This window comes from Oncorhynchus mykiss, chromosome 10 (assembly GCF_013265735.2).
Source record: "Oncorhynchus mykiss isolate Arlee chromosome 10, USDA_OmykA_1.1, whole genome shotgun sequence".
Taxonomy (NCBI): domain Eukaryota; kingdom Metazoa; phylum Chordata; class Actinopteri; order Salmoniformes; family Salmonidae; genus Oncorhynchus; species Oncorhynchus mykiss.
In genome coordinates this window covers 61,975,140-62,116,885 of record NC_048574.1, presented here as the reverse complement: position 1 = coordinate 62,116,885, position 141,746 = coordinate 61,975,140, and the positions used below count along the sequence as shown (strand labels likewise).

Here is a 141,746-nt window from a genome sequence, read left to right as displayed (position 1 = left end):
TCACCTGAAAGTAATAGTAAATTAATCTCCATTAAATTAACTTCCTGAATTCAAAGGTATACCAGTAGGACTCCAACAACACTGGACTGTGTAGTATGTTTGTTTACATCAATAGAGTATGGATGTCAGTGGAAGGATGTATAGCTACTATACTGTCTATTGCCCTCCTTATCTCTATCTTGTCAATACAGGTCTCCAGTAAAGATCTTGGTTTCATCCCAATTGGCATCCTATTCCCTATATAGTGCAGTACTTTTGACCAGGGCCCATAAGGAATATGGTGCTATTTGGGATGTACCTACTGTATTTCACCAGGTCAGAAGGCTATACCTTTGCCCTCATATATCCCCCTCACTAGCTTTAAGCACCAGCTATCAGAGCAGCTCACAAATTACTGCACCTGTACATAGCCCATCTGTCATTTAGCCCAAACAACTACCTCTCCCCCTACTGTATTTATTTAATTTTTTTGCTCCTTTGCACCCCCATTATTTCTATCTCTACTTTGCACATTCTTCCACTGCAAATCTACCATTCCAGTGTTTATTTATTTATTTTACTTGCTATATTGTATTTACTTCGCCACCATGGCCTTTTTTTGCCTTTACCTCCCTTATCCCACCTCATTTGCTCACATTGTGTAAATACTTATTTTTCTACTATTTTATTGACTGTATGTTTGTTTTACTCCATGTGTAACTCTGTGTTGTTATCTATCTTTATCTTGGCCAGGTCTTAATTGTAAATGAGAACTTGTTCTCAACTTGCCTACCTGGTTAAATAAAGGTGACATAAAAAATAAATATATAATACACTGAGTGTACAAAACATTAGGAACACCTGCCTAATATTGAGTTGCACCCCCTTTAAATCCATTGGGCATGGGCTCTGCAAGGTGTCGAAAGCGTTCCACAGGGATGCTGGCCCATCTTGACTCCAATGCTTCCCACAGTTGTGTCAAGTTGGCTGGATATCCTTTTGGTGGTGGACCATTCTTGATGCACATTCTTGTTGAACGTGAAAATCCCAGCAGCGTTGCAGTTCTTGACACACTCAAACCAGTACGCCTGGTGCCTACCATATCCCGTTCGAAGACACTTAAATCTTTTGTCTTGCCCATTCACCCTCTGAATGGCACACATACACAATCCACGTCCCAATTGTCTCAAGGCTTAAAAATCCTTCTTTAACCTGTCTCTTCCCTTTCATCTATATTGATTTGAAATGGATTTAGCAGGTGACATCAATAAGGGATCATAGCTTTCACCTGGATTCACCTGGGCAGTCTATGTCATGGAAAAAGCAGGTGTTCAAAATGTTCTGTACACTCAGTGTAGGTTGGACAGCAGGCTAGGCTAGACTATTAAACTCTGTGTATTAAACTCTGTGTATGATACGTTACCTGTGGACTGTGAAAGGACAATTCAAGTGTCACTACAATGGCACTGCTTTTAAAAAATCCAGTAGGCTTGTCAGACACACACACACACACACAAAAAGTAAAGTGTGAATACTTCTATAACATCTTGTTTTGCAGAATGTGCACGTCACCATTTTGTTGACTGTCAATCTTGTCACTAGTCAACTCGGCCGTAGATAGCAATACTTGATTTCACCCACTCAACTCAACAGTATTGACCTCAGGACTGGGTCACACTGTATCGTCCCACTCTAGGTGATTGCTTCACAATCTGCCGGGCTTTACAGTAGCAGATAACGGTTTACTGACAACCTCTTGTGACTCGTCACAGAAAGTGAATGCTGATCCAAAGGTCACATGAATCATGTGGTTCACCGAGGCAATTATTCACCAGATACCCCCACGGGGGGTCTGACTGTTGTCTATGGTACGGAGTTTGAGGTTGCGGACAATGGAGGTCTCTCTTGGTCTCCGTCCCAGATGGCCCCCTATTCCCTACATAGTGCACTGCTTTTGACCAGAGCACCTGCGGAATAGGGGGCCATTTGGGGCGCAGGCTTGGTCTCTCTGCTAGATAACACAATTCCTCCGAGAACACGAGGAACCTGTGCCCACTCCAGGTTCCCCCGTTGTACTGTGCTCTTGCTAAACAAGATGTCCGCCTGGCTGTTATTTCGATCTGCTGAATTGAGCCAAGCTGAAATGGAGTTTCACTCAGTCCTCCTTGCTCTGCCGTTGTGAAATGTTGGGTGACTGACTAAAGTTCCACAATTACCCAACCTAATCATTTGACTTCAGTGGCCGTCTGGGCAGTTTCATAGGGAGATATTGTGACAGAGTGGTGTCGATCATTGAACTTCTCTATTCCCCCCCCCTCCAGGCCATTTCCCTAACAAGGCCATGCCCTCGGCGGGCACCTTGCCCTGGGTACAAGGGATCATCTGCAACGCCAACAACCCCTGCTTCCGCCACCCCACACCAGGAGAGACCCCAGGGCTGGTGGGCAACTTCAACGATTCTATGTGAGTTCATGCCGGGTAAACTGACCCTTTAACATTGCCTGAGTTGATAGAATGATTTGATTAGTCATGTCTATGACAAACAACCAAGTAAACAGTGTAAGCTAAGACATTAAAACATTGAAATAACGGACCATGCCACAAGGAACATTGTTCCTCCTTTCAGACCCTCAACCCCAGAGGATCTGCATGTGTGTTTTACCACCGTTGTTCCTCACATCGTCTATTCGCCTCTCTATGAAACACAGAATCTCCCGTCTGTTCATCGATGCCAAGAAGATCCTCCTCTACAGCCAGAATGACAAGAGCTTCGAGGGCTACAAAGTTCTGGTGCGGGCTCTGAGGAAACTACAGGGCAACACGGCAGGTAGGACAGATCACAGGTCATAGACCCTGAGCTACAGACGTAAAGATGCATCCCACTGGGCCAAAAACTGGTTGAACCGACTTTGTTTCCACGTCATTTCAACACAGTAAATGCAATGTGATGACGTTGAATCAATGTGGAAAACTGATTGGATTTGCAAAAAGTCAACAACATACGGGAATTCTGTCTTTTTTCTTTTGTTGTTGATTTCACATTGAATTCTCGCTAGTTGACAACTTAACCAAATGGAAATGGAAACTAGACGTTGAAATGACATCTGTGCCCAGTGGGATGTACATGGATATTGATGCACCGTCCATATATTTACGTTGATGTATATATTTGTGCGTATTGTTTAAAGTACTGCATGACATCACATTTTATGTATGTTTCTGCATGTACATTGATGTTACTGAATCTGATCCTAAGCCTGTACCCACCTGCATACATAGGCCCTGAGCCATAGACGTGTTGCACGCATACTGATCTGAGTTTGGTTAGCCTGGTTTTTCAGTAGGTAGGTATGATCACCTACCTGTACATGCCTTCTAGCTATAGACGTAGGACACACGTTGTACACTTGAAGCACATAGTACTGAACTTGAGACTTGTTTGACAGTTTCAGTCCTCGTTTTCCTGGGGCCATACGGTGCAGAGAGTTCAGAGCAAATGGCATGCTTAGATTTTAATGGCCTCCGTGAAAACTCAAATTCCTAATGCGAAGGAAAGCAGATTACTGGGGACCATACAGCCCCTAATCAAAAGGGGGCCTTTTGGCTCATAATGGAGGGCAATGGGTGCAGGTTGGCAGCATAGAAATATAATTACTAGAATGGACGTTCTCATTCCAGTAAATGTTCTATGATTCAGTGTACCCATGAGTGATCCAGTCAAAAAGCGTGGTGGTCTGAGGGGCTTTGTTAGCCTAGTCACAGATCTGCTGGGAGTTGGCTTGATGGCACAAACAAATATGGGACCAGGCTTTGTCCCTTCTAGTAATTAGATTTCTATGGTTGGCATAGCACTGGTGTAATCAGTCCATGCCAGTCCTGGGGTGGGGAGGTTGCTGCTGGACCAACGGGGGGGGGGGGGGGGGGGGGGGGCAGCGCCCATGTCCTGTCCTATCTCTTTAAATGGCAGGAAGACCTCCCTGGACCCACCCATCACAACAGGATACAGATTGAAACTAAGTGGCCCTTTAATGTTTTGACTGCTGTGTCTGTGTCTGAACTGAACCAACCCTGGGCTTGGAATGTGTCTACATCCTGTTTGAGAGATCATTATGTGCTCTCGTCTCCCCTCGCGTTACTGTCCATCTCATTTCAGATGGTGAATAAGTAATCGTATTAACTGCATGATAAAACTGAATACCATTGAAAAGAACCTCCTGCACACTGCTCCACAGATTTAATGGGTACTGTCTGTTCACTTTTGGCTCTTGCTGAGTGGCCATTTTCAGAGTGGAAGGTACATGGGGGTGTCATGACCTTGGCCCAGGAAGAGGGGGGAAAGGTCTTCGAGGATATCAGGTTGATGATAGTATCTTTCCCTTGCATGAGTCTTGAGGTGTCCCAGTCCCCACACACCTACATATCTGCCATACATATTGTCTACCCACCGGGCAAAATGCGTTGACTTAACATTATACCAATGTCATATTTCAACGTTCAACTGACATGGACTATTAATTGACTTTTTTTTTTAGGTTGAATTGGCTTATTATGTCATATCAACTGCTGGGTGAGCCTCATGGCACCTCATCGAGGTTAACGCTAAGACCGCTGTTAAGCCATCAAGCTGACACATTTTGAAGACAACAAATGTCATTCGTTATCACATAAAGGAGCATAAATTAACTGTGTCTGTGGTAACCATACTATCGCGATTCTATATCTAACCAAAGAGTAGTTCCGAGACTGACATAGGCCTACCACTAAAAGATGAATCGCTTCAGAACATGAGCTCACTGACCCCACTATGGCCTGGATAGAGAAAAGGTGTGAAAAAGCATTTCACATTTCCACTCCAACATGCATTTATCGTCTATCTACTTCTTGCAGGACAACTTCCCACCTAGGCTTCCTTCCAGAGGACTCGACCACAGTTAAGATATTACCTGAGATATTCAGGTCACAAAGACCGTGTCAACACTATTGCGTAACAGCTCCTTTCAGCATAATTATGTTGCGGGCAAATTAAAACGAGTCACGTGAACCGTTTTGGCCAAACGTGGAGAAAGGTGTCAGTGTTAAAAATACCCGTGTTTTAACTCCAAGACTTGAAAAGCAACCCGTCTTAACATTGGTTACGTCAGTGTTTAAAAGGAGTCTAGGAGCAGATCACAGCTCTGCATTGACCCTCTATAAAATCCTTCCCCTATATAAAGCCTTACAGTGGGAGTGCCATTATGTCAAAGCGGAGAAAGTTAATTCTGTTAGAATTAGTGCCTCGTGTCACAACAGAAGCACTTTAATCTTATTCATGAAACATATCCACTTCTCTTTAATCTCACGAAATCCAGACTTTTTCTCTTCTCTCACTGTATGTTCTATATCGATATGATGCTGATTGCGTTTCTCTTTTCGGGTTTGTAACAAAAACTAGCTTTAATGTAATGGGTTGGTGTGTCAGCCAGACTGATTGACGGGGTTTCCTAGGTGGGTCGTTTGTTCTTTCGAAGGTCGCTAAAAACTATTCTCTTCACACTGACGCGCGGATGCACGGCACGCACAATTCTCCTTCTCAAAGTGGTCTGGCTCGCCTAGTGTCCCACATTCTTTGTCCTCTTCCCCGTCGGTCGGTCAAGTTCCAGATCAGCCAGAATCTCATTTCCCGTTTTGGTTCTGTTGAATAACACCACAAGCAGCTTCCTTCTCTCAGGTTATTAGACTCAGTCAGTCAGGACAGTTGTCCCCCGTGTCCCAAATTGCATCCTATTCCCGATGTAGTGCAGTACGTTTGTTCCACGTCTTCTTCTATCAACCTGAAATGATCTGTAGCCAACTGTCTTTTGTCATTCTTGGCAAAGGCAGCCATTTTGTTTGTCTGATTGTAGGTTGTTTGTTGAGTCAGTGAGGTTTGGGAACAGGTGAACCATCAGAGTCTCCTCGGGTCTATCAAGTATTACTCACCAGAAGCCACGGCCAGTAGTGACAAGCCTGGATGCCAGTCTGCCTCGTATTGTTGTAGCCTACTTGTTATTGTTTTGGTAGGTCAGAGACGCAGCATAGTCACCACCTAAGCCAAGTGCAGGGCTATCCCTCTTTCTTGCATGGCGGCACTCTCACTAAGTAGTTAGGGGCCAAGTGCAGACAGACAGTACCTTTAGGGGCTATCCCTCTGGTCTTTCATGGCAGTACTCTCACTCAGTACTGTTGCTAAGGCACATCTCCAGTCTCTTGTTTCCTGAAGTCAGGATGATTAGAGCTCATGACCACTCCTTGGTTATTTGCTCTGGGGTCGTCTCTATGCTCTGGGGTCGTCTCTAATTACTGGAGTGGTCTCGATGCTGTGGGGACGTCTCTTCAACACATACCACGTCCCCCCTGACCTGCTCCCAGGAGCCTCTGGGGCAGCTAAGTGTTTCCTGTCTAGTTTGTGTTACCAGTTGAGTTTTACCTGGAACCCAAAAGGGTTCTCCTACAGGGACAGACAAAGTTGTAGGTATAAGTTTTCTTCAAATAGTATAGGGTTAGGGTTGACCAGGAAAAACTCCTTGGCCCTAGATATGGGTGAAACTACCTTCTAGTAACCCCCCCCCCCCCCTCCTCCAAGGGGTAATGTTGCTACTTTACCATGTATCCGGTAGCTACTCTTGTCACTGTGCTAACTAACGCAACACAAACACAGAGACGTTAATGTTTAAGTAAGGAGATTACAAATTCAAGCTGGGCAGGGAGGGACGGAACAGAGTGAAAAGTGAGGAGCCCAGAACTCTAGCTCAGTATTTGGGCCAAAGTGGAACGCCCTAGAGTAACCCCGGCTACGGAGTGCGAAGCAGCAGAGTGCTGAGCTGACTTCAACTGGTTTTTAAGTGGAGATGACTTCTCTGGAATGTTCTGACCCAGTGAACACAATAGCCCTCAGGGTAAACTGGGTCCATGATATCTCTCCCCTCACTGTATCACTCCATTCTGTCCATGCCAGTATATTAGTATAATATATCTACAATACCATATTATTGAGAACTTTACAGCTTTCACCCAAAGAACACTGTATTTGGAGTTCCCCCAGATACTAGGCTATCATTTCTTTATTCAAGACGATGAGTTTCGATGCTAAATCACAATTGTATCCATAAAAACACCTTTCTGTCTTTTAAATAGATCCGTTTCTAAGTATGCAGCGCGGCGTTCCTAGTCAGTCTGTTGAATGTGCATTCCATCATCCCATTCAAGGTTTCAAGCTGAAGGACTTTCTCCGCGATAAGGAGACCTTGTCGTCGTTCCTGCATCGCAACGCCTCCCTATCCCATCACGCCGTCCAGCAGATTGTGGAGGCTGACCTCAACCTAGAGAAGGTAAACATGTTCACTGTGTGAGGAGAAAAGAGAAGGCTTCTCCTTCTGTTTGTCACCACATCAAGTACCTTTTTAAAGGCAGTCATGCATGCCATGACCTTGGTTTGCTGGCATCTAACACGCTGTAACTATATATATATATATATATATATATATATATATATATATATATATATATATATATATATATATATACCGTGAGACGGCTACACTTGTAATGAGACGGCTACACCCTGTAATGACATCATAAGGGGGGTGGTGTTGCGGAGAGAACCGAGTCTGTGGCTCATATCATCCTCTTTCTCATGGAAAATAATTCAGCTCAGTTTCAGCACAATTCCTCACTGTCTGTAGTTGGAGGGCAGTAAGTCACATGATTTAGCTCCGCCCTCCGTCTCTCCTCCATCTTCTGTCTGCCTCAAAGGGAGCATGTGCAGAGGGGCTCACTCACACGCGGTGGGTCTATTAACTGTATCCCACCCCCCAACCCCTGGGGATGTTTTATTACCCATCAGCCCCCTCTCTCTCTGGCCTTTTTCCACATATCGTCTGGGAAGGTCCTACAGTACATTGTAGAAATGTTCAGGGGATTTTAGTCCGGCTTTCTGTTGAGATACATTTCTTCTGATATGAATCAATTTGCGATATTTGGTTTGGTAAAGGATTTGGCAGTATTATCCACACACAAAAAAAAAACCATTGACGCCTTTAATACCCATAGGTACCAAGTAGTGCAGTTATCTAACAGTTTGTCTCTGGTTCAAAAGTAACCTGTGATGCTGAGGGTCAAGGTCATTAAGGGAGTCAACTCTTTACTCCTCCACTCCACTCTACAGTTACACAGAAAGAATGTCCTGAAGCTGTCTCAGCCAGGCTATTATCTAGTTCATCCCAGCTTGGATGTGGTAATACACTGTTATTCACCGCAGCAGCTTCCCTCTGCCTCCCTCTCTTCCTCTGCCTCCCTCTCTTCCTCTGCCTCCCTCTCTTCCTCTGCCTCCCTCCCTTCCTCTGCCTCCCTCCCTTCCTCTGCCTCCCTCCCTCAGTCAGCCAGTCTGGACACATGTGCACCGTATGCGCCTCAGACCGGTGGGACCTTCGAGCTATGCCTCCCTCTCTTCCTCTGCCTCCCTCTCTTCCTCTGCCTCCCTCCCTTCCTCTGCCTCCCTCCCTCAGTCAGCCAGTCTGGACACATGTGCACTGTATGCGCCTCAGACCGGTGGGACCTTCGAGCTATGCCTCCCTAAGTGGGAAAAACAAGTCTCTCTCATGCATGACTGAAAAGCGGCACAATGCACATGTTTCACATGTTTAGTTGTTGACCATGTTGTGAGATAGCTATGACCATGTGGAAATGTAGAATTATAACAAAAATTATGGGTCATTCCGCAAGCAAATACCTTCCTGGAATATCATTTTTTTAAACTGGAATTCCAGAGTGGTTCTGATAGGTTAGAAATGACATTCCCCAAACATCTTTGTTTGTGTTGAGTCATAGGAACATTTGGTAATGCCTCTGGAGCACGTTCTGTTTTTTTTTGCCCTGGCGCTACACAGCTGATTAAAATAATCAAAGCCTGATGATGAGTTAATTTATTTGAATCAGCTGTGTATTGCTAAGGGGAAGAAAAAAAAACACGTCACCAGGACTGAGTGTTGGGAAACACTGCCCTAGAGGCAGTAGTACTGCCAGCAGAGATATGACAACAGCTTTTCTGTGATGATATATGATTCAAAACATCTGTTTCTAATTTCTGTTTCTAATATTTGCATAAATCATTCCTGACTAGGCATTCATTGTGAAAGTTGTTACAGTTAAAACACGACATCACAAATGATCCCCGACATCCTCGAAACACATTTATTTTTTTGTTTCTCGACTGCGAGAACTTGATCCCTGAAATACAATTTCATATTATCTACCAGGTCCTGATTGGAGGTTTCGGCGTCCATCTTAGAGATATGTGTAACACCACTTCTCTGGAGGAGTTTGTGACCATCTCCGACAAGAATGTGTCACGGCTCACTCAAGACATCATCTGCAAGGCCTCCCCTGATTGGCTGAACAAGGCCCAGGACCACTTCCTGTCCAACCTGGACTTCCTAAAGCCCATACGGGTAAGAAACACTTAAAATACTAACACTTTTTTAAACTTAACACCGAACACTTTAACACTGGGGGCTTTAACACTGAACACTTTAACACTGGGGGCTTTAACACTGAACACTTTAACACTGGGGGCTTTAACACTGAACACTTTAACACTGGGGGCTTTAACACTGAACACTTTAACACTGGGGGCTTTAACACTGAACACTTTAACACTGGGGGCTTTAACACTGAACACTTTAACACTGGGGGCTTTAACACTGAACACTAACACTGGGGGCTTTAACACTGAACACTTTAACACTGGGGGCTTTAACACTGAACACTTTAACACTGGGGGCTTTAACACTGAACACTTTAACACTGGGGGCTTTAACACTGAACACTTTAACACTGGGGGCTTTAACACTGAACACTTTAACACTGGGGGCTTTAACACTGAACACTTTAACACTGGGGGCTTTAACACTGAACACTTTAACACTGGGGGCTTTAACACTGAACACTTTAACACTGGGGGCTTTAACACTGAACACTTTAACACTGGGGGCTTTAACACTGAACACTTTAACACTGGGGGCTTTAACACTGAACACTTTAACACTGGGGGCTTTAACACTGAACACTTTAACACTGGGGGCTTTAACACTGAACACTAACACTGGGGGCTTTAACACTGAACACTAACACTGGGGGCTTTAACACTGAACACTTTAACACTGGGGGCTTTAACACTGAACACTTTAACACTGGGGGCTTTAACACTGAACACTTTAACACTGGGGGCTTTAACACTGAACACTTTAACACTGGGGGCTTTAACACTGAACACTTTAACACTGGGGGCTTTAACACCGAACACTTTAACACTGGGGGCTTTAAGAGCGAACGCCTAATAACACAATTCCATAGGCCTAGCCAATCTTCATTTGTTCAATGAATGTATTATTACACTATTGGTCAGTCAGACAAACTGAATAAGCTATTCCCTTTGCACTCACTTTCACACAAAGCACACTTTATGGCGGGATAATTTAGCCTGCTGACACCAAGCCTTCCTTCTTCTGATAAAGAGAACATCATGTTCCCTGGCATGATTACTAGTTAGGTCCGGAATTATCAAACCATATTTCTGTACAAGATTTAGAAATCCTGTTCCTGTCACAAAACATTAGCTTGACAATGAACGCGTCCCTTTGTCTCTTTCTCGTAATGGGAGTTGGAGAGGCCGTGAACCCTGTTGTGGCAGATGTCTGAATATAGACTTTTGACACACACACACACACACACAGAAAAATACAGTGTGTTAATTTCAACAATAATAGGACTCAGTGAATAGAATCCCTGTACCCCTCAGATAACCATCACACTTGGATGCAAATAGAGGAGTGGTCCATTTTAGCTGACCCAGTTGCGTTGGCTCAGTCAGAACTCTCAGTCCGGTTGTTGGGACAAGCTTTTGGAAGGTGCCAAAGTGTACAGAACAGTCTGCCAATGAAAATGCTGTCGCAATGGTCAACTAACACGGGAGAAAATGTTGTAAATATTTGTTGAAATATCATACTGCTGAATCAGCCGTAATTCCAAACCGGTGTTATGGTGATACTATTTGTTCTGAAAAAGACCAATAGGTTTCCCTCCCTAACAAAACAGATCCGGGATATTAGACTAGGGTTTGAATAAATACCCCATGTTCTGAATAGAGTATAAAGTAACCGACCGCTCTTGAGTACTGATATAGGCCCTGATCCAATATCCACATCCTACAACTGCACATAAAATTAAGCCTTGCATTAGGCTTGTGTTCTAAGTGGTACACTAATATGGACAATGGAACGCAGCAATATTGGACCTATAAGGAAAGCTGACCCCAGACCTGTACTTAGTGGCTAAGGTGCGTCTGAAATGGCACTCTTTTCCCTATGTAGTGCAATATATAAGGAATCCGGTTCCATTTCAGATGCACCTTAGCCACTAAGTACAGGTCTGGGGTCAGCTGTGAGAGTGCAGCAGCTCACATTTCAGCGGCCCTCTTCTGACAGTCAATAACAGATGAGGTTGAACAGGAACCCCTCTCTGAAGTGTCCCTGGAGAGTATTTGTTCTCATGTCTTTTATCCCCCCTCCCCCTCTCTCCCCTTTCTCCCTCCTCCTCCTCACCCACAACAGAAGGACGTGAAGTCCGACCCTGAGGTCGTCCAGAAGGTATCCGCGGCAACCGACGGTCTGCTAGAGAGCTTGGGAGCGCTGGCTGTAGAGGTAGGTGCTGTCTGTCAGGCACAAACACACACACACACACACACACACACACACATGTATGTTTCGACGTACATTTATGGGTCTGCATCTGTTTTGGATAGTCTTAAACAACCCTTGAATCAACCTGCCTTATCCGTGAACTCATTTGAATGTAGGCCGAAAACAACCACAAAGATAGCCATCAGTTGTAGCAGTGGTCTGACAAAAACAGGTCCTACCGCTGCACATCTCTGGACCGCAATGTGCGAACAAAACCCATCTGTCCCCTCAATAATAAACAAGCTAGCTTGGTGCTCTGGCCCTCACAAAATGGCCACCTCAAATGGCTGTAACCCTGCAATTTTGTACACAAGGTTAGTCTTTCGCAACAAATCGACTGTTTAGTGTCAGCAGTCCAGTTGGTACCAGTCCAGGTCAGGACATGGCCAAACTGTAACGCTATCCCTCTGTGGCATCTGCACTGTCAACATAGCTAACTGCCCCCAACATATCAGACCCAGTTCTGGAGTAACCAAATCTGTGCTAGCTACAATAGAAATGTCCACTATGGGGGCCTCCCGAGTGGCGCAGCGGTCTAAGGCACTGCATCGCAGTGCTTGAGGCGTCACTACAGATCCTGGTTCAATCCCGGGCTGTGTCGCAACCGGGCCGCGCCCGGGAGACCCATGAGGCGACGCACAATTGGCCCAGCATTGTCCGGGTTAGGGGAGGGTTTGGCCGGCCGGGATTTCCTTTTCCCACCGCACTCTAGCGACTCCTTGTGGCGGGCCGGGCGCAGTGCACGCTGACACTGTCGCCAGTTGTACGGTGTTTTCTCCGACGTATTGGCGCGGGTGGCTTCTGGGGTTAGGCGAGCAGTGTGTCAAGAAGCAGTGCGGCTTGGTTGGGTTGTGTTTCGGAGGACGCACGGCTCTCGCACTTCGCCTCTTCAGAGTCAGTACGGGAGTTGCAGCGATGGGACAAGACTGTACGTACCAATCGGGGAGACAAAGGGGTAAAAAGTACAAAGACATAAAAGTACAAAAATAAAAGTAATGTCCAATACAGTACATGGCTGGGAAACGCTGAGAGACTTAGCAGGATGTACTAGGGGGAAAAAGACTACAATAGATCACCTTGTCACGAGACTCTCAACTCCCTGTCCTCCCCCCTTCTCTCCTCCTTCCACCTCCGCCCTCTCTTCCTACCACCTCCCCTCTCTCCAGCCACAGCACTGCTGAGTTGGCGGAACATAAGGAAGCCGTCAGCTGTGGGAAAGAGAGGTCGTTCCCACTGAAGTGTTCAGCATACGCTCTCTGGCAGAACTGTATGTCCCTGTATATCCACCTGGCATACTGTATGTGTCATCAGAGGAAATCCATGGACGAAGATAAGTCCCTTACACGAATGATGGAATGATCCCCTCCCTACTCAAGTCAAACAAGCAGCAATGTTACAAGACAAGAGAAGCTCCCGGTATGAATGTCTCAAAAACAGAAAAAATACACCTTTTTCAACCTTCAGTTAACCTCAACCACAGCTTTTTGCCGTTAGCTGCTTCTGTTCCCTGGTGTGAGAAGGAAGACGTTTAGTTAGTCTCGTAGCTAACTGACCTGCCTTGGCACGGAGACATAACCTATAGTAACCTCTCTTCAGGCTGGAGGCACGAGGTGTTGGAACAGACGCAGCCTTCCTCAAATGACTCGGCCTGTTTGCGTGCTACATGTCTGGCCCGCGGGGCATGAGGCAGAAAGACAGGCACAGACAGAAAGGTGGTGGAGAGGAGAAAAAACCTTCTCTTCCTCTCGTCCTCCCACTGGCTGCCCTGTTCTATCTTTGTGTGTTTTTGGACGGAGCTGAGGAAGCATGTGACTTGCTGAGGCGGCTCCCGAAATCAGCTGCAACCACAGAACACTGAGGGCGGATCTCGGAGTTTGCTGGAATTTCTTTGTCTTTGTTATGAGAAACTTGACTGTAAATGATTACACAATTCTAAAGGATTACACCATTCTAAATGATTACACCATTCTAAACAATTACACCATTCTAAACGATTACACCATTCTAAACGATGACAACATTCTAAACGATTACACCATTCTAAACGATGACACCATTCTAAATGATGACACCATTCTAAACGATGACACCATTCTAAACGATGACAGCATTCGAAATGATGACACCATTCTAAACGATGACACCATTCTAAACGATGACACCATTCTAAATTATGACAACATTCTAAATGCTAAGAACGTGTTGTCATCTTTGTCCAAAAGGGGGCAGCTCTAGGAAAACTAGGGTTGTTAATTAAAGGGTCGGTGTCAATGAAGATATGTTGCGTGTCGGAGGGTCTGAAGTCGTCTCCTTGTGGAAGAAAACTACTGGAACTGTGCAACAATATCCAGTCTGTTGCATTTCATCGCGTATCACAAGATGTTATGCAACAAGGTTAGGTAATAAAACCAATATATATTTCATAGTTCCAGAAAGATGCTGAGTTGGGTTATAATTACTGACCTGTTCTATTCTCCGTTTTTAAATGACAAAAGACCTTGTTATGCATCGGTGCCTTCATTGTAGCTCCGTCCACCGTCTTCAAAGTGTTTTTCCAAGATAACCAGCCACTTGTGCGGTGAGTCCACTGTGGCTCCTTTCTTAGGTTACTCTCGGGCCATTTTTCTTTTTCCTCCATTGTGCAAACACTGATACACACGCACAGGGCCTGTCGCACTCTCAAGCACACAGGTCGGCCTGGTTTTCGGAACGTTACATTACACACCTACAGGCCCAGATGAGCTAAATAGACTCAATAAAAAGGGGAGCATCACGCTCTCCCAGACGTTTGGTTGGTGCATAAATCCTGGGAATTCAGATAAGCAAAAAGGTGTGATGGGTCCACACAACAACAACAACAACAAAAAGTTATACTCTCATAGAAGTTTTTTAGGGTCTTAAATGTTTGTGGATTGTCAGCATTTCTGACCTAGTGTGCACAGTGAACCCATTGCTATTCTAATTTATTACCGGACACAGAAGTCTCACAAGTAGTGAGGACTTGAGGATAATAAGGATTTGAGTATTCAAACTGTTTAATAAAAATCCTTTATTGAAAATATGGGAGGGGGTGGGGGGGGGGGTTTGCACAATAGATCACACAAGCCACATGTTTTCAACATCTTCAGGCTACCGTGTCATGTTGAGTGAGTGCGACAAGAACGGTTGCTGTATTTGTCCCAGGCTGTTAGGCAGGCAGTTAGGACAAGTGTTTTTCACCTGAAGTCTAACAAAGTCTGTTTCCCAAATGGCACCCTATTCCCTATATAGTGCACTACTTTTGACCAGGGCCCGTTGCAGCCAAAGGCTCCTACCTGGAATAGCTTTCATTAACTCTCTGAACTCACACAGTGCATCGGTTCCAGAACATGTCTCAACATGTCTTTGGCACATGGTGTAATCATGTGTTTACTTGACACATATTACTGTACTCTGAAAATACTTTAATTTACGCATACACAAAACACAATAAAACACAATACACGAATACAAGAGTAAGCATTCCAATAAATCGGTACCAGACAAATGCATTAAAAACTCAATAATACGACTCATAAGATGTATTCTATGGTGTCTTAAACGTCCACACCCCACTCCTCTTCCCCCAGCTGGCCAGTATGAAGAGTTGGAAGGAGATGCGTAACGAGATCCATTACCTGACGGTCAACGCCACGGGCTCCCCCAGCCACATGTACCAGGCCGTGTCCCGTATCGTCTGTGGCCACCCCGAGGGCGGCGGACTGAAGATCAAGTCGCTCAACTGGTACGAGGACAACAACTACAAGGCCCTGTTCGGTAACCACGGCGGCAACGGCAGCGACGACGAACCCGTGTCCGCCTACGACAACACCTCAAGTGAGTCCTTGGTCAACTCCCTGATCTGAACTCTTACATTAATTAATGGTTTTTACTGATATCAAACGTGGATCAATTTGTTACTAATTTTATAGTAGAAAAAGGGAGTCTCCATGCACTTCAATCAGATGCAAATTCCGTTTTGTAATTTTTTGTAAAACTTTTAACAGCTTGAGCTTGGGGTACATGATGTATGGACACCAGTGTATTCCTCCCTGGTGTTATGACAGAGATAGCCACAGTAACCCTCTTCAAAGTGTAAAGGCTACAGAATACTGAGCATACGGTGGTGTGATACTAACCTGTGTCCGTCTGTCCTCCGCCCCTCAGCTCCGTACTGTAACAGCATGATGAGGAGTCTGGAAGCCAGCCCCGTCTCCAGGATGATCTGGAGGGCCCTGAAGCCTCTCCTCATGGGAAAGATCCTCTACACCCCCGACACTCCTGCCACACAGAGGATCATACACGAGGTGAGAGACTCTAACGGAAGGAACACCAAAGGAACCTACGTATAAATGTTTCTCCGCTAACTCGGCATCGAGGACAGGCAGCCATTTTAACCATCTCTCTCCGTTCTCTCTCGCTCTCCTATAACTCTCTCTGATCTCTTTCGCGACTCGCTCTTTCTCCCCTCTTTCTCCCTCATATCAACTTTTCTCTCTTTCTCTCCAATCTCTCTCTCTCTCTTCCCACCCCACCTCCCCAGATGAACAAGACGTTCCAGGAGCTGGGTATCCTGAGGGACCTGGGTGGGATGTGGGAGGAGATGAGGCCTAAAGTCTGGACCTTCATGGAGAGCAGTGATGAGATGCACCTGGTTCGGGTGAGTTTCTACTCTCTCATCTGATCTCATGGTATTTACAGTTGTAACTACAGTATACAGTAGCTATACTGTACTCGATACCATCTACTGCATCTTGCCTATGCCGCTCTGTACCATCACTCATTCATATATCTTTATATACATATTCTTTATCCCTTTACACTTATGTGTATAAGGTAGTAGTTTTGGAATTGTTAGCTAGATTACTCGTTGGTTATTACTGCATTGTTGGAACTAGAAGCACAAGCATTTCGCTACACTCGCATTAACATCTGCTCACCATGTGTATGTGACAAATAAAATTTGATTTGATCGGTTGTCATGATACCAACCGTATCGGGCACTTTAGAAGAACACCGAGAACAAGATAGGGTTCCACGCATAGGTTTGGTGTCAATAGGGTTTGAGTCTGCTACTGTTATCATGGTTCCTATTAGCCTAAAAGAAGGCCGTTTTGGAAGATCTTTTACATTGACGTTTGAGTCATTTAGCAGACTGTCTTATCCAAAGCCACTTACAGTTAGTGCATTCATCTTAAGATAGCTAGGTGGGATGACCACATATCACAGTCATGGTAAGTACATTTTTCCTCAATAAAGTAGCTATCAGCAAAGTCAGAGCTAGGAAGGTGGGGAAAGTATTTGAAGTGAAAGAACCCCCAGACAGTCCAAGCAATATATCATTTGCTGTGTGGTTGGTTTATAATTATTTATTGACAAGATGTTGTTAAAGATTTCGATCACCGTAACTAACGTGGTCTATGGTGTCCCTTACAGAAAATAAATTACGGTCAGAGTGCAGTATAACTGCAGTATGCTGCAAATACTGTGTCCAAAATCAAAATACATGTTTACTGCAGTAATTTTGCAGTATATTCTGCAATTACGGTGTCCAAAATACCACAGCCGACTGCAGTTACTGCACTTTTACTGCAGTTTCAAAACTGTAATATTTTTTTGTAAGGGGTTACTTTGTTTTCAGTGTACACACAGCAGGTTTATCGTTTTGAGAATCTGACAAGCAGTTGAAAGGAAAGGGACAATCAACGATGAAATGACATTATTTGATTCGTGTTCATTTAAGGTAAAACCGTAGGTGATAGGATCTTTACATTTCTTATGGAGGTAACCACCTAACATGGCTCCTCCTCGTGCTATGAGAAAGGCCATGGTCCTACCAGTCATGTATATCACCGGTCCAATACTGCCACACAGTGGTCGAAAATATATGACAAAAATGAACTCCCAGAGGCATTTTCTCAATTTTCTCCAGCTAATGGCTTGTAATTGAATTATTATTACATAATACTTTGTGGTGTGAGTGCTATTGATAGGAGACACCTGATAATAGATACAGGCTAATGGATACGATGGATGAACGATTTGAAGGAAACATAATACAAACACAGGCCATTTATTGCCTTTGAACTGGTGGAAATGCTTATGAGAGAGCTCCACACTACACAAACAACTACAGGCAGCCAACACGACGTCTATACCTGAATATATACCTGAATATATAGCCGTCTTTGACCTCGTTCCTGTTTAGACGCTGCTTCAGAACAACGCCAGCGCCCGCTTCTTTAACGACCGCCTGGCTGGCACAGAGTGGAAGGCGGAGGACGTGGCCCGCTTCCTGACCAAGACTGCGGAGGACAAACGCCCCGCCGGCTCGGCCTACACCTGGAGAGAGGTGTTCAACGAGACCGACGACGCTATCAAGACCATCTCCCGCTTTATGGAGGTGCGTGTGAGCGTTCCGTTCTCAAGGGGCATTTACACGCTTAGATGACACTAATAAGCTCACTTACAGACCGTAGGTGGAATTGGCCCCGTTCCATAGTCTACACTCCTGTCTAATTCTGTCAGCTCAGTTCAAGGTGAAGGACGTAAGGTAACGAATAAGCCCGTGGTCGGTTTCTGTTAACACTGAACACCGATAGAGGGTGGTAATTCTAAGCCTTGGGCTTCCCCGTGAACATCACAGTTACCATGCCTTTGCAAATCATATCAATTCAATACAGTTTAAGACTTTGGGTCCGTTTGTCAGAGTCTTACGTAACCCTGCTTTCTGTAGCTGAATGCCGATCCATTGGAATGGCTCCAATGAAAGTAACTGTTGTTGCCATGCCGGGTTAAACGCTATTAGACAACCGAACAATTTTCCATTCCAGATCATCATACATGACACATACTGTACGGGTTGAAAATAGTTTAGGGTGACCATGTAGGCCTTGGCTTGGTGACTCTGGTCCCTTCAAAGTATATGAGTCCCAAAAAGCTGGAGCCCAAAACCTTTAAGAGTCATGCTGATAGCTTGTGCTTTTTGTGAGGGTATTTGCGGCTCCTATAACGCAATCAGGATTTTACGGTATTAGTGCAGCTTGTTACTTTAACACGTTTCCTCCGGCAACGCTGTACGCTGCGAGTCGGGACGCACGTTCAGGGAGTGAATACGCGTAATAAATAAATGAACAAAACAAGGAACACGAACAGCGCGCCGACATGACACAGGAACAATGACGACTGGGGATGAAACCCGAAAAGGGAGTGACTGATAAAGGGCAGGTAATCAAGGAGGTGATGGATTCCAGGTGAGTGTCATGATGCGCAGAACGCTGGTGACAGGAGTGCCCCATAACTAGCAGCCTGGTGACCCAGAGGCCGGAGAGGGAGCACACGTGACACTTTCTTGGAAATAAGGCCAATGGCCATTTAAATAAGCTTTTCAATGTGCATTTGTCAAAATGAGAAACTAATTGAAAATGGTAATTTATTTGTACAAGTCATTTGAAATCAAGTGAGTACTCTTCTCGTATCCCTCCACAGTGTGTTAAAAGCCTGATAACCCTTTTTGTAATCCTCCACAGTGTGTGAACCTGGATAAACTAGAGCCAGTGGCCAATGAGGAAAGACTGGTCAACAAATCCATGGGTCTCCTAGACAACCAGAAGTTCTGGGCTGGGATAGTGTTCCCGGACATCGCCCGTAGCAACAGTTCTGACCTGCCGGGTAACGTCAACTACAAGATCCGCATGGACATCGACAATGTGGAGCGCACCAACAAGATCAAGGACGGGTAAGATCCATGTCATACAAATGTTTACCGCGACAACTCTGGCTGGCCAAATCAAATTGGCTCGCAGGTTGTATTTGGCCCGTGGGCCGCCTGTTGCCAACCCCTGCTGTAGACTCTAATGTATTTCATGCTTTTAGTTATTCTAGTCACTGAAAGAGTCCAGTATGTTGTAATAAGGTAGTAGAAGCCAATCGTGAACATGTCTTCCTAACCTTCTACCCTGGTCTCTCTGTAGTTACTGGGACCCTGGTCCCCGGGCCGACCCCTTTGAGGACCTGCGCTACATCTGGGGCGGTTTCTCCTACCTGCAGGACGTTATAGAACAGGGCATCGTCAGGGCGGTGACAGGCAGTAAGGAGAAGACTGGAGTCTACATCCAACAGATGCCTTACCCCTGTTACGTGGACGATATGTAAGTAGCCCTGCGAAGACTTGGAGACATGCTGTTGTTCTATAGCCAGGATGAAATATTACAGTGTATATGTGAACAACACAATATCCTATCATGTCGTAACATAGCATAACACAGCACAGCATAGCAGAGCACACAAGACAACAAAGCTCCCCCCTCCCCACACAGGGAGTCAAGCTGAAAAGTAGACCTTTTTGAGCATAGAGATGAGGCTACAAGCTCCGGTTAGTTGTTAACACTGCCTGCGAAAGTACGCTGTATCTTTAATCATTTTCATTTCTCTGTGCTCCCTCCTCTCCAGGTTCCTGCGGGTGATGAGTCGCTCCATGCCTCTCTTCATGACCCTGGCCTGGATGTACTCTGTGGCCCTCATCATCAAGGGCGTGGTCTATGAGAAGGAGGCGCGGCTCAAAGAGACCATGAGGATCATGGGATTGGACAACGGCATCCTGTGGCTCAGCTGGTTCATCAGCAGCCTCATCCCCCTGCTCATCTCCGCCTCGCTGCTGGTGGTCATACTCAAGGTGTGTGTGGAAGCAGGCACACACACACACACACACGCACAGAACCCTTACGCAATCACATACAATTCATCATGTTTCACAGTCTCATCCATCTCCTCTGGTCCAATCAGATGGGGAACCTGCTTCCCTACAGCGACCCTTGCGTGGTCTTCCTGTTCCTGGCTTCCTTCGCTGTGGTAACCATCATGCAGTGCTTCCTGATCAGTACCATCTTCTCCCGTGCCAACCTGGCGGCGGCCTGCGGAGGAATCATCTACTTCACCCTCTACCTGCCCTACGTCCTCTGTGTGGCCTGGCAGGACTATGTGGGCTTCGGGGCTAAAGTCATTGTGGTGAGTTCAGATCGCTAATACACTCTTTTGTTGTCGTGGTAATGTTGGAATGGGCTTATAGTGGAGGTGGCTTTGTGAAACCCTCTCACGTGATGACGAGTTACCTTGTCCGAGACCTGAAGACTGTTCGAATCTACTTTGTCACTTTCCTGTTTGTTGTTTGTCATAAACATAGTCCTCTTTTCTAACTTGTGTTCTATTTTCCCATCTTTCTCCAGAGCCTGTTGTCCCCAGTGGCGTTTGGGTTCGGCTGTGAGTACTTTGCCCTGTTTGAGGAGCAGGGAGTGGGAATCCAGTGGTCCAACCTGTTGTCCAGCCCCTTGGAGGAGGATAGCTACTCCCTCACCACCTCCATCTGTCTCATGCTGTTTGACTCCTTCCTCTACGGGGTCATGACCTGGTACATCGAGGCTGTCTTCCCTGGTAAGCAGCAGCCAGAGGAAGTCATGTCGTTTGATGAACCTGCATTGTTTTTGAATGTATTCCCAAGCATACCTGCACACGTTTTCTTATGTCTACCAAAGGTATTAGGCAAATAAATTAGACCAGACAAGAACTGTCATATTATAAAATGTCATATTATATTGTACATAAAGGAGTGTGTATTTGTACTCATCATGTATGATGCCTGGTACTCCCCTTTAGGCCAGTATGGGATCCCCAGACCCTGGTACTTCCCCTTCGCCAAGTCCTACTGGTGTGGAGAGAAACAAGGGAAGAATATACAAGAAAGAAAGGAAGGAAACGCAGAAGGTAGATTTAAAAAAGAAAATCTGCTTACTGCTCTTTAAAAAAAAAATGGATTTAACACTTTTTTTTTTTTATTGGCTGATTTTGATTTGAGATATTTCAGATGCTAATTGTGTCTGGTTTCGTCCTCAGCTGTGTGCATCGAAGAGGAGCCGTCTCACATCGAGCCTGGTGTTTACATCAAGAACCTAGTGAAGGTGTATAGCCATGGCAACAAGCTGGCTGTGGACGGGTTGACCCTGGGTTTCTACGAGGGGCAGATCACCTCCTTCCTGGGGCACAACGGAGCCGGGAAGACCACCACCATGTAAGGCCTAGGATCAAGGAGCGTAATCTTGGGGGGCGTTTCTTTAAAACCTGCATCCAATCCCCTCGATCCCTTACATAACTAGACCAATCATATGCTTCAATGTGCCACGGTTCACAGAGCTGTGGCAGGACGGCTTATGGGGTTTATACACCTTTTATCAATCTAGACATTTTAAACAGCTGACATGAATTTGTGTGTAAGGGCAATCTTTTGTTTGGATCGTTTTTAACGTTGGGTATGGCTGTGTGTTCTGATAGGTCCATCCTGACGGGTCTGTTCCCGCCCACCTCTGGCACCGCCTACATCCTGGGCAAGGACATCCGCTCGGAGCTCAGCGCCATCCGACAGAACCTGGGCGTCTGCCCGCAGCACAACGTTCTCTTCAGCATGTAAGTCATCGCTACTGTACCATGACTGTTAACACATACTCACTGGGGTTGACCGTTTTAGTCCTTCACTAGTTCAAGTAAAACATAATGACTAGTAGTTTCAAACTCAAGTTAATTTGCATGATACGATTGTAGCTGTTTATGACTGACTGTATCTGTTTCTTGCCCTCTTGTCATCCTCCTCCTTTGTCCCAGGCTGACGGTGGAGGAGCACATCTGGTTCTATGCCCGTCTGAAGGGTCTGTCTGAGGAGAAGGTGAAGGCTGAGATGGAGCAGATCGTCAACGACATCGGCCTGCCTCACAAACGCCAGTGTCGTAGCAACACGCTGTCCGGTAAGTGGCTCTCCTTCCTGTCGATATAACGACTATATCAGCTGTTGTTAAAAATAGTAGTATTGCTGAGAATAATTGAAGCTGATCGACCCTGTTTGTTTTGGTCTCAGGGGGCATGCAGAGGAAGCTGTCAGTGGCGTTGGCGTTCGTTGGAGGGTCAAAGGTCGTGATCCTGGATGAACCCACTGCTGGAGTCGACCCCTACGCACGCCGGGGCATTTGGGACCTGCTTCTGAAGTATCGTGCAGGTAACAAACTGCACATTTAATTTTTACTATTTCCCCTGTGCTGGAGGAGTGAGACTGTCATTATGCAAACAATTGCTCTGAAACAAATGTGTATGGAAAACAGGCAAATTATTGTGTAAATAGGCTAACGGCTAGCTTTATATCCAATCTAATGTCCTCCTCTTGGTTCTTCACACCCTCCCCTGGTTCTCTCTGCCCCCCTCAATCGCACTCTCTCCCCACCTCTCGCCCCCTCAGGCCGCACCATCATCCTCTCAACTCACCACATGGACGAGGCGGACATCTTGGGCGACCGCATCGCCATCATCTCCCACGGCAAGCTGTGCTGCGTGGGCTCCTCCCTGTTCCTGAAGACCCAGCTGGGGACGGGCTACTACCTGACCCTGGTGAAGAGAGACTTCGACCTGACCCTCAGCTCCTGTAGGAACTCCTCCAGCAGCAGCTCTGTCTCCTACAGCAAGAAGGTGGGCCTCCCTCAGCCGCAACCTCAGGCCCTCACAGTCCTAAAGGTAGATTGAAATACATCCGGGATGAAGGGACGAAAATCCCCCAGATCCCGACACCTATAAACTGCGGGGCTCGCTTTTAAAGGCAGATTTAAAGACTTCACAGTTGTGAGAAATGGCAGAAATTGAACTCTTCTCACAGCTAGACTGCCCTGATCTTTAAGTCACATAATAACCAAGTCAATCGCCCTGTATCAGACAAAGATAAATGCACCTTTTGCTAAAGAGATTTTTTTTTATATCTCAGTTAGACTAACCAGTGTTGTTTTTCTCTCTGCAGGGGGACAGTGTTTCTGAGAGCAGCTCTGATGCTGGACTGGGTAGTGAACCTGAGAGTGAAGCCACCACTATTGGTAAGTCAGAAAAATGCCTTACGAGCACACCTTGATCCCTACAAAAGGGTCGTTTTATTGTACCCTTTTCAATTTGATCAGAAAGGAACAATAAATGATCATTTAAATCGTTTGGCACTCGTCCTTTTTTGGATAACAATAACATGATGACGACGATGATGCTGACGATAATGATGCTGACGATAGTGATGCTGACGATAATCCTCTTGATCCTTATCCTCCTCGCAGACGTAACCATGATCTCCAATGTGATCTTCAAGCACGTCCCCGCTGCCAGGCTGGTTGAGGACCTGGGCCATGAACTCACCTACGTTCTGCCCTACGAGGCGGCCAAAGGTGGAGCCTTCGTGGAGCTCTTCCACGAGGTCGACGACCGCCTGTCTGACCTCGGCATCTCCAGCTACGGCATCTCAGACACCACCCTGGAAGAGGTACGGCAAATAAACCAAGCAGTTGGATTTTACACATTTGTTTTTCAAATATTTACATGCTATATTCTTGTAATTGAGTTATTGTGCATGTATGTTGATTTTGGTTCTTTTATTTAAAAAAAAAAAACGTATTTATAATACATTTTTGTAGATTTTCCTGAAAGTAGCAGAGGACAGTGGAGTGGACGCTGCTGAACTTCCCAACTCTGGTGAGACATTATCATACTACCCCATCGAAAACCCATTTATAGCAAATACTTCATTTCCGTTACTCGTTATTATCCCGTGACTCAACCTCCTCTGTGTCGTCTTTCATTCAGATGGCACCATCCCGGCTCGTAGGCACCGCAGACACGCGTTCGGAGACCACCAGAGCTGCCTGAAACCCTTCACCGAGGACGACGCTTTCGACTTCAACGACTCCGAAGGTGACCCAGGTACCATTTATTACCCATGAACCATCACTTCACTCCTCTCACGTTCCATTGGAACGAAGCGCTCTTCGTTTTAGCCGTTAATTCACTAAAAGGATCTCATCTCATTTTAAAGCATCATATTTGTGCATTTTCTCCTTGAACACGGTCGTCACTATTTACCACAGCCACAAAGTCATAAACCCTGCCTATTTCTACAATTTTTCTTCTTAAAATATGATTTTAAACCTAACCCTCGCTTTAATCACACAAATACACCTTATGCCTATCCCGAACCTTAAATGAAACATGTTATTCATTTTGACAATATAGCAATATTCACGATATTTCGACTTTGTGGCTGTGGCAACTAGTGGAAACCCTCGAACACTTGAGGCTCATTCCCTTTCTCCTCTTCCTGCCCCAGAATCTCGTGAGACGGACTGGCTGGGAGGCTCGGATGGTAAAGGCTCGTATCAGGTCAAAGGCTGGCGTCTGATTAGACAGCAGTTTGTGGCGTTGATATGGAAACGCTTCCTGTATGCCCGGCGCTCCAGGAAAGGCTTCTTCGCTCAGGTAAACTGGACTCATTAGGGCATTACAGATAAAATCAAAGTTGATCAAAGTTGTTAAGTGTTACATTTTAATTCATCATCATTACATGATCTAGCAATGGTGCAGCAGGTACATTGACCTCTCTGCATCTATTGTACTGTGCAAGTTTATACCATATTTTTACTGGCATTGTGGGTAATTGTTTACCTTGGAACCTCCTCATTTGGTAGCGAAGTAGATCTTCAACGTCAAATATCAGTTCCTGTTGTAAACGGAGCCTTGTCCTGTGTTGGTTTCAGATCGTGCTTCCTGCTGTGTTTGTGTGCATCGCCCTCGTCTTCAGTCTCATCGTCCCTCCGTTTGGAAAGTACCCCAGCCTGGAGCTGGAGCCTGGCATGTATGAAGAACAGTTCACCTTCATCAGGTACGACCAACGCTAACTTTATGGAGCGATGTTAGTGCCAACAGAATGTTTATTTTGTTTTCATATATCTTTGAATATGTAGATACTTCTCGCATTCACTCAGTTATTTCAACCGAGGTTAGAAAGCCTGGAAATCAAAGATCAAAAATCAAAGAATAGTGTTTCTTACGTAGAGAAATTATGTTATGTAAACGTATACAATGAAGGTCACCCATTGGGTTGTAAGAAGTAGTGCTGTGTCTGTTTCCGTGACGATGGTACAATATTATCTCGTTGCAGCAACGACGCCCCTGAGGATGCAGACACTAACAAGCTGCTGGGTGCCCTGACAAACTATGATGGCTTTGGTTCACTCTGTAACTCACCGTAAGTCTGACCCCCCCCTACTAACCAAGTACAGTGAGGCTAAACTACAGTATCGATATTCACTGGTTGTAAAAGAGTTGATAGTTAAATACTTGTCGCTTTGGAGAGTGATTATAACTCTTTCTCTCTTGCTCTCCCCCGCACCCTTCTCTCTCTCTCTCTCTCTCTCTCTCTCTCTCTCTACCTCGCTCTCTCTCTCTCTCTCTCTACCTCTCTCTCTCTCTACCTCTCTCTCTACCTCTCTCTCTCTCTACCTCTCTCAACAGTCATGCTCCTTGCAACACGTTGGATGATGAGTGGGCCATTCCTGAGGTACCGGAGAGTGTGAGGGACATCTTTATGAATGGCAACTGGAGTATGGAAAACCCCTCTCCACTCTGTGAGTGCAGCTGTGAAGGACGCAAGAAGATGCTACCTGAATGCCCAGCGGGAGCTGGTGGTCTTCCTCCTCCACAGGTACACACACATAAGAAAACACACACACACACACACACACACACACACACACACACACACACACACACAGAGAGAAATGCAGATAATGTAGTATCCACAAAAGTTTAATCTTGTTCTTTCTTTCTCTTCAGGTGAAAATCAGTGACCAAGGTACCCTGCAAAATCTGACTGGCAGAAATATCTCAGATTACCTGGTCAAAACCTATGCTCAGATTATCGGGAAAAGGTATAATTGATCGTATTATTTCATTACAAATGTAGATGTTTATGTTAATGCTCCATTTGATTTCAACGAAAAAGGAGGTAATACTGTACATGGTGTCTTTTCACAGTTTGAAGAACAAAATCTCGGTCAATGAATTCAGGTAAACAAACTGGCAGGCGTCAATCTCTCAATGCTAAATACACTGCAGGTCTTTAGAATGCGCCATAGGCATCAGTAGTGGTCTGAGAACATTCTGTACCACGTTATTCAATCATATGCAATTGTGTTTTTTTTATGCAGATATGGTGGATTCTCATTGGGCGCTAGGAACAGTCAGCTCCTCCCACCAGGTGATGATATTGATCAGGCCATCTCTGAGATCAGACGACGCTTCCACCTGGAAAGAGTAAGCCTTACCATTACATACTAAATATCCCCTATACTTACCCTGGAACAATGCCACTGTAATGTACTGTACAGTATTATCAACATAGAAATAGAATGGCTAGAATGGACGTTCAAGTCCAGGTTCTGTTTTGCGTGTAATCGGCGGCCATATTGAGTGTACTCATGACTGTGCCACTCAAATTATCAGGGTCTGAGGGGGCTTTGTCCCTTCTAACAATTCATTTTCTATGATTACCAATACTTGCTATTTGTTTAAATGTTGGCATTTAATGTTGTTAGGGTTAGGTTGCGTACTTAACTGGTTCTTGCGGTCTTTCTCTGTATAGGGCACTGCTGCTGACCGTTTCCTTGCCAGCTTATCCAGTTTTATCCAGGGACTGGACACTAAGAACAACGTCAAGGTTAGTTTTGTGCTTTGGTGCAAATTTTCCACACTCGTATAAATGTAGGGTTCAACTGCAGGTCTTTTGTTGCACAATTTAGATTGCACAGTGATTCATTTAATCACATGTTGAACTTCGTGCCTGCTTGTACTGTGGGAACATTGTTTGAGACCCAACACAGTAGATTTCTATGCTTACACAGCTGAAAAGCTTTTAAAATTGCTACGGCTGCACTTTGACCTTTAATAAGCAGGTTCAGACCGACGGAAATGCCATGACCAGGAAATGAGACTTGAGGAACGAAGAGGAAACGCTCACACTGTTTTTCAGGGAACTTGAACGATGTTGATTATATCCAGACCAAAGACCTTTTGTTCTAGAACCTAAAGTCACTCATCATCACTTCCGTTATTCTACCAAGAACCGGAAGATGAGGCCTTTGGGTGTGTGCTTAGTCAGTTTTCGCATTTATCGCTTCCGCCATTTTTAAGACCTCACAAAAACACTTCTTCCTTCCTCTTGTTTTAATAGCTCCTCCCTCCTAACCTCTGTCCTGTAACCTCTGACCCCATCCAGATCTGGTTCAACAACAAGGGGTGGCACAGCATCGGGTCTTTCCTGAACGTGATGAACAACGGAATCCTGCGCGCCAGCCTGCCCGCCGGCCAGGACTCCAGCAAGTACGGCATCCGTGCCTTCAACCACCCACTCAACCTCACCAAGGAGCAACTGTCCCAGGTCGCACTGTAAGTACCTAGCCGACAACTCAAATTCTTCCATGAAATACATTTCTCATCTATCAATAACATGGATTGCTAGAAATCTACAGTATGACCTTGCACCTCCTTATAGTAATTGAAAGGTCGCTAGTTCGAATCGCAGAGCCGACAAGGTGAAAAATCTGTTGGTGGGCCCTTGAGCAAGGCACTTGATCCTAATTGCTCAATGGAGTGGTGAATCAGAGAGAGTTGGGATACGCAAAAAACACATTTCCAAATCACACATGCATATAATACACACTGTGTGTGAAATAGAACAAATATAAGTACCTACCTAATTACTAATGAATTATTTTATTTTTCATTAAAAAAGCATGGCAGCACTTTACTTAAAGCATCCAGGCATACTGCTTTATAACCTGTTCTATGTATGACTCAGAAGCATCTTTTCCCTCTGCGTGCTCCCTCCAGGATGACCACCTCTGTGGACGTGCTGGTGTCCATCTGCGTGATCTTCGCCATGTCTTTCGTCCCGGCCAGCTTCGTAGTCTTCCTCATTCAGGAGAGAGTCAACAAGGCCAAACACATGCAGTTCATCAGTGGGGTGCAGCCCTTCCTCTATTGGCTGTCAAACTTCATCTGGGACATGGTAAGGCTTCTCATCTCATCCTGCACTCTTAGGAAAAAAAAAAAAAGGTTATATCTAGAACCTTTAAGGGTTCTTCGGCTGTCCCCATAAGAAAACCATTTAAAGAACCCTTTTTGGTTCCACGTAGAACCTTTTTGGGGTTCCATGTAGAACCCTTTCCACAGAGGGTTCTACATGGAACCCAAAATGTTTCTACCTAGAACAGTGGAGGACGCTGAGCGGAGGACGGCTCATAATAATGGCTGGAATGGAGTCAATGGAATGGTATCAAATACACCCAAAATTGTGTTTCCATGTGGTTGATGCCATTCCATTGACTCCCTTCCAGACATTATTATGAGCCGTCCTCCTCTCAGCAGCCTCCACTGGCCTAGAACCAAAAAGGGTTCTACCTGGAACCAAAAAGGCTTCTCCTGCGGCGACAGCCAGAGAATTGTATGTTCTAAGATTGTAGAGAGGTCAGTGTGGATGTACAGTCTACCATGTACATTAGTTTACAGTGACTAGTGAACGTACACCCCATTTAGATGTCATTTGACATCAGCACAACGTGAAGACTGTACACTTTCAATAACTGTATATTAGACTTAATACAAATGACTTGAGACACCATGGAAATGTCACAAACACATCTTCTCCGTTGTTTGAAGTCAACTCATTGGAAAAGCTCTGTATCTGGACTGTACGCAGCATGTTCCTTTGCCCTGAAAGGGTGCGTGACTGTATGAGAAAGTCCTGAATGTCCTGCCCTCTTCCTGTATATGTTCCAGTGTAACTACATCGTCCCTGCTACTCTGGTCATTATCATCTTCATCTGCTTCCAACAAGACGCCTACGTCTCCTCCACCAACCTGCCTGTACTGGCTCTGCTGCTGCTGCTCTATGGGTGAGGGACACACACATACACACACACACACACACACACAGAGGTACACAGATGCAGAAACACACACCACACGCAGAAACACACACCACACACAAACACACGCAGAAACACACACCACATGCAAAAACACACACCACACACAAACACACACACACAGAGGCACACAGATGCAGAAACACACGCCACACGCAGAAACACACACCACACACACACGCAGAAACACACACCACACACACACACACAAGCAGAAGCACACACACGCAGAAACACACACCACACACACACGCAGAAACACACACCACACACACACACACGCAGAAAACGTGCAGGCACATATGTCGCACACTCAGATATGTCGCAGACAAACCACGTCACTCACCATATGTCCTAGCGATGCAAGGCTGCGTCAATATACGATTGGGAGTCACAGCGTACCTGTTCTCACTTCCTTTTTGATGTCTGTCCCTAGGTGGTCCATCACGCCCCTGATGTACCCGGCGTCCTTCTTCTTTAAGATCCCCAGCACGGCCTACGTGGTGCTCACCTCCGTCAACATCCTCATCGGCATCAACGGCAGCGTCTCCACCTTCGTCCTCGAGCTCTTCGGCAGCAACGTGCGTACAACAAGGCTTCATATGGCTTAAGACTTCATAGGGACTTAATAGGGCTTAATGAGACTTCATAGAACTTGTGAAAGTCATTAGGTGGACCCATACTGCAGAAATCAAAGATCCCTGTGGAAATGCTTTTTATCCGTGTGACATACTGTTCAGCACGTAATTTATTACAACATTTAAAGTGAATTGAATTAAATGGGGACTTTAGAAATGAATGTGACAGTTTGACTGATTGACTGATTGGGTGTTGTTCTACTATGTGACAACAGGAGATCGGAGGGATCAACGACATCCTGAAGAACGTGTTCCTGATCTTCCCTCACTTCTGTCTGGGCCGAGGCCTCATCGACATGGTGAAGAACCAGGCCATGGCCGACGCTCTGGAGAGGTTTGGTAAGTAGGTCATAGGTCGTTAATTACGTTAGGACAAAAATGTAATGTCAATGAAACAAGTGTGTGATTTAATGTTTTTTTTATTATTATTATTGTTAATTTGTCAATGCTGTGCTTCTGTTTCTTGACAATCATCTGTTCCTTCCATTGGTTCAAGGTGAGAACCGGTTCCGTTCCCCTCTGGCGTGGGACATGGTGGGCAAGAATCTGTTCGCCATGGCTGTGCAGGGCGTGGTCTTCTTCACTATCACCGTGCTCATCCAATACCGCTTCTGTATCAAGGCCAGGTAGGCGTGGCCTTGCATTTCATAGGGCAGATTAATCGGACTCTTTTGTTGTGTCCTTTATCCACTTTCTATTTGAAAAATAATACAAATCAAAATTGTCAAGTCAGTAAAACATTTTGTATTCATAATGATCTGCTGTAAATATCCTCCCTGATCTGATTGGTTGTCTCAGATCTTTGCGCACCGACCAGAAACCTATCGGTGAGGAGGATGAAGACGTGGCCAGAGAGAGGCAAAGGATTCTGGGAGGAGGGGGACAATCTGACATTCTGGAACTCAAGCAGCTGACCAAGGTGTACAATAGAAAACAGAAACCAGCAGTGGATCGTCTTTGTGTGGGAATTCCACCAGGAGAGGTGAGCTGGCTCTGCTACCACTGTACAGCATAGATAGGGACGGGAGTTTTCCCTGGCCACATGACCTGACCTGCTTATTAGTCTCCATTAGATCAGTTTTCCTGGTCACATGACCATTAGACTCCACTAGACTAGTTTTCCTGGTCACATGACCTCACCTGATCATTGGTCTTCAATAGACTAGCTTTACTGGTCAGGTCAGATGGTCAGGAAAAGTTGCTGGCCCTGCCCATAGATTCTCCCCTTTCCATATCCTGTTGGTGGTTCAGTCCAGTGAAACTCTTCTCTCTCCTCTCTCTCTCTCTCTAGTGTTTTGGTCTGCTTGGAGTCAACGGAGCAGGAAAGACGAGCACCTTCAAGATGCTGACTGGAGACTCAATAGTCACGAGTGGAGAAGCTTACCTGGCGGGAAAGAGGTGAGAACGATAGTAAAGATAATTAAACAAGCTGAACAAATTGTCATGGGATTTATACAGTACACAGGTGCCGTATTTTACAGTATATCTTAATGGTTAAATGCATGATTGATTATAGCCTCTAAGACCTTGTTCACACGGAAGCTTCCCTGACCGTTGTACATCACAATAGTCTTGAAATAGCCTTACAACGTCTTGAAATACGTACTGTGAACGGAGTCTTAAATAGTTTGGAGGTGTGTGCTGTTGTGAGTGACAGTGTGCGTTCTCTGTGTGGCCTGTCAGTGTGTTGACGGAGATAAACGAGGTGCACCAGAACATGGGCTACTGCCCTCAGTTTGATGCTATCAATGACCTGCTGACTGGCAGGGAGCACCTTGAGTTCTACGCCATCCTGAGGGGGGTTCCAGAGAAGGAAGTGTGTGAGGTGAGTGTGTTATCCTCTTGACAAAAAAATAACATTCTTACAACCGTGACATTTTGTGCCCTGTCAAAGGACAGGTAACTTATGTTATGCTCTTTATTTGGAGACCTTTTTGTTGGTCCATTTTAAGGACATGTTTTTGTTTTATGGGACGGGTTGTTGTTTTAAGGACGGGTTGTTGTTTTAAGGACGGGTTGTTGTTTTAAGGACGGGTTGTTGTTTTAAGGACAGGTTGTTTCGGTTTACCTCCTGAATTGACTGAAGTAAGATGGGATTGACCCCAGCCCTGGTGGGCTATAGTATGTGATCTTGTTTATCTAATCATGTCTTTGGCACCTCTCTCGCTCTCTCTCTCTCTCTCTCCCTCCCTGGTCCAGGTGGCAGAGTGGGGCATCCGTAAACTAGGCCTGATCAAGTATGTGGACAAGGCAGCAGGGAGCTACAGTGGAGGGAACATGAGGAAACTCTCCACGGCCATGGCACTGATCGGTGGTCCCCCGGTGGTCTTCCTGGTGAGTAGGCCTACTTTATGAGCCTTTTAACTAACTAATCATTTGTTCATATACCCAAACGTGGTTATAATGTTATTCAGTCATGGTACGTTACAGTATAGCAATGTGTGTGAACTGGACCAACCTTTTAAGTTCAAGTTCAATACCTATTACAGATCTAGGGCCCAGAGTTTTTCCTGATCACGTCATGGTCAGTTGGAAAAACTCCCAGCCCAACCTAGAACCTAGAAACCAATCTCTCCATTGAGGATGTCAACAATAGACCAGGCGCTAGAGGATGTTGTTTCCTACACCAACTTGTTCCTGGGCCTAGTCTGACCAGGCTGTGGTGTTGTTATTCTTTGTGACTGACAGGACGAGCCCACCACTGGTATGGACCCCAAGGCCAGACGGGCTCTGTGGAACTGCATTCTCAGTATCGTCAAGGAGGGGCGATCGGTGGTTCTCACCTCGCACAGTATGGAGGAATGTGAGGCCCTGTGTACGCGGATGGCCATCATGGTCAATGGGAGGTTCCGCTGCCTGGGCAGCGTACAGCACTTAAAGAACAGGTAAGAACAGAGAGAGGGAGAGATGGGATGTTCAGTAGTGAATCACTACATTGGTGAAGAAGCACTGTGGCCATTTTGGATCAACATTGAGCTAACGCTAATCATCCCTATGCGTTTCCTCATTCAGATTTGGGGATGGCTACACCATCATCCTCCGGGTGGCAGGACCAGACCCGGACCTGAGGCCGGTGATGGAATTTATTGAGAAGGAGCTTCCAGGCAGCACTCTGAAGGAGAAGCACAGGAACATGCTGCAGTATCAGCTGTCCTCCTCCAAAACCTCCCTGGCACGCATCTTCAGCATCCTGGCCAAGAACAAGGAGTGGCTGCACATTGAGGACTACTCCGTTTCCCAGACAACACTAGACCAAGTAAGCACTGAGGCTGGTTGAAGACGTTGTCGTAGACCATTTTGATTATCGTAGCAATTACTATTTTATTATACATCATTTTTTATTGAAATAAAGTTGTTTTTTGAGGGGGTCTTGCATAGGTTTAGATGAAATGAGTGTTTCATTGCCAAGACAAAATAGAACAATAAAAATAAACATTTAAACCAAAATACAAATGAAACAACCATTGCTTGCATAGCACATTGATTCATCTGGTCCGTGTGTGTTCTCTTGTCTTCAGGTGTTTGTCAATTTCGCCAAGGACCAAAGTGACGAGGACCACTTAAAAGACATTTCTGTGCACAAGCGAGAGGCGGTGGCAGTGGACATTACTCAGCTCAAGTCTTTCCTCACCGACGAGAAGGCCAGGGAGAGCTGTGTGTGAATCCAAGGCTGAAGTGGAACTCTATTCCCTGCGTAGTGCGCTACCTTCGACCAGAGCCTGGTCAAAAAAGTGCGCTATGTAGGGTATAGGGTGCCATTTTGGACTAAACCTGTGTCTGTTCCTATCCCTCTCCCAGATGAACTGCTGAGGCCCCTGTAGACGGGTCATTCTGGAGAGGAGGGTTTTCTACTTTATTGTAGCGGTCTTTTAATTCTTTCTCAGTGGGCTGCCCAGCGTTAGCGTTCTTTGTAGGGCGACACGAGAACGAGCGGCAGAAGTTCAACACTGAAACGCAATGCAAATCAATGCAAATCAATAAAGATGATACAATCCTCATGAAGTGTTCTCCGAGGAACAGCCTTGTGCCCCTCGCTAGCTAGATTGAAAAGACTTGAATATACTTTAAAGTTGTACCCCAGGCAGAGCATGAAGGGTTCTCAGTTTCTGTGTGCTCACTCGACCAGGACCTTTGACACGCTCGACAATGTAAAAAGAAGTTCCAATCAACTCGCTCACTGCCAACCGACAGTCACTTTGATTCAACGTCTATTTTCTCTCCCTCGCTTTGTTACCACGAAAAGTACTTTTTTTTTATGAACTGGAAGAACAAGAATCAATTTCAACGACAGTCCAATCCCAAATAAAATACATTTTGAATACAGTATATTGATCAATTTAGTTTTGCATCTGAAAAAATGAAACCTAATGGTGTTTGTTGTATTTTTTAATTTTTTTTTTAAAGATGACTGTTTTGTCGTTGTTGTCATGACGCCCAGCACAGTGCCTGCAATCATGGTGGAGATAATGTTAACACTCCAAAAGAGAGGCCATGGAATGTTCTGGAATGACGAAGCAAAAAGGCCGGAGCTTCTTTAGAACCCCGAAGGGATGTCAGAGAGACCTTATTGTCAGATTACTGCTTTAAATGTACTGTCCTATGGCAGTGAGGCGTCAATTTCTGTACCTCTGTATGTGAATGTGCAGTCTAATAATGACAAAGGTTGTTTATGAGCTAACAATCATCCGTCTGACATTTGTGACAGGTTTTCTGAAGTGTGAGGATGGAACTACATTTCATGCTTTCTAATAGCCGACAACCTACTGGGTTTTTCCCCCCAGCAGGCTTCAAGATTCTGTGTTTAAAAGTGGTATTACTAACATGACCACGGGAGAAATGGGACTGCGTATTCATTTTTTTCTTCATGTTCATTTATATATGTATTGTGAAGTGACAGGAGAACAGACGTTGATGAGATAGATCTTCAATATAGAATATATATATATATATATATGTGTTGTTCAGTAAACACTGTCACCAGTGCCAAAACGTTGAGTCAACGTTATGTTGAGGTTGAGTCAGGGTGGCGGGCGACTTATTTGTACACTTTTACTTGTCTTTTTCCTTGAACAGCTGACTTCCTGTAGTTCAGCCACCATCTTTGGAGTTTTTCGCCGAGCACGTGGCTACACATGGAGGCTGGGTCTCACGTGTTGCTCACAAACGATCCAATCATCATTGTACTTTCTGTTGCCGTTGCCACGGTCCTTCTTGTGCATTATTATTCCTGACCATAACCCCAAATGTACACCTCCCTCTTCTGTAACTCCCGGTGTTGTATTTACTGACACACAACACTTCTGCCATAGTTACACCAGCCGCCTGCCATATTAACATACAAACTTAGGGCCAAACAAACACGATAAAAGGCAACAGTCGAATTGAGAGGGACCAGACCAATAAAGTGCCACTGTTTTGGTTACGTTACGATTAATAATAATACTACGTTCATGCGGACAGAATAGCTGATGACACAAAGATGTGACGTGGACACCTTCTAGCACTTTATAGAAGTTTTCTATGTAATCTAATCTACACAGTACAGGATTTACACTGGAATAGCCCCAGATTTCAGAAGACCCCTGAAACTACAATGCATTTGGTTTGTTCCATGACAAAAAGAAAAAGAAGAAAAAAAACAATTGAGGAGAAAGTGTCCGACAGTACCATGGTAGTTATTTTCTTGTGTTTGAATATTATATGTTTACATTTGAAGTATTAAAAATGTTTGTGTCTGTTTTTTTGTTGTGTACAGTACTTATTTACATGAATAAAAATTGATACATTTTGAAGATAGTAGTTTGTCTGCTTTCTTCAAATCTTAACAACGATCAAGTCTGGATATCTTTATGGTAAAGTGTTTTCCAAATCCTTTCTAAAAATACATCGCTTATATTTTGCCCTTATTTCTACAATAACTCAAGTCAAACAACTTCATGTTAACAGGTGGCACCATTTCTGCTGTTTACATGTCAACTTTTCCCTTCTATCAAAGATGATAGATATACTGACAAGATACATGTCTCACCCTAACAGCAGGCTGTCTAGCTGCGGCAGAGGATGTAAAGCCACAACACATACACATTGCTTCGGCAGCAGACTGATTGACAATGTCAAAAGCTGCACTGAAGTCATACAAAACAGTGATAATCTGCTGCATCTAATCACCAGTTTATGATAGTTTTTGTATCTCAAGTTTACCTTTCCGTTAGTCAGCACCTCTAAATATTTTTGGGTGTGCTTTTCATGCTTTTCATTACATGACTATCTGCTGGTGTATTACCCTGCCTTACATCTTCTCCTATCAATCACGCGTCATAGATTGCATCAGGTAGGTAGGTAATAGCAGAGCGGAAGAGGAAGAGAGAGGCCCAACTCGACGGAAAATCTGTCTCCCTCCAGCAGGTGTTTTTTTCGTTGTGTTTCGCCCACCAAGCAAGGTGTTTTTGTATGGAAGTCAATGAGTATCAAATGACGTCAACAAAAAATTTATAGCTTATTTGTAATTTGCTACGTGATGTTTATTTGATCAAATAGAAGTTTAATAATGCCAAAGTTGTTATGATTCTACTGATATAAGTAGGACAAGTGACATCCCGGCAACTTTGAGGAAACACTGAAGTGGGCGTTGTCTAGAGATGTTTATGTATATTCATGAAATTAGGCTAGTATCATGGAGTCTCTATATTGAATACAGGCGGTTGACGTCAACGACCCTCGTTTTAGAAGATTACAATAATGAGATGTATCCACCAATCCAAAGAAAAGATAAGCGGCAGCTTGTGGATCGAGAGTTACGGAACACAGAGGGTGTTTTTAAATGCTTGCCTCTGACGATAACCAGGTAGAGTTAGGCATACCTCTATTTTTACTGAAGACCTACCACTATCCTTGAGTAAAGCCAATGTGTCCGCTGATGACTCAACATTATACACGTCAGTTCCCACAGCAAGTGAAATCCCTGCAACGTTTAACAAAGAGCTACAGTCAGTTTGAGAAGGATTGACTGGTAATAAACTAGTCCTAAATATATATAAATACAACCTATCTGGGCAAATTGAGGAGACTAAACTGCTTGGCGTAATCCTCGATTGTAAACTGAAATGGTCAAAACATATTGATGCAACAGTAGCTAAAATGACTAAGCACAAATTACTTATACGTTACTGGTTTCCTTGTAACAGGACGAAAATCAAACACAGTACTAGGTCTGTAGGCACTTTTTGGAGTCCTTAACTGGAGACTTGAAATAAAATAAACTCAATAAAAACATGTACTCCAATCATTCTAATTCTAATAAATGTATGTATTCAATAGCCCAACGGGAGAATAAAGTCAAACGTATTCAATAAAACAATTATTTGAATAATTCAAATGTAAAACTTTTTATTTTACTTAATAACTTCTCCTTGTTCTATTCCAATGACTGAACACCAGACATTAGGCTTTTACTTTCAGTCACATGAAACACAATGACAGGTTGAGTCCACCACACCTGTTTTTCCACACATTTAAGATAAACCAAGTGGGTGGGGACTGAGACTGACCATACCTACATGCTACACCCTCGCGATGGTAGGTCGTATGTTTGTTCCTGGCTGATTTGCATCCTCCGGGCATAAACAAGGAAGTGATCATTCATGTAACAGGTACTGGATAGGTTTTGAATGTAAAAGAAGCATGGAAGTGATCATTCATGTAACAGGTACTGCATAGGTTTTGAATGTAAAGAAGCATGGAAGTGATCATTCATGTAACAGGTACTGGATAGGTTTTGAATGTAAAGAAGCATAGAAGTGATCATTCATGTAACAGGTACTGCATAGGTTTTGAATGTAAAGAAGCATGGAAGTGATCATGTCACAGGTAGTGAATGGACAGAATACAGCAAACAAGTGTGTATCAACTGATGTTTTGGGAAACATGTATAAGTAACCAAACCAACAGTTGGTGTAGATCGGGATTAAGACCTTTCACACAGTTTCAAACATGGGAAACATTTCTGCAAAATATATTAAACCATAATCATCTCAAATATCTCTGCCAAAAATGCAAGAAGAAAGAAACAAATGTATAAAATATGTATTAACTATATACATATTTATTAAACTTATATACGCATTTAAATCAAGTAGTTGTCCCTTACCGAATTACACAAAGGCAACTCATTACAAATTATGTACAAAATAACTTATTCGTCCCACGCCCCTTCCCTTTTGTACTGCCATTAGAAGTCAAACACGTTGACCAAACATTTTGATCCACTCTGATATTTATAAGGTCTTGTTGTGCCATCCCATTCATCCAAGTGCTGTCCATTTGTTTCCACAATAAATGCCTGTGTTCCCAGAGAATTCAGAGTATTCTCGGTATTGTATTCCATGGTTCCGCCGTGCTTTCTCTGCCCACCACCGTGTGATAAGTGTTATGCAAAATAACTCCTCACATTTATCCACTTTCACTAAGGTTTCCCCACATCTACTGTGATTTTCGTGAACAGAGGATCCTTTTCCACTTTGACGACTTCGTACTTGAGAGAGTTTATACCATCGGTATTCATCGTCAGTCTTGTGCGTTGTATCCTGTCAAACCTGCGATACAAAGGAAACGACTATCAGTATACCATCCTCATATGAAGATATTTGGGATGCACTGATATGTCAATTCTGGGGCCATACAATAGCCAATATTTTCTTGGCTGTGATGGCAGAGTATCAATGCTGATATTATCATGAAGAAAGAAAAACTTTCCCCTTAAAATCTAAATTCTTCTTTTAAAGACACAACCTTGTGGGGAACCTGGTGAATGTGGTTGTTCTAATCTAAAGCTTTACCTCTGAGGATTTGGGTCGTTCAGTTTGTCTCTTTCGTGACGGATCATCCGGCATTTTCCAACCTCGCTATCTGGACGAGAGATGGACATTCCTCTAGAGCTCACCCTGTGGAAATCAGAGTTTATTATTATAATGGATTTTGCATACAAGTTGGAAATACTGTGGAATTCAGGGTTGGGGTCAATTCTAATTCAATTCAGGAAGTGATTTGAGGTAAAAATTCAAAATGGTTGGGGTCAATTCTTATTCAATTCAGAAAGTGATCTGAGAAAATAAATTCAACTTTTTAAGTAAATAACTTCTCCTTTTCAATTGATTGAAAAATCCTTGAAAAAAGAATTGCCATTTCAGTTTACTTCCTGAATTGACCGACCCTAACACCCTAACATTAGAAAGTGATGATGTCCCATTGCCAAGTCTGACTTTAATATAGGCTCATCTGTAATGCTTTAAAAATCTGTTTGGATTGGAATGCACTGTCTTGCCTGTTGAAAATGTCGTCATCTTCCCCACCCCAGCCCCAGTAGTTGTTGGGAAAGCCATTGATTTCCAGGAACTGCTCCTTACTTAACGCTGAGACACCGCCAAAGTACTGGTTATAGGGCAACCTATGGATGAGACAAAGACAAAATATTTCTCATCTGGCCCATACAAAGAGCCAAGTAATGAAAAGAGTAGGCTAAGCATAAATAGATATACTTGTTTACTACTCTTCTAGCTATGTACTCATGGTATGAACTGAGGAAGAGGGAGAGTCCCAATGAATCAAAATAATGATGATGCATTAGATAGAAGTTGTCGGTTGAGTTTTGTGCCGTACTTGAAGCCAAACTTGTCCATGGAGACAGACAGGTGTCTGGGCTGGCGGAAGCATTTGTAGGTGTTGCGGTCATCCATGGGGATGAGGTCCACGTCACTGAACACAAAGCAGTCGTAGTCATACTCTTTCAGTGCCTCAGCATAGCCAATGTTCATCAGCTTGGCCCTGTTGAACGTGTTGTCTCCATCCTAATGAAGAAGTTACAGTCATTTTCAAAACATGGGTACGCTAAATTATTTGCCAACTAATTCACATATAATTGAATAACGTTTGTCCATAGAAAATGTTTAATTCATCGGAAAAAAAAATGTAAGTTCCGGTATATGCAAATGTTTGTCATTTAGCAGACACTCTTATCCAGAGCAACGTACAGTTATCTAGGCGGGACAACCACATCAAAGGCATAGAAATGATAATGTTATTCTTCTTAGCTGTCACTTAGCCATCAGATCTTCCATTGTTGGGTAAACTATTTCAAGATTTAATGAGAAGGGGCTCCCGAGTGGCGCAGCGTCGTCCGGTTTAGGGTTTGGCCGGGGTAGGCCATCATCGTCAATAAGAATTTGTTCTTAACTGACTTGCCTAGTTAAATAAAGGTCAAATAAAATAACCAAGCCAACCAGTTATCTAAGTCACTGACAGCCTGAAGATCTACTGAGCTGCACCATTACAGCTCTCTTTCCCACGCACCCAGCTAACTTCACATTGTCATTAGCATATGAGCAAAGTACCAGAAAAAAAGGGAAGGGCCTCACTCGCTACTTTTTTTCTATTACAGATTACTTCAGGTCAACGCACCACCTTCTAAAAGACAGTCACCAGGGGCCTGCCTCTTGGACACAGATTAAGCCTCGTCCTGGTCTCAAAAGCAGTTTAGTCTCGGACTATGCTTAATGTGTGTCTGCGAAGGCACCCATAGGAGCCCCAGACAGGTCTTGTCCTTATCTCATATGAGGAAAGTAAACAATATTTTCATAACCATCATGCAGTACACTAAATAATCAGTGGCGTGTTAGAGAACCATAAAGTTCTTAGTTACCTCAGAAGAAGAAAGCAGAAAGAGAAGAAGAAAGCCACCGAGCATTGGAATAACCCAACCATACTTTAGCTGAGATGTGATTGGTTGCAGACATGCAGTGCTAGGAGAGTGGAAACAGAGTTAATAGTAGTTATTAGTATGTCAGAGTGAGAAATAGAGAGAGGGAAAGAGAAAGACAGAGAGAAAGAGAGAGACAGAGACATACAGAGAGAGAGAGAGAGAGAGAGAAAGAGAGAGAAGGGGTGGGAGGAGAGAGAAAGGGAGGAAAGGGGGAGACAGAGAGAGAGAGAAAAAAGTTATGTTATTTTGGTTTCAAGTGCTGCCTAAGTTATCACAAGAACAGGAAGCACCTGTAGAAAGAAGTAAGGACACACTTCTGTCCTCTACACTGTCAATGTCGTCTTCATAGGAGTAGGCTACTGTTCACTATCAATGTGTGGTAGTCGTCAGCTGACAGTTAGGTCCCAAGTAGTGATTCTGTCATCCAAATACACCACAAAAATGAAATAATATTGAATTTGATTATTTTTTTTAATAATCTAAAGTTACAATTCTACAACAGGTTGGTCAAAACAAGCATTGTGATTGGTTGAGACGCATTCTAAGCCATACTTTTTTAAAAAACGGTCTAAAATGGGTTGGTCAAAATAAGCTTTGTGATTGGTTGAGGGTCTAAGCCATACCAAATAACCCGTTTAGCACGGGTAAGCCTATAACGCAAAAATTGGCATCTTGTTTTCTGTTCTATCAGAGAAATGACTGCGCATCCACTGTCCCATCAGCCCAGCACTTCATTAACTTGATTTCCACTAAAAAAGCATCTTGACATTATCTCCCGTGCTTCCAAAATAGTTACTGGATATTTGTGCAATAAAAGTTCAACATTCACTTTTTGCTACTATTTCTGTCAAGTCGACACATACAATTTGATGCATACGTTGGATAAATTAACCAAAACGCAATGACACTTTTGATTTGCAACAACGGGGGTTTGTACTGTACATACGTTGCTGTCTGTCTCTCCGACATTTACAACATTGATTCAAAATATGAAATTCTATCTCTCACTGTCCCAATGAGGATTATCGTGTCAGGACGAGACAAACATATTTTCTCAGCCCGTCCAAATCATGAATCAAACTAAATGAAATGCAGCTAACTTGCGGCTTTTCCAGCTTCAGTTTGAAGTGACTGTGTTGTTGTGTAGTTGGCTAGCTCCTCCGAACAGTGTCCGAACGAGATCATTATAGCTTATTGTTATGTATCCACATAAATGTCAATAAAAACAGCTTAAACAAACGCAAATACAGCTACTTTGCTGTTATTCTGGGAACACTGTTTGACGTGACTGTGTTAGCCGTAGTTGGCTAGCTAGCAAGCTAGGGAGAAGAGCGTTACCATGAACATTTAGACCGTCCATAGATATAGAACAAAAAGACTTCACCACTGGGTCACGGCTCTGGCAACCTAACCTATAGAATGAACGACCAGCCGGCTTGGCTAGCAACCGTAGCTTTGTGTCAAGACTATATTTTTGTGTCAGGCCTATATTTTCATCGAGGTATGAAATAATAGCCTATAAATACATTTATCAAAATCAAGTGTTTCATTTCATTGGTAACCCGTTGTAGAAAAGCAATTGTTCACTCAAGGTTGTGCGAAACAACATTTTTAACACGGCTGCCCTGATCTACCGCACTCGGATCCGCCTCGTACATACGACCGCCCTTTGTTTTATCTTCGTAATTAGAGATACCTGCTATATCCTGAAAACTACTGTGCCTGACTATTTTCATAAGAATCATGCTTTAAAGGGGAAATCTGTAGTTACTACATCCAATTTTGGACTTATAAATTAATGATAGATACGCATTGATTCTTGAAGAATATAGCTTCTAAATGCCTTTGAGCTTTGTTCAACTTTCATACTCCATCAGAACCCAAAATATAAGCTGGTTATACTCCAATGTTTGTAAACATTGTAAATGTATAGCCTGAAAATATGCTTAAAACTATAATGTTGATATCTTGGATGATCAGTCTTTGCATCAATATCTCCATCTATGATTTTAAGAGTCATTACATTTCTCCAGGCCCTTTTTTAAAAACCAAAACAAAGGCAGGGAGTCCGCTTTGTTATTGTTTCAACTGTGGATTGCCCCTTTAATTTTACTTCTTTTTTTTTTAAACCTATGGGAGAAAAAATAAGGAATCCTCTGTCTTTTTATCATTACAGGTTAGGAAAGGCAGAGAGTTCATTGAGGTGATGGATGTGGTGGAAAGGAGGAAAGGTGTGGAGGAAAGAGGGAAGAATAAATCCCTCATGCAAAATATTTCCTTGTGAGCCTTTTCTCTTCTAATGTTGTAGGACGGGCTCTCATTCTAACATATCTGGTTTCTAATCTGTTTACAAGACAATAAACTGTTCACAAAGAGAGCAAGACACACCTGTGTCCAAAACCCTTTAACAATCACTAAATCTGTTGACTTAAACTAACAAACATTTGCCCATTGGAGAAACCATCAAACAGGAATACATGGATCTGCTTTACCACACAATCAGGAAATAGAGGCTGTCTGTCAACCATGTTTATTTCCTCTTATCCTACCTACAGTAAGACATGTTGTCCGTTAAAACAATACAAGGTGCTTTAGAATAAACTCATACTTGATGACATCACATCAGGCATCACAGTTATTTGATAGAGACACTCCATGTTGCAAAACATTGGTTTATAAGGTTTCCATATGTTCATCATGGTGGCTTGGCTGTGCCCTCTGATTATTAGTGAAAAACACAGCAGGACAGCTGGTGGTCTACAGATAGTGAGTATAAACTTTAACTGACAGCTGTACCATGTCTGTGTTGAAAGTACAGGCCTGGGCTTGTGTGGAGCTGGGGCGCTGGGGCTATATAGCTGGGGGGCTGGGCGGCTGGGGAGCTGGACTGGGGCTAGGGCTAAGCTGGGGCTGAGTTTCGGGCTGGGCCTGGGGCAATAACAGCCACCACGGTCCACCCTCTAACAACTGTTCTCGGAGAAACAGCTGAAAGTGCAAGCTTTGTCTGTCTGTGTGTCTGTCTGTCTCCTGTTTCAGTGTCTCTCTCAGAGCTCTCTTAGTTTCTCACAAACGTCGCAATTTCTTACAAATCTATAATTTCGTAATTCTGTACATTTACATTTCCTCTTCTTTCCCCCCTCTTACATTTTCTGTAGGAAGCGAGGACGGCAGGAGAGGACACAAGGAATCGAGGATAGGCTACTGAGACTCAGCCTCGGTTTAAAGACCCTGATTTGTAACTGTCGGGCGGGATGTTGCGACACACATTAACATTCTTCCTGTTATCTACAATGAGGGGGTGGGAGGTTACTTGTGTGGAAACCTTCAGGCATGAATAAACAAATGTCGGACAACTGAGCGGTTTTCTTTGTTCAGACAGACTCTGAAAGTCTAGATCAGTGAATAGATGAAACCAGTCTCATGCACAGAGATTAGACTGGTTTCTCTGGCTTCACCTGATTGATGACATAGACGCCATAGTCCAGCTGTTGGCGCTGAAGGATGGGATGGAGGTAGTAGAGCCAGAACTTGAGGTGCTCGTCACGAAGGCGGAAGGGGATGATGAGAGCAACCTTTTGGAGGGCGACACAGTCGTGTGGTTTGTAGCGACCTCCTTCCTGCAGGCCTGGGTTCTCCTTCCTCACTGTATCCAAGCTGACAGGCGTAGAGAACTCAACCCTGAGAGGCCCAACTGCAGGTCGGGAGAAACAGATATGTTGGGTCACAAACTCTCACACACCTCTTCCTGCTCCTCTACCACATTCACTTCCTTTTCACTTTCTGCCTTCACGCCTCCATCTCTCCATCTCTCTCTCTTTGTTCAAAGTTTGCACCCTTTGACCTCATGTAAAAAAATAAAATAAATGAACACACACACATGCACACACACGCACGCACAGACGCACCCATAACCACAGGAAATGATGCTGACTTAACGGATATCTCATGCTTGTCTCTTTGCAACAGGCAGTTCAGGGGTTAAGAGGAAATATGTGTTATCTCGCCCCCCCCCCCCCCCCCCCCCCCCAAAAAAATATGGTCTATGCTGTTGAAAGTATTTTCCCCGAGCCATGATTGAGCTGAACACAGAACATTTTGTATTTTCAGCAGCAGGGCGCAAACTTCACAATGCAGCTCGGCTTAACATGAAATAAATCGAGTGATCATTCCTCGTATCGACTTTCAGTTAAAGGCAGGAAATGTAGGCCTAATATGAGATGCACAACTACATAATATTTGTATAACTACATAATATATGTATAACTACATAATATATGTATAACTACATAACACAATGTTTGATGCAACTGTGCCAGTATACAAAACATAAAGAACACCTGTTCTTTCCATGACAGACTGACCAGGTGAATCCAGGTGAAAGCTATGATCCCTTATTGATGTCACTTGTTAAATCCACTTCAATCAGTGTTGATGAAGGGGAGGAGACAGTCTAAAGAAGGATTTTTAAGCCTTGAGACAATTGAGACATGAATAGTGTATGTGTGCCATTCAGAGGGTGAATGGACAAGACAAAAAATGTAACTGCCTTTGGGGTGCCAGACTCACCAGCTTGCCTAGTAGGTGCCAGACTCACCGGCTTGCCTAGTAGGTGCCAGACTCACCGGTTTGTATCAAGAACTGCAACACTGCTGGGGTTTTCATGCTCAACAGCTGATAATTATATATATTTCAAGGATATGCAGCATGTTTATTTACTTGTTATTTTTGGCAAAACAGTTCGATTAAATATAAAACGTTTGAATGTATTTCCCTGGGAGGCCAAACTACCTGGATTTAGGTTTCATGTTGGATTAGGGGGGGAATAGTCAATATGTGCATGACAGAAGAATTTGAGAGAAAGAAAATCTGCATAGAAATAGTCTAATAATGTGTTATAAAGACTCCTCTTACATGTTTATAACAGTTGCATGTATAATTCACTATATTGTAATGTTTCTGCTGTGCATGTTTGATTAAATAACAGCCCTTGCAATAAAATGAATTGATGAAATCATAGGCTACTTACCAAGATGTGGAGACGGATCAGGACATTTTTCTAACTTTTTCCACGAAGTTGTTGTAGTAGTAGTAGTAGTAGTAGTAGTAGTAGTAGTAGTAGTGTTATTAGTTGTTGTAGTAGTTGTATTGGGTAAATGTATATCGTGAAGCTTCGGAGTTTGCAATGTTACAACGCTGTTATTAAGGTCGTGATGTCCAATATCTTCCGATGGAAGTGTCACGGTAATAAAATCAGTTTCAATTCGCGTCTGTGTCTGTATATGTTGGTTTGGTGAGAACCCATTCGAGTAACCCATGAAATAAAATAAAGCCACTAAGAGATTAATAACACCTAAAACTACAACCAAGGTGCAGCCTTTCCTCCGCAGCCTAAAGTTGAGAGATGAGTCGAGCATAATGCGGTTGTCATATGCCGAACGAAACACACAACGTTTACGCAACCGACGGTATTAAAAAAAGCAATTTACAAATACTCTATTTATTTGTTGCAAAACTCAGTATAGTTTAAACACTTTAAAAATAAAACAAGGTAAGATCATATTTTCCTCTACTATGTGGTGGTGGCATGCTGGCCGTGACCATCAGTTTGACGTAGGCTCCCGAGAGTGAATTCACTCTGTACTACACTTTATGGCAGTAATATGACAGCTCGTGGACCTGTAGCTTCCTCAATAATAAAAGTCACGACGAGGAAATCCTAGTCTACTAGGGAACTACACTAGCAAACTATTCAGTAAAATGCCCAAAATATACTAATTGCGAAGTCTTTATTAATTTGCAAGTCCCTAGGTTGAGATTTGTTTGAATTTGAATTCACTCTAGGAGAGGGACCAGATGCCTGTGATGTAGGCTATTTTTTTCCCCCGGAAAACGTTTTAGCCTTAAGGCCAGGGCTTTATTTCACCTTTATCTAACCAGGTAAGCTAGATGAGAACAAGTTCTCATTTACAACTGCGACATGGCCAAGAGAGAGCAAAGCAGTGCGACACAAACAACAACACAGAGTTACACATGGAATAAACAAGTGTACAGTTAATAACACAATAGAAAAAAATAAAGTCTATATACAGTGTGTGCAAATGGCGTGAGTAGGTTAGGCAATAAAAAGACTATAGTGGTGAAGTAATTACAATTTAGCAAATTAACACGGGAGTGATAGATGAGCAGATGGTGATGTGCAAGTAGAAATACTGGTGTGCAAAAGAGCAGAAAAGTAAATAAAAACAATATGGGGATGAGGTAGGTAGATTGGGTGGGCTATCTACAGATGGGCTATGTACAGCTGCAGCAATCGGTTAGCTGCTCAGATAGCTGATGTTTAAAGTTAGTGAGGGAAATATAGGTGTCCAGCTTCAGCGATTTTTGCAATTCGTTCCAGTCATTGGCAGCAGAGATGTTGGCTTTGGGGATGACCAGTGAGATATACATGCTGGAGCGCGTGCTACGGGTGGTTGTTGTCATCGTGACCAGTGAGCTGAGATAAGGCGGAGCTTTACCTAGCATAGACTTATAGATGACCTGGAGCCAGTGGGTCTGGCGACGAATATGTGGTGAGGGCCAGCTGACTAGAGCATACAGGTCGCAGTGGTGGGTGGTATAAGGGGCTTTGGTGACAAAACGGGTGGCACTGTGATAGACTGCATCCAGTTTGCTAAGTAGAGTATTGAAAGCTATTTTGTAAATGACATCGCCGAAGTCGAGGATTGGTCAGTTTTACGAGGGTATGTTTGGCGGCGTGAGTGAAGGAGGCTTTGTTGCGATATAGGAAGCCGATACTAGATTTAATTTTGGATTAGAGATGTTTAGTCTGGAAGGAGAGTTTACAGTCTAGCCAGACACCTAGGTATTTGTAGTTGTCCACATATTCTAAGTCAGAACCATCCAGAGTAGTGATGCTAGTCGGGCGGGCGGGTGCAGGCAGCGAACGGTTGAAAAGCATGCATTTGGTTTTACTAGCGTTTAAGAGCAGTTGGAGGCCACGGAAGGAATGTTGTATGGCATTGAAGCTCGTTTGGAGGTTAGTTAACATGGTGTCCAAAGAAGGGCCAGATGTATACAGAATGGTGTCGTCTGTGTAGAGGTGGATCAGGGAATCACCCGCAGAAAGAGCAACATTGTTGATATATACAGAGAAAAGAGTTGGCCCGAGAATTGAACCCTGTGGTACCCCCATAGAGACTGCCAGAGGCCCGGACAACAGGCCCTCCGATTTGACACACGATTTGACACAAGGCAGTCATTTGAGAAACCAAGGCTGTTGAGTCTGCCGATAAGAATACAGTGATTGACAGAGTCGAAAGCCTTGGCCAAGTTGATTAAGATGGCTGCACAGTACTGTCTTTTATCGATGGAGGTTATGATATTGTTTAGTACCTTGAGTGTGACTGAGGTGCACCCGTGACCAGCTCGAAAACCGGATTGCACAGCGGAGAAGCCAATCAGTTGCCATACCAGGTGGTGATGCAACCAATGGTTGATGGTGCAGCTGTAGAACTTCTTGAGGATCTGGGGACCCATGCCAAAACTTTTCACTCTTCTGAGGGGGAAATGGTTTTGTTGTGCCCTCTTCACAACTTTGTTGGTGTGTTTGGACCATAATAGTTTGTTGGTGATGTGGACACCAAGTAACTTGAAACCCTCGACCCGCTCCACTACAGCCCCGTCGATGTTAATGGGGGCCTGTTTGGCCCTCCTTTTCCTGTAGTCCACGATCAGCTCCTTTGTCTTGCTCACATTGAGAGAGAGGTTGTTGTCCTGGCACCACACTGCCAGGTCTCTGATCTCCTCCCTATAGGCTGTCTCATCATTGTCGGTGATCAGGCCTACCACTGTTGTGTCGTCAGCAAACTTAAGGTGCTTGGCCACAAAGTTGTGGGTGAACAGGGAGTACAGGAGGGGCTAAGCACGCACCCCATGGGGGACCCAATGTTGAGGATCAGCGTGGCATATGTGTTGTTGCTTACCCTTACCACCTGGGGGCGGCCTGTCAGGAAGTCCAGGATCCAGTTGCTGAGGGAGGTGTTTAGTCCCAGGGTCCTTAGCTTAGTGATGAGCTTTGTGGGCACTATGGTGTTGAACGCTGAGCTGTAGGCAATGAACAGCATTCTCACATAAACTACCATTTAAAAGTTTGGGGTCACTTAGAAATGACCTTGTTTTTGAAAGAAAAACAAATTTCTTGTCAATTAAAATAACATAAAATTGATCAGAAAAACAGTTTAGACATTGTTAATGTTGTAAATGACTATTGTAGCTGGAAACAGCAGATTTTTAATGGAATATCTACATAGGCATACAGAGGCCCATTATCAGCAACCCTCACTCCTATGTTCCAATGGCACGTTGTGCTAGCTAATCCAAGTTTATAATTTTAAAAGGTTAATTGATCATTAGAAAACCCTTTTGTAATTATGTTAGCACAGCTGAAAATTGTTGTTCTGATTAAAGAAGTAATAAAACTGGCCTTCTTTAGGCTAGTTGAGTATCTGGAGCATCAGCATTTGTGGATTAAATTACAGGCTCAAAATGGCCAGAAACAAATAACTTTCTTCTGAAACTCGTCAGTCTATTCTCATTCTGAGAAATGAAGGCCATTCCATGTGAGAAATTTCCAAGAAACTGAAGATATTATACAACGCTGTGTACTACTCCCTTCACAGAACGGCGCAAACAGACGAATCACAAGTCCTCAACTGGCAGCTTTATTAAATAGTACCCGCAAAACACCAGTCTCAACGTCAACAGTGAAGAGGCACCTCCGGGATGCTGGCATTCTAGGCAGAGTTGCAAAGAAAAAGCCATATCTGACTGGCCAATAAAAATAAAAGATTAAGATGGGCAAAAGAATATAGACACTGGACTGGAGGTCGACCGATTAATCGGAATGGCCAATTAATTAGGGCCGATTTCAAGTTTTCACCTTTATCTAACCAGGTAAGCTATTTTTGGACACCGATTTGGCCGATTTTTTAAATCTTTATTTAACTAGGCAAGTCAGTTAAGAACACATTCTTATTTTCAATGACAGCCTAGGAACGGTGGGTTAACTGCCTCGTTCAGGGGTAGAATGACAGATTTTTTACCTTGTCAGCTCGGGGGATTCAATCTTGCAACCTTACAGTTAACTAGTCCAACGCTCTAACCACCTGCCTCTCATTGCACTCCACGAGGAGACTGCCTGTTACGCGAATGCAGTAAGCCAAGGTAAGTTGCTAGCTAGCATTAAACTTATCTTATAAAAAACAATAAATCAATCAATCATAATCACTAGTTAACTACACATGGTTGATGATACTACTAGTTTATTTAGCGTGTCCTGCGTTGCATTTAATCGATGCGGTGCGTATCGTTGCTCCAATGTGTACCTAACCATAAACATCAATGCCTTTCTTAAAATCAACACACAGAAGTATATATTTTTAAACCTGCATATTTAGTTAAAATAAATCCAGGTTAGCAGGCAATATTAACCGGGTGAAATTGTGTCACTTCTCTTTGTAACGCTCAATGAGTGAATAGGTGTGGAGTCAGGCGCAGAGAGCAAAGGATGCGGGAAAAACACGCTTTAATGTCCAGAAATAATCACAGGAACAAAAATAGTATACCAAACCAGGTATAACTACAGAACAAAAGTACCCTATCGTGAAAAATAAAAGGACAGCGAGAAACCCAAATGAAAACACTAACCACTCTAACACATACAGATGAACAAGCCCGCACAAACAGAAGTGGGCTGAACGAACTTAAATAACCCCACCCTAACAACCAAACAAGGAACAGGTGAAACCAATTAGACAAAACCAAACGAACACAGAACAAAGGATCGGTGGCAGCTAGTAGACCGGCGACGACAACCGCCGATCGCCACCTGAACAAGAAGGGGAGTCACCTTCGGTAATATTTGTGACACTCTTGCGTTCATTGCATGCAGAGTCAGTGTATATGCAACAGTTTGGGCCGCCTAATTTGGCAGAATGTTACGTAATTATGACATAACATTGAAGGTTGTGCAATGTAACAGGAATATTTAGACTTATGGATGCCACCCGTTAGATAAAATACAGAACGGTTCCGTATTTCACTGAAAGAATAAACGTCTTGTTTTCGAGATGATAGTTTCCGGATTTGACCATATTAATGACCTAAGGCTCGTATTTCTGTGTGTTATCATGTTATAACTAAATCTATGATTTGATAGAGCAGTCTGACTGAGCGATGGTAGGCAGCAGCAGGCTCGTAAGCATTCATTCAAACAGCACTTTCGTGCTTTTGCCAGCAGCTGTTTATGACTTCAAGCCTATCAACTCCCGAGATTAGGCTGGTGTAACCGATGTGAAATGGCTAGCTAGTTAACGGGGTGCGCTCTAATAGCTTTCAAACGTCACTCGCTCTGAGACTTGGAGTGGTTGTTCCCCTTGCTCTGCAAGAGCCGTGGCTTTTGTGGAGCGATGGGTAACGCTGCTTCGAGGGTGGCTGTTGTCGTTGTGTTCCTGGTTCGAGCCCAGGTAGGAGTGAGGAGATGGACCGAAGCTATACTGTTACACTGGCAATACTAAAGTGCCTATAAGAACATCCAATAGTCAAAGGTTAATGAAATACAAATGGTATAGAGAGAAATAGTCCTATAATTCCTATAATAACTACAACCTAAAACTTCTTACCTGGGAATATTGAAGACTCATGTTAAAAAGAACCACTAGATTTCATATGTTCTCCAGGGTCTCCCACTCGTCTTTCTATTCTGGTTAGCGCCAGTTTGCACTGTTTTGACATTTACACTACATGACCAAAAGTATGTGGACACCTGCTTGTTGAACATCTCATTCTGGGAATGCTTACCACTAGATGTTGAAACATTGCTGCAGGGACGTTCTTCCATTCAGCCAAAAGGGCATTAGTAAGGTTGGGCACTGATGTTGGGCGATTAGGCCTGGCTCGCAGTTCCAGATCATCCCAAAGGGCTTCGATGGGGTTGAGGTCAAGGCTCTGTGCAGGCCAGTCAAGTTCTTCCACACTGATCTCGACAAACCATTTCTGTATGGACCTGGCTTTGTGCATGGGGGCATTGTCATGCTGAAACAGGAGAAGGCCTTCCCCGAACTGTTGCCACAAAGTTGGAAGCACAGAATCGTCTAGAATGTCAGTGTATGCTGTAGCTTTAAGATTTCCCTTCACTGGATCTAAGGAGCCTAGCCCGAGCCATGAAAATTCCCAGACCATTATTCCTCCTCCACCAAACTTTACAGTTGCCACTATGCATTCGGACAGGTAGCATTCTCCTGGCATCCGCCGACCCTTGGCATTGCGCATGGTAATCTTAGACTTGTATACGGCTGCTCGGCCATGAAAATCCATTTCATGAAGCTTCTGACAAACAGTTATTGTGCTGATGTTGCTTCCAGAGGCAGTTTGGAACTCGGTAGTGAGTGTTGCAACCCGAGGACAGCACACCAGAGACAGTCTGAGATTTCTTCTGGAGTGAAATGTTTAGGTATTCAAGCTCTCCAAGAACAGCAGAAGCAAGTGTGAGGCCCAACACGGTCTTGCCTTTGCTGAAGTGATCAAATAAGCCACTGGCAGTTGAAGCTGTCTTGGATGCAGTTTATTCCATCTCCTTTAGGCTGCTTAGTACCCGATATTACTGCCCCAGCACAGCTCTAATAGCAGTATTCCACACAGTTAACCCTGTTGGACATAGGGGTTTCAGGGTGGTCAGGTGTGTATCTTCGGACGTGGCAATTGATTCAAACATGTTCTTAAACTTTCCTGACTGTCAATAGAGGACACATAACTGATGGACTCAAGAAAGGGAATTCCGGATCAGTGTGGAGGCTGGGCAGCTAGCCTGTGTAATCAGATTTAGTGTGCTCCACAATGCACGTAGTGGGCCAATGGCTGCTGCCTCCTCACAATTGCCTGTGCACTTTCCTGCCATGTTTGAGGCACCATCGTAACTCTGCCCACGCAAGCCAGACATGGGCCAATTGAGCCTCAACAACACAGTTGCCACTTTCGCAATGCCCTCGCCTGTTCTCTCCAACACCCTGTATAGCCCAATAAACTCCTCGTGAGGGACAAGGTCATGGTCAACATAACGCAGGCCGACACTCTCCTGTTCAGCGCCAGAGACATCTTTAGTACCATCAACAATTACTGACAATTGTACAATCGGAAGAGACCTAATCTCAGCTGCAATGCCTCGAATGACTGTATTGGTCATGATGTTCAGAATTTCATTCTGTGCTTTCATTCTGTGCTTTATATTGTGGTACACTCTGTTAACCACTTCAGCAAAATGGGATCATCCTCCTCTGCCCTAAGTTTCAAAAGCTGTTATAAATTCCCACTGTCATCCGTGTGGCCTCTAACGGCTTGTCGCTGTCTTGCTACATGCTGCACCGAACTAACAATTTTCATCAAGCAATGCCTTGCGTCCTGCTGCTGTTTACCCCACACGCTGGATAACTGGGCACTGATTGGTTTTAGCTGGTGTGCTGTTAAAGTTACAAAGTGGCGGTGGGTTTGGCAGTTTTGATGTGCTGTGAATTTTACAATGGCTTTTCTCCAGTTCCTAAATCCTGCACTAATGAAGGCAGCATCTGCTCTTTGGCCAAATTATGGTTGGCTATAAAACTCTTGGCTACAGTGAAAACAACACTCCTTTTATTGGTGGATTATAATGTAGCCAGGAGAAATTGCGAAACCATTTCTCTTGAAACGTTAACAGTGTTGGCAAGAGTTTGCAGTTCTATAAATTGTGGGTGTGGCTGATATGGTTTTGTGCCATCACTGAGGTAACTGGACAATGCTGTGCCACTGTCCCCTATACTGGTTTTTGTATGGTTTTTGGATAAATGCCGAAAATAAGGTCTGTGGTTAACACAAGTTTAGGAGATCTTTTTTTATTTTGTTGTATGAGATAATCTTCATAAGCTAAAGTTACTTTTTGTGAATTTGGAAGAATTTATGTAATTTTAAAAACCATATAAAGACTTCATAATTCATAGAAGGCTTTGAAAATCACAATGTGCTGTTTTCACATACTGTATACACCCTGGTATGGTGCTGGAGATAATGAAACGAGGTTGAAAAGTGGCGGAATTGCCCTTTAATCATTAATGGGGAAAAACACAAAACACAATATCCTGACACAATCAGTCCCTATTCTATATGACATGCAATAATATCCTACTTGTTCTACAGAATGCATTTCTAACTCAGCATTATGTAACATAAGACAAATTCAATTCCATCTTTCATCGAATCAGATGGGCTTATTCATCACAAAACCATTTGATGTTGCCAATTATTTTAATTATTATTTCATTGGCAAATTGGGCAATTATATTCGTGCATAAAAAAAACAATAATGAAAGAAAAGCAGTGTAATTTTGAATTTTGTAAAGTTAGTGTGGGAGAGGTGGAAAAATTATTGTTAACGATAACCTCCTGGAATTGACAACTTAGATGGAAAGTTACTGAGGATGGTAGTTGACTCTATAGCCACTCATATCAGTCATTTCTTTAATCTGAACCTAGAGGAAAGTCTTTGTCCTCAGGCCTGGAGGGAAGCCAAAGTAATTCCGCTAGTGGTTAGAGCGTTGGACTAGTAACTAGTAATCCCCGAGCTGACAAGGTACAAATCTGTCATTCAGCCCCTTTCATTCTGCTGCTGTGTGTGATGCTCCAGGCAGTTAACCCACTGTTCCTAGGCCATCATTGAAAATAAGAATTTGTTCTTAACTGACTTGCCTGGTTAAATAAAGGTAAAATCAATTTTAAAAAGAGGGTGAATGGGCAAGGCAGAAAATGTATGCGCCTTTGAGCATGGTAGTAGGTGCCAGGCCGCACCGGTTTGTGTGAATAACTGCAACGCAGCTCTCAACAGTTTCCTGTGTCTATCAAGAATGGTCCACCGTAAAGTACATCCAGCCAACTTGACACAACTTTTGGAAGCACTGGATATAACATGGCCCAACATGGCCCTGACGGATTGAGGTTGTTCTAAGGGGCATAGTGGGCAAGGGGGGTGCAACTCAATATTAGGAACGTGTTTCTAATGTTTGACATACACTGTGTTGATTTCCCTCCTATGAGAGTAGGTTTCATTGAATTCCAGCAATTCCATTTGTCTCTTTGCAGGGAAACCGGAATGGACATTTCGATCATGAGCGTGGGAGGAAGTGCTTGACTGGCTACCAATCCACATCGCTCCGGCCAAACGCCACAGCCATTAACGTTTCTTCTCCACGTTGAGACTGGATATGCTTCCTCCCTGACGACTTCTGGAATGCGAACACATTCAAACCGGTTCTGATTGGTCCCAGAAACCATTGGGTTTGTCCAGAGCCGGCCTACACGAATCACGAATTAGGTCATTTTGACGTGAGCACAAAGGACTTCTAGGATAGCAGGTTCAGACTGATGTATGGAGAGATCGATAGAGCAGCGGAATTAAATGAAAGATGAGTCGTCAGACAAGGGAGCTGCTAGGGGGGTCTGACATCACCAAACAAATGACATCATCATGACCAGATAATAAATTAATTGGAAATAAAGAAAGTGACCTCAGTTTATTCTATGGGAGTTTCCTATGGCTCACACATTACAAAAACACCACACTTTAATACAAAGCGTATAGCCCAATAGACATTCAATAACAACAAAAAATACATACAATTTAAGTTCACGAAATATGATATATCTCCAGGTCTGAGAACTTTACATTCCATAGCCCTTGTTTGATGTAGAACAATAACCCAGTATTGGTAAACTAAAAGTAATGCTGTCTTCAAATGCTCCTTGAAAAGGTGAAAGGTCAGAGATGATACTTCACAACTCGTAAACTTGGGTATCAAAATCATCTCAGACTTTCCCACAACAAGGATGGTCATTTAAGGGGTTATTTCAGAGTTGAAGCCTTCCTGTGGTACATGTAAAGTGTAACTACAACAATTAACTGAAAAAAAAGGTTCAGGATATCACCCAGGCCCTCCACAATTAGCTAGAAAACTCTAAGGTGAATTCTTAGAAATGTAAAACTACAGCACTTCAATGTGTATTTCATCATCTTCTGCAGAGTAAAGTCCATTTGTGTCTCAAATGGCACCCTACTCCTTATATAGGGCACTACATTTGACTAGGGTTTGACCAGGGTTGATAGGACTAATATAGTGCACTATATTATAGGGGATAGGGTGCTATGTGGGACGCAGCCCAACTCCTGTCAGCTGTGAAAGTTCTCACACCTGCTGCTTCACAATAACCACTGAGAGACTGTTAGATAGGGCACTCTCGCTGTCTGTCCACTGACAACATGGCTGGAAAAGTAGTGATGCTGCTGTGTGTGATGCTCCTCGTCGCCTTTGCAGGTCAAGTACAACTGTTTTCTGTGTGATATCTTGGGGTTTAATAAAGTTTATTGAATTTAATTGAATACTCAAAGAAAGCATTGATTGAACCGTGGAGTATTTCAGTAACTATGGGAAAAGCTTGATTCTGCCACCTGCTGGAGTCGAGGGACTATGAAACTATGTTGAAACTATTAAGGCTAGATGATATACCAGTTTTAATGTACAGTACATGAGATGATGGTTAAATGTGTATGATGTTACCTTAACCTCCATGGTCTGACATTGTAATAACATTCTTGAGGTGATTTGAATAAACATTGTAACATACTATTTGTTTTCTTCAGGCGCAGAAGAAGAGAACTCTGGACTTTACAGAAAGGTAAGGCTGATCTTGACATGTTTAATGTAAATGCTGCTTTGTAAACCAAACCTGGTGTGAATTCAGCTGGGGGTAAAATTCCCCCTAGGTACAGATTAAGGATCAGCTTCCCCTCCCCCAATCATAACCTTAACCATTAGCGGGGAAAACGCAAAACCCAAGATCAGCATCTAGAGACAATTTCACCCTAGTCTGTGAATTAGGGTGAATCATGAAACCTTCAGAAAGTGTCAGCAGATAGAAATGTAATCAGTAGAGCCTGACACAATCGACCCCTATTCCACACGACATGCAATCATATCGTTCATACTTGTTCTACACAATGCATTTCTAACTCAGCATTTCGAAACATGACACTCTCCCGACTGCCCATGCTCTTGGTCTTAACAGTAATGTGATATTGTTTTGCAGCCATCTTGTGTTGATATGGTGGAGATTCTGGCTTGCCCTATGAACTTGGCTCCTGTGTGTGGCTCCGATGGCAACACCTACCCCAACGAGTGTGCACTCTGTGTCCAGAGACAGTGAGTACTGTACCGACCTGGGTTAAAGTATCATTTGAAATCATTTCAGATTCTTACAACTGGGCTTGATTGAGCTTGCCTGGCACAATGGAACCAATAGACTAGTTCCAAAACGGCTAACCCTGCCCATCAGGCATTCCAGACAAGTTGAAACACACAAAAAGTATTGGAATGATGTCTCTGGTACACAGCTGCTCCTTTCTCACAGCCCTGTCCCACCATATCACTATAAAGCTGTGAGAGTCAGTTTACAGGAAACAACACTCAACACCTCCAGGTTAACACTGAAGTACAAGGGACTGAATTGACTCAAACCAGTATTTCAGGAAAATCCACATTCTGTAGGCTCCTCCGATGTAATGTTGTGCCCACTAAAGTGCTTCTGGAACCACGTTTCCATCCACAGTTTATGTGAGTAAAGTCATACCTTATTTAAAAAAAAAAAACATGACAGCTGTGATGGAAACAGGTAGTTTAGGTAACATTTTATAAATGCCAACAGATAGGCCTAATTTGTTGGACATGGTGGGCTCTTTTTGTGTCGGTGTAATGAATTATGCGAGAAATGGTGGTGGAAATGCCATTAAGCACACATGTTGATATAATGACCATAATATCAGAGTAAACTTGAAGTCACGCGATGATATGGTGTGTGGTCCTCCCACTACAACTCTGGAAAGCATGTCGATTATTAGGCTACAGATTAAATAAATGATGATGAACATCACAGGGTGGTGAAAGTACAAGATGACCTTGATGCTCCTTTCCAATACATATCGAGGGTCTTATTTTGGTGACATGATGATCAATGCTTGACTGCCGTTTGACAAATAAAAACATTCTCCTTATGTAGACTAGCTGCGAGCTGTTGTCTAGAGCGCAGGTACCAAGACCAGAGTAGGTACATTTGCTATTTAACGCAACAGTTTTTGTGACATAACTATCGGTAGAGTTGAAAATGCAATGGAAACACATTGAACTTTAGATCTTTATTCGGTACATGAAAACGTAAGCGAAAAAGTACATTTTGTGTGCGCTGCGTCATCAAGCGCTGAATTTGATCTGAAAAGGGTCCGTTTGGTGGAAACACACCACTGGTGGGAAAATGTGCTTGTTTTCTTTGTGTGGACTTTAGAATATTTAGAATCTGTCTCCAATTGGATGGAAACCTAGATAATGACACACAGATACTACGGATGTAGGATCTTAATTTGAGCCAGTTTGCTACAGCAGGAAAAAAAAATCCTGCAGCAAACAGGAAATGTGAATTATTATGTGGATTATAATGAATGGATATTTTTGTATGGGTTAGCACATTTTTCATTAGGGCAAATCAAGTCTGCAATTTCTAAATTGAAATGACAAACTTTAGAAGCCTTTTTTTTAAACTCAAATACACTACACGTTTGCATTTCCTGCTGTGCAAGAATATTCTCAGCAACAAAAGAGTGATCAAATTAAGACTCCATGAGAGCAGGTTTCATTGAATTCCATTTGAATGTGTAATACAACCATATTGAACATAATTCATACCCAACGACATAATAAATAAATCATGACATGAACAATTCCTTTCTCTACAGGGAAACCAGAACGGACATCTTAGTATTGAAGGAGGAGAGCTGCTAGTGGGATCTGACATCACCAAATAAATGACATCATCATGACCAGATAATAAAGCAATTGGCAAATAAAGAAGAGGTCTCTGTCATTTTATTTTGAACAGTTGAACATTTTGTTGGAGTTTCCCATGGCTCACACAGTAGCCACACTCTAATAGCCCAATTTCTACAAAATACTAAATTAAAGTTCAGATTTACACACAGAAAATAACTTAAAGGAGGAAAGGCAACACATTCGATCAACAAAAATATCAACAAGCATCTCTGAAACCTTTACATCCCAAAGCCCTTGCTTGTGTACACTAGTGTAGGGCAAAAATACAGTATTTGTAAACCTAAAGTTTGCTCCTTGAAAAGGTGAAAGGTCAGAGATGAAACGTCGCAACTTGGGTATCAAAATCATCTCAGACTTTCCCACTTGTAATTGGAACTTGGAGGGGGGTTATTTCAGAGTTGTGACCTTGTTTTTCCGAGTTACGGCGAAAGCAGTTGAAGGTGTCCCGCCTACACAATGCTCTGCCAATTGGGCCGCTCGAGGGACAAAAGTGCCAATTAGTAGGTGGATATCATGACACCTCCTCAAAGATTCATGCTAAGTCATGTTTGCATCATAACCGCTGCAGCCTCTGCAAAAGGTTATTGGTTAATGCAACAAATAGATTGTGCGCTGCCCTCTTACCAAGCATCTCTCGTACTGTTCTGGGCAGTTTTCTTGACCTCATTCCAGATGGTTCCTGCCTTCTTCACAGGGCCGGATTTACAAACGGGCACGCAGGGCCCTGCTTGTCCATCTCTTCCTCATTCATCCTTTGTCCATGTCTTCTTAATCTTCGGGTGGCATCCCCACGTCTACTGTAATCTTTGTGAACAGGTCATGCTTTTCAACTGCAACAACTTCGTACTCGAGAGAGTTGAGGCCATCGGTATCCATCGTCTTTAACGTGTGAGCTATTCTCTTGAACCTGCAGGGCAAAATAATCAACTGTCATCAACATTTGGAGTATAGTTGGGGAACGTGTTTAGTGAACGCGGTTGTTCTAAAGCTTTACCTCTGAGGATTGTCGTTGTTATTTTTGTCTCTCTCGTGACGGATCATCCGGCATTTTCCGACTACGCCGTCCGGACGAGAGATGGACATTTTTCTGTTATCCACCCTATGGAAATCAGACCAGTGATAGGAATTTGATAAAAATTATATTTTATTTATCACTTAAAAAAAAAAAAAAAGCATCCTCTCCAGCACACCTGCAATGTCAACATAATGTGACGATGGCAGGTGTCAATGTTTTGTAGTCGAAAAGATAAGTGATAAGGGAAATATGTGTTTCTGATGGCGTCATCCGGAGATACTGATAACATCATCCAGTGTGCATCATGTGATTTTATGAGCAGGCAAACGTAAGTAAGATCAACAGTTACGATGTGCTACATGTCTATGAGGTTAAACGTTTTCTGACCTGTTGAAAATGTCGTCATCTTCACCACCCCAGCCCCAGTAGTTGTTGGGAAAGCCGTTGATTTTCATGATCTGCTCTTTACTCAACGATGAGACACCGCCAAAGTACTGATTATAGGGCAACCTATGGAGGAGACGAAGACAATCAAATATACAGATATACTGGAAATACTAGCAGCTGTGATGGCTGAGTGGTTGAGGCGTTGTACGTGACGGGCTCTCCCTTGGTGGTCCACTGTAGCTCAGTGAGTAGAGCACGGAGCTTGCAATGTCAAAATAGTGGGTTTGATTCTCGGGGCCAATCAAATGTATGCATGCATGACTAAGTCACTTTGGATAAAAGTGTTTGCTAAATGTCATATGTTATGATATATTATAGTTTCCTGTTCTGTCGTGCTGTGCCTCCGAAGGTAGGAATTGAAGTGTTGGGGATGTATTCAATCCGTAGCGCTAAAGTTCTGCGTTGGAGCCAGAGTTACATTTAAAAGCAATGTTCCTGTGCAAGTGGAGACTGTATTCACAGCGGCATATGTCGGTTCAAGCGGAATCTGCATTTAAATCTCTTAACGCTTCAGCGAAACAGATTGAATCGAGTCCTTTCCCCCTTGGTAATACTGTAGGTATGAGGAAACATTAACAAACAATCTGGCATTTACCATGGTCATAACAATGAGTCAGCATTTAAACATTTAAAGTGATAGTTCACTCCAAAATAAAGGTTTTTGGTTGAGGTCTACACCATACTGTGGCACTGCGATAGGACTTGACACGTACTTGAAGCCATACTTGTCCATGGAGACAGACAGGTGTCTGGGCTGGCGGAAGCATTTGTAGGTGTTGCGGTCATCCATGGGGATGATGTCCACGTCACTGAACACAAAGCAGTCGTAGTCATACTCCTTCAGGGCCTCAGCATAGCCAATGTTCATCAGCTTGGCCCTGTTGAACGTGTTGTCTCCATCCTAATGAAGGTAAAAGGCATCCTCAAGATGAAGATTAAAGATCTTACTGTAAACCAATCAAATGTATTTATGAAGCACTTTTTAATTCAGCAGATGTCACAAAGTGCTATACAGAAATCCAGCCTAAAACCCCAAACAGCAAGCAATGCAAATGTAGAAGCACGGTGCTGTCGTGTCTGTGGCTATGCCGGATTAAGTGATATGACATGCCATTCTATAAAATAATTTCTCCGTAGTTAATATTACCTGATTGAGCTAATCATGTAAATGTAATTAACTAGAGAGTCGGGCACCACAAAATAATATTTATAGAGCTGTTATCTTCCGAATAAACTCTTAAAGACCTAGTAATATCTTACATCAATAGCAGTCAATATTAATCGTCATCTTAATTCAGTCTCATCTGAAAGTTGTAAATTCTTGGTTATCTGCACGAACCCTGGCTAACAGGTTGAACCAGCAATAGAAAATTGGGTTTAATTATTTATTTACTAAATACCTAACTAATCACACAGAATTACACATACACATAATTAAATCATAACTTGATTACAAATTACGTCATAAAGGAAAACGTCCCTAGTGGGCGGAACAGATATGACAGCAGGTTACACAAAATAAAATGGGCTGGGTTTGAGTGAAAGAGCGGGAAGACTGAAGAACGAAGGGAAGAAGCTGTGCTATCGTAAATACAGTATCTTATGCATTCTAAATGACCGCCCATTTGGAAAAGGAAAATGCAATAAATATTTACTCTGAGCTGCGCTTCGGTAGGTTGGTGGTAGATGGAAGGCCGTGTTGCCCAACCGAGTCCTTTGAAGAATGTCTCTGGTTGTCAATTGGATACCAATAAGTACCACCGCATATGTTCCATTGGTCGGATTACCAGAATATAGTTCCTTTCCCCCCACCTTCTGATGTTCCCAGAATCTCTATGTTAACCAAGGGTTTTCCAAATGTAACCTCAGTAGGGTAGAGAGAGGAAAAAGGGGGGGAAGAGGTATTTATGACTGTCATAAACCTACCCCCCAGGCCAACGTCATGACAGTGGCTAGGAAAAACTCCCTAAAAAAGCAGAAACCTAGAGCGGAATCAGGCTCTAGGTCATTTAAGGGCCAGTTTTCTGGAAAAACATTAGGCCTAATTCTGGTTTTACTAGCATGTTGAATGGAGAATCTCCATTGTAATCGTTATTTAGTCCAGGCTTAGGCTTAATTTGTTTCCCGGAAACAGGCCCTAAGTGTTTCATTCAAGTGTTTAAATGTAAGTGTTCAATTTAAGTTTTACATTTCTGAATGTGTGTTGTACTGTACCTGATTGATAACATAGACGCCATAGTCCAGCTGTTGGCGCTGAAGGATGGGATGGAGGTAGTAGAGCCAGAACTTGAGGTGCTCGTCACGAAGGCGGAAGGGGATGATGAGAGCAACCTTTTGGAGGGCGACACAGTCATGTGGTTTGTAGCGACCTCCTTCCTGCAGACGTGGGTTCTCCTTCCTCACTGTATCCAAGCTGACAGGCGTAGAGAACTCAACCCTGAGAGGCCCCACTGCAGATCAGGAGAAAAGCTACATTAAATCAACTTAAAATCTATTCACGTGGCGACTTGATGCCTTTAGAAATGGTATCAGTACTTATTGGTATTGATAGAGAATTACAATTATTGTTTTCTATGTTACCATGTACCTAGAAGTGGAGAGGGATCTGGGCATTTCTTTAATTCTTGGGTTTTGGTCTCTGTAGTTTCTGAAAAATCAAATATTAAATTGTTTCAGGTGTTGGACAAAAGAAAATGTGAATAAAATGATGCCTTGCAAAAGTATTATTTAATCCCCTTGAATTTCTTCAAATTTGATTTGTGTTACAAAATGGGATTCAAATGGATTTAATCGACATTTGTTGTCAATAATGTACACAAAATACTCTGTAATGTCAAAGTGGAAGACATATTTTATATTTTTTTAAGATAACTCAAATCTAGTTGTTGCATCAGTATTCAGACCCTTTGTTTAGCCAAGCCTAAATTAGTTCAGGAGTAAAATGTGGCTTAACAAATCACATAATAAGTTACACGGACTCACAATTTCTGTTGGTGTCCATTTTGAAAGTGCTGAACGAAAGGCCTACCTTGCCGCAGCTCGTTTGCTTGCACTTGCTTATACTTGGAGCTAAGTGTTAATGAGAAATTAACAAACATAAGGAATTTACTGAACATAAATGTAATAATGTTTGTCTTTGGTTCATGATTATTGGAGAATGCAGTTCTTATCGACTTACACAAGTCCACAAGGAGTCAGTATAAACTTTCTTCATTCAAGCAAGTCAGCCAAATCAGGTGTAGCAGTGGTAAGGATTCACTCCATGTTGCTGAAGGGAAAGCTCTGCTGTTGGGACAGCTTTATGTAGGCCCTAACAGTTTATGGGCACTGTTTGTCACCGTTATAGTGCAATTAATGTATTGTTTAGTGTTGTGTTGTGTAGTGGCTTTGCTGGCATGCATAAAAAAACAATTGGTTGAGTTTGCCCCACCAAGATTTCCATGCTAAAATGGCAACTGCGTATTTGTACATTTTGAAGTGATAAAGTATTGATTCTTTGAAGTGAAGTGTTTAAACTTGTTTTAATTGTTACACCATTATTCAAAATGAACAATTGTGTCTAATGAACTAATGTTGATAAGTCACATATTACAGTCCTGCAATAAAGAGGGGAAGGGGTTCTGTCTGTAATGTGTCTGTGTGTCTGTGTTGTATTCTCAAATGAACATTTCCTTCGTGTCTAGCTGTAAGATCTCCAGTCTGTTTTATTTGATTGTCACTCTGTCTCAGTATATCAGCTATCTGAATCCATTTAGCAGCTTATCATACAGCATGCAGCCACAGGCTTACAGTATGATGGCATGACTGGCCTTATGGTCAGCTGTCATCTGAAGCAGAGAATAGCAACAGTGCATTCGGAAAGCATTCAGACCCGTTGACTTTTTCCACATTTTGTTACGTTACGGCCTTATTCTGAAATAGATTGTCGTTTTTTCCCCCTTATCAGTCTACACACATTACCCTATAATGACAAAGCAAAAACAGGTTTTTAGAAATCTTTGCAAAATGTATTAAAAATAAAAAATGGAAATATCACATTTACATAAGTATTCAGACCCTTTACTCAGTACTTTGTTGAAGCACCTTTGGCAGCGATTACAGCCTCGAGTCTTCTTGGGTATGACGCTACAAGCTCGGCACACCTGTATTTGGAGAGTTTCTCCCATTCTTCTCTGCAGATCCTCTCAAGTTCTGTCAGGTTGGATGGGGAGCTTCGCTGCACAGCTATTTTCAGGTCTCTTCAGAGATGTTTGATCGGGTTCAGGTCCGGGCTTTGGCTGGGCCACTCAAGGACATTCAGAGACTTGTCCTGTGGCCACTCCTGCATTGTCTTGGCTGTTTGATTAGGGTCATTGTCCTGTTGGAAAGTGAACCTTCGCCCCAATTTGAGGTCCTGAGCACTCTGGAGAAGGTTTTCATCAAGGATCTCTCTGTACTTTGTTCTGTTTATATTTCCCTCGATCCTGACTAGTTTTCCAGTCCCTGCCTCTGAAAAACATCCCCACAGCAGGATGCTGCCACCACCAAAGTTCACTGTAGGGATGGTGCCAGGTTTCCTCCAGATGTGGCTCTTGGCATTCAGGCCAAAGAGTTCAATCTTGGTTTCATCAGACTAGAGAATTTTGTTTCTCAAGGTCTGAGATTCCTTTAGGTACCTTTTGGCAAACTCCAAGCGAGCTGTCATGTGCCTTTTACTGAGGAGTGGCTTCCGTTTGGCCACTCTACCATAAAGGCTTGAATGGTGGAGTGCTGCAGAGATGGTTGTCCTTCTGGAAGGTCCTCCCATCTCCACAGAGGAACTCTGGAGCTCTGTCAGAGTAACCATTGGAATCTTGGTCACCTCCCTGACCAAGATCCTTCTCCCCCGATTGCTCAGTTTGGCCAGGCGGACAGCTCTAGGAAGAGTCTTGGTGGTTCCAAACTTCTTCTATTCAAGAATGATGCAGGCCACTTTGTTCTTGGGGACCTTCAATACTGCAGACATTTTTTGGTACCCTTCACCAGATTTGTGGCTCGACACAATCCTGTCTCGGAGCTCAATGGACAATTCCTTCGACCTCATTGCTTGGTCTTTTCTCTGACATGCACTGTCAACTGTGGGATCTTATGTAGACAGGTGTGTGCCTTTCCAAATCAGGTTCAATCAATTGATATGTTGATTCTCATAGCAAAGCGTCTGAATACATATGTAAATAAGGTATTTCTGTTTTTATTTTTTATACATTTGCAAAATTGTCTAAACCTGTTTTCGCTTTGTCATTATGTGGTATTGTGTGTAGATTGATGAGGAAAACAATGTATTTAATACATTTTAGAATTAGGCTGTAACGTAACAAAATGTGGAAAAAGGGAAGGGGTATGAATACTTTTCGAATGCACTGTACATCTTGTTCTTGCCCTCTGAAGGGACACCTTTTAAGAAATATAACGCTATATGAAAGCTAATAATCACATCATTTCGTCAACCACAGCCTTTTAGCTTACTATGCCATACATGTGCCATTAAATGACATCATTTAAAAAATATCTAGCTTATTGTCAAATGTCTTCGGTCTTCAGTGACCTTACTTTTAAAACATAATCACAGTAGTGTCCGAATATCCATATATTTGCATATATTTCGAAGTCATATCGCACAGAACTTACCATTTTCCTTCGTTAGATTTTCTTTCCCTAAGTCTAACTCCAAGCGGATACCTCTATAATCGACTCCTGATTTTATTAATCCATCTTCACTTTGGGAATCCTTCAAACTGGACAGCAAAGCATTCCTACTCGACTCAGTAACATTCGAGTATCTCAACTGATACCAGAAATATACTGAGAAAGATAAGAGACATAAAAGCACAAGGCTGCAGAATATTTTTTTCAGCATCTCACCGCTGTGTCCCGTGAATCACAGGCTACAACACAAAAGTTTACTGGTAACGAGCTTCCCCACCACAGACATTGGTGCGCTCAACCTGCCTGGCCAGTTTTTCTGCCAAAATTTGACGTCGGATTACGAAACAAGGATTGACCAACCTTGTGTCTTTTGTGAGGCACTTTAAAGTCACATAAAAACCAACCTGTTGACAAGCCTCTGAACAAACCTGACAGTATCGGTATCTTGCCTTCTTAGTTTCTAGCAGCACCAGCCACCACTGGACTATGGTAGCGTGAAAATGAATTATTTTCCTGTATTTGATTTACTGTGGATAATAAACATGACTATGTGCCGGAAGACACAGACAGATGCATTCCCTTTTGGGGAAGGGAACATGAGTTAACCAAGCATGTTTATGTAACATATTTATTTAAGTAAATGTCACACGTTAGTCTATAATCATCTGCTGTAACTACAGTGCCTTCAGAAAGTATTCACACCACTTGAATTCTTCCACATTTTTTTTTGTGTTACAGCCTGAATTTAAAATGGATTAAATTGAGATTTTGTGTCAGTGGCCTACACACAATACCCCATAATGTCAAAGTCATAAAAAATAAAAAGCTTAAATGTCTTGAGTCAGTTAGGATTCAAACCCTTTGTTAGAGCAAGCCGAAATATGTTCAGGAGTAAAACTGTGCTTAACAAGTCACATAATACTTTGCATCGTCTCACTGTGTGCAACAATAGTGTTTAACATGATTTTTAAATGACTTACATTATCTTTTACCCCACACACAATTATCTATAAAGTCCCTCTGTCGAGCAGTGTATTACAAACACAGATTCAAACACAACGACGAGGTAGGTTTCCAAATGCTTCACAAAGAAGGGTAAAAAAAAAATATATATATATATATATATATATATATATATAGTACCAGTCAAAAGCTGGGACACACCTACTCATTCAAGGGTTTTTCTTTATTTTTACTATTTTCTAAATTATTGAAATTAATTGAAGACATCAAAACAATGAAATAACACATATGGAATCATGTAGTAACCCCAAAAATTGTGAAACTATTTACACTCTTGGCATTCTCTCAACCAGCTTCACCTGGAATGCTTTTCTGACAGTCTTGAAGGAGTTCCCACATTTGCTGAGCACTTGTTGGCTGCTTTTCCTTCACTCTGCGGTCCAACTCATCCCAAACCATCTCTTTTTTTTTTGTTGTTGAATTTTACCCCTTTTTCTCCCCAATTTCGTGGTGTCCAATTGTTGTAGTAGCTACTATCTTGTCTCATCGCTACAACTCCCGTACGGGCTCGGGAGAGACGAAGGTTGTAAGTCATGCGTCCTCCGATACACAACCCAACCAAGCCGCACTGCTTCTTAACACAGCGCGCATCCAACCCGGAAGCCAGCCGCACCAATGTGTCGGAGGCTACACCGTGCACCTGGCAACCTTGGTTAGCGCGTACTGCCCCCGGCCCGCCACAGGAGTCGCTGGTGCGCGATGAGACAAGGACATCCCTACCGACCAAGCCCTCCCTAACCCGGAAGACGCTAGGCCAATTGTGCGTCGCCCCACGGACCGGCCGATTACGACAGAGCCTGGGCGCAAACCCAGGGACTCTGATGGCACAGCTGGCGCTGCAGTACAGCGCCCTTAATCACTGCGCCACCCGGGAAGCCCCATCCCAAACCATCTCAATTGGGTTGACGTCGAGTGATTGTGGAGGTCAGGTCATTTGATGCAGCACTACATCCCTATCCTTCTTGGTCAAATAGCCCTTACACAGCCTGGAGGTGTGTTGGGTCATTGTCCTGTTGAAAAACAAATGATAGACCCACTAAGCACAAACCAGATGGGATGGCATATCACTGCAGAATGATGTGCTAGCCATGCTGGTTAAGTATGCCTTTAATTCCAAATAAATCACTGACAGTGTCACCAGCAAAGCACCATCACACCACCACCTCTATGCTTCACGGTGGGAACCACGCACGCGGAGATCATCCGTTCACCTACTCTGCGTCTCACAAAGACATGGTGGTTGGAACCAAAAATCTCCAATTTGGACTCATCAGACCAAAGGACAGATTTCCACCAGTCGTGTTTCTTGGCCCAATCAAGTCTCTTCTTATGGTGGTTTCTTTGCAGCGATTTGACCATGAAGGCCTGATTTAACGCAGTCTCATCTGAGCAGTTGAACAGTTGATGTTAACAATTGATGTCTGTTACTCTGCGAAGCATTTATTTGAGCTGCAATTAATGCTAATGAACGTATCCTCTGTAGCAGATGTAACTATTTAACTTACTTTCCTGTGGTGGTCCTCATGAGAGACAGCGCTTGATGTTTTTTTGCAACTGCACTTGAAGAAACTTTAAAAGATCCTGACATTTTCCGCATTGATTGACCTTCATGTTTTAATGTAATGATGGACTGTCTTTTTGCTTATTTGAGCTGGTCTTGGTATTTTACCTAATAGGGCTGGCTATATTCTGCATAACACTCCTACCTTGTCACAACACAACGGATTGCTCAAACATAAACTTTTAACAAGGCACACCTGTTAACTGAACTGCATTCCAGGTGACTTAACCCACTGTTCCTAGGCCGTCATTGAAAATAAGAATTAGTTCTTAACTGACTTGCCTAGTTAAATAAAGGTAAAATAAGTAAATAAAATGAAGCTGGTTGAGAGAATGCCAAGATTGTGCAAAGCTGTCATCAAAGTAAAGGGTGGCTACTTTGAAGAATCTCAAATCTAAAATATATTGTGATTTGTTTAACACTTTTTTTGGTTACTACATGATTCCATATGTGTTATTTCACGGTTTGACGTCTTCACTATTAATCAAATCAAATTTATTTATATAGCCCTTCGTACATCAGCTGATATCTCAAAGTGCTGTACAGAAACCCAGCCTAAAACCCCAAACAGCAAGCAATGCAGGTGTAGAAGCACGGTGGCTAGGAAAAACTCCCTAGAAAGGCCAAAACCTAGGAAGAAACCTAGAGAGGAACCAGGCTATGTGGGGTGGCCAGTCCTCTTCTGGCTGTGCCGGGTGGAGATTATAACAGAACATGGCCAAGATGTTCAAATGTTCATAAATGACCAGCATGGTCGAATAATAATAGGGCAGAACAGTTGAAACTGGAGCAGCAGCACGGTCAGGTGGACTGGGGACAGCAAAGAGTCATCATGTCAGGTAGTCCTGGGGCATGGTCCTAGGGCTCAGGTCAGTTGAAACTGGAGCAGCAGCACGGCCAGGTGGACTGGGGACAGCAAGGAGTCATCATGTCAGGTAGTCCTGGGGCATGGTCCTAGGGCTCAGAGAGAGAAAGAAAGAGAGAAGGAGAGAATTAGAGAATGCACACTTAGATTCACACAGGACACCGAATAGGACAGGAGAAGTACTCCAGATATAACAAACTGACCCCAGCCCCCCGACACATAAACTACTGCAGCATAAATACTGGAGGCTGAGACAGGAGGGGTCAGGAGACACTGTGGCCCCATCCGAGGACACCCTCAGACAGGGCCAAACAGGAAGGATATAACCCCACCCACTTTGCCAAAGCACAGCCCCCACACCACTAGAGGGATATCTTCAACCACCAACTTACCATCCTGAGACAAGGCTGAGTATAGCCCACAAAGATCTCCGCCATGGCACAACCCAAGGGGGGGCGCCAACCCAGACAGGATGACCATTATTCGACAATGTAGAACATAGTAAAAATAAAGAAAACCCATTGAATGAGTAGGTGTGTCCAAACTTTTGACTTGTACTGTATATTTTCTAAAAGAAGACATTGATTATCTCTTTGAGCAGGGTGAAGTTATGAATTACTCTTTGGATGGTGTATTAATACGCCCAGTCACTACAAAGATGCAGGCGTCCTTCCTAACTCAGTTGCCTGAGAGGAAGACTGCTCAGTGGTTTCACCTTGACTCCTCTGGTGACTTTGAAACACTTACAAAGTGTAATGGCTGTGATAGGAGAAAACTGAGGATGGATCAACAACGTTGGACTTATTCCACAACGCTAACCTAAATGACGGAGTTTTTCGAATGCACTCAACCGTCAAAGCACTGCTTCTTAAAAATAAAACCTTGTTGTTTCTTACTGTTCCGCAAAGCACTGTTGAAAAATATCCCATACAATAATTCCTTTTACAGTGAGGACGAGTGACGAGCTTGGTAATGATAAACTCACAGGAAAATAAAACTATCCTTTGGAGGGAGAAAACCTCAAGGGAATCGATCCCATTGGTTATCTGTTACTGCGCTCTCTGTTGACAGTGCCATTGCACGGTAACATGTCAGTCAATAAGGGAGCACAAGGTGCCACTTTTATAGTTTGGCGTTTGGGGTCAAAGGGACGTCACATAACTGCAATTAGGAAACGGGGCATTGAGAGCTATCAGTAGATATTTCTTAAACGCGATAACAGAAAGTACTATCTTTTATGTTACTCCCTTGCTCGTTGAAAGTGGTTCCGACACGATAAGAAGCAACATGTGAGTGCAATTCAAATTTTGGCTAACCACTGTGTCAGTTATAAAGGGATGCTTGATAACTGTAAATCTGTACATCTTACTGACTCGTTCATGGAGGAAATGTATTATTCAGTCTGAAAGTCAACTTTCCTTTTTTTAATTGTTTATTTATTTTTTTGTCTTGAAGGGGCTCTCCTAACCAGACCTGTGACAGTGGTGTACCCATGGACCTCTTCTTACACTCTTCTCTCGTTCCGTCAGTAAGGGGTCTCTGTGTCCCCATACAGTACGTTAACATCCAGGTAACACTTTACTTGACACCTAGCGTCATAACACGTTATGATACAGTCATAACCATGTCACAATATGTCATGACAGCTGCCATAACTTGTCATAACCTGTCATCATATGATCATCACACTGTCGTGGCCCATATACAGTGCCTTGCGAAAGTATTCGGCCCCCTGGAACTTTGTGACCTTTTGCCACATTTCAGGCTTCAAACATAAAGATATAAAACTGTATTTTTTTGTGAAGAATCAACAACAAGTGGGACACAATCATGAAGTGGAACAACATTTATTGGATATTTCAAACTTTTTTAACAAATCAAAAACTGAAAAATTGGGCGTGCAAAATTATTCAGCCCCTTTACTTTCAGTGCAGCAAACTCTCTCCAGAAGTTCAGTGAGGATCTCTGAATGATCCAATGTTGACCTAAATGACTAATGATGATAAATACAATCCACCTGTGTGTAATCAAGTCTCCGTATAAATGCACCTGCACTGTGATAGTCTCAGAGGTCCGTCAAAAGCGCAGAGAGCATCATGAAGAACAAGGAACACACCAGGCAGGTCCGAGATACTGTTGTGAAGAAGTTTAAAGCCGGATTTGGATACAAAAAGATTTCCCAAGCTTTAAACATCCCAAGGAGCACTGTGCAAGCGATAATATTGAAATGGAAGGAGTATCAGACCACTGCAAATCTACCAAGACCTGGCCGTCCCTCTAAACTTTCAGCTCATACAAGGAGAAGACTGATCAGAGATGCAGCCAAGAGGCCCATGATCACTCTGGATGAACTGCAGAGATCTACAGCTGAGGTGGGAGACTCTGTCCATAGGACAACAATCAGTCGTATATTGCACAAATCTGGCCTTCATGGAAGAGTGGCAAGAAGAAAGCCATTTCTTAAAGATATCCATAAAAAGTGTCATTCAAGTTTGCCACAAGCCACCTGGGAGACACACCAAACATGTGGAAGAAGGTGCTCTGGTCAGATGAAACCAAAATTGAACTTTTTGGCAACAATGCAAAACGTTATGTTTGGCGTAAAAGCAACACAGCTGAACACACCATCCCCAATGTCAAACATGGTGGTGGCAGCATCATGGTTTGGGCCTGCTTTTCTTCAGCAGGGACAGGGAAGATGGTTAAAATTGATGGGAAGATGGATGGAGCCAAATACAGGACCATTCTGGAAGAAAACCTGATGGAGTCTGCAAAAGACCTGAGACTGGGACGGAGATTTGTCTTCCAACAAGACAATGATCCAAAACATAAAGCAAAATCTACAATGGAATGGTGTTAGAATGGCCAAGTCAAAGTCCAGACCTGAATCCAATCGAGAATCTGTGGAAAGAACTGAAAACTGCTGTTCACAAATGCTCTCCATCCAACCTCACTGAGCTCGAGCTGTTTTGCAAGGAGGAATGGGAAAAAATGTCAGTCTCTCGATGTGCAAAACTGATAGAGACATACCCCAAGCGACTTACAGCTGTAATCGCAGCAAAAGGTGGCGCTACAAAGTATTAACTTAAGGGGGCTGAATAATTTTGCACGCCCAATGTTTCAGTTTTTGATTTGTTAAAAAAGTTATCCAATAAATGTCGTTCCACTTCATGATTGTGTCCCACTTGTTGTTGATTCTTCACAAAAAAATACAGTTTTATATCTTTATGTTTGAAGCCTGAAATGTGGCAAAAGGTCGCAAAGTTCAAGGGGGCCGAATACTTTCGCAAGGCACTGTATTTACCCCTGTTGTGACATAGTTATTTTGTGGCTGATTGTGACACCTACATAAGAGCGTCAAAACCCACATTTATTCAAATGTGTTTTTTCCCTGCAAAGAAGTTTCCTTTCGTTTGAAAGTTTGCTTCTTATCCTTTATTGTTGTATTGAATTCCTTTAAAGTGATGTTTTCACACTTCACGACACTGTTAAAAAGCATTATGACCATCCTGTGTCACTTTACTTGGACTAAGAAAATACACTTTATGACACTGTCAAGAAGCATTATGACCAGTATGATCAGAATCATGTAAGCCAGATTGGTACATGCCCTTATTGCTCCTGCATTCAACCCAGTCAACAGAGCATTGGGGTAGGTGCATGTCTGACATCAATGTGTGCACAATTACAATGATAATTCAATATGGTCCATTTCAGAAAATGTTATATTACATAGAAATACTGTTTGACAAGTAGGCTATGGTGTAATGGAATGTTTTGCCTTGTGTGGTAGGTTTTGTCGGTTTTAACACTCTTATGTAGGTGTGATAACCAGCCATAAAATAACGCAATATATGTCCCACCAGGTCTACATATATGTGTCATGAAAGTGTTATGACCATATTATGACAGGTTATGACACATTATATCCAGCTGTTATGACATATTATGACATGGTTATGACTGTATCATAATGTGTCATGTAAAGTGTTACCAACATCCACTGGTGCCAGTAACACAACATTCTTAGAAAAAAAGGGTTTGGCTGTCCCCATAGGAGAACCCTTTTTGGTTCCACGTAGAACCCTTTTGGGTCCCACATAGAATTCTCTGTGGAAAGGGGCCTACATGGAACCCTAAAGGGGTCATCCTGGAAGCAAAAATAGTTATTTAAAGGGTTCTCCTATGGGGACAGCTGAATAACCCTTTTAGGTCGTAGATAGCTCCTTTAGGTTCTAGATAGTGTAGTACATCAACATACAGTAAGATATAGTATGTTTGACTGTGTTTTTGCTATAGACATGCTTATGTAATAAGACAATGCTATTTTTCTGAAAAATAATCATTTATTCAACAGTGCCTTCAGAAAGTATTCACACCCCTTGACTTTTTCCATATGTTGCTATGTTACAGCCTGAATTTAAAATTGATTATATTGAGATTTTGTATCACTGGCCTACTGTACACACAATACCCCATAATGTCAAAGTGGAATGATGTTTGTATCATTTTTTACAAATTCATTACAAATTAAAGTGTTCAACCCCTTTGTTATGGCAAGCCTAAATAAGTTTAGGGGTAAAAATGTGCTTAACAAGTCACATAATAAGTTGGATTGGCTCTGTGTGCAATAATAGTGTTTAACATGATTTTTGAATGACTGCCTCATCTCTGTACCCCAAACATACAATTATCTGTAAGGTCCTTCAGTCGAGCAGTGAATTTCAAACACAGATTATTTTTTCCAATGCCTTACAAAGAAGGGCACCTATTGGTAGAAAAAAATGCAGACATTGAATATCTTTTGAGCATGGTGAAGTTATTAATTACCAGTCACTACAAAGATACAGGTGTCCTTCTTAACTCAGTTGTCGGAAAGGAAGGACACCGCTCAGGGATTTCACATGAGGCCAATGGTGACTTTAAAATAGTCACAGAGTTTAATTGCTGTGATAGGAGAAAACTGAGGATGGATAAACATTGTAGTTAGTCCACGATACTAACCTAAATGACAGAGAGAGAAGAAGGAAGCCTGTACATAACAAAAACACACAAAGACCACAAAGCAAATATAAGTTAGATTTAAAAAATACATTTCCTGGTTTCCCAGAAATTTGGCTTATGATTCCGGGAATCCTCCAACCAGGATTTCGGGAAAACCAGGGAATTTATTGAAAGTTCCCGGAATTTTGCAACCCTAGACTTTGCTCTCTTTTGTGTATTCTACATAGTTTGTCATCGTCATATTTTATTTATACAGAAGGTGGCAGCATTTCACTGGATTTGAATGACAAAGATTGTGTGGCAAGTACACGTCCTATAGAATGTAACTCTTTGACTGTCTATTTCAGGTTACAGCACTTGGATCGGGATGATTTTCGCAGACCACTACCACAACAACCCTGTCATGGTGTGTTTCTGCCATCTTCTCCTGGAGAGACAACAGAGGACCACAGAGGCAGAATCCTACTCCACGTTCAACAACACACCTTCGCCAGGTCAGTTAAAGTCAAGATGTCATGAACACAGCTGCAGATCAAAAGAATGGGATGTTTGAAAGATCATTTAGTGTAGGTTGAAGTTTCTCATCATGTGAGTGTGTATTAGACTAAATGGTCCTTGAGAGATCAGAAGGTTTTGAGAGCACAAATCATACTAACCTCCAGTGGTGTAAAGTACTTAAGTAAAAATACTTGAAAGTACTACTTAAGTAGTTTTTTGGGGTGTGTGTACTTTACTATTTATATTTTAGCAATTTTATTTACTTTTGATACTTAAGTATATTTAAAACCAAATAATTTTAGACTTTTACTGGGTGACTTTCACTTTTACTTGAGTAATTTTCTACTACGGTATCTTTACTTTTACTCAAGTATTACAATTATGTACTTTTCCCACCACGACAAACCTCAGTAGCCCATCACAGACTGTTTATCAAAACAGACAAATGAGCAGATCCTGGACTCCTCACAACTCATACAAGTGACATTTTAGACCTGAAATATGAACACTAGGACACGTAATAATTATTTGTAGATCATGTCAGTCTCTCACTAAAATCACTGGGTTGTAGATTCAGCCTGTGGAAGTTCTCTCTAATACCACTGTGTTGTAGATTCAGCCTGTGGAAGTTCTCTCTAATACCACTGTGTTGTAGATTCAGCCTGTGGAAGTTCTCTCTAATACCACTGTGTTGCAGATTCAGCCTGTGGAAGTTCTCTCTATTACCACTGTGTTGTAGATTCAGCCTGTGGAAGTTCTCTCTAATACCACTGTGTTGCAGATTCAGCCTGTGGAAGTTCTCTCTATTACCACTGTGTTGTAGATTCAGCCTGTGGAAGTTCTCTCTAATACCACTGTGTTGCAGATTCAGCCTGTGGAAGTTCTCTCTAATACCACTGTGTTGTAGATTCAGCCTGTGGAAGTCGGGCCAGGCGGCGATGGATGCTCCTCTACACCCTGATGAAGAACCCACGACTGATCCTCCTGAGGAAGAACAGGACCTCCTCCAGTCCCACTGACCACCAGGACACTGTGGTCCAAGCCTGGCTGCTGGCCTCTCAGACCGAACAGATGGGACAGGCACCAGAGACGACAGCCACAGCAGTTACATCAGATCAGATGACGGCCAATGGGCAGGCATTAACTGACTGATTCTGCTCATGGCTTATACATGCGCAGCCTGAAATAGTGTAGGACAATAATGTGACATAACATTTAGTAGGCCTACACACATTTCGAGGACACCTTTTTGGCTCATGGGTGCTACATTTGATACTACAGGCCAAGCTCTTACAATGCATTGTTTTGTATGTGATGAATCATGGGAAATGGGGATAACAACTGAAATGTGTCTTCTGCATTTAACCCAACCCCTCTGAATCAGAGAGGTGCCGGGGGCTGGCTTAATTGACATCTACATCTTTGGCACCCAGGGAACAGTGGGTTAACTGCCTTGCTTAGGGGCAGAACAACAGATTCTTACCTTGTCAGCTCTGGGATTCTATCCAGCAAACTTTCGGTTACTGGGCCAATGTTCTAACCATTAGGCTAATATGATTAATGCATTATACATTCGGAAATACCTACATAATTACTCCTACTGGGAAAAATGATAGGACAAATTGGACATAGTTATGCTTTTTACCTCATAACGGTCCATTTGTTTTTACTAGGCCACGCAGCCACAGGAAGTAGAGGTGCTGAGGGTGTTGCAGCACTCTCTGAAAAATCTGAATAAAAAATATACAGTACCAGTCAAAAGTTTGGACACACCTACTCATTCAAGGGTTTTTCGTAATGTTTTACTATTTTCTACATTGTAGAATAATAGTGAAGACATCAAAACTATGAAATAACACATGGAATCATGTAGTAATCAAAAAAGTCTTAATTAAACAAATCAAAATATATTTATATTTGAGATTCTTCAAAATAGCCACCCTTTGCCTTGATGACAGCTTTGCACACTCTTGGCATTCGCTCAAACCAGCTTCATGAGGTAGTCACCTGGAATGCGTTACAATTAACAGGTGTGCTGTGTTAAAAGTTCATTTGTGGAATTTCATTCCTTAATGCGTTTGAGCCAATCAGTTGTGTTGTGGCAAGGTAGGGTTGGTACACAGAAGATAACCCTATTTGGTAAAAGTCCAAAACCATATTATGGCAAGAACAGCTCAAATATGCAATGAGAAATGACAGTTCATCATTACTTCAGGACATGACGGTCAGTCAATGTGGAACATTTCAAGAACAAGTTTCATCAAGTGCAGTCGCAAAAACCATCAAGCGCTATAATGAAACTGCCACTCATGAGGACCGCCACAGAAATGGAAGGCCCAGAATTACTTCTGCTGCAGAGGATAAGTTCATTGGAGTTACTAGCCTCAGAAATTGCAGCCAAAATAAATGCTTGACAGAGATCAAGTAACAGACACATCTCAACATCAACTGTTCAGAGGAGACAGCCTCTGGTCAAATTGCTGCAATAATAAGAAGAGACTTGATTGGGCCAGAAACACGAGCAATAGACATTAGACCGATGGAAATCTGTTCTTTGGTCTGATGAGTCCAGATTTGAGATTTTTGGTTCCAAAAGCTGTGTCTTTGTGAGATGCAGAGTAGGTGAACGGATGATCGATGCATGTGTGGTTTCCACTGTGAAGCATGGAGGAGGTGTGATGGTGCTTTGCTGGTGACACTGTCTGTGATTTATTTAGAATTCAAGGCACACCTACCAGCATGGCTACCACAGTATTCTGCAGCAATATGCCATCCCATCTTGTTTGCGCATTGTGGGACTATCATTTGTTTTTCAGCAGGACAATGACCCAAAACACCTCCAGGCTGTGTAAGGGGTATTTGACCAAGGAGGAGAGTGATGGAGTGGCCTCCACAATCACCCGACCTCAACCCAATTGAGATGGTTTGGGATGAGTTAGACCGCAGAGTGAAGGAGAAGCAGACAACAAGTGCTCAGCATATGTGGGAACTCCTTCAAGACTGTTGGAAAAGCATTCCAGGTGAAGCTGGTTGAGAGAATGCTACGAGTGTGCAAAGCTGTCATCAAGGCAAAGGGTGGCTTCCTTCAAGAATCTCAAATATAAAATATATTTTTATTTGTTTAAAAAAAATTTAGTTTGTAAATTATTCCATATGTGTTACTTCATAGTTTGGATGTCTTAACTATTATTCTACAATGTAGAACATAGTAAAAATAAAGAAAACCCCTTGAATGAGGAGGTGTATCCAAACTTTTCACTGGTACTGCATACACATTTTAAAAAGGTATTTTGGGCCTTTACTAGTATTAGCAGACTAATATAGATGTCTGTAGCTCAAGCAACAAAAAAAATGTTTCAGCACCTCTGCTTTGGCAAAAAAGCTAGTTGTATAATTATGAACAGTATCTTGCAGGATTCAATAGTCATTCTAATGGGATACAGAAAGAACAAAACCATGTCCTCACATTAAAGGTGCAAAATTATGGGCAAAGACACAAAACATCCACATCAAATTAAATATTTTTATTGATCAAATGACATGGAAAACAACCCCTTTTTATGCAGTATTAATTTACCATCCTTAAAAACCACTTAAGGTAAATGTACATTGCTGTATTGTACATAGGCTGGTCATGCAAAGTAGCGCAACGATCTAATGCACTGCATCTCAATGCTTGAGGCGTCATTACAGACACCTTGGTTCGATTCCAGGCTGTATCACAACCGGCTGTGATTGGGAGTAGAGCAGCGCACAATTTGGCCTGTGTAGGCTGTCATTGTAAATAAGAATTTGTTCTTAATAACTGACTTTCCTAGTTAAATAAACATTACATTTAAAAATATATATATGGATAATAATCATCTTGGTTTGTGCCTGTAGACTTTCCATCACCATGAAGAAAAACAAAGTCATTGAGTACGTTGAGACATCAAGTGGTTTGTGATAATGTGGCTCAGTTGGTAGAGCATGCCGCTGGGTTGTGGGTTTGAATCCCATGGGGAACCAGTATGACAATGTAAGTTGCTCTGGATAAGAGTGTCTTCGAAAAGGAATGAATAGACCATTTCAGTTTCCACATAGTTAAAAATGTGGACCTTTACCTAACAGACAGGGGTTGCTGGGCGCTGGGCCTTTACTAGTCATGTATTAGCAGAGTGATATAGAAGTCTTCAGCACATGCAAAAACAAAAACAAATCTGCACCCCCAAACTACTTCCAGCAGTATTCCACGCGTACTGTATATCGGTTGCATCAATGATTGTAATTGAGTATCTTTGACTTGAAAATAAATAATTACATTTGTGTAAATGTCTTACAATAAAATAAATCACATATTTACTAAAAGCTGCCGCGATTCCCGATAATTATTACATTTGACCATCTGAACTTGAGGGCACGTGGGCGCCTCGCGCGCGAACGTTCACTTGAGAACAGTTCTGGGGAGACAGTGACTCAGCAAAGTTTGTTCATTGATTGAAGTTAATAACAGTCCCAGGTAATCAGTATGGCTAACCAGCCAATATGAAATACAACGTATTATACGTCCTTGGACTGTTAATAATAGCCATGTAGCTAACGTTAGTTTGAAGCCTGGGTACTTTCGTTACAATAACTTCTAGTTAACGTTAGCAGACGTTGGCTAGCTAGCTGTCATGTTTTCGCCAACAACGTTAAGGCTGTATAGCATATTCGTAGACAGTATTATAGTGTAAGGACTGACATTGGATGTTTATAGGAAAAGTTACTTTGAAAAACATGTTTGACCGCCCAAAGATCGGCGGCCTCCCATGACAAGTGCCACACTAACGTTATTCATCCAGTTCAACCTACAATCAAAGCAAACTTTTGTAACCTTTCTAAACATCTCTGCTGCAATCGCTACTTTTGTTTAGTTGGCTAACAACAAACACTGGGAAGCTGTAGCCTAAGTGGGCAACCGTATAGCTAGCTAGTTATTGAATTGGTTATTTCTAGGCAACGGTAACTTAGCTACATATCCGCAGCTCAAGTATTTAAGTTGGCTAGCACATGTCTCAGTAGTTGAAGACTTGGTAAGTGTGTATAATTGTGTGTTTGGTGACTGTAGAACACAACTGTCTTGACTATCTAGCGCAATGATTGGGCATTCATTCTAGTCATAATTTAAGTTGGCTCCATTTGTTTATTTGTATTTAAGAAGGAACAAAATGGCGCTGCAATACAAAGTAGTTAACGGGACTAATTTTGTGTTGACACTGAAAGCGGCCTTCATTATGTTCCTTACCAGGTGTCAGGATGTCTGACGATCTGATGAAGAAGATGCTCCGGGCTGTCCTCCAGGCCAATAAGAACGGGGTGTCCATCACGCGGCTGCAGGGGGAATACAGGTCGCTGACGGGGGAGTTCATCCCTGACCGAAAGCTGGGTTACCCTTCACTGGAGTGCTTCCTCCGCAGTATCCCCTCCGTGGTCAGGATGGAGAATCGCATGGGGGAGGTAAGGGCTACCTCCCAATAAACGGGGGGGATGGTAGCCTAGTGATAAAAAGCACTGGGCCAGTAACCGAAAGGTCGCTGGTTTGAATCCCGAGCCGACTAGGTGTGAAATCTGCCTGTGCCCCGCAGGAGCAAGCAGCATATCCCTTACACCAGCCGGTTCCTTTTCTATTGGCCACTTTCCTTTTAAATCTATGAAGGGAAGTGAAGACGTGCACATTTCAGGAGGAAGGACATTCTTGGAGTTTGAGGAGAGTTGAGCTAGTCAGATTTAGGTTTTAAGCCAATATGTGTCACTTTGTATGAGCTTGTACTCTCCATATTTCTCCTGTAGATAATGTGCTTCGCTGCAGTCTGTCAAGAAACGGCCCACATCGCTCAGCTGGTCGCCCGTCAGAAGTCCAGCAAGAGGGCACCTGGCAGATCCCAGATGCTGAACTGTCGGATGAGGTCGAAATTGGCTTCAAATTTTGTGTTCTATGGTAGGTCTCGTCTGTCCTTGTCTCCGTCATCTGAGAATGGCTCTTTTCTGAATGTCTTTCCTTGATGGCCCAGTTTACTATTCCTTTGAGAACTTGAATTTCAACAAAAAGCTAAGTATAAGGGCCTTTCAGACAAAAAATGATATTCCTCTCACTCCTGATTCTTTGCACATGTGAATAAAATCAGTGAGTGAAAAAGTGAAGCAGGATGCTATCATCACTAACATCTACCCCTTCCATCTCTCCCCTCGTCTCCAGAGAAGCCTCGGACGTCCCTGCGTCAGCCCGACCGTGCTCCAGTGCGCTCTGGCTGGAGCCAGCCGTACTCCTCCATGGGACCCTCACGGCCGCGGAGCTACAACATCTGTGGAGGCTTCAGTGCTGGGGGAGACATCAGGAAGATGTACAGCCAGCATGACGAGCGGGCCAACCCCCCTGCTCCGGCACCGCAGAGTCAGAACAGGGAGCCCATCACTCAGGTGAAACCGAGTGAGAGGTGAGTGGAAGGAACACATGCTTTAGTATGAGAGGTGTGGAGGGCATTAACACACACCAATGTGTAAGGTGTAGGTGGTTTGTGATGTTATACCGTATTCAATGTAATTTTATTTAATGTTATTGACAAATGTCTTCTCTGCATTCAAATAATACCACCAGATGTTACTATCCCTCTATCTTTCTTCAGACCAGTCAAGAAATGTACCTTTTCTTCTAGACTGGTGAAACAAGTCAACCATCAGATTTCGAATACCACCCAAAAAGCTCCTGGTAAGTCTCAAGTGGGACCCATCTTTCTCCAGTTGGAGATTTGGCTAATTGCATGACAGCAGATTCATAGTGGAGATTTTGTCTGAAATCCCAGACTAAGAATATTTCTCCTAGGAAGTGTATGCTATGTCTCCCCCTGGAGGGCATCTGGTTAGTGTCCTCTGAACACTTTAGTGGTGGTAGTGTTACTGTACAAAACATTTTAAACCGTTTTAACCCTACTGAACATGACTGTGGCTGGTATACTATGTATTAATAACATGCCATCGTTTCATCCTATTTCCCAGCTCTCTCCAGTTTCCCAGCTCTCTCCATTACCATCAGTAACGTTCCTCGTCCGACGCCCAAAGCCCTTCAGCCGGGAGACTACAACCCCCAGGTTGTGCAGAATCGGATCTCTGAGGTGCTGAAGAAGTACTGCAGTGGTCTGTGGCTCTCCAAGCTGCCCTCTGTGTACCGGGACATGCACAAACAGGACCTACCTGGCCAAGCAGTCATAGACATGGAGAACTGGACACACATCTGCTTAGTAAGTATCTAGTGGAAAATCATATCTTTGTTTCCCTTCTATCAGCAACAAAATGAAATGTTTTGAGATTATAGAATAGTTACCACTTTCTTTCTCCTACCCACAGATTTACAGAACATTAGAAAGTCGCACTGTTTTACTGTAGTGTTTTATGTACTTTAAAAATGCACTTTGATGCATCGATTTGACACTTTGTGTTTCAGGTTGAGAAGCCTGTTAGTACCAATCGAGCAGATAGGCTGGTGTACCCCCCTCAGTCCAAACCCCCCAGCCTTGCTCTCTCACCAGTCAAACCCCCAACGGCTCCTTATACAGTAAAACCAGCCACGTCCCTCCTAGCCAAACCCATCACTACCGCTCCAGTCAAACCAGTCACTGCCAACCCAGTGAAACTGGCCCCTCTATTTTTCTCACCGAGGAACCCCTCCTTGAACCAGAGTCAGACCTTGCCCACTCCACCGGCCCCCTCGTGGAAGCACTCCCTGACCCATACCTCCACCTCTCCAACTGCCCCCTCTACCTTGTGGAATCCCTCTCCTTCCCACCTACTCCCTATGCCCACCTGTAATTTGTGGAGACCCTCCCCTACTTCCACCTCGCCCTCATGGAAGTCAACAACTACCCCCACCTCCCCTACTCCCCCCTCCCTCATCCCCACCTCCCCTACTCCTCCCTTCCTCACCTCCCCCACACGGATGGCCTCCCCTACCCCCACCACCCCAATCCCCCTCTCCCCTACAGCGGTGAGCATCCCTAAGGAGGCGCGCCTTAGACTGAAGGAGCTGCTGTCTAAATACAGCCACGGCCTGTGGGCCCACGCCCTCCCCAAGCTCTACCAGGAGACCTTCAAGGTTCCCTTCCCAGAGGACATCTTGTCCAACCTGTCTCTCTTACTAGACATCTGCACCGTGGAGTACCCCATGGCCGACAACAAGATGAAGGCCATCCTCTACGGCCCCACCACCGAGTACAAGGCCAAGGTAGGGCTGCCTGTTCCACTCCAGAAATGTTATTTAATTTATTCATCATTTATTCAGGAGATCATATATCGGAGTCATTTCAGATTCCTCGAGTCGGGAATCGACTCTTGAAATTGATTCCCTCCCAAATAACATGAGCCGGGTCCAGTAGAAGAAACTGGTAGAGAACACATTGGCACAACTGTATTAAGGTGTGTTGTTTGGACATGCAGGTGAGCAGCACCCCGTCTTCTCCGTCGGGTTATAAGCTCAACAGCACCCCCATGGTTCCTCCTCTGCTGCTCCCCAAGGAGGAGTTCCCCTCAGTGCTGGTGGTGGAGGCAAGAAGCACCGACCAGGTCATCCTCAGGTAGCTTATTTCTTTGGTCATTTTACTATTTATTTTGAGAAATTTCTGGTGAAATTTAAGGGGATTTAAAAAAAATTTTTTGTCTTCGACACCGCAATTTCGAGGGCATTTTGTTAACTTTTCAGGGCATTTTGCAGCCAAAAGCCTCTAATTTCCTGTTTAGAAGATTCCCTCCCCTGCAATATTTCCTGTTGCTTCTGGAAATCCTCCAACCTGGATTTCAGAAAAACCTGAACACTTTCGGAAAATGATGGGAATTTTCCTCTTCTTACTCAGGTATATAGGCGAGGGCTACTCTCAGGCCCTGGAGACAATGGAGGAATCCATGAGTACCGTTTACAGCCAGCTCAGCGCTCAGAGGCTCCTCCCCTTCCCCTCAGCTGGCGAACTGGCGGCCGTCAAAGTGGAGGGGGGCGAGGAGGTCGTCAGGGCCCAAGTCTGTGAGGTCATGACCGACAAAGTCACGGTAAGGATAGTCTTGGAGAGGCAAGCTCAATGAGAATCTCCATTGAAAGTTATGTTTAGTCCAGGACTAGGCTTAACCGGTATCTAGGAAATCTCCCCTATAGGTTTGTGAAGCGCTGCAGGGAACTGAGCCAAAAACACGATTAGGGGGTGAAAAGTTGAACAAACATTGGCCTAGTGGTTAGAGCGTTGGACTAGTAACCGAAAGGTTGCAAGATCAAATCCCCGAGCTGACAAGGTACAAATCTGATGTTCTGCCCCTGAACAAGGCAGTTAACCCACTTGTTCTTCACTGACTTTCCTAGTTAAATAAAGGTAAAATAATAAATTAAAAGGCAGTAGAAAGAGAAGTGTGTGGTAATGGGTTAGAAGGGCCTCATGAGGATACTTTTCTGCCAACTCTTTAGTTGGATTTTAACCTCTAGGGTATGTGGGATGCTAGCGTCCCACCTGGACAACATCCAGTGATATTGCAGATCGCCAAATTCAAATACAGAAATACTCATTATAAAAATTCAGAAAAGATAGGTTTAAAGATTAACTTCTTGTGAATCCAACCACTGTGTCAGATTTCAAAAATGCTTTACGGCGAAAGCATACCTTACAATTATTTGAGAACATAGCCTAGCAGACAAATCATTACAAACAGTAACCAACCAAGTAGAAGTTACACAAGTCAGAAAGAGAAAATTAATCACTTACCTTTGATGATCTTCATATGTTTGCACTCAGAAGACATTCATTTATTCAATAAATTTTCCTTTTGTTCGATAGTCTCTCTTTATATCCGAAAACCTCAGTTTTGCTCGCGCTTTCTTCAGTAATCCACAGGCTCAAACGCAGTCACAACAAGCAGACAAAAAAATCTAAATTGTATCCGTAAAGTTCATAGAAACATGTCAAACGATGTTTATATTCAATCCTCAGGTTGTTTTTAGCCTAAATAATCGATAATATTTCAACCAGACAATAACGTCGTCAATATAAAAGGTAAACAAGAAAGGCACTCTCTCGGTCGCGCGCATGAAAAAGCTCTGTGACACGACACTCATTCAGACTGTTCTTACTCCCTCATTTTTCAGAATACAAGCCTGAAACAATTTCTAAAGACTGTTGACATCTAGTGGAAGGCATAGGAACTGCAATTTGAGTCCTAAGTCAATGGATACTGTAATGGCATTTAATAGAAAACTACAACAACAACAAAAAATCCTACTTCCTGAATGGATTTCTCAGGTTTTTGCCTGCCAAATCAGTTCTGTTATACTCACATACATTATTTTAACAGTTTTGGAAACTTGAGTGTTTTCTATCCAAATATACTAATTATATGCATATCCTATCTTCTGGGCCCGAGTAGAAGGAAGTTTAATTTGGGCATGCTTTTCATCCAAAATTCCAAATGCTGCCCCCTACCCTAGAGAAGTTAAAGTATAGTGTGAAAAATAATAATCATGGGAAGCAGGAAATAATGAGGACGTTTTATTGGCCCTTCCTATGCTAGACTTAGTTACAGGTGTCCAGTCCACATCACCTACATGGCCCTGTGTTTAACCAGATTTGTCGCCCCTCAGGTGTTTTAAGTGGACAACTTAAACATCCTGTTTTCTCAGTAACCAGCCGTGCAGGTGTACTACTAGAAGACTGTACCTTGAATGTTTTCAATCCACAGAAAGTTCAAGGCCCTGTTTATAACCAAACTGTTGTTGTTGCTCTACAGGTGTACTACGTGGACCATGGCTTCTCTGAGGTCCTCAGTAGAACCAAACTACTGGAGCTGCAGAAAGACTTCCTCAAGCTGCCCTTCCAGGCGACTACTTGTACACTAGCTGGTAACCAAGTTCAACTCCCATTTCCCCCGTCTCTTCTGAGCATCGCAACTACAGTGTGTCCATGAAAATAATTAGTTTGTGTGATGGAGAATACAAGCAGTTAGCTAAATGTAATGTTTATTTACACGTCACTACAGTTAGTGGTATTCCACGTTCTGGTGTGTTTAATCCGCTTTCTTTGTCCTTTAGGGATCCTCTCAAATCTAAGTACCTCAGGGTTGTAATATGGGGCAAGAGGTTCATTTTAATCGCTCTCGCTCTTTTTCCATCTCTTTCTCTCCCATATTTCTCGCTCTCTTTTCTCTCTCTCCCTCACGCTGCTGTCACCATCTTTCTCCCTCTCTGCGTCTCCCTCTCTGCGTCTCCCTCTCTGCGTCTCCCTCTCTGCGTCTCCCTCTCTGCGTCTCCCTCTCTGCGTGTAGGTCTGGAGCAGTTCAGCTCGGAGCTCTCTGTGCTGCAGACCCTGGAGTCCCTGGCCGTAGGTAAGATCCTCCTTGTGGAGCTGCTGCAGCACGACGCTGACCCGCCCCAAGTGGTGCTCTACGACACGTCGCACGATGATGAGGTCAACATCAACGTTGTCTGCCTCAAGGCTCTGCAGGACAAGGCCATGGAGAACCCTTTACAGGTTGTTATAGGTTTTCTAGAGTATCCATTTTTCCTTTAAATGCACATTTGATCAATTTGTATCGAAAGGACGTGGAGACAGCATGCTGAGAGCAGCACAGGGCCAGCCTTGGACTGGAGCACATTTCCAGGTTAATGGCCTTGTTCTATGGCACATCGGCAGTAGGTAGCACATGCAATATTGTGTTCTGTCCTTCATCCATCTGAAATGCATGCGTTCCCATCCTGTTTTCTCTTACCGTGTTAAGTAATCCGATCCAACAGTTCCCAGACGTGCTCAATGGGATTGAGATCCGGGCTATTCGCTGGCCATGGCAGAACACTGACATTCCTGTCTTGCAAGAAATCACATACAGAACGAGCAGTATGGCTAGTGGCATTGTCATGCTGGAGGGTCATGTTAGGATGAGCCTGCAGGAAGGGTACCACATGAGGGAGGAGGATGTCTTCCCTGTAACGCACAGCATTGAGATTGCCTGCAATGACAACAAGCTCAGTCCGATGACGCTATGACACACCGCCCCAGACCATGACGGACCCTCCACCTCCAAATCGATCCTGCTCCAGAGTACAGGCCTCGGTGTAATGCTCATTCCTTTGACGATAAACGCGAATCCGACCATCACCCCTCGTGAGACAAAACCGCAACTCGTCAGAGAAGAGCACTTTTTGCCAGTCCTGTCTGGTCCAGCGACGGTGGGTTTGTGCCCATAGGTGACGTTGCCGGTGAGGTCCTGCCTTACAACAGGCCTACAAGCCCTCAGTCCAGCCTCTCCCAGCCTATTGCGGACAGTCTGAGCACTGATGGAGGGATTGTGCGTTCCTGGTGTAACTCGGGCAGTTGTTTTCGCCACCCTGTACCTGTCCTGCAGGTGTGATGTTCGAATGTACCGATCCTGTGCAGGTGTTGATACACTTGCATAAGGCACGTTCACGCAGATGAGCAGGGACCTTGGGCTTCTTTCTTTTGGTGTTTTTTCAGAGTCAGTAGAAAGGCCTCTTTAGTGTCCTAAGTTTTCATAACTGTGACATTAATTGCCGTCTGTAAACTGTTGGTGTCTTAATGACTGTTCCACAGGTGCATGTTCATTAATTGTTTATGGTTCATTGAACAAGCATGGGAAACAGTTTTTAAACAGTTTACAATGAAGATCTGTGAAGTTTTATGAATTATCTTTGAAAGACAAGGTCCTGAAAAAGGGACGTTTCTTTTTTTTGCTGAGTTTATATGAATGTGTCTGGTTTCTCCTCCAGGTCAACAGTACCTATATGAATGTGTCTGTGACCAACGTGTGTTCTGACGGAACCATCTTCTGCCAGTTGCCCTCCCGAGGTCGGGTCAAGCTCAATGAGATCCTGGATAAGATCGAGGCCTTCTTCATAACCCAGGTACACGAAGACAGTTGGGATAGTTACACCATTCTGTTTTCTTTTTTTGGGGGGGGGAATTGCTGTTACACACAGCCTAATAATGTTATGGGATTTACAATATGTTGTTGATCGTCTCTTTGCCAGGTGACGTCAGAGTCTTTGGTGTCCACTCCGTTCTGTGGGAAGTGCTGCCTGGCCCGGTACAAAGGAAGGTGGTCCAGAGTAGAGGTAGGAGACTAGAGAATAAACTACATGGGGGAAGACTTGGGGACATGGAAGGAACACTTATCCCAAAGGGATGTTCTCTGACATATATTTTCACCCCATAAATAAATTAGTGAAATCTAATGCGTTACAAACCAATTCTCTGCTCTGTTATATTTTGCGCTGTGCTTGCTTTAACCAAACAGTATGTCTGTATCCCTGTCAGATCACCAACCTCCATGGTAGCAGAGTGCTAGATATCAAATTTGTGGACCTGGGAGTCCCGGCCTCTGTAGAGGTCATAGAGCTGAGAGAGATCCCTCCTTCGTTCCTGCACGAGCTCATGGTCATCCCACCACAGGTTGGACGGAAAGACCCCTGGCTTAATTGATGATTGATCCCTTGTGTTCTCTCCTGTTGTCTGATGTACAGTTTGCGATAGGTTATCTGTACACCATGCGTTCCTTTACATTGTCGCAAGTAAATGTCCCTATGGGATATTAAAGTATACTACTTTCTTCCTAGGCGATCAAGTGTTGTCTGGTAGAGCTGGAGGTGGGGGTCTGGACTCCTGAGGCTGTTCTCTGGCTTAGAGGTGCTGTACTCAACTCTATGGACTGTAGCATGAAGGTACGTCAATCATATACACACAGATCCAATTAAAGTATATATGAGGCTGTTCTCTGGCTTAGAGGTGCTGTACTCAACTCTATGGACTGTAGCGTGAAGGTACGTCAATCATATACACACAGATCCAATTAAAGTATATATGAGGCTGTTCTCTGGCTTAGAGGTGCTGTACTCAACTCTATGGACTGTAGCGTGAAGGTACGTCAATCACACACACAGATCCAATTAAAGTATATATGAGGCTGTTCTCTGGCTTAGAGGTGCTGTACTCAACTCTATGGACTGTAGCGTGAAGGTACGTCAATCATATACACACAGATCCAATTAAAGTATTCAGATCCCTTGACTTTGTCCACATTTTGTTACATTACAGCCTTATTCAAAAATTGATGAAATTGTTTTTTTCCCTCATCAATCTACACACACTATCCCATAATGATAAAGTGAAAACAGTTTGTTTTTTTGTGTGCAAATTGATAAAAAATACTTACCTTATTTACATAAGTATTCAGACCCTTTGCTATAAGACTTGAAATTGAGTTCAGGTGCATCCTGTTTCCATTGATCATCCTTGACATGTTTCTACAACTTGATTGGAGTTCACCTGTGGTAAATTCAATTGATTGGACATGATTTATAAAGGCACACACCTGTCTATATAAGGTCCCACAGTTGACCGTGCATAACAACAGTAACGAAGCATGAGGTCGAAGGAATTGTCCATAGCGCTCCGAGACGGGATTGTGCCGAGGCATTGAAGGTCCCCAAGAACACAGTGGCCTCCATCATCCTTAAATGGAAGAAGTTTGGAACCACCAAGACTCTTCCTAGATCTGTCCGCCCAGCCAAACTGAGCAATTGGGGGAGAAGGGCCTTGGTCAGGGAGGTGACCAAGAATCCGATGATCACTCTGACAGAGCTCTAGAGTTTCTCTGTGGAGATTGGAGAACCTTCCAGAAGGACAACCATCTCTGCAGTACTCCATCAATCAGGCCTTTATCGTAAAGTGGCCAGACAGAAGCCACTCTTCTATTCTATTTCTAAAAACCTGTTTTTGATTTGTCATTATGGGGTATTGTGTGTAGATTGAGGGAAAAACCGTTACTATTTAATCCATTTTAGAATAAGGCTGTAATGTAACAAAATGTGGAGAAAGTGAAGCGGTCTGAATACTTCCCGAGTGCTCTGTATCAACCGTTTTTGTACTGCAGGTGTGGTAACAGCTAACTGAACAGAATGTTCAGAATGTATTTTGGGAGGAAACTGCAGTCGGCACATTTTTAGACAGAACTATTGAATTTGCTTGCCTCGAGCAGCAATATATAATGCTTGAAAAAAGTGATGCATAGACAGACGAGTTGATTAGACATTAGAAGCAGGTGTGATCCACAGCTGGCGCAATGGAAGAATTGGGCCACAGAGTTGTCCTCATTAGCATAGCTTTCATCAGCTTTCAGAAGCCACAAACTGAAAGTAGGCACACTGGAATGTCGAACTTGTGAATCATAAAAAAAAATTTTTTACGTGAAAGCCTCTAACTTGGACTGATTTTTAACCCTCTCTTCACCTATATATAAAAGCAGTTTGTAAAGGAAAAAGCTTCATAAAATGAAGGATTGATTTTCCTTCTGTACTGTTAGATCTTCAAGCTTTCTAACTCTCCTTTGCACTGTAGCTCTCCAAGCTGAACTTTAGAATGGAATGTTATTGATTCTCCTATGTCATGTCCATGTCCAAGCAATTTTCAACCCTCTCCTTTTCTATAGATCTCGAGGCTGGACGAGGACAAGCTGGTGCACATCTACCTGTTTACCTCTAAGGGCTCCCAGGATGTCACCAACAGTGTTAATCACCAGATGGCCACCTCTGACCTATGGAAGCAACCCGGACCCCAGAAGGACGGCCTCCCTACCCTCAGTTTCCTCGACAGCGTGGTCGCCAACATGGTGGATCAGCTTACCCTCGACAGCCCAGCCTGCAGCCCTATCCCTGTCTCCACCAACACCCCCAGCCCTCTGGATGGTGCCGGGGACATGTCAAACCCCACTTTGGTCACCTCCGGTTGGGGAGAGAAGCAGCTGGTGCTGCCCCCTCTCTTGGAGCTTCCCCAGGCGGGCCAGAACATGGACGTCTACGTGTCTGTGGCCTGTCACCCGGGACACTTTGTGCTGCAGCCATGGCAGGTAACCAGTTCAAGAGAGCTGTCAAGGGCTGGTACATCCCAAATGGCACCCTATTCCCTACATGGTGCACTACATTTGCACAAAAGTAGCACACTATGTAAGGAAAAGGGTGCCATTTGTGCCAAGTGTAATACATCAAAATAAAGCTTAACTTCTTGTTAATCCAGCCGCTTTACAGCGAAAGCACACCATGCGATTATCTGAGGACAGCGCCCCGCATACAAAAAGCATGAAAAACATATTTCAACCACGCAGGTGCGCCACCAAAGTCAGAAATAGCCATATAATAAATGCCTTACCTTTGATCTTCTTCTGTTGGCACTCCAAAAGGTCCCAGTTATATCACAAATGGTCCTTTTGTTCGATAATGTCCTTCATATCCGTAAAAACTCAGTTTAGCTGGCGTGCTTCAGTCAATAATCCACCCAGTTTCCCTCCATCAAAATGCATACAAAATGAATCCCAAACATTACTAATAAACTTCTACAAACAACGTTTATAATCGAACCTTAGGTACACTAATACGTAAATAAACAATCAAATTTAAGACGGAGAATCGTTATTGTATTTACCGGAGAAAAATACCAAAGAACGCATTCTCTTCCACGCGCTTAGAAACACTACAGCCAAAATGGGAGCCACCTAGAAAAACTACAGTTTCTGGCTCATTTTTCCAAAAGTCAGCATGAAACTCTTTCTTAAGACTGACATCTATTGGAAGCCCTAGGAACTGCAATCTGGGAGGATTTCGCCTTATAATAAAAGTGATAGCCATTGAAAAAAGTGGTAGGCTGATTTATTTTAAACGTTTTTTTTTGGGGGTGGGGGGGTTTGTCCTCAGGGTTTCGCCTGCCATATCCGTTCTGTTATACTCAGACATAATTTTAACAGTTTTAGAAACGTTAGTGTTTTCTATCCAAATCTACCAATTATATGCATATCCTAGCTTCTGGGCCTGAGTAACAGGCAGTTTACTTTGGACACGCTTTTCATCCGGACGTGAAAATACTGCCCCCTACACGAGAGGTTAATGGGGTAGCTTAGTCTTTAGACTAAGATTTTGTTTGGTCTTGGAGATCGTGTGTTGGTATATTTTAGTCTGTATTGTTGAACTCGCGTGACAGGGATTTCTCTGCCAATGAAATCCTTGGGAGGGCAGCCCGAAGTCCAAACTGTAAAAAAAAGTATTGCTTTCAGTGTGAACTAAGACGACTAAAACCACAAAGTATGTAGAAAAGATAATGGTGCTATATCTTTTTGGGGGATATAATCTTTGAGTACTGACAATCCCCTAAATAAAAGCTAGACATGGAGAATTGAAAGTTAAAACAACAATGAATATAGCAGTATATATTTTATTTTGTTTGTCCAAATGAACACCATATTAGCCATTAAAAAAAAAGTAGAATTACAGGTAATTAGCTTTAAAACAGCAAAAATATATATTTTAGCTCAAGGCAGAATATGTATAATTGCATGAAATTTGCAGTGAACTGCAATATTTATCTCAGCTGCATGGAAAAATTTATAGAATTGCAGGAAATTTGCTTTAAAACTGCAAAAATGTCTCCACTCCATGGACAAATGTTAGAAAATGTCAGCCAGGTCGAACACGCCCCCCCTGCCACGCTCAACAAACACCTAAGCCACTTTTTTGATCCAGAAAAAACCTGCATGGCTGAGGCAACTATATACACTGAACAAAAATATATATGCAACATGTAAAGTGTTGGTCCCATGTTTCATGAGCTGAAATAAGATCCTAGAAATGTTGCATACGTAAAAAAAAAAAGCTTCTCTCAAATGTTGTGCACAAATTTGTTTACATCCCTGTTAGTGAGCGTTTCTCCTTTGCCATGATAATCCACCTGACAGAGGTGGCATATCGAGAAGCTGATTTAAACAGCATGATCATTACACAGATCCAACTTGTTCAGGGGGACAATGAAAGGCCGCTCTAAAAGGTGCAGTTAAAGGTGCAGAAGTGTCAAGTTGAGGGAGTGTGCAATTGGCACACTGACTGCAGGAATGTCTGTTACCAGAGAATTTAATTTTAGTTTCTCTACCATAAGCTGACTCAAATGTCGTTTTAGAGAATTTGGCAGTACGTCCACCCGGCCTCACAACCGCAGACCACGTGTATGGCATGGTGTGGGGGCGAGCGGTTTGCTGATAACGTTGTGAACAGAGTACCCCATGGTGGGGTTATAGTATGGGCAGGCAGAAGCTAAGGACAACGAACACAATTGCATTTTATCCATGGAAATTTGAATGCAAAAAATACTGTGATCCCTGAGATCCCCCTTTTTTTTTTTTTTTTAGGCATCTGTGACCAATCAATGCATATCTGTATTCCTAGTCATGCGAAATCCATAGATTAGTGCCTAATGAATTTATTTAAATTGACTGATTTTTCTCATATGAACTGTAACTCTTGCATGTTATGTTTTTAAATTTGTGTTCAGTATATTTGAAATGTGTCAAATCAAACTCAGGACCTGTACAAGCTGGTGGTGCTGATGGGAGAGATGGTCCTTTACTACAACCAGAGGGAGGAGACGCCGGGGCCCGGAGATGTACAGAAAGGAGAGGTCTACGCCGCCAAGGTGGACCATAAGTGAGTGGACAGATTAGGTTTCGGAGGCCTCCACAGTTTTGGTTTCATACCAATGTTGACTTTATCGTGTTTTTAGTCCTAGATGATTTATGGGTTTTGTGTTGTTTTCACATGGCTGAGGCAACTATATCAACTTCAAATGTGTCAAGTAAATGCATGAATGTTTCGTTCACCCTTTTCCCTCGTAGTTGACGCTGTTGGTCAAGGGTGTTCTCTCCAACCGCCTGGGGTCTGTATGACCTCTGACCTCTCCCTGTGCCCACAGTTGGCACCGTGTGCTGGTGAATAGGGTTCTGTCCAGCGGCCTGGTGTCTGTGTACGAGCTGGACTATGGTAAACACGAGCTGGTTAGCTGCACCCTGCTTCAGCCCCTCATTGAGTCATTCAGACAGCTGCCCTTCCAGGGAATCACCGCACAACTGGCTGGTGAGTACAGGAAAATGGGTAATACTCTGCATATAATGAATGTGTGTCGGACATGCAATTCTCTGTTGGAATAGTCTGACTGGTGACTTGTAGTTTATCAACAGTGTATTTCTATCATGTTGACCTCTAACCTCTGCTGCTATCTTGAACACTTCTTGCAAAAGACACAAACAAAAAAAAAGACAATCAGACAAACTTGGATAAATAAAGATTTAATAAAATCGAATAAACCCTCTTCCCTCTCCAGGCGTGGAGCAGTGTGTGTGGTCGGAGGCGGCGTCCATTGTGTTCCGGAACCACATAGAGAAGAAGCCCCTGGTGGCCCAGGTGGAGTGTGTGGTGGAGGCTGAGCTTCCCTGGGACAGGAAGGTGATTGATTTATTGAATTTATTTGAGAATGACAAAAATACATATAGCCAGTAGCAACACAAATTTCAAAAAGGATAGCACAGTCACTGGTTGTCTCTGAAATGGCACCCTATTCCTTACAAAAGCAAATTAATTTGCTTTTGACCAGGGTCTGTTTCAGACAACCATGGGCCCTGGTCAAAAGCAGTGCACTACATAGGGAATCGGGTGCCATTTTGGATGTAAACACTGACTTATTTCCGTTATGCTCCAAGATGATAGTGTACCTGGTGGACACTTCTCGGGAGGAGACAGACATCTGGGTCCACAACATCATGGCTGACTTTCCAGAGGAGCAGAGTACTGCCGCGTAGAACCGGACTGGACAGACAGACCACATAAGACTGTTGTTAAACTCTGCCAGAGTATATCACATATGCTGAAATGATGCACACCACTGGCTGTAGCATATAACTGTTGGTATCCCGTTCACTTATTCCAGAAGGTCACAAAGATCTGCCAGAGTGTCCCAGGTCATTGGGGAGCCTGAATTTATGCAGGAGCTCAGTCTATCAGCTTAGCACTGTGCGAAGCATAGAACTGTGATTTTTCTTATCGTATGGGGGGGGTGAATCTATTTTCTGTGTGTGTATATAGAGACAGCTATTAAACAACAGTACCCACCCCATTGATCTCCTTAGCAGGGTATGTCGTTCAAGTGTAATGTAAAAAAAGTGTCCTTTATTGTTCAGTTTCAATCTACTGTCAAATACTTTGCGTAGAAAGTTCTTTACTGATTTAGTTATTATTCATCGCCAACTTTTGGTTTTGCAGTTGATCTCTTTTAAGTTGTTTGTCCTAGCTTGTGATTTTTTTTGCCTTTTTACTTAAATTATTATTTTAGTTTAAATATATTTAAGTCAATTGTAAGTAATTTGTTGTTCAATACCTTGACTTTTGAAATGCGTGAAATTTATTTGACTTTGACACTTATTTTGCTTTTTGTGTGTGATATCCCACATTACTAACTTTACTTTTGAAGGAAGTGGCTCAAATGGATGAATGTAGACTTGGCTGAATAAATTGTTCATTAAAAAGCACAACTTTGTTATACATTGTAATATTCATTACCAATAACAGCTACTAAGCTGTTTATACCGTGAGTGGAATATGAAAGGAGAGTTGTGTTATGAATTTAGATAAATTAAAAAATATATACGAAATTGTATTCAAAGACGAAGGTTTTTATTCTTTACGATAAACGCACTATTGTTTTTGCTGCTGTTCTGATTCACAGGTAATGTCTACTACTGGTAACGTAAATGGCGCTTGTATCATTTGATGGCCATGTAGCGCACTTGCCTGGAGAACAAGTGTGTGACATCACTTGACTGGCAGCGCCGGGTGAGGAGGAGTAGCGGTCGGAGAGTTCACTTTGCCTTTGTGGGAGTGTTGTACTACATTACGCGAACCACTGAAGGACAAGTTGTAAGCAAAGTTAAGGATTTCAATTCAGCTGCCGTTGACAACATTCGAGGATATCCGTTGGGATATCAAACTTTTTTTTCCGCTTGGTTGCGCGGTACTTTACTTTCCTTGTATGAAGCGACTCTAGTGTGACTCGACTGGCCCTAAAAGAATCCATATCTGGTCAAAGTATTCAACTGTCACAAAGCGGGACCCGTTCGCTATAAATAGCCCGGATAAGCAGTGGAGGAGGTACGTGCATACGAAATAACTTCTTGTTCTAGCAGAAAAGTCCTTAAATACAACATTTAACGAATAATTTGCATATAAAGATCTTTTGCCATATCCCATGATTTAACCCAGACTGAAGCTTCAAAGTAACTGGTGTTCACTCGAAGTGTGGAAAAAACTAAAAAGTATTGTTTTACTTTGAAAGAACAATGTATTAATAATGCAAAGTTATGCGTTCTTCGCATTTTCACCCCTCATCGAATCTGCCTATGAATGACAGCTGTATAAATTCCCCACCTATCTTGTTAACCTAGGGCTTGTTAAAGAACAATCGAAGTGTACTTCATTTTAAAATAATACTAACGTATTGCAGGCCTACTACCCAATAACAAAAACCTTCGCATTATTTTGCTGCCTGGCCTGCTTTATATCAACTCCAGAAAAGGACAATTACAAGCGTTCTAAACATTAACTTATCTCCCAATTCCTCTTCTTTCTTTCCAAATATAGTATAACATTGTTTGCAGTGAACATAAGTATTATTGTATTCGATCAACTGGGAACTCTAAATAACATTGAAAAGATTGTCAATTCAGGCATTGTTCGATAGATTTAGGTTTTAGGCCTAGGTCAACAAGTGTAGAGCTCTTGAATGTCACTTGTATTAGCCAAATGTATTACAATTTGTGCTGTATGTGGTTGACTTACCTAGCTACCTTAAGATGAGTGCACTAAGTTGCTCTGGTTAAGAACCTCTGCTAAATTATTACATATACAGTTGAAGTCAGACGTTTACATACACCTTAGCCAAATACATTTAAACTCAGTTTTTCAAAATTCCTGACATTTAATCATCGTAAAAAATTCCCTGTTTTAGGTCAGTTAGTATCACCACTATATTTTAAGAATGTGAAATGTCAAAATAGTGATTTATTTCAGCTTTTATTTCTATCATCACATTCCCAGTGGGTCAGAAGTTTACATACACTCAATTAGTATTTGGTAGCATTGCCTTTAAATTGTTTAACTTGGGTCAAACGTTTCGGGTAGCGTTCCACAAGCTTCCCACAATAAGTTGGGTTAATTTTGGCCCATTCCTCCTGACAGAGCTGGTTTCTAGGCCTACTTGCTTGCACACGCTTTTTCAGTTCTGCCCACAAATATTCTATAGGATTGAGATCAGGGCTTTGTGATTGCCACTCCGATACCTTGACTTTTTTGCCACAACTTTGGAAGTATGCTTGGGATCATTGTCCATTTGGAAGACCCATTTGCGATCAAGCTTTAACTTCCTGACTGATGTCTTGAGATGTTGCTTCAATTTATCTACATAATTTCCCTTTCTCATGATGCCATCTATTTTGTGAAGTGCACCAGTACCTTCTGCAGCAAAGAACCCCCACAACATAATGCTGCCACCCCTGTGCTTCACGGTTGGTATGGTGTTCTTTGGCTTGCAAGTGTAACATTATAACTTTAGTCCGTCCCCTCGCCCTGTCCCGGGCGCGAACCAGGGACGCTCTGCACACGTCAACAGTAACCCTCGAAGCATCGTTACCCATCGCTCCACAAAAGCGGCAGCCCTTGCAGAGCAAGGGGAACAACTACTTCAAGGTCTCAGAGCGAGGGATGTCACCGATTGAAACGCTATTAGCGCGCACCACCGCTAACTAGCTAGCCATTTCACATCGGTTACACAAACCTTTCCCTTTTTCCTCCAAACATAACGATGGTCATTATGGCCAAACAGTTCTATTTTTGTTTCATCAGATCAGAGGACATTTCTCAAAAAAATACGATCTTTGTCCCCATGTGCAGTTGCAAACTGTAGTCTGGCTTTTTTATGGCGGTTTTGGAGAAGTGGCTTCTTCCTTGCTGAGCAGCCTTTCAGGTTATGTTGATATAGGACTCGTTTTACTGTGGATATAGAAACTTTTGTACCTGTTTCCACCAGCATCTTCACACGGTCCTTTGCCGTTGTTGTGGGATTGATTTGCACATTTCGCACCAAAGTACGTTCATCTATAGGACACAGAACACATCTCCTTCCTGAACAGTATGACTGCTGCATGGTCCATTGGTTTTTATACTTGTGTACTATTGTTTGTACAGATGAACGTGGTACCTTCAGCCATTTGGAAATTGCTCCCAAGGATGAACCAGACTTGTGGAGGTCTACAATTTTTTTTCTGAGGCTGATTTCTTTTGATTTTTCCATGATGTCAAGCAAAGAGGCACTGAGTTTGAAGGTAGGCCTTGAAATACATCCACAGGTACACCTCCAGATGCCTCAAAAGATGTCAATTAGCCTATCAGAAGCTACTAAAACCATGACATCGTTTTCAGGAATTTTCCAAGCTGTTTTAAGGCATAGTTAACTTAGTGTATGTAAACTTCTGACCCACTGGAATTGTGATACAGTGAATGATAAGTGAAATAATCTGTCTGTAAACAAATGTTGGAGTAATTACTTGTGTCATGCACAAAGTAGATGTCCTAACCGACTTGCCAAAACTATAGTTTGTTAACAAGAAATTTGTGGAGTGGTTGAAAATCGAGTTTTAATGACTCCAACCTAAGTGTATGTAAACTTACGACTTCAACTGTATATTAAATGTAGTACGATAACCATGAGCTAGGAAACTACAAGACACCATCATTGTGTTCATAATCATGCATTGTTACAGCAGAAACCAGGCCTCTCTATAAATATGTTCCTGTTTGCCAGCAGACTGGGAGTGACAGGGGAGCTGTTTTTATCAGCTGTTCCCCATCAGGGTTTAGGAGGCAGGCCAGGCTTCATTACTCCAATTCTGTTGCAAAGCGTTTTGTAACAGAAACCGTTTACTCCAAATGGAAAACGTTTTGCAACGAAAATGAGTTTCTATTGGACAAATTCAAGTAGGTCCTTCCCCGTTTTTGTCCTGTTTGCTTCTTAAACGGTTTCCGTTTTAAGACGTAATGAATACACCCTTGTTGAAAGAAAAGTACTGTAGGCCTATCTTCTTAAAGCAGTGGTTTCAAAATGTTTTTTTTTGCGGTCATGATACATGTCGTGATCCTCACCGAAAGTTAGTTGTTGTTTCTTGTTGTAAAGCCAAGTAGACTACTGTCGGAAGTTAAGTACAACGTTCTCAAATGTCTATTTTGACCCAAATGAAGATTGTAGCATTTTTTTTTACGTGACCAATCAAGCCTGTCCCAATTTGCTCCCTCCCCCTTGCTCCTAAACCTCTGATGTTTGCAGATCTGAATTGTCTCGGTAGGTATAGGGCCTAAGCAATGTGGTGGTGAAGCTTCCACTACAGTGCCTTGCGAAAGTATTCGGCCCCCTTGAACTTTGCATTGTTGCCAAAAAGTTCAATTTTGGTTTCATCTGACCAGAGCACCTTCTTCCATATGTTTGGTGTGTCTCCCAGGTGGCTTGTGGCAAACTTTAAACAACACTTTTTATGGATATCTTTAAGAAATGGCTTTCTTCTTGCCACTCTTCCGTAAAGGCCAGATTTGTGCAATATACGACTGATTGTTGTCCTATGGACAGAGTCTCCCACCTCAGCTGTAGATCTCTGCAGTTCATCCAGAGTGATCATGGGCCTCTTGGCTGCATCTCTGATCAGTCTTCTCCTTGTATGAGCTGAAAGTTTAGAGGGACGGCCAGGTCTTGGTAGATTTGCAGTGGTCTGATACTCCTTCCATTTCAATATTATCGCTTGCACAGTGCTCCTTGGGATGTTTAAAGCTTGGGAAATCTTTTTGTATCCAAATCCGGCTTTAAACTTCTTCACAACAGTATCTCGGACCTGCCTGGTGTGTTCCTTGTTCTTCATGATGCTCTCTGCGCTTTTAACTGACCTCTGAGACTATCACAGTGCAGGTGCATTTATACGGAGACTTGATTACACAGAGGTGGATTGTATTTATCATCATTAGTCATTTAGGTCAACATTGGATCATTCAGAGATCCTCACTGAACTTCTGGAGAGAGTTTGCTGCACTGAAAGTAAAGGGGCTGAATAATTTTGCACGCCCAATTTTTCAGTTTTTAATTTGTTAAAAAAGTTTGAAATATCCAATAAATGTCGTTCCACTTCATGATTGTGTCCCACTTGTTGTTGATTCTTCAAAAAAAAATACAGTTGTATATCTTTGTTTGAAGCCTGAAATGTGGCAAAAGGTCGCAAAGTTCAAGGGGGCCGAATACTTTCGCAAGGCACTGTATATTGATTAAACCTTACAGATCTGCAGACATTGGAGGGTAAGGGATGTTTCTAGCCATGCTCTGGGCTTGGGACACAACCCACAAGTAAGAACCGACCCCACCCAGCGTTTGGGGAAAAAACTCTGCCTTAAGGTATTTGGCTGAAGTGTTGTTGGACCGGCAAACAGTATTCTTAATGCATTTTTTAAATATTTTAATGGCACCAGGCACAAATATCTCTGGACATTCCAGACCGTTAAGCAACACAAGTTAGTTTCTGTAAGTCAAGGGCCCACTTTTCAGTGTTTATCCAACACATCACGTTATTGGTGTTTACCAATAGTTTCTAATCTCTAATTTCCTGGATCAATGTGGTGTTTGGATTTTGCTGGTTGGTCTGCCTTATGACTCAGTAGGTCTGCCTTATGACTCAGTAGATCTAACTGGATGTACAGTAGGTCTGCCTTGTGACTCAGTAGGTCTAACTGGATGTACAGTTGGTCTGCCTTATGACTTAGTAGGTCTAACTTGATATACAGTAGGTCTGCCTTGTGACTCAGTAGGTCTAACTGGATGTACAGTAGGTCTGCCTTATGTCTCAGTAGGTCTAACTGGATATACAGTAGGTCTGCCATGTGACTCAGTAGGTCTGCCTTATGACTCAGTAGGTCTGCCTTATGACTCAGTAGGTCTGCCTTATGACTCAGTAGGTCTAACTGGATATACAGTAGGTCTGCCTTGTGACTCAGTAGGTCTAACTGGATGTACAGTAGGTCTGCCTTATGTCTCAGTAGGTCTAACTGGATATACAGTAGGTCTGCCTTGTGACTCAGTTAGTAGGTCTAACTGGATAAACAGTAGGTCTGCCTTGTGACTCAGTAGGTCTAACTGGATGTCCATAGGTCTGCCTTATGTCTCAGTAGGTCTAACTGGATATACAGTAGGTCTGCCTTGTGACTCAGTAGGTCTAACTGGATGTACAGTAGGTCTGCCTTATGTCTCAGTAGGTCTAACTGGATGTACAGTAGGTCTGCCTTATGACTCAGTAGGTCTAACTGGATGTACAGTAGGTCTGCCTTATGACTCAGTAGGTCTAACTGGATGTACAGTAGGTCTGCCTTATGACTCAGTTAGTAGGTCTAACTGGATGTACAGTAAGTCTGCCTTATGACTCAGTAGGTCTAACTGGATGTACAGTAGGTCTGCCTTATGACTCAGTAGGTCTAACTGGATGTACAGTAGGTCTGCCTTATGTCTCAGTAGGTCTAACTGGATATACAGTAGGTCTGCCTTATGACTCAGTAGGTCTAACTGGATGTACAGTAGGTCTGCCTTGTGACTCAGTTAGTAGGTCTAACTGGATGTACAGTAGGTCTGCCTTATGACTCAGTAGGTCTAACTGGATATACAGTAGGTCTGCCTTATGACTCAGTAGGTCTAACTGGATGTACAGTAGGTCTGCCTTATGTCTCAGTAGGTCTAACTGGATGTACAGTAGGTCTGCCTTATGACTCAGTAGGTCTAACTGGATGTACAGTAGGTCTGCCTTGTGACTCAGTTAGTAGGTCTAACTGGATGTACAGTAGGCCTAATTTAGGATCCAGCTGGTTGACCAATCAAATCATGTTGACTAAACCTTGTCTCGTTTGTTTTTGTCGTCCACGTTCTTGCAGACTTCCTTTTGAAAACATCGCTGGGCACTTAGTTGCCTTTTTCTTTACGTTATTTGGGGAGTCGCTGGGATTCTATCGCGCTGCCATGTCCACCTCCTATAAGAAGGAAGTAGTGAACTACAGGGACGTGGACGAGGATGAACTACTGAAGAAACTCTCAGAGGAAGAGCTACAGAGGCTGGAGGATGAGCTGGAGGAGTTAGATCCCGACGTAAGTCTTAAACGCTGATCATCTTGGTGTGTGTGTGTCTTGGTTATCTGGAGCTCGATCCCAACGCAATCTAGAACATGTATCTTTTAACGAGCTCAACAGAGATGAGAGGTCGGTAGCAGGATAGTGCATTAAATCACGCTATCACGTAAAAAAATCTAGGACTACAAAAGGATCCTTAAATCAAACATGCAACCCTCTATACAGTAGATCATGGTATAACGCTCAGATATTAAGGTTTACAGGTGTACCAGAGCCCTGGATTAAAGTAGCTCACTATATAAGCATTAGGGTGACATCTGAGAGACGTGGAGAATCTCAATTGCGTCCTCTCGCCTCCTCAAAACCCATTGGAGGATATGGTCTGAGGGGCGGGACCTCTGGCTTTCTCATCCAATGGGTTTTAAGATGGAAGCGAGGATGTGAGGAATTTGCAATTGAGATTCTCCCAAAGACTAAGACTGACAAATGACACTCAAACCAACTTGGGCAGGAGGAGATCTCAGCTGGAAGCGTTGTTGGATGACGACGTTGCGCAAGTCGGTCAGATTGATTTCAGATTTCATTACTGACATTTTTTCCTTTAACCTTTTGACATTCTTATAGGGCACCAACATATTAACCTGTCTTATCACGTTGATAACATAAATTAGCCTATATATCATCTCCCTGTATATTCAATTCAATATGCAGTTCTAGGTCTAAACAATACAGTGATCCTCAAACCAACTTCCAAAACCAACTTTCCAGGGAAAGTTTAGAAAAACAGCAACTTCTCAGAGTTTAGACATCTGTTATTTATAATATATGTTAAGTTATGCCTATCATATATTTATAATACTGTGTGATGCGGCGGTGCTTGACTTCATATTTATTCATAAGTAGCTCTTCCATCGAGGTGTTGACGACACAAGCTGTAATAGGGTTATGATGAATGGTCGACGGCTCACAACAAGTCTGGATGCTTACAATACCAGGAGAGCCAGCCCAGGCTTAGAGGTGTGTGTGTGTGTGTGTGTGTGTGTGTGTGTGTGTGTGTGTGTGTGTGTGGGTGTGGGTGGGTGGGTGGTGCTTGTCATCTTTCCTTGACTTTTGACGATAGCATCCAGATCTCCCACAGAGCCACGTTAAACTGATATGTCAGGTATAAATACTACAGGTATAAATAATACAGGTATAAATACTACGCTGTCTGTAAGTGGCCAGTGCACTAATAGGTGCTGAAAGCTAAGACAAGATATCGGTCTATCGCTATAATATGGACCTGGTTTAGCGTGCTGCGGTCTAAGAATAGCTATCTGGGTCTGGGAACTGCCTTTGTTATTTCTGTTAGTGTTATTTTAACACAGTTAGTGATGGTGTGTGTGTCCTTTCACTGTTACATTCGGTTATCCCACGAGAGTGGATGAAAAATGTAGTGTATAAACAAGTGCAATCCCACCCATTGCTATAATTATTGGCCAATGACAATCCTTCCCTGTGGTTAGAATACCCTCTTACCTAGTGTAAGTACAACCCGTTGTTAACATTATCGGCCAATGATAAATCCTTCCTGTCTTTAGAATGCCCTGTTGCCGGCCGGGATGAGGCAGAAGGATCAGACCAAGAAGGCGCCGACCGGAACCTTCCAGAGAGAGAACCTGGTAGCCCACCTGGAGAAGCAGGCCAAGGAACACCCTGACAAGGAGGACCTGGTTCCGTTCACTGGAGAGAAGAGAGGTATGACCGCAGTTCCCAGCATGATAGAATACCACTATAGGCCTGTGCTTCACTGGAGAGAAGAGAGGTAGGACCCTCTGCTGTGCCGATCCCCAACCAGGGTTGGGGTCAGTTCTATTTCAATTCAGTCAAGATAGTAATCTAAAAAGTAATCTAAAATTCCATGTTTCCTCATTGAGAAGTGTGGTAGGAGCCCAGTTTCATTTTGGTTCATACTCCAGATAGGTTTTACCAATATGGCATAATCTCCACTTGTGGGGTGTATCCCATCCCCCTATCGGCCCGCAGCATACCACCCTGCATCCCACTACTGGCTTGCTTCTGACGATAAGCAGGGTTGGTCCCTAGATGGGAGACCAGATGCTGCTGGAAGTGGTGTTGGAGAGCCAGTAGGAGACAATCTTTCCTTTCCTGGTCTAAAAAAAAGATCCCAATGCCCCAGGGCAATGATTGGGGACATTGCCCTGTGTGGGGTGCTGCCTTTCGGATGGGACGTTAAACTGGTGTCCTGACGCTCTGTGGTCACTAAAGATCCCATTGCACTTAACGTAAGAGTAGGGGTCCTGGCTAAATTCCAAATCTGGCCCTCATACCATCACGGTCACCTAATCATCCCCAGCTTACAACTGGCTCACTCATCCCCCCCTCTTCTCCCCTGTAACTATTCCCCAGGTTGTTGCTGTAAATGAGAATGTGTTTTCAGTCAACTTACCTGGTAAAATAAGGGTTACATATTGTTTACATGAAATCCTGTCAGATCTATGAACAGAAGGGATAGGGGATAGGGTCTAGCTTGGCTAGGAGAAGTGGCTGGAGGCCAACATGGACCGTGGCCAGGGACATGCAAGCTGTGATAATAACCTTGTGAGGTGAACCCTACTGTCAGCGTGCCGAGATACTAATACTTTCAGAACATTACAGCCATGTAACTACAGGCCTAAAGTCCTACATCCAACAGGACCAATCAGTGGTCTCAGACAATAGCTCGTTCCAGGAAACTGGACCCAGTCGCAAGCCAGTCTGTATGCTGGTTCATCTGTTCTTGCATCTGTCTGGACATATCCAGCTACGAAACTGCCTGAGCTGAGTCTGCCTATCTATCAGACCAATTATGATCTCAGACAGCCTAGTTCTGGGAAACTGGGCCAGCCGCAACAGAGTCCTCTAGTTTGTCCTTCCTTACATCTGGACGTATCCAGGTAGAAAGCAGGGCCTGGTGCCAGCTGACTCATCCCAGATCCACTCAGGTGTAGATGTAGCCTGCTGGGTATCAGCCTGTCTTTATGTGTGTCCGCCAGACAGCGTACCGTCTGGGGGGATCAGTTTTAGCGAGGTAAGGCCCGCAATCTCTAATCTTGATCACATAAGGAGTATTATTTGGGATGCAAGGTGATTTGTAGATCACTGATTCTGTGCAGTCGATCTCAAACACTCAAGCAAGTGTCTCAGCCAAGCCTGATAGGTGACAGGTACCGACCAACCACAGAGACGAACATCCTGCTACATCCTGGCACCCAGCAGCTAGCCTGAAGTTGAGGTGACTTTCCAGTTGAAAGTTGGAACGGCTCCACTGGTTCCATTGGTTCGTCAGACCCCAGAACAGATCATCCAGGCTACAATCAAGGCCAGCAGGACAGACACTGCTGTAGCTGATCCTGGACCTGTGACGGCTATGAATAAGACCTCAGACCTTGTATTCATAAAGTGTCTCAGAATAGGAGTGCTGATCTATGATCGGTTTAGCAGTTTAGATCCAAATGAATATGATTACATGGACAGGGAAGAACCTGATCCTACATCAGATACATATGGCCCCTGATCTAACGGTGGACTGTGGTCACGTCCCAACTCTCTTATCCCAAACTCTGCACTTGCACACTTCCCGTTATGGATCAACTCCCATCCAGCCAACGATTCCTTCCATGACAGGGAGTGTGCAAGACAAGTGCACAGTCTGCAAACTTTGGGAGAACGGTCGATAATTGGACCAAACACACAGCCTGTCACTGCAGCCTTCCTCCCCTCAGTGTTCATTCCCATAATCCTGTTGGCCGGGGCAGCTTGGCCGGGGCAGCTTGGCCGGGGCAGCGCGACGCGGGGCGCTACATGTCAGACGTGGCTGGGTAAAACTCGAGAAGGTCTTCGCCTGCCTGGCTTTTGACAGCTCACTCTGAGTGACGATATGAAAAGCGCCCAGTGACGTAATGTGATATTGCATACCAGCCTTGTATTTGCCATTGTCGGTCGGTGTAACGTAGATGGGAAAACAAAATGGAAGTTTTCCTCACAGAGCGTACGGTCATGTTCACTGTGTAATGGTAGTTGGCTACTATTGGGTTTCACTATCGGGGTATTGATGTTTCTGCTTTCCTGCAGTCAAATTACCAATTAAAAAATGGAATTAGAAACGAGCTGGTATAGTAGTGGGATGGTAGTAATAAATATATCAAATCAATCAAATGTATTTTATGAAGCCCTTTTTACATGAACAGTTGTCATCAAGTGCTTTACAGATACCCGGCCCAAAACCCCAAACGGCAAGCAATGCAGATGTAGAAGCACGGTGGCTAGGGAAACACTCTCTAGAAAGGCAGGAACCAGGAAGAAACCTAGAGCGGAACCAGGCTCTGAGATGTGTCCAGTCCTTTTCTGGCTGAGATGAATAGTGGCATGTACTGTGTTAACGATTGTCCTCTATCTTCCAGGTAAAGTCTTTATACCTAAGAAGGTGGTGGACCCCATCATGGAGAACGTAACTCTGGAGCCAGAGTTGGAGGAGGCACTGGCCAACGCCAGCGACGCTGAGATCTGCGACATTGCCGGTAGAAAGACACGCACCTTCACGTGCGCACACCCATTTACAGACCGACATCTTTTCTGTTATCACCGTTCCTGTTTTATTTCCAGTCGATTCACCTTCTTCAGCGAATAAGTTTAAATCCACGCTAACCAAACAGTCACTTGAGAACGATCCCGGACACAAAATCAGCTTTGCGGTTCACTCCTCCGTCAGTAACGTCCTCCTTTCCTCTCTAACTCTCCTCTGTCCCGTCTAGTGATCCCACCCTTCTTCTCCTCCTTCTCCCTGTTCCCCCTCCATATCCTGTCATCGTCATCACCCCTTCCATTGCTGCTCCTCACTGCTGTTGGACACCATGGTTGCCCTCTCTCTGGGCTTTGTGACAAGCAGCCGCGGTATTTGCCAGCCCACACACTAGCTAGGGCCGGGACGATAGCAGTAGTCGTTGGCATCGTGGGCAAGGGAAACAGAAACACGAAGCGAATGTAACTTCTTTAGGAAGACAGACCTAATGTTGGAAACAAACCTCATTATATTGTCATCCAGAGTCTTATTTATTTATTTATTTTCCAAGCTATAGCACATGAAATGTTATATACAACAGGTTTTTTTAAAGGACCAAAGAGTTTGGAATGCTTCGTGTTTTCATTTTTGCCTCGGTGCTCCTGGTTCATATATTGCAATCGTCCCGGCCCTAACACTAGCTGCACGTTATATGGCCTGTATTTCTCTCCGCTTCACTAACTGTTAGTGTTAATTAGTGACAAGTGGTTTGCTTGCCAGCGTTTGTTTTGGTCCTCCCAGACATATCCAATGGTTTGTAATTAATCCACAGCCTGCTCATGATGAGTTTCCAACTAACTCTTCACGGCTGCTTAAAATGGACCGCTCGTTCTCCGTTGTTTATCTCAAAGATAACTAACTGTTCTCACACTCTCTGTCATGCTGACAGATGAAAATAATACACTTGCTTCTTTTTTCGTTGCTTTTCTGCTGAACTGCCCTCTGTTCACTCTCATTTTGTTCATTTGTACTGGCTCCAAGTCATCTACGGGGGTCCAGAAAGCACATTTTTATTCGAGTTTTCCCATCAAACTGGACACAAGATAAAACTACTGCTACTACTGATGATACATTTGATTTAAAGCGCTTTTCAAAAACACAAGGACTCTGTACAGCAAAAGAGGGGGGGGGGGGGGGGGGGGAGCAAAGTGAAAACATTTAAAACTAAGATTAAAATGAAAGCTTAAACAGGGATCTTTGCGATAATCAAGAACATATTGACTAGTCAAGCATGTTCCTGCGATTCATGTGGCAGCAGAGGCCATCCAAGACGGGGAGAATAATGTCTGCATTGTGTGACGTCTGCAACAGTGACACAATGCTATTTAAACCATGTGTTTAATAATGACTTGCAGACGCTGGCATCGACGCACGTGTTGTTCTTTTGTATGTCTGGCTATGACAGGGACGACTATCACTGCTGTGTGTGAGATTTTTTGCCAGCCGATAGTTTGGCTTGGATGTTTGCGAGTTTGAACAAGGCAGCTCTCAAGGCCCACTTGTGGGTGTCCTGTCTGCTATCTTAGCCAAGTAAACACAATGTGCCGAACTAAGGAGAGCGTTGGCACTCACACCCACGTCAACTCTTCAGTGTTTATCCTTCAGTGTTCACGTCATTTGACACAATGTATACTCTCTCTCCCTGTCTCTGTTCCCCCTCTCTCTCTCTCTCTCTCCTTTGTTTCTCTCTACTTTATTTTTCTCTCTCTCTCACTCCATTTTTCCCTCCTTCTCTCACTTAATTTTTCTTTCCCGTTCTCTCTCTCGCTCCTTTTGTCCGTCTCTCCATCTCTTCTCTTCCCTCCCTCCAGCCATTTTGGGAATGCACACTCTGATGAGTAACCAGCAGTACTACGAGGCTTTGGCCAGCAGCAATATAGTCAACAAACAAGGCCTTAACAGTAAGTGTGTGTGTGTGTGTGTGTGTGTGTGTGTGTGTGTGTGTGTGTGTGTGTGTGTGTGTGTGTGTCCCTCCTGTAAGTGCCAAAGTTTTCAGGCATGGTTTTAACGATGATTCATCTGTTTATCCTACCATGTATTGTACTTATTAGGGGTTTTGTTTTTCAAGTGGATTTAATAAAGAGTGGCACCAAAGCGTCCGTGTTAAAAATCAAACATGAACAGAACCAACGTCAAAGGTTCAAAGAGAACTGGACAAAAATGTTCCTGTTTCCTGACTTTTACAGTCGTCCGTTGCAACCTTTCTGACGTTAAATAATATAATGTAAAGACATTCAGCCAAACAAACTAAGTGCTGCAAATCATATTCGTTTCTTTCAACGCCTCGAGTGCCATTGTTATTACTGATTTACATGATATAGGTATTGTTACTAACATATTTTCCTGTAGGCGTTATCCAGTGTACTCAGTATAAGCCTGTGCCTGATGAGCAGCCCAACTCTACTGACGTGGAGGAGACGCTGTTGAGGATGCAGAGGAACGACCCTGACCTGCTGGAGGTCAACCTTAACAACATCAAGGTGCTACATTATATTGATTCACATGCACAAGTCAGTATAATTGATTTATATGATGTCCTCCTACCATAAACATTTGTACATTTTTTTTTTGTCATTTAGCAGACGATCTTATCCGATTTACAATAGTTAGTGCATATATTTTCCAAATTTTTGTTGTACTGGTCCCCCCCGTGGGAATCGAACTCACAACCCTGGCATTGCAAGTGCCATGCTCTACCAACCGAGCCACACGGGACCCCCATAGGAGACACACATGTACCACACTATTCTCAGTCTGACTTCAAGAGGTCAGGGCAAACCTCTACCCTGGAGTCAACATTTGATTTAGGTTATTCTCCAGTCTTTTCAAATGCATTTGTAGTCAGTCCGATTTAAACAGTGGCACGTGTGTGTGTGGCTTTATTGATTTGAAGCCTCTTGTGTTCCAGAACATTCCAGTGAAGACGCTGAAGGCCTATGCAGACGCCCTGACGGAGAACACTGCAGTGGAACGCTTCAGCCTCGTGGGAACCAGGAGTAATGATCCCGTAGCCTTTGTGAGTATTGCTGTTGTGTCTGGAGCAAATCCCCTACACGCATACTGTAACAGTTACATCAGACGATGTGAATGTACACATCTCCAAGTCTTCATTCGAAGTCATCTCCATCTGGAAATTCAGGTTAAAAAACAAAATGGCCTCCCATGGCCTTGATACCTGGGCCTGTGGCCTGGTCAAAAATATAGATGGGGGGAAAATGATGGCATTTCAGATATGGGTTTAATTATAGCCCGTATAAATATACTGTCCCCATTTGCTGTGTCTCAGGCTCTGGCAGAGATGCTGAAGGGGAACACCACACTGAAGAGTCTGAACATAGAATCCAACTTCATCACAGGGACGGGTATCCTGGCTCTCATCGCCTCACTGCAGTCCAACACAACCCTGCAGGAACTCAAGATCGACAACCAGGTACAATAAAATACAGCACAATCGTTATTGGTACATTCTACTGACAGACAGTGTAAAGGAGGCCTGGGTCCATTCTACTGACAGACAATATAAAGGAGGCCTGGGTCCATTCTACTGACAGACAGTGTAAAGGAGGCCTGGGTCCATTCTACTGACAGACAATATAAAGGAGGCCTGGGTCCATTCTACTGACAGACAATATAAAGGAGGCCTGGGTCCATTCTACTGACAGACAGTGTAAAGGAGGCCTGGGTCCATTCTACTGACAGACAGTGTAAAGGAGGCCTGGGTCCATTCTACTGACAGACAATATAAAGGAGGCCTGGGTCCATTCTACTGACAGACAGTGTAAAGGAGGCCTGGGTCCATTCTACTGACAGACAATATAAAGGAGGCCTGGGTCCATTCTACTGACAGACAATATAAAGGAGGCCTGGGTCCATTCTACTGACAGACAATGTAAAGGAGGCCTGGGTCCATTCTACTGACAGACAATATAAAGGAGGCCTGGGTCCATTCTACTGACAGACAATATAAAGGAGGCCTGGGTCCATTCTACTGACAGACAATGTAAAGGAGGCCTGGGTCCATTCTACTGACAGACAGTATAAAGGAGGCCTGGATCCATTCTACTGACAGACAATATAAAGGAGGCCTGGGTCCATTCTACTGACAGACAGTGTAAAGGAGGCCTGGGTCCATTCTACTGACAGACAGTGTAAAGGAGGCCTGGGTCCATTCTACTGACAGACAGTGTAAAGGAGGCCTGGCCTTTTCTATGGAAAACATTTTGTGAAAATCCCAATGAAATCACGGTATTTATTTTGTCCTGGTTTCATGAGGAATCACCCTATTTTTGCTGTCACAGTGCCCAGCCCAGCCAGTTACAATAAGACATCACAAGGACCACTTGAGTCTACTGTTTCAACAGGGTCAGATTGTAAAAAGCTAATCACTCAATTGATTCATTGTGGTGTGATATTGGTGCTAATGCCAAAACTTAGTAGCCGTTATTCCTTCCCAGTGGGCAAAACTGGTTGAAAGGACATCCTTGCAACCTGATTAACCAGATTGCAGCCAAAACTGGTTGAAATCTGGTTGTTGCAATGCCCTCATTTCAACCAGTTTTGCCCACGCTGGGCTACCTCTTGCCAGTGAATCATTTTTTCCTAACATAAACTGTGCTGAATCTCTTTGATTCCGTAAGGTTTTATATTTAGACACATGACTAACAACTTCGCCTCCATTTATTAATTGTGCTGAGTCATGGACAAGCTGGTTGAAATGACTCCATTTTACAACCAGAAAAGGCTGCATTGTAACCAGTTATTTCAAACAGGACATTGGAAAATCACCTAGGTTCACTGGTTTACATGACGTAATGTCTGGTTGTAAATTGGTTTGTAATGGCGTCATTTCAACCAGTTTTACTCGATGGGTGATTCCTTCTATGTCCAGTTTTTACCCCAATTATTTAAGCTGTCCATCTGACAGAGCAGACAGGCTCAATCAAAAGCTCAATTTGTAAGGAAACAAATGCTATTTCAATCGAGGTCTGATTCCCCCGCTCCCCTTCCTCCAGAGCCAACCGCTAGGTAACAAGGTGGAGATGGAGATAGCCAGCATGCTGGAGAAGAACACCACGTTGTTGAAGTTTGGCTACCACTTTACCCAGCAGGGCCCCAGGCTGAGGGGCTCCAACGCCATGATGAACAACAACGACCTGGGTGAGATGATGGTTATGCTAATGCTAATGCTAACAACCTGGCTGAGATGGAGGTTCTGCTCGAGCTGAAGCAAACAACCTGACTGAGATGGAAGTTCTGCTAGCCCTAATGCTAACAAGATTGAGACTGAGATTGAGGTTCAAAGACTAACTCACTCACTCACAATAGATTAAAATCGCTCTGTTATAATCACTGTTTCTCTCCCATCGACACTCACAATCTTTGAGATGTTTACTCACTCACTCACTCACTCACTCCATTTTCCAAAACAACGTTGAACTAATAAAACCTGCTAGAGAAGGTGCAGAGCATGCGTCAGATGTAATTCCAGACCCAGTAGTAATCCATCTTAATTCACCATCACTGTTTAACGTAACTAAATAATGGGAGGAGCCAAGCCAATCACAATGCTCGGCTGTTTGGATCCCTTCCTGGAAGATGACATCACTAGAACTAAAGTGGTGCTCCAGTGAAACGCTCCCAGACTTCCCAGTGTGATCCCTCACAACAGCTGAGACACCACTAGAGACATGGGCTGCGTCCCAAGTGGCACCCTATTCCCTTTTTATAGGCACCCTATTCCATTTATAGTTCACTAACCTGTACAGTAGGGCTCTGGTGAAGAGTAGTGCACTATATAGGGAACAGGATGCCATTTGGGAAGTGCCCTCAAATGGGTCTATTCAGGGACTTGTGTTGTTGCCTGGCTACCCAGACTCCTTACTCTGGCCAAACGCTGTGCCGCTCCACGCTGTAGGACGTTCCTTATTTCTCCTCAATGAGTCTGGATCTGAGTAGTTCCCCGACCCATCACTGAATGCAAACACATTCGGGGCCGTCTGATTGGTCCAGAAACCCATGGGTTGGGCAGGAGCCAGGACACAGTTGGGTAAAGTGGCGGTTTGAAAATTCATCATTGGTTTGGATAATCTGATTGGTTAGAGACGATCCAATCGGTGATGACTTTGTTTAGTGCAACGTCCATCATCACCGCAAACGACTTCAGTGACGGCAGTCTCGGACTAAAGTCTATAGCGAACGACAGAGCAGCGGGAGAACTTAGTGTGAGTCATCGGGCTACATGTTTTGGGGTCCAGAACACATGATCAAAGACATGTCAGGTCTTGTACAAAAGGCTGTAAAAAAATAAGAGATGGTCTTGTACTAATCTCTTGGAACGAAATGATAGACCTAGTTTGCGCACCGACATCAGTGTGTCATCGGGTTGTTTTGCATCACGATGACATTTCTCTTGAACACAGCATGGTACCAGTTCTATCTACTCGGTGACTCTTCCACCAAAGATGTGCATGAGCCGCTCTCGTCTTGGTCACTCATAGTGCTTGTGTGTGTGTGTGTGTGTGTGTGTGTGTGTGTGTGTGTGTGTGTGTGTGTGTGTGTGTTTACCACTGTTGTGTTGCAGCTCGGGTAATCCGATCCGATCATCACTCGGACGGTTCCTTTACTCTCACTCTGTCCGTGCCGGAACTGGAGAGGGCATTTGGTAAAAAGTTCAAGCCGAAACTCACCAAGCCCAAGACCAAGAAAGTAAAGACAGCCGTTGTGTCCTCGTCCTACCTCTTCAGCCTTCTCTTGCTTCTTTTCCTTGAGTTCTACCCACAACTCCCTGCGTTGTGCCTTCCATTCCTCCTCATCATCTCTCGTCATCTCTTCTTCCCAACAGTGGCAGATCTGGCTATCTTTCTCCAGTAGCTCTTGAGTTCTTAAGTGGGTCTTCACTGTAGGACTGATTGCTTAAGGGCTTTTTGCCGTTAGAGCTATTTTATTCTAAACTGCCTCTTACAAACCTTTGGAACAGGTTTTTTTCTGCTTTCTTTCAAGCTGCTTTTCTTACTTCAAACTCTTCCTTCATTGCCATTCCTTTGAGTCAAGTATTTGTTGTGTTTGAATAAAACGTGATTTTACCGAAGACACAGAAGGTATGTTTTAATATGTTTTAATAGTTGGTCTAATTTCTATTTTTTCTTCTCTGACAACAGTAAGAAAGAGAAGGCTTGAAGGCGGTCCCATCTTCCCCAAGTGTCGGACAAGCGTGTAGCGCCGCCAGGCGCTGCCCGGCCCCGCCCAGCCCCGTATTCAGCCAGACGCCCTCCGACAGATATCCCATCAACCCCTGCTTTCCCCAACCCTAACCTCGACCCCTCCGCGATGACCGGAATCGTTCCAATTCGAATGTCAGGGCCGTTGGCAAACCTTGTTCCTACTGTGGCATGGAGTTGATCTACTATTGTACTATTGTTTCTCTCACAGTTTTCTACTGATATTGGTTTAGATATCTTCGGTAATTGTGACATAGAGAAGCCGCCCACCTATTCAGAAAGTATTTATTTTGTTGTTAGTTTGTTTACTGGAGATGAACTTGTGGTGGTGGAAGATTAAATGGTGTTACAACCATATATGTATATTGTACCACGTGCCATGGGCAACAGGTAGCCTAGTGGTTAAGAGCGTTGGGCCAGTAACCGAAAGGTCGCTGGTTCAAATCCCTGAGCCGACTAGGTGGGGGGAAAATCTGCCAATTTGCCCTTGAGCAAGGCACTTCACCCTAATTGCTCCAGTAAGTCACTCTGGATAAGAGCGTCTTCTAAATGACTCAAATGTCAATGACTTAACTTGGTTATGACGTTAGTACCACATTATGTATTTCAGCATTTCGCAACCACTTAACGTAACGTTTTTCAGTGTGAGGTTCATATAAGATACGTTTTTAGTCTGCAACTCACACTGTCTGTAAGCAAAGGCACATAACGGTTACATAGAAGCTATGTTCAGAGGAATTGTTGCAGATTTAAAAACACTTTGGGGTGTAAAGTTGTTTGTTTGTCCATGTTTACCCCATGGAGACAGCCACTAGAAGCTGGTCCTAGATCAGTTTGTCCGCTATTGTGTAAATTCTGTAGTATTACTGATCTCAAGTCAGTTTAAGTCTTCTCAGTCAAACCTTACACAGAGAGAGGTTGCTACTAAGCGTTGGTTCTAGATCAGTTTTGTGACGAAGTCGATATCTGCTACGATCCTTTATTGATGTCACTTGTTAAATCCACTTCAGATCAGTGTAGATGAAGGGGTGGAGACAGGTTAAGTAAGGATTTTGAAGCCTTGAGACAATTGAGACGTGGATTGTGTATGTGTACCATTGAGGGTGAATGGGCAAGACAAAAGATTTAAGTGCCTTTGAACGGGGTATGGTAGTAGGTGCCAGGTGTACCGGTTTGAGTGTGTCAAGAACTGCAACGCTGCTGGGGTTTTCACGCTCAACAGTTTCCCTTGTGTACCACCCAAAGGACTTCAAGCCAACTTGACACAACTATGGGAAATATTGGAGTCAACATGGGCCAGCATCCCTGTGGAACGCTTTCGACACCTTGTAGAGTCCACGCCCAGACCGATTGAGGCTGTTCTGAGGGCCAAAGGGGGTCAAACGCATAAGGAAGGTGTTCCTAATATTTTGAACACTCAGTGTATATTAGAAGTTTGTTCACAAGTGTATTGGTCACTGATGGACAAACTGATCTAGGACCATCTCTTAGTGGCTGTCTCTATGAGGGTGGGTTGACTGAATCAGTACTTACACCCGGCAGATGTGATGACTTGTCATCATGGCAAGTTATGATCTATTATGTTAAATTATTACTTGAGTTACACAGTAAAGGGAGTTGCAGCATTTCCCCCTCCCCTTTTTCCAGTTACACTGGTAGAAATGCTCTTAGTTGAATGAGTCTGCAACCCAAAAAGTGTGCAAACTAAGAATTCACTGTCATCACTGTAGCCTATCAAAGCCCAAGAAAAAGCATGAAGACAAACGACTTTTCCTGCCTGTTGTAAGGTCCTATGAGATTATTCCTTTCATGAACACTCCTTCTGGTATTGTTGCTATGTGGCCGGGTGTCAGGGGAGCACTGATGACTAAATTCAATATCCTATCATTAAATCCATGTAAAATAAACAATATATATTATATTGGATGAAGGATGGATGAGGGGCATTACGTGCCCCCTCAGATTCAAAGAGCATCACGCTCCTGATTAGGTATATTACTGTATGGTCAAAAGGGACAACTATGGTGTGTACAACAACCCATCCCCGTATGAACTACTGCTGAATATGACTGTGTTCTCCTTGCCCTAGCCTGGCTGTTGTTTCTTCTCTACAGTATTTGCTTGAGTATTGAGTATGTTTTTGTTAGATAGTTCACATTATTGTTGTTTTTTTGTTCATGGATAAATCGGGTTTGAAAGTATTGTGTACTGTGATATTTGTACTGTTTTTACAGTTCTGGGCCTATGCACCAAACCACATATAACACCGCCCTCTGGGTGAGGTTGAGAATTATAACACCGCCCTCTAGGGGAAGGTTGAGAGAACTACATAATTCCAGTCAGCCAGACCCCCAATGAGACTTGTGCCATGACGGGATCAACAGCTGCTGCCAAAGTAAGAAGTTTTGGTCCGTTTGGATTGGTGGCGGACTTGATATTTCCTGCTAAGAATACCCAAATATTGATAACTTTTTTTTAGTTGCATCCTATGTTAATATTTATTGTAAAGTAACCTATCCCTCTCAAATAATGTGTTTAATTTATCTAAAGAAAATACATACCTCCCACAGCATTGGGAGAAAAAAAACCCATTGTGTCTGTGAACCAGTTTTATTCATTCTCAAGCAGAACATACATGATGGTCCTTTATTGCTGATAGCATTCCATTCTTACAACCAACCCACAACCAATTACAACAGAATTATCAAGCATTATTACCCTCCTCATTCTTTAACAGTTCTTCGCAAATTCCCGACTTTGACCAACCTTCTGGCAGTCCAGTGGGAAAACAGCAGATTTCCCTTTTTATTCAGGTGATGGAAAAGCTAGCCCTCCAGTCGTCACAGATTTTGCAATAGCTTTAGAAATCATGATTAAAAATAAATAAATGTTATAGCAAATCCTGATAGCGTTGTTGTTTAATTCCGGTTTAATGTCGAAGCATAATGTTTTAAGTGGCACTGCTACACCATGGTTATCCTCCCCGTCCAAAAACTGTAAATGAAATTCCTGAATGCATTTTATAACCATTATTACATCATACCTTATGATAATTTAACCACATTCAAAATCAGAGTTATTGCCATATATTTTTGCGTGACTAAGAGAGGAAAAAAAGGATATTGTACATATTCACAACTTGACTTGACAAAATAGCATGCAAAGACATAAGGTACACAGAATTTGAATATAAAATTGAGTTTAGACCTACGCCATGACCATATGGCTACACCGGGCAAGACATGACGACACAGTATGTGGACATTTATACGTACTTACGTGTGTGCAAACATTTTCACATAAACCTCATAGACAAAACCAAACATTACCCTAACATCATGATATGATTCTTCAAACGTCCTATAAAGATAAAATATGGCTTATAGTGTTATTCTCTGATGTTTTTGTTTTTAGACAGACGCACGGTACGATTATTTTTCATGTATCATTTTTTCCAACCAACCTAAAACAGGTGAAGCGAGGAATGTTTTTTTAATGTTAATTTCCGGTGCTAACTCTCCGCTGCAGGGGGGCAGAAAAGTAATCTAAAACTCTCACCTAGAAGGTACCGTAACAACCTAATGTAACTCCCAACAACGTTGTTGCTCGGCTACTTCTTCAACATGTCTTGGAGAGGACCAGGGAGGTATTTCATGACCGTGTCCATGATGCTTTCCTCTTCGTCATCATCGTCTCCGCAGCCCTTGGGCACGGACGATTTGGGACGGGTCAGACTTCCCTCTGCAGACTGCTCCATAGCAGCCTGGGCCTCGGCCTCAGCCTCCTCCCTCTTCTTAATTCCGTACTGGAAAAACAACATGGTACTAGCATTATGGTAACGTTAATATTATTGTGTCAGACTGCCCTCAGGAGAAAACGGAGTGCAACGTTATAATAACATTAACCCCCGAAAATACACTTCTTATGAACGCCACGTGGTTAGGAGGGAGGTGGGGAGTGAGAGGAATTGTCTCCCTCTTTTAATGACTGTCTCAGTATGTGTATTCCATGTATCCGATACTGTCTGGACCAAAGGAGCATATAACATGTTGTCTTTGTATAAGTTGATTGATTGATGCCAGCAAGCATTTGGCCACCCTTGATCAAACAATTATAAAATAATTAGCAAATCAGCTTTGAGCTGAGCTCAACTGTGGGTTATCCTAGTGCAGCGAAACACCCTGCAAGGGAGGCCAGTTTGGATTTGGCTTCAGACCAATCAAAAACACAATTTTCAGGAAAACGTGTCTGTTTCTGGTCTGCTTGTGTTGATGTCCTGCAGTAGCTAGCTTGCTAAATTGGCCCTTTCCTAAGCCATGGATGGAGATGGGGATTTTGACTTGTGGTTTTGACTTAATTCTCTGCACAGGCCAATAATTATGAAGGCGATTCAAATCTAACCATAAATTAATGTTGTACCACTGGCCTGAGACGATTAAAGTTCAATATGAGTCGAGATGTAGCCTAGTAGTCTAACTAGCGAGCTAACTTAGCTGGTTCATTGTTGCCCATGAGAGGAAGTCAGGCTAGCAAGCATTTTAGCTATGTAGCCCATGACAACAAAAACTAAAAGTGTGCTATATGACAGAGCCATAGACCGGTTTGCCAACATCAAAGAGAGGAGGATGGCATAGGCGTTCAACTAGTCTACAAGAAAGGTGAGTAATAATTTTAAAAAAGGGTTTTACTTGTGCACGCACACACAGACACACACACACAGAAATCAGTACTATGGAGAGCCACATGATGTTGTTTACGTTGAAATGGGGCTGGAATAGCTGAGTTCCTGTTGTCTTTGTGCTGACTTGCTGTAACTCTTGTGGTTCTAAATCAGTAGTTGTTTAGTAAACTGTCAAACATGAACTTGCTTGACCATGCTGCAGGAGATAACTGTGTGTGTGCAGGAGACAAACAGCGGGAGATAACTGTGTGTATGTAATATTTGCTTTGTGGGCTTCTTCACTGGACAGATTTTGTTGATGAAACAAGCGTATTTGTGTAGTTGAATTTATTCCGCCACTGTGTGACTTGTCTTTTTGTTGTCACGACCTGATTGCATATCCCGGTGGCGTATGATCCCGGTGGCGTATGATCCCGGTGGCGTATGATCCCGGTGGCGTATGATCCCGGTGGCGTATGATCCCGGTGGCGTATGATCCCGGTGGCGTATGATCGAATGGGTTAGAGAGCAAACAACGCAATTATCACATCTGTTGTAATATGTTTTTTTTTGTTTACTGGCTTGGCTTCCTCAGCTACTGGTAAAAGCTCATGTAGTTTTTTTATGAGGTCGCCTTCTCACCAACTGCACCACGCATTCATCACCTGCATTGTGGGAGGCACTATTTGTCAACCAATCACTAGGGTGTTTTTTGTTTTTAACCCGCGTGAACGTGGCCCAAAATTTGACTGAAACAGGAACACACTTTGCCAGGATTTCTAAAGCTACATGGGATATAAATGAAAGTGATATTTGAGACCGCTCTCTAACCAATTCATTGTGCAAACATTATGTTTTCAGTGTGTGTGATATGGGGGTATATTATTTCGACATTTATACCGAAAAAAAGAAAAAAAAGAAACAAACAATAGCAACAACGTTGACACTGCAATGTTGATATTTGCCTTGCAGTTGAAAAACCACTACAGTTGTCCGACTTTCGGGCTATCGCAGATGCACCCCCCCCCCCCCCCCCCCCCCCCCCCCCCCCCCCGACTTGACTCGCCCGACTTTTGTCTACAGCCGGCTTCGTTAGGCTTACCGCACGAACACACCCATTCTGTTCTAATGCTGTAATGCTACCACTCACGTTACTGGGGTCTGTGACCTCGATGCTGATTGCATGTTAGCTGTAATTCAATCAAAGTCACTGACTGGAACGGGCCTCGGGGGTTTAGACCGAAATAACAGTCACTGTGCACTCACTGTGCTAGGAGAATGCGTGGCATGTCATCTTGTGCAACTAAAAGAAACTCAAAAAATGGAAAAGATGTATTAAAACTCGCTCTCTTCACTGCGCAAGCAGAATGTTGTTTTTGGATCATCTTCTGCCAATCCGCCAAAGGTTTTTTGAACGAACTACTGGGAGGGAAGTGTAGGCTTTCGTTCCAACCCTGCAGTAACACACCTGATTCAGCTAGGCAAGGTCCAGACTGAAGACCTCGATTATTTGATTTAGGTGTATTACTGCACCAAACTGCACACCCTGTGAGGAACCCTGGATAAGGGCTATTCCAGGGCTATATATTACAGGACATTGAGGATAGGATTCAATACCAAATGTGGTGTGAGCCATTGTTGTGCGGTAGACCTACGTAATAACATGTTACACAAAAATCTATTTTCGAACTCGAATAACAGAAACTTGGAGATGTGATGTCACCCACTTTGTTGGAAGTCAGAGAGAGTTTTGTGCGTGTGTGTGGTGTGTGTGTGTGACAGAGAGGGTGAAAACACAAATCTGTGCTAATTAATGCATCTCTCAGAACAGAAACCCAACTCTCCTTCCTCTGACATATTGTGCACAGCTGTTACTAGCGCCCTTGTGCTTTTTGGGTTATTTTTAGGATCTGTCAAAAAAAAGATGCATTTTTGTTATTCCTTCCAAAAACAGAGCTGTTACAACTCTTCTCCTCTGCCTCTCCCAGTCTCTTATAAATATGTCTTTATTTGTGTTTTACTACACTCATAGGGAAAAAAAAGGTGCCATCTAGGTTCTTTGGCTGTCCCCATAGGAGAACACTTTAAAGAACCCTTCTTGGTTTCAGGTAGAACCCTTTAGGTTCTAGGTAGAACCCTTTAGGTTCTAGGTAGAACCCTTTTGAGTTCCATGTAGAACCCTTTCCACAGAGGGTTCTACACGGAACCCAAAAGAGTTCGACGTGGAACCAAAAAGGGTTCTCTTATCGGGACAACCAAAGAACCCTTTTGGAGCCCTTTTTCGAAGAGTGTAGGGCAGTGCTACCAAGCAGACATCAACCTTGATATTATAGTCCATTGAGAGAATTCAGGAGAGAGCGCGACCTTGAGGATGAGGGAGAGGAGAGAGAGGTGAGATGGGGAAGGATGGAGGATAGGGGGGAGGGGGCTGGAAGGCTGAGGTCATCCTGTCTTTGGCTGCCTCTGCCGTTCTGCTTTTCAGAGTCTCTATTCCCTAGCTGTTATCTTCCTGCACTGTGGTGGCTAGTGGTTACATAGCAACCTCCGCTAGCAACCATGCAGCAGCAGTGCATTAGGCAGCTGAAGAGGAGCACCGCTTTAAATACGTTGCATCATGGGAAATGTAGTCCTTCCGGTGGCCTGATATGAGTAAACATTATTTTACAATAGTTTCTCTTTTCTTTCATTTAAAAATGAGCTTAAATTTTTGCTGAGCGCCTCGAGCGAGCCGCGTCGTGTATGAAACGTTTTTAAAAGTGAAAACAATCTGTGCTAAACTTCCCAAAAAATGGGGGGGGGGGGTGCCATGAAAAGGGAAAATGGTTTCGTTGGAGGGCAGCCAAAAAACAAGGTCTTAGAAGAACGCATCCTCCAGTGTCCTCCCGATGCTGTCAAGCGAGTGAACAGTGGCCTCGACTGCAGCTCCATTAGCTGACCCCTGCTCTCACTGGGGCCTCTGCCAGTGTGGAAACAGGATAGCTAGCAGCTCTATACCGTCGGGCCAAACGTCAGGCCAAACTCACTTTCACTTCCCTTACAGTAATTCCAATGTTTTTTTTCTTTGTGCATTTAGGCTGTTTGAGAAGGTTTGACTCCTAAGCAACCTGCCCACAAGTGCAATAAGCCAACAAAGCTACTTTACTAGGTCAAAGCTGTGTGTTGTAACATCTTGATAGAGTATGGGTGAAATAGGCCTTGTGAATTTACTTGATTTTTTCATCATTCTTATTTTTCAATAAGAACTAAGGCCCGGGAGTTTTTCCAGCTCAGGTCAAGAGGTGAAGAAAAAACTCGGGGCCCAACATGAACTAAAATTGCCAGTTGATAGAAAGGTAGTGTGTATAACTGTTCAACGTCACATGTATTGTTTATCATTTCATTTACCTTGTCTCTGATGCCTTGTCGCATTGACTCCCTTTCCACCTCCATCTTTGCATATTTGTCTTTCCTCTCCTCCTCCTGCTGCCTCAGAGCCTCTTGTCTTTCTTCCTCTTTCTTCTCTGCATCGGGGTCGGGCTCCTCTTTGTCTCCTCCCATCATCTTGCCCACATCAGGTGGCCCCCCTGGGTGACACAGAGACAAAGGGCTTGGTCGACAGTGCAGCCGACCGCAGACTGACTGACAAATCACCTTGCATCATAAACAACTACCCATTATTATTTTGTAGATCAGTCAGTCGCCATTTACCCACAATGCATCATGGTTTGACGCTCTCGGACACGGCCATTGACAACTGTCAGACAGGCCTGCTTACTTGCTTTTAACGTAGACTGTCATATTGTAGAGTAGGCCCAAACAGACCACATTTACACACATTTTTAGTCACAGACACATTATCCAGAGCAACTGTCAATCGACTTACAATCAGTGATGTTGTCACTTTCATGTTTAAAAAAAAAAAAGTATTACTGGGACATGGACAAGAACATGGTCCCAGGACTAAAGGAGGTAGCACTCTTGTCATTTTTTCCCCCAGCACAGAATATGTAACTGTTTCGGTGTTCCTCATATAATGAGAAACTATGTCGTGTTCTCCTGTGGATCCATTAATTCGTAACACAAGATTTGTTTTTTTTCAACGCAGAGGAATGCTGAATGTCAGGGGGGGAAAAAAATGTTACGTCACAGTCGCAAGCGTTCCGCCAAATGAGCAGAACCGTTACAGTCCGAGGTATTGCCCGGCTGTGCCTCACGACTGCATGCTTGGTCATGCGAGAGAGGGAGGGGGAGAGAGAAAGAGAGAGCTAGAAAGAGGGAATTCCAGGAGACTGCTGTGTCCCTGGAGCGAGCTGCTAGTCTGTTTTTTTTCCTTTTCTTGCTCATCAGCATAAAAAAGAACTGCAGCGAGAGAGAGAGAGAGAGAGAGAGAGAGAGAGAGAGAGAGAGAGAGAGAGAGAGAGAGAGAGAGAGAGAGAGAGAGAGAGAGAGAGAGAGAGAGAGAGAGAGAGAGAGAGAGAGAGAGAGAGAGAGAGAGAGAGAGAGAGAGAGAGAGAGAGAGAGAGAGAGAGAGAGAGAGAGAGAGAGAGAGAGAGAGAGAGAGAGAAGGAGAAAAGGGAGACTGCTGCTCTTGTAGATGGTCGGTCAGGGCTTATAGAGCTGACTGTAAATCTACATTCTCTCCCTGATCAGATAGAATCCAGGTTATATAGCCTGGTTAAACCAAACTGAACACCATACACTCACTGGGGAGCACACTCGGCAGAGTGTTCCATCTGGTTTAACCAGGCTATATCCAGTCCAGGTTAGTATCGGCAGTGCTAAAAAGCTGTGCTTAGTAATAGGCAGCATCACCCCCCCCTCTCTCTCTCTCTCTCGCTCTGTCTCTCTCTCTCTCTGTGTCTCTCTCTGAGTTTGTATTGTGAGTTGATATGAGCAGTAGTTATAAATAGCCAGCTCTGGGTCTTGGTGGCGTGTTCTGATGATGACTGCATTGTGTGTTTTCTGTTTCATTACACATCATGTGCTTTGAAGAGGAAGAAGTGTTTTATGTGGTCGGGCACATTAGATTAAGGATTAAAGAGGGCCCTTTTTATGAAACTGTGTAACTGTGCGTCGTCTCATAAACCATCTTGCTCTCCCTCCTCCCCCTCCTCTCCGTCCTCCTCCTCTTCGTCCTCCCCCGTCATCCCACTACTGTCTCTACCGTTTTGACATTGCTGGGGTAGAATCCATTATTTATAGATTCTGGGCTGTGCACTGGAGGAACTCAAGGTCACACACTCACGGAGGGAAATTATTTGCTTTGCAGTACAGAGGGAGGGAGTCGGGGAGATACAGGAAGCAGTGAGGGCACCCTCTCCCTGACACAATCTAAGTGTTTTCGAATAATGAGATTAGCTTTGACTTTCAGTCAATTATCGAGCTAGAAGAGCATCTGAAGATGCCTCCGTTCTATTTTCTGTTGAGGAAAGGGAAATAGGCCTCCACTGCGTTGTTCGTTGCCCCTCGGCAGTACAGTACCCTTCACAAGCAGGACAGATTCCCTGCAGGCTCAATAAAACTGTAGGTTTTCTTGGAGGTGAGAAATATGGCTGATTCTCCCCTAGGCTCAGTGGAAGTCTAGGTGGACTGAAGCCCCACCGTTATACTGGATCTTACAAATATCAGAGCTGGTCCCTTCTGATCGGCAGACACCAAAAGGGAAATAGGCTAGCTAGAGGAAAAAGAGGTTGTTTTCAGATTGGCTGTTAGTCTTTCATAATCTTGTGTGTTTCAATGTTCCTTTTTTCCTTTCCATTCCAATGTTTCCCATTGAGCTCCACTATATGGTAGATCCTCCTCATATGAATCTTGAGTTGCTGCCTCGGTCATGATGACACGCCGGGTCTCGGTCTGATCAGGTTTGTGCCAAGTCAGCAATGAGACACACCTTGGCCTAGATTCCATTGAGTGCATGTGTGCTATCGTAAAATAGCGTGCACTCTATCCAACTCATACAGTTTCGGCATCCACGGCCTGTATTCACAAAATGTCCCAGAGTGCTGATCTCTATGATCACATCCCGTCATGGATTTTACAACGGTGGAAACTCTCTCCAGCCAAAATCCGAATGCAGCACGTCTATCCATGATGGGAAGGGTGCAAGTGCACACCGCCAGTGGCGGTAGAATGTCTGAAATGGCAGCCTATTGCCATATGGTCCTGGTCAAAAGCAGTGTACTATACGTAGAGAATAGGGTGCCATTTGGGAAACACACTGGGTGACGGAGTCAGTGTGGTGGATTCTGACAGGCGTCTGTCACCAGCTACCTGCAGCTTGAGTGTCAGTGTGAAATTGCTTTTTTTCCTTTCTGTCAGGTGACGTAGACATCGTGCAGGGACGTAATAAGAGTTCAGACATATGGAAGTCAAGAGATGAGATTTGTGGATACATGCCATTTATATATATTTAAAACGCAATAATAATTAGTCGTTGATTACGTTGTGATTGTTTTTAAATGATTAGTCATTGACTGGTGTATTTAATTCATTGATGTGTCTGTTGAGAAGGTTAAGTTCATCCCTTTGTGCTTTACTGTCGTGACTGTTCCACTGCCTTCAGGCTCTGTTGTTCAAGTGGTCTAAAGGGGGCAGATTAGTTCAAGTTGTTTGTTTAAACGTATTGGCTGACAAGCCACATTATATTTGTGACAGGCATCTCAAAGTGAACTGTAAAGAGAAATGAATTTAGTCACGTCTGAATACAAAAAACGACTAGGTTGATATTCCAATAGATAACAGGCCAGATTATAATGAGCGTAAAGCAGAATAGCTGTGTGCATCTACAGTCAAACACTTTAAATGCTGGTATGTGAAAAGGGGCAATGCTACTGTTTGTTTAAGGATTCGTATCATGGAGACTGGAGAGAGAGCACGGGGCGATGCAGAAGTTGGTGGTTGGTCCTGCATTTCAATGAGAAATGTCGGCTACCTCTCGCACTCTCGACTCCCACACACCCTTTCCATAGGCTGCTCAGCCAGTGCAGCAGAAGCCCCTAACAATGCAGAAGACCCCAGCAAATATGATGAAAAAGTACCACAGATGTACAGTATTCTATTTTTCTACACTAGGTGTTCACTTATCACATTTGACCTTAACATTTTTTATAATATAGTCCACAGCAGTTTTGTCCATACCCATATAATAATAAAGGGACAATATAAGTCTAAATAATATGGATATAGCTTATAGTTTATAACTATATACCTATTCATTAACTTAGAAATAATGAATAGAATTGAAAGAATGTCACACTTAATGTCCTTTCCCATCCCGTGTACTGTATATGCTGCATTGCCTTTGAGTGTCCGACACGACTATGGTTATGGTGCAACGCATTAATCAACTTACCTCCCATAGCTGCCTTCATTACAAAATTCATGATGATGCTTTAAGTCTTGCCTCCCCTCAGATTCACAGTTTCACGTCAGACAGGACAGATGCTGCCCAGGTGCCAGAAGAAAGAAACCTTCGAAATTAAGACAGTAGAGGTTGAGTGGTTATATTGACCCATAACTAACTTTCTCTGTCAATGGCAGTGTGGATGCTCCCTCCTTTTAGTTTGCAACGTGAATGGTGTTGTGATTTACAAACAAGATGCGTTGTTGGCTACACCTCCTCCGGGTAATGCTAACCTCAAATGTATAAACCACTCTATTTTAGGAATTTATTCTGACGGGGTGGATTCCACGGAGAGAGCTCCGTGAAGGTCAGAAAAAGGTAAATTTAGAGCGAATTTCTTGTGACATATTTTGTGAAAAGGCTATATATTGACGGCACAGGTGTCGTAAATAACCTGCCCAACGTTGGTAACCTGCAATAGCGTAGCCTAGTACGTTTCATGGGGCCAATTAGCTTTCCTATACGGTACTTCAAATGGGAAGAAGCAGCCTCGTGTAAGCATAGGCTACCAGACAAGATATAGCACACCAATGCCTATAACAGGGTTCATTTGATCAAGGGGAAATATATACGGCTACTCAATTCCTCGAGCCCATAATCCGCGTTCAATGTCAAACTTTCAATTGTCCGGATTCAGTCATATGGTTCAAACCCCAAATGCACCGCGAGTTGTAGCCTACGACGTCCCAAGTAGGCTAATCATAATCCCAACCCTGGCTAATTTGAAATGAATAGGGCCTACGATCACGTTTTTTTAAAGATATATTTTTTAAATTCCCAACACATAACCTTGTCTGAACCCACACACAGCTACAAAAGCAACAGCAAAAATCACTTCCTTTCTCGAGCGCGGAGCGATTTCAGCACCATTTTTGGGGGGACAGCTCCCAATTCGTCCCACAACATCAACATCTCTTGTGTCTTGCGATCGGGACATGCGATTACCTTTCCGAGCGCCTTGGATCTCTCAAAATAGCAACGTTATCCTGGCAAAATATGGAAGTTGTCGCGAAATGAAGAGGGTGTGGAGATCCTTAGATGCTCACTTTGAGCATCCCTGCTGTATTTCCACCGTCTTCCTGGCTTCTGCACAACGACTGCACGCGCGTCAGAGGAGGGAACTGCAGTTGCTGTCTGATGATGAGGAGAGGAGGGTAATCACATGGGAGTTCGACCAACCTTCTCCCAAACGTCCCACGCCTTCACTGACAAAAACCTACTGCAAAACGTCTGCTGCCCCTATTACACAAGATTAGGCTACTAGGTTACACTGTTTGGCAAACTTCCACTTAGATACCCCAGATTAGCTATATATATATATAGATAGAGAGAGAGAGAGAGAGAGAGATTTATCAGAGAGTTTATATATATATATCTTCAAAAGTCTGACCTAAATGTTTTCGCAAGTAGGGTGAATGCACACTTCAGCTTACGTAGGCTTCTGTAGGTAACTCACGTCATGCACCATTTCAGTAGCTCGTTAATTCATTGGAGTGGATATGTCACAGCACTTTACATAGTTGGGGGAAACACCTCATCCACCATCAATGTGTAGCACCCACCTGGGTGATGCACGGCGACCATTTTTTGTGCCAGAACGCTCACCGCACATCAGCTAGAGAGGTGAGGAGTGATATATGCCAATTAGGAATGAGGGGGATGATTAAGTGGCCATGATGGAATGGGGCCAGGTTGGTAATTTAGCCATGACACCGGGTTTATCACCCCTACTCTTACAATAAGTGCCATGGGATTTTTAATGACCACAGAGAGTCAGGAGTCTTGTTTAATGTCCCACCTAAAAGACGGCTCCTTACGCAGGACAAATTTCCCCTTCCCTGTGGCATTGAGATCTCCTTAGACCAGAGGGAAGTCTGGCCCTCCAACACCACTTCCCGCAGCATCTGGTCTCCCATCCAGGGGCGACCAGGACCGACCCTGTTTAGCTTCAGAGGCAAGCCAGCATTGAAATGCAGGGTGAAATGCTGCTGCATACGCGGTTTTCATGGCACGCTGGAAATCCGAAATGTATATATATATTTTTCAATTTTTTTTTTTATCAACAAAAAAGGCGTAGATTGTTCTTCATTCACCACTGATTCGGGAATATAACATTTTCATAGTCATGGCATGCTTGGTTCAATAGCTATTGTCGAGATTTTTAAAAACGAATTTCCACCGAATATCCAATATAAAACGAAATATAAACAAGGTCATGTTCTTGTCAAGCATCCAATTACCCCGACATTTAATAGTAATGGTAATTTCCCTGTATTTTCCTCCAGTCAATGTGACTGTGCCAACCTGCATGAAAACAACACTATATGAGACCAGTACGAATTTGGTTAATGCTTAAAAGCCACTGTGAAATATAGCGAATGGATGGAAGGGACTTCAGCGAATGTTTGGCACAACCCTTTTCATTTACATTCCCCACCAGGCTCCAAAGCTGTTCAGAAAACGATGTAAAATGTCATGAACCATTTCTTCACCTTACCTTTATCCTACTCTTATCTGAAACGGAATAAGTGTGTCTTCTTTGTGTTGATACATGGGGTTTGGTTAGGTACATTCATTCCACATTTCGAAAAGGATACACAGGGCCAACAAGCGTGTTTTTCATTTCTATTGTCTGCGGTCGGTTATTTGAAACCATTCCGTTTATAAGTCAAATGAGCGTCAAAATAAAATGCATGACAATTCATTTTGATGCATTGGTGCATCTCATTTCAATTACGCTAATTGAGCGTAAGCCAACCAGACAAGGTTACTAAACGTTTTATTCTACTTTTATTTTACAAGGCTATCCCATTTTTCAAGGGAGAACATGGGACAGAAAAATCTAACAGAAAATAAGAAAAATATACAAAAAAGCTAAATAACCCTATAGAGAGGAGAAACAGGTCTCCTAAATAACCCCATAGAGAGGAGAAACAGGTCTCCTAAATAACCCCATAGAGAGGAGAAACAGGTCTCCTAAATAACCCTATAGAGAGGAGAAACAGGTCTCCTAAATAACCCTATAGAGAGGAGAAACAGGTCTCCTAAATAACCCTATAGAGAGGAGAAACAGGTCTCCTAAATAACCCTATAGAGAGGAGAAACAGGTCTCCTAAATAACCCCATATAGAGGAGAAACAGGTCTCCTAAATAACCCTATAGAGAGGAGAAACAGGTCTCCTAAATAACCCTATAGAGAGGAGAAACAGGTCTCCTAAATAACCCTATAGAGAGGAGAAACAGGTCTCCTAAATAACCCCATAGAGAGGAGAAACAGGTCTCCTAAATAACCCCATAGAGAGGAGAAACAGGTCTCCTAAATAACCCCATAGAGAGGAGAAACATGTCTCCTAAATAACCCTATAGAGAGGAGAAACAGGTCTCCTAAATAACCCTATAGAGAGGAGAAACAGGTCTCCTAAATAACCCTATAGAGAGGAGAAACAGGTCTCCTAAATAACCCTATAGAGAGGAGAAACAGGTCTCCTAAATAACCCCATAGAGAGGAGAAACAGGTCTCCTAAATAACCCCATAGAGAGGAGAAACAGGTCTCCTAAATAACCCTATAGAGAGGAGAAACAGGTCTCCTAAATAACCATATAGAGAGGAGAAACAGGTCTCCTAAATAACCCTATAGAGAGGAGAAACAGGTCTCCTAAATAACCCTATAGAGAGGAGAAACAGGTCTCCTAAATAACCCCATAGAGAGGAGAAACAGGTCTCCTAAATAACCCTATAGAGAGGAGAAACAGGTCTCCTAAATAACCCTATAGAGAGGAGAAACAGGTCTCCTAAATAACCCTATAGAGAGGAGAAACAGGTCTCCTAAATAACCCCATAGAGAGGAGAAACAGGTCTCCTAAATAACCCCATAGAGAGGAGAAACAGGTCTCCTAAATAACCCTATAGAGAGGAGAAACAGGTCTCCTAAATAACCCTATAGAGAGGAGAAACAGGTCTCCTAAATAACCCCATAGAGAGGAGAAACAGGTCTCCTAAATAACCCCATAGAGAGGAGAAACAGGTCTCCTAAATAACCCTATAGAGAGGAGAAACAGGTCTCCTAAATAACCCTATAGAGAGGAGAAACAGGTCTCCTAAATAACCCTATAGAGAGGAGAAACAGGTCTCCTAAATAACCCCATAGAGAGGAGAAACAGGTCTCCTAAATAACCCCATAGAGAGGAGAAACAGGTCTCCTAAATAACCCTATAGAGAGGAGAAACAGGTCTCCTAAATAACCCTATAGAGAGGAGAAACAGGTCTCCTAAATAACCCCATAGAGAGGAGAAACAGGTCTCCTAAATAACCCCATAGAGAGGAGAAACAGGTATCCTAAATAACCCCATAGAGAGGAGAAACAGGTCTCCTAAATAACCCTATAGAGAGGAGAAACAGGTCTCCTAAATAACCCTATAGAGAGGAGAAACAGGTCTCCTAAATAACCCTATAGAGAGGAGAAACAGGTCTCCTAAATAACCCTATAGAGAGGAGAAACATGTCTCCTAAATAACCCTATAGAGAGGAGAAACAGGTCTCCTAAATAACCCAATAGAGAGGAGAAACAGGTCTCCTAAATAACCCTATAGAGAGGAGAAACAGGTCTCCTAAATAACCATATAGAGAGGAGAACCAGGTCTCCTAAATAACCCTATAGAGAGGAGAAACAGGTCTCCTAAAAACTGCACATGCCCAGAAGCTGCTGTATGAATTAACTATTAATCTCCTATCTGCTCCTATCTGCTCTCTCAATCTCTGCTCACTCTCTCTTCCTCTCTCTCCCCCTCTTTCTCTCTCTTTTTTATTTTTCTATATATCTTTTCAATCTCTCTCTCACACACACTTATCTCAGCCACACTTATCTCAGCCTCTCCCCCTTCTATCTCCCCCCCATGCCCCCTTCCCTCTCTCTGTCTCTCTTTCACTCTCATTCTCTCCCCATCTCTCGGTCTCTCCCCCTTTCTCCTTCAATCTCTTCAATCTCCCCCTCTTCACTCCCCCCCCCCATCTCTCTCTGAAACAACATTTGCATTATTTAACAGCCCCTGCAAGGGTGACTTCGTCTTTGCGTGCTTGACATGCTGCCTGCGCCCCACTGCCTAGTGCTAGTGCCTATATACCAAGCCCCACTGTGAGTCTTCAGAGCCAGGCAGCTATACTAATAACTGACTACAGTAGAGGGTTAGAAGAAGGGCTGTCATAGAATCCATTCATTCATCAAGACACTGGGACTGTGTCTGGTAGAAGCACACTGACACAAACATCCATCATTCTCTATATAGAACCCTCGTGTGCTGTAAAAATGACATCCCTCCGTTACGGAACTCACACCAGAGAGGAGGGTTCGAGGAGTTCCATTGAGCTGTATTGTAGAATGTTGGAGGAGAGGAAGAGGTTGGCTATTGACTGCTAACACAGAGGTTGGCTATGTGAGAAATGTTGCTTTTAGTCCTGTGTTGTCCCACATTTCCCACATTGTGGGAAAATGTTGTGGGAGCCTGTAGTGTTTTCAGTATCATTGCACTCTGAGAAATATGAATCAATTGTACATTTCACAAATACATTTTAGTCATTTTGCAGATGCTCTTATCCATAGCAACTTACAGTAGTGCATGCATTCATTTTCGTACTATCACACTCCCTATGATATTCTTAGTTCAATTCCCCTCATCTGTGCAGAGCTGAAGGACACCTCTCTCTCTGACTCTATGTGCTTTTCCTGAAGTAGAGCAGAGCTGAGGAGGAGGGCACGTTTGCTTTGATATTAGTGTCAATCAACTGCACTCTGTGGTCTCTGGAGTAGGTGTGACTGCCTGCCTGTCTGCCTAGCTGGGCTTCCACTGCAATGCGTAAAGGGTTCACTCCCCAGCGAGGGCGGGTCCAGCTCGGCCGGACGTCCTGCAGCTATTGTGATGAGAGAGACATTTAAACGTGTTAACCCTCGCAAGGCTGCCGGCCCAGACGGCATCCCTAGCTGAGTTCTCAGAGCATGCACAGACCAGCTGGCTGGTGTGTTTACGGACATATTCAATCTCTCCCTATCCCAGTCTGCTGTCCCCACATGCTTTAAGATGGCCATCAATCAATCAAATGTATTTAAAAGGCCCTTCTTACATACGCTGATGTCACAAAGTGCTGTACAGACACCCAGCCTAAAACCCCAAACAGCAAGCAATACAGGTGTAGAAGCACGGTGGCTAGGAAAAACTCCCTAGAAAGGCCAGAACCTAGGAAGAAACCTAGAGAGAAACCAGGCTATGAGGGGTGGCCAGTCCTCCTCTGGCTGTGCCGGGTGGAGATTATAACAGAACATGGCCAAGATGATCAAATGTTCAGAGATGACCAGCAGGGTCAAATAATAATAATCACAGTGGTTGTCGAGGGTGTAACAGGTCAGCACCTCAGGAGCAAATGTCAGTTGGCTTTTCATAGCCGATCATTAAGAGCATCTCTACCGCTCCTGCTGTCTCTAGAGAGTTGAAAACGGCAGGTCCGGGACAGGTAGCACGTGCGATGAACAGGTCAGGGTTCAATACCCGCAGGCAGAACAGTTGAAACTGGAGCAGCAGCACGACCAGGTGGACGGGGGACAGCAAGGAGTCATCAGGCCAGGTAGTCCTGAGGCATGGTCCTCCAAGAGAGAGAAAGAACGAAAGAAAAAAAGAGAGAGGATTAGAGAAGGCATACTTAAATTCACACAAGACACCGGATAAGGCAGGAGAAATACTCCAGATATAACAGACTGACCCTAGTGACTCAACCCACTCAAGTGATGCACCCCTCCTAGGGACGGTATGGAAGAGCACCAGTAAGCCAGTGACTCAGCCCCTGTAATAGGGTTAGAGGCAGAGAATCCCAGTGGAGAGAGGGGAACCGACCAGGCAGAGACAGCAAGTGCGGTTTGTTGCTCCAGTGCCTTTCCGTTCACCATTGTTCCTGAACCCAAGAAGGCAAAGATAACTGAACTAAATGACTATCACCCCATAGCACTCACTTCTGTCGTCATGAAGTGCTTTGAGAGACTAGTCAAGGATCATATCACCCCCACCTTACCTGCCACCCTAGACCCACTTCAATTTGCATACTGCCCCAATAGGTCCACAGACGATGCAATCGCCATCACACTGCACACTGCCCTTTCCCATCTGGACAAGAGGAATACCTATTTAAGAATGATGTTAATTGACTACAGCTCAGCATTCAACACCATAGTACCCTCCAAGCTCATCATTAAGCTTGAGACCCTGGGTCTCAACCACACCCTATGCAATTGGGTCCTGGACTTTCTGACCGGTCGCCCCCAGGTGGTGAAGGTAGGAAACAATATCTCCCCTTTGCTGATCCTCGACAACGGGGCACCACAAGGGTGCATGCTCAAGGCCAAAAATATCATCAAGGACAACAACCACCCGAGCCACTGCCTGTTCACCCTGCTACCATCCAGGAGGTGAGGTCAGTACAGGTGCATCAAAGCTGGGACCGATAGAGTGAAAAACAGCTTCTATCTCAAGGCCATCAGACTGTTAAACAGCCATCACTAACACAGAGAGGCTGCTGCCTACATACAGACTCAAAATCATTGGCCACTTTAATAAATGGATCACTAGTCCCTTTAAATAATGCCACTTAAATAATGTTTACATATCTTACATACTCATTTCATATGTATATATACTGTATTTTATAGCATCTTGCCTATGCTGCTCGGTCATGACCCATCCATATATTTATATGAACATATTCTTATTCCATCCCTTTAGATTTGTGTGTATTAGGTAGTTCGGTAGTCATCCCTAACTACAACATTTTCAGACAAGATAGAACGGCCAAAGGGGGCGGTGTTGCAATCTACTGCAAAGATAGCCTGCGGAGTTCTGTCCTACTATCCAGGTCTGTACCCAAACAATTTGAAGTTTTACTTTTAAAAATCCACCTCTCTAAAAACAAGTCTCTCACCGTTGCCGCCTACTATAGAACACCCTCTGCCCCCAGCTGTGCTCTGGACACCATATGTGAACTGATTGCCCCCCATCTATCTTCAGAGCTCGTACTGCTAGGCGACCTAAACTGGAACATGCTTAACACCCCAGCCATCCTACAATCTAAGCTTGATGCCCCCAATCTCACACAAATTATCAATGAACCAACCAGGTACCACCCCAAAGCCATAAAAACAGACACCCTCATAGATATCATCCTAACCAACTTGCCCTCTAAATACACCTCTGCTGTTTTCAACCAAGATCTTAGCGATCACTGCCTCATTGCCTGCATCCGTAATGGGTCAGCGGTCTCCACTCATCACTGTCAAACGCTCCCTGAAACACTTCAGCGAGCAGGCCTTTCTAATCGACCTGGCCGGGGTATCCTGGAAGGATATTGATCTCATCCCGTCAGTAGAGGATGCCTGGTTATTTAAAAAAAAGCCTTCCTCACCATCTTAAATAAGCATGCCCCATTCAAGAAATTTAGAACCAAGAACAGATATAGCCCTTGGTTCTCTCCAGACCTGACTGCCCTTAACCAACACAAAAACATCCTATGGCGTTCTGCATTAACATCGGACAGCCCCCGTGATATGCAACTTTTCAGGCGAAGCTAGTAACCAATATACACAGGCAGTTAGAAAAGCCAAGGCTAACTTTTTCAAGCAGAAATTTGCTTCCTGCAACACAAACTCAAAAAAGTTCTGGGACACTGTAAAGTCCATGGAGAATAAGAACACCTCCTCCCAGCTGCCCACTGCACTGAAGATAGAAAACACTGTCACCACCGATAGATCCACTATAATTGAGAATTTCAATAAGCATTTTTCTATGGCTGGCCATGCTTTCCACCTGGCTACCCCTACCCCGGTCAACAGCACTGCACCCCCCACAGCAACTCGCACAAGCCTTCCCCATTTCTCCTTCTCCCAAATCCAGTCAGCTGATGTTCTGAAAGAGCTGCAAAATCTGGACCCCTACAAATCAGCCGGGCTAGACAATCTGGACCCTTTCTTTCTAAAATTATCTGCCAAAATTGTTGCCATCCCTATTACTAGCCTGTTCAACCTCTCTTTTGTGTCGTCTGAGATTCCCAAAGATTGAAAAGCAGCTGCGGTCATCCCCCTCTTCAAAGGGGGGGACACTCTTGACCCAAACTGCTACAGACATATCTATCCTACCCTGCCTTTCTAAGGTCTTCGAAAGCCAAGTCAACAAACAGATTACCGACCATTCAGAATCCCACCATACCTTCTCCGCTATGCAATCTGGTCTCAGAGCTGGTCATGGGTGCACCTCAGCCACACTCAAGGTCATAAACGATATCTTAACCGCCATCGATAAGAAACAATACTGTGCAGCCGTATTCATTGACCTGGCCAAGGCTTTCGACTGTCAATCACCACATCCTCATCGGCAGACTCGACAGCCTTGGTTTCTCAAATGATTGCCTCGCCTGGTTCACCAACTACTTCTCTGATAGAGTTCAGTGTGTCAAATCAGAGGGTCTGTTGTCCGGGCCTCTGGCAGTCTCTATGAGGGTGCCACAGGGTTCAATTCTTGGACGGACTCTCTTCTCTGTATACATCAATGATGTCGCTCTTGCTGCTGGTGAGTCTCTGATCCACCTCTACGCAAACAACACCATTCTGTATACTTCTGGCCCTTTGGACACTGTGTTAACAAGCCTCTAGACAAGCTTCAATGCCATACAACTCTCCTTCCATGGCCTCGAAATGCTCTTAAATACAAGTAAAACTAAATGCATGCTCTTCAACCGATCGCTGCCTGCACCTGCCCGCCTGTCCAACATCACTACTCTGGATGGCTCTGACTTAGAATATGTGGACAACTACAAATACCTAGGTGTCTGGTTAGACTGTAAACTCTCCTTCCAGACTCACATCAAACATCTCCAATCCAAAGTTAAATCAAGAATTGTTTTCCTATTTCGCAACAAAACATCCTTCACTCATGCTGCCAAACATACCCTTGTAAAACTGACCATCCTACCAATCCTCGACTTCAGTGATGTCATTTACAAAATAGCCTCCAATACCCTACTCAATAAATTGGATGCAGTCTATCACAGTGCCATCCATTTTGTCACCAAAGCCCCATATACTACCCACCACTGCGACCTGTACGCTCTCGTTGGCTGGCCCTCACTTCATACTCGTCGTCAAACCCACTGGCTCCAGGTAATCTACAAGGTAATCTAAAGTCCCCCCTTATCTCAGCTCGCTGGTCACCATAGCATCACCCACCTGTAGCACGCGCTCCAGCAGGTATATCTCTCTGGTCACCCCCAAAACCAATTCTTCCTTTGGCCGCCTCTCCTTCCAGTTCTCTGCTGCCAATGACTGGAACGAACTACAAAAATCTCTGAAACTGGAAACACTTATCTCCCTCACTAGCTTTAAGCATCAGCTGTCAGAGCAGCTCACAGATTACTGCACCTGTACATAGCCCATCTATAATTTAGCCCAAACAGCTACCTCTTTCCCTACTGTATTTATTTATTTATTTTGCTCCTTTGCACCCCATTATTTCTATCTCTACTTTGCACATTCTTCCACTGCAAATCAACCATTCCAGTGTTTTAATTGCTATATTGTATTTACTTCGCCACCATGGCCTTTTTTTGCCTTTACCTCCCTTATCTCACCTCACTTGCTCACATTGTATATAGACTTATTTTTCTACTGTATTATTGACTGTTTGTTTGTTTTACTCCATGTGTAACTCTGTGTTGTTGTATGTGTCGAACTGCTTTGCTTTATCTTGGCCAGGTCGCAATTGTAAATGAGAACTTGTTCTCAACTTGCCTACCTGGTTAAAAAAAAATATTACTGCACTGTCAGAACTAGAAGCACAAGTATTTCCCTACACTCGCATTGCAGACAACACAACAGTGGTAGGCCTGATCACCGACAACGACGAGACAGTCTATAGGGAGGAAGTCAGAGACCTGGCCGGGTGGTGCCAGAATAACAACCTATCCCTCAACGTAACCAAGACTAAGGAGATTATTGTGGACTACAGGAAAAGGAGGACCGAGCACGCCCCCATACCCATCGACGGGGCTATAGTGGAGCAGGTTGAGAGCATCAAGTTCCTTGGTGTCCACATCAACAACAAACTAGAATGGTCCAAATACACCAAGACAGTCGTGAAGAGGGCACGACAAAGCCTATTCCCCCTCAGGAAACTAAAAAGATTTGGCATGGGTCCCGAGATACTCAAAAGGTTCTACAGCTGCAACATAGAGAGCATCACTTCCCTGGTTGCATCACTGCCCTGGTACGGCAATTGCTCGGCCTCTATCCGCAAGGCACTACAGAGGGTAGATGGGGCTAAGCTGCCTGCCATCCAGGACCTCTACACCAGGCGGTGTCAGAGGAAGGCCCTAAAAATTGTCAAAGACCCCAGCCACCCCAGTCATAGACTGTTCTCTCTACTACCGCATGACAAGCTGTACCGGAGTGCCAAGTCTAGGACAAAAAGGCTTCTCAACAGTTTTTACACCCAAGCCATAAGACTCCTGAACAGGTAATCAAATGGCTAACCGGGCTATTTGCATTGTGTGCCCCCCCCAACCCCTCTTTTTACGCTGCTGCTACTCTCTGTTCATCATATATGCATAGTCACTTTAACCATATCTACATGTCATACTACCTCAATCAGCCTGACTAAACAGCCCACACAACAGGGAGGGAGCTGGGAAAAGGAAACAGCCCAGACAACAGGGAGGGAGCTGAGAAAAGGAAACAGCCCAGGCAACAGGGAGGGAGCTGGATGAAGGAAACAGCCCAGACAACAGGGAGGGAGCTGGACGAAGGAAACAGCCCAGACAACAGGAAGGGAGCTGGACGACGGAAACAGCCCAGGCAACAGGGAGGGAGCTGGACGAAGGAAACAACCCAGACAACAGGGAGGGAGCTGGGAAAAGGAAACAGCCCAGAAAACAGGGAGGGAGCTGGACGAAGGAAACAGCCCAGGCAACAGGGAGGGAGCTGGGCGAAGGAAACACCCCAGACAACAGGGAGGGAGCTGGACGAAGGAAACAGCCCAGGCAACAGGGAGGGAGCCGGACGAAGGAAACAGCACAGACAACAGGGAGGGAGCTGGGCGAAGGAAACAGCCCAGACAACAGGGAGGGAGCTGGACGAAGGAAACAGCCCAGGCAACAGGGAGGGAGCTGGGCGAAGGAAACAGCCCAGACAACAGGGAGGGAGCTGGGAAAAGGAAACAGCCCAGACAACAGGGAGGGAGCTGGGAAAAGGAAACAGCCCAGACAACAGGGAGGGAGCTGGGAAAAGGAAACAGCCCAGACAACAGGGAGGGAGCTGGAAAGTGTCCAAAGTGTTACATCCAGTACAGAGAGCTGGGGATGTTCTGTAGATTGCTACCCGACTCCCGTTCCTAGACTTCTCAGAGGCAGCCAGCCCCCACCCTCCTCTCTCTTTCACACATTACACACCCCCTTTCACTCTGGCTTTTTAAGAGAAAGCGTTTGTGCATGACGTTGGATGTGTGTTGCTCCTGAAGGGTTTTGGGTTCTTCTAATTAGTGCAGTGAGGGATATTTGGCTGAAAGCAATGTTAACTCAATTAGTAGAGAGAGTACTCTGTGTGTGACACAGAAAGTCTTGGTGCCAAATGTGAATATTAGCACCGATGTGGAACCCAACTGGCGTCCGCTCCTTGCTACTGTGCATAGGGGAAATGCCCTCACAAAATCATACTTAAGTAAACTAGTGGAACACTGTTCAGGTTTTTGCTTTCTCTGTGTATGCTCATGCTGTTACCTTTTGATCGTTGCATGCTCGTCAATGCTGGTTGGATTGAGCAAGAATCCTGTGATGGCTTGCAAAGTAATACCTCAGAGAGACTGCAACTGTACTCCTCCCCCCATTTTGTTAAGCGTGTTTCTGAACTGTCTATGCCGTAGCCTCTCCCTGCATTGCTATGACAAAAAGCCTATTGTACTCTGTTAAAACACAGATCCAGTCCAAATGCCTTTTAACGCTCGGTGATATTCATCCCTGGTCATCGGAAATCTCTAAATCCATACCCAAAGGCCTGCGTCACGCAAAGCAAAAATATCCATCATCACAAAAGGCCCATCCGCCATCTTAGTTTTTTTTTTACCCCAATGAGCATTGAATAAATAACGTGGTTCTAGACTCGCTAACTCTGCAGAAAGAGACAAATCACGGGGCCACAGTATATGCCCTGTATTGATTAAAGGCTGTTGATCGATACTGCACGGTTGACGGTTAGTAGTTTTATGAGGGGCAGTCATGCCATTCCCACTTTGTTTTATGTTTCCCCTCACCCTCTGCTGACCCAGCACTCTTTACAGGCTCTGGCTAGGGGCCAGGCAGGGGGAGGCAGACAGAAAAGGCAGGCTGGGGGAAACAGACTAGTCAGGGAGACCAGGTAGGCAGGGGGAGACAGACCAGACAGGCAGGCAGGGAAGTATAGGCAGAGAGGGAGGCAGGACAGGAAGGCTGGAGGAGGCAGACCAGAGAGACAGGCAAGGGGGTGCGGGGGCGTGTCTTCAGTTCAGCCTCCTAACATCCTCTGGAGTTCAGTGGCAGAGGGAGCATTTGATATTGTGTTCATTGTTTACTAAGGGCTTTGTTTGTTCTCTCTCTGTGTCCACGTAGAGCAGTGAGCTTTTATTCTGTAGTGTTTGAGTAGTGCTTTGCTGTTACTGTGTCCCTCATCGACTGTGAGTCAAGTATTGAAAAGAGAAGTACAGTCAAACGGATATTTGATCATATTTTGTTACAACAATGATATTAACATATCTGTGTAAACATTTGTGTATAACATTCAGTGGTTGAATAGGAGTTGTGTGGGTGGTAAAGGTGGCTCGAAATCAGTTTGCATTTTCACAATCATTTTGAAGAGAGATTTGTTTTGTTCTGCTCTGTTCTATGCTGCGGTCTCCTGACAACTCCACACAGACCGTGTGTTGGTGTATTGATGACATGATTTCCAGCTTTGACACACACACACACACACACACGACACATGCATACAAGGGCTGGTGCGCACACAAATCACACACAAACTGCTAATGCTGGTCTTTCAATTGCTGTGTAGGTCCATGCATACATTTAGTAATACATTCAAGGGGTCATGCATATTTTACAGCTTTAAAGGGTAGGCTAGGGTGAAAACAGTGAGTGACCAGATATATCAGAATCTTCTAAAGATATTTCAGGACATAGTTCTCTTTTTAAAAAATGATCCACTTCAAATGATGATAGCATATGCAGTACATAAACTATGCCATAATTGACATGCGTTGTGTGGTCCACACAGAAATACCTCCAAGTGTGTGTGTATGACTTTGCAGATATAATGGGTTGCCCTTGAGAGACCTTCACTAGCATTGCAGGGATGATGAAATGCACTCTCTCTTACTGTATTCGCTCTACCTCCCTCCTCTGACCAAACCAGGGAACTGCACCCGAATCAGACGAGCAGTGATCACACCGGCGTTTAAATTGCAGGGGTGGATCGCGGGTGGCAGTCGTACGCCTGAATTGTTGGTCCACACAACCGTCTGGGTTGTTCAAACAGCTTCCTTTCTGCTGTAATTACTTAATTCATTATTCAAATGATAAACTGCTTTTAAAGGGGTGAATTGGATGCTATCCTAGCTGCTACCCTGTAACTTATATACTGTTTACCCTACACCTAAAATTGCTTTTAAGGGCAAACACTATCCAAATGGTCATGTCAGTTAGTCAACCGACATTTGAAACATAATCCAACATAATCCAGCTCCTGGCTCCTGAGCATAACAGAGCAGAGCTCTTTTTTTTTTTGTGTTGTACCAAATGAAGTGACAAATATAAATAGAAAATAGAAAATACATACATTGTCGATGTAGCCTATCTATTGGGATATTTACCTCGTCTTTTTTTCTTACAGATAAGTCCTCCTATAGCACAGAGCACTGTGATAAGTGCTTCCTGTACTGCCCCATTAGCAAACCTGAGTTCAAAGTGGACAGGAAAATGATCATTTGGCTTGATTGTTCAATAGTGGTGGTGTTGGGTGGGGGGCTGGAGAGGAAACCCAGTGTTGTGGGGGAACCCATGAGCAGTGGAGCTGGATAAGAGAGGGGAATACCAGATAATACCTGCCCCTTGTGGACAGTGCAAATGTAATGGGGTTGTGTTGTGAAGTAACGGTAAAGTAAAGTAAAGGTCTAATTATAAGACTTTTAACGGGCAACCTTATAGTCAGCCAGATACTGGACATACTTCACAAGGCGACTGTTAGGTGAGTCAACCTGGGGACTAGCAGTTTGCGTTGTTTACCTAACGCCCATTGAAAGAGGTGTTTGCAAATACCTAATTTAATCTAAGCGTGCAAAAAAAAAAAAATGTGTGCTGTTCGCATGTGTAAAATGCATGAAATAGGGTGCCAGCTGAAATCAGAGTCGGTTCCAAGGAGCCCATTGCAGCAGTGTGACAGCCTTTGGTTCATTCAACACTTACCTGGACAAGTCCCCGGGGCAGCGCTGTTCTTTCATGATGTCTGGGGTTAAGTGGGTGGGGGGGGGGGGGGGGGGGAAGGAGTGTCTGCATTCTGGTCTCTATGCACGTCCTACTGCGTCACACAACCCGCCCCCTCCATCACCTCCCCTACCTCTCTCTCTCCCCTCCTCTCTCTCACTTTGCAGCTCTCAAGGCTTAACACCAGTCAGCTCTTATATAATCCAGCCCTCATTTGTGGAAATAGCCCTGCAATGCAGCACAGTTATAAAATAGCAAGCCGCACTGCTGCTGCTGGGTTGTGCTCAGGATGGGGGGCTGAGAGATGTGCTC

At 43.6% G+C, this 141,746-nt stretch overlaps 7 protein-coding genes and 1 long non-coding RNA gene across 16 annotated transcripts in view; 5 read left to right on the top strand and 3 right to left on the bottom strand.

Moving 5' to 3' along the window:
• LOC110534463 (phospholipid-transporting ATPase ABCA1) overlaps positions 1-36,005 on the top strand; it is a 40,967-nt gene extending 4,962 nt beyond the window's left edge. For 2 of the 5 annotated variants that reach the window (XM_036933597.1, XM_036933598.1), the window contains exons 4-48: positions 2,301-2,442; positions 2,688-2,806; positions 7,204-7,325; positions 9,252-9,443; positions 11,604-11,693; positions 15,341-15,587; positions 15,918-16,057; positions 16,294-16,410; positions 17,959-18,153; positions 19,280-19,488; positions 19,724-19,900; positions 20,202-20,424; positions 20,535-20,756; positions 20,975-21,179; positions 21,402-21,509; positions 21,639-21,813; positions 22,074-22,205; positions 22,401-22,540; positions 22,651-22,788; positions 23,026-23,297; positions 23,575-23,647; positions 23,876-24,078; positions 24,230-24,287; positions 24,399-24,515; positions 24,919-25,067; positions 25,346-25,470; positions 25,750-25,836; positions 26,103-26,292; positions 26,424-26,518; positions 26,625-26,657; positions 26,798-26,903; positions 27,232-27,306; positions 27,865-28,034; positions 28,479-28,656; positions 29,427-29,542; positions 30,012-30,156; positions 30,429-30,552; positions 30,710-30,839; positions 31,012-31,195; positions 31,505-31,611; positions 31,897-32,038; positions 32,413-32,547; positions 32,902-33,098; positions 33,226-33,469; positions 33,732-36,005. In XM_036933597.1, the coding sequence (XP_036789492.1) occupies positions 2,301-2,442; positions 2,688-2,806; positions 7,204-7,325; positions 9,252-9,443; positions 11,604-11,693; positions 15,341-15,587; positions 15,918-16,057; positions 16,294-16,410; positions 17,959-18,153; positions 19,280-19,488; positions 19,724-19,900; positions 20,202-20,424; positions 20,535-20,756; positions 20,975-21,179; positions 21,402-21,509; positions 21,639-21,813; positions 22,074-22,205; positions 22,401-22,540; positions 22,651-22,788; positions 23,026-23,297; positions 23,575-23,647; positions 23,876-24,078; positions 24,230-24,287; positions 24,399-24,515; positions 24,919-25,067; positions 25,346-25,470; positions 25,750-25,836; positions 26,103-26,292; positions 26,424-26,518; positions 26,625-26,657; positions 26,798-26,903; positions 27,232-27,306; positions 27,865-28,034; positions 28,479-28,656; positions 29,427-29,542; positions 30,012-30,156; positions 30,429-30,552; positions 30,710-30,839; positions 31,012-31,195; positions 31,505-31,611; positions 31,897-32,038; positions 32,413-32,547; positions 32,902-33,098; positions 33,226-33,469; positions 33,732-33,875 (6,692 nt within the window). In that variant the 3' untranslated portion in view covers positions 33,876-36,005. The remainder of the gene's footprint in view (positions 1-2,300; positions 2,443-2,687; positions 2,807-7,203; positions 7,326-9,251; positions 9,444-11,603; positions 11,694-15,340; positions 15,588-15,917; positions 16,058-16,293; positions 16,411-17,958; positions 18,154-19,279; positions 19,489-19,723; positions 19,901-20,201; positions 20,425-20,534; positions 20,757-20,974; positions 21,180-21,401; positions 21,510-21,638; positions 21,814-22,073; positions 22,206-22,400; positions 22,541-22,650; positions 22,789-23,025; positions 23,298-23,574; positions 23,648-23,875; positions 24,079-24,229; positions 24,288-24,398; positions 24,516-24,918; positions 25,068-25,345; positions 25,471-25,749; positions 25,837-26,102; positions 26,293-26,423; positions 26,519-26,624; positions 26,658-26,797; positions 26,904-27,231; positions 27,307-27,864; positions 28,035-28,478; positions 28,657-29,426; positions 29,543-30,011; positions 30,157-30,428; positions 30,553-30,709; positions 30,840-31,011; positions 31,196-31,504; positions 31,612-31,896; positions 32,039-32,412; positions 32,548-32,901; positions 33,099-33,225; positions 33,470-33,731) is intronic. The other 3 variants (XM_036933602.1, XM_036933600.1, XM_036933599.1) reach the window with 3 other exon arrangements.
• Positions 36,006-37,582: 1,577 nt separating this feature from the next.
• LOC110534462 (beta-1,4-galactosyltransferase 1) lies at positions 37,583-46,623 on the bottom strand. 2 transcript variants are annotated; one of them, XM_021619331.2, is made up of 6 exons: positions 45,993-46,623; positions 44,422-44,657; positions 39,868-40,055; positions 39,533-39,655; positions 39,048-39,152; positions 37,583-38,804 (listed from the first exon to the last, which is right to left on the bottom strand). In XM_021619331.2, exons 1-6 carry the CDS (start codon positions 46,378-46,380, stop codon positions 38,675-38,677), a joined length of 1,170 nt encoding a protein of 389 aa, XP_021475006.2. In that variant the 5' UTR covers positions 46,381-46,623; the 3' UTR covers positions 37,583-38,674. The 2 variants fall into 2 exon arrangements, with proteins under 2 accessions (XP_021475006.2, XP_021475007.1); XM_021619332.2 differs by lacking the exons at positions 44,422-44,657; positions 45,993-46,623 and adding an exon at positions 40,907-44,415.
• A 9,591-nt stretch (positions 46,624-56,214) lies between these two features.
• spink4 (serine peptidase inhibitor, Kazal type 4) lies at positions 56,215-58,935 on the top strand. Its single transcript, XM_021619330.2, has 4 exons — positions 56,215-56,355; positions 56,682-56,716; positions 57,128-57,240; positions 58,824-58,935. Exons 1-4 carry the CDS (start codon positions 56,301-56,303, stop codon positions 58,867-58,869), a joined length of 249 nt encoding a protein of 82 aa, XP_021475005.2. The 5' UTR covers positions 56,215-56,300; the 3' UTR covers positions 58,870-58,935.
• Positions 58,932-63,477, bottom strand: LOC110533181 (beta-1,4-galactosyltransferase 1). Its single transcript, XM_021617261.2, has 7 exons — positions 63,408-63,477; positions 62,967-63,026; positions 62,594-62,829; positions 61,093-61,280; positions 60,320-60,442; positions 59,912-60,016; positions 58,932-59,824 (listed from the first exon to the last, which is right to left on the bottom strand). Exons 1-7 carry the CDS (start codon positions 63,475-63,477, stop codon positions 59,686-59,688), a joined length of 921 nt encoding a protein of 306 aa, XP_021472936.2. The 3' UTR covers positions 58,932-59,685.
• Positions 63,478-70,564: 7,087 nt separating this feature from the next.
• On the top strand, positions 70,565-76,800 carry LOC110534459. The gene is made up of 4 exons (XR_002475125.2): positions 70,565-70,781; positions 70,948-71,062; positions 74,844-74,990; positions 75,902-76,800. It is a non-coding gene; the product is annotated as an uncharacterized LOC110534459 (long non-coding RNA).
• Positions 76,801-79,375: 2,575 nt separating this feature from the next.
• Positions 79,376-95,385, top strand: LOC110533180 (tudor domain-containing protein 7A). Of its 3 annotated transcripts, none has more exons than XM_036933591.1 (20): positions 79,376-79,492; positions 80,264-80,472; positions 80,806-80,953; positions 81,212-81,449; positions 81,639-81,721; positions 82,009-82,250; positions 82,454-83,230; positions 83,443-83,579; positions 83,856-84,045; positions 85,765-85,876; positions 86,299-86,504; positions 87,758-87,892; positions 88,019-88,102; positions 88,305-88,439; positions 88,604-88,708; positions 90,475-90,891; positions 93,387-93,508; positions 93,774-93,934; positions 94,182-94,303; positions 94,558-95,385. In XM_036933591.1, the coding sequence occupies exons 2-20, from the start codon at positions 80,272-80,274 to the stop codon at positions 94,654-94,656; spliced, it is 3,714 nt and encodes a 1,237-aa protein (XP_036789486.1). In that variant the 5' UTR covers positions 79,376-79,492; positions 80,264-80,271; the 3' UTR covers positions 94,657-95,385. The 3 variants fall into 3 exon arrangements, with proteins under 3 accessions (XP_036789486.1, XP_036789488.1, XP_036789487.1); XM_036933593.1 differs by having other exon boundaries at positions 79,377-79,492; positions 81,669-81,721; XM_036933592.1 differs by lacking the exon at positions 79,376-79,492 and adding an exon at positions 79,525-80,048.
• A 313-nt stretch (positions 95,386-95,698) lies between these two features.
• LOC110534458 (tropomodulin-1) lies at positions 95,699-114,964 on the top strand. 2 transcript variants are annotated; one of them, XM_036933594.1, is made up of 11 exons: positions 95,699-96,001; positions 101,855-102,065; positions 103,628-103,784; positions 106,490-106,606; positions 108,459-108,548; positions 108,997-109,127; positions 109,556-109,663; positions 109,934-110,077; positions 111,660-111,804; positions 113,228-113,352; positions 113,805-114,964. In XM_036933594.1, exons 2-11 carry the CDS (start codon positions 101,940-101,942, stop codon positions 113,805-113,807), a joined length of 1,146 nt encoding a protein of 381 aa, XP_036789489.1. In that variant the 5' UTR covers positions 95,699-96,001; positions 101,855-101,939; the 3' UTR covers positions 113,808-114,964. The 2 variants fall into 2 exon arrangements, with proteins under 2 accessions (XP_036789489.1, XP_036789491.1); XM_036933596.1 differs by lacking the exon at positions 113,228-113,352 and having other exon boundaries at positions 95,700-96,001.
• Positions 114,965-116,458: 1,494 nt separating this feature from the next.
• LOC110534457 (complexin-1) lies at positions 116,459-127,115 on the bottom strand. Its single transcript, XM_021619326.2, has 4 exons — positions 126,851-127,115; positions 125,855-125,972; positions 121,909-122,087; positions 116,459-117,669 (listed from the first exon to the last, which is right to left on the bottom strand). Exons 2-4 carry the CDS (start codon positions 125,883-125,885, stop codon positions 117,475-117,477), a joined length of 405 nt encoding a protein of 134 aa, XP_021475001.1. The 5' UTR covers positions 125,886-125,972; positions 126,851-127,115; the 3' UTR covers positions 116,459-117,474.
• Positions 127,116-141,746: the final 14,631 nt, after the last annotated feature.

Bases quoted from the DNA above. Each gene is read 5' to 3' on its own strand.
- LOC110533181 (XM_021617261.2), bottom strand. From the start codon at position 63,477: ATGTTTGTTAATTTCTCATTAACACTTAGCTCCAAGTATAAGCAAGTG. The intron at 62,830-62,966 runs GTACATGGTAAC...CCTGATCTGCAG, and splicing joins AGATCCCTCTCCACTTCTAG to TGGGGCCTCTCAGGGTTGAG. The intron at 60,017-60,319 runs GTCAGAAAACGT...TGATTTCCATAG, and splicing joins GATGACGACATTTTCAACAG to GGTGGATAACAGAAAAATGT.
- LOC110534462 (XM_021619331.2), bottom strand. From the start codon at position 46,380: ATGCTCGACTCATCTCTCAACTTTAGGCTGCGGAGGAAAGGCTGCACC. The intron at 44,658-45,992 runs GTAAGTAGCCTA...CCCGACCTGCAG, and splicing joins TGATCCGTCTCCACATCTTG to TTGGGCCTCTCAGGGTTGAG. The intron at 40,056-44,421 runs GTGAAGCCAGAG...CTTCTTCATTAG, and splicing joins GCGTCTATGTCATCAATCAG to GATGGAGACAACACGTTCAA.
- spink4 (XM_021619330.2), top strand. From the start codon at position 56,301: ATGGCTGGAAAAGTAGTGATGCTGCTGTGTGTGATGCTCCTCGTCGCC. The intron at 56,356-56,681 runs GTCAAGTACAAC...TGTTTTCTTCAG, and splicing joins GCTCCTCGTCGCCTTTGCAG to GCGCAGAAGAAGAGAACTCT. The intron at 56,717-57,127 runs GTAAGGCTGATC...ATTGTTTTGCAG, and splicing joins ACTCTGGACTTTACAGAAAG to CCATCTTGTGTTGATATGGT.
- LOC110534457 (XM_021619326.2), bottom strand. From the start codon at position 125,885: ATGAATTTTGTAATGAAGGCAGCTATGGGAG. The intron at 122,088-125,854 runs GTAAGTTGATTA...TGTGTCACCCAG, and splicing joins AATGAAGGCAGCTATGGGAG to GGGGGCCACCTGATGTGGGC. The intron at 117,670-121,908 runs GTAAATGAAATG...TTGTTTTTCCAG, and splicing joins GACAAGGCATCAGAGACAAG to TACGGAATTAAGAAGAGGGA.
- LOC110534458 (XM_036933594.1), top strand. From the start codon at position 101,940: ATGTCCACCTCCTATAAGAAGGAAGTAGTGAACTACAGGGACGTGGAC. The intron at 102,066-103,627 runs GTAAGTCTTAAA...TCCTGTCTTTAG, and splicing joins TGGAGGAGTTAGATCCCGAC to AATGCCCTGTTGCCGGCCGG. The intron at 110,078-111,659 runs GTACAATAAAAT...CCCTTCCTCCAG, and splicing joins AACTCAAGATCGACAACCAG to AGCCAACCGCTAGGTAACAA.
- LOC110533180 (XM_036933591.1), top strand. From the start codon at position 80,272: ATGTCTGACGATCTGATGAAGAAGATGCTCCGGGCTGTCCTCCAGGCC. The intron at 84,046-85,764 runs GTAAGGATAGTC...GTTGCTCTACAG, and splicing joins TCATGACCGACAAAGTCACG to GTGTACTACGTGGACCATGG. The intron at 88,709-90,474 runs GTACGTCAATCA...CCTTTTCTATAG, and splicing joins CTATGGACTGTAGCATGAAG to ATCTCGAGGCTGGACGAGGA.